At 37.6% G+C, this 138,554-nt stretch overlaps 1 protein-coding gene across 2 annotated transcripts; it reads left to right on the top strand.

The window, feature by feature from the left end:
* The first annotated feature begins 66,435 nt into the window (after window positions 1–66,435).
* On the top strand, window positions 66,436–111,131 carry Vgll3 (vestigial like family member 3). Of its 2 annotated transcripts, none has more exons than XM_045147820.1 (4): window positions 66,436–66,578; window positions 78,098–78,215; window positions 87,441–87,971; window positions 110,044–111,131. In XM_045147820.1, the coding sequence occupies exons 1-4, from the start codon at window positions 66,453–66,455 to the stop codon at window positions 110,085–110,087; spliced, it is 819 nt and encodes a 272-aa protein (XP_045003755.1). In that variant the 5' UTR covers window positions 66,436–66,452; the 3' UTR covers window positions 110,088–111,131. The 2 variants fall into 2 exon arrangements, with proteins under 2 accessions (XP_045003755.1, XP_045003754.1); XM_045147819.1 differs by having other exon boundaries at window positions 77,930–78,215.
* The last annotated feature ends 27,423 nt before the right edge of the window (window positions 111,132–138,554 follow it).

Below are 138,554 nucleotides of genomic sequence, written 5' to 3'. Positions count from 1 at the left end.
TTTTTTTTGTTGTTTATTTTTACTTATTTATTTGAGTGCGACAGACAGAGGGAGAAAGAGGCAGATATATAGAAAGAGAGAATGGGAGCACCGGGGCCTCCAGCCGCTGCAAATGAACTCCAGACATGTGCGCCCCCTTGTGCATCTGGCTAACGTGGGTCCTGGAGAATCGAGCCTCGAACTGGGGTCCTTAAGCTTCACAGGCAAGCACTTAATCGCTAAGCCATCTCTCCAGCCCTGTTTTTTGGTTTTAATTTTCTCAAGTTAGGGTCTCACTCTAGTCCAGACTGACCTGGAAGTTACTATGTAGTCTCAAGGTGGCCTTGAACTCACAGCGATCCTCCTTCCTCTGCTTCCCAAGTGCTGGGATTAAAGGTGTGAGTCACCACACCTGGCAGATGCTTTTTTTTTTAAAGAATTTTTTTTGGGGGGTTTATTTTTATTTATTTGAGAGCAACAGACACAGAGACAAAGAGGGGGATATAGAGAGAGGATGGGCGTGCCAGGGCTTCCAGCCATTGCAAAGGAACTCCAAATGATGCGTGCACCCCCTTGTGCATCTGGCTAATGTGGGTCCTGGGGAATTGAGCCTGAAACCTGGGTCCCTAGGCTTCACAGGCAAGAGCTTAACCACTAAGCCATCTCTCCAGCCCGCCTTTTTTTTTTAAAAAAAACTTAAGACAAATTGTGTAGTTTTCCAAATAAAGAATTATCTGGAACATTCTTTAAAAATCAGACTTTATTTTTTGCAGCAACAAATGAATAGTGTAATTTCTGCTGTTAACTGAGGGTACAGCAGGAGTGTGGTACACATGCAGGAGAGCAAGCCCAGCATCTTCAGTTGAGCCAGGGTTTGGATTCCTTCACACATTAGCATATCTCTAAAGATTTTGCAACACTGCCTGCTCATTAGGATCACCTGAGGAGCTATTAAAAATTCCAATACCTAGGCCCCAGGCCAGATCTATAAAGCAGAACCTCTGAGGCTGAGACCTTGGACATGAGTGGTGTTAAGGGCTCCCCAAGTTATTTTAATGTGAAGCCAAACTTGAGAACAACTGGCCTTCTGAAAACTGAGACACATGCTGGTTAGCAGCCAGGCATTTTTGGTATTGTCAACATTCCTCAACAAACATTTCAATAGTCATTTGGTGATGATCACATCAGATGAGTGTTTCCCATCCAAGTTCTTTAGGAATGGCAGGGGTTATTTCAAAGGGAATACCTAGTCATCTCTGGAGTTTATGATGTAAATAGGATTGAAGAAAGCCATTCAAATATCAGGTAGTGGATAGAAAAGTGATATACATTATTGGTAATTGAGTTTCTGAACTATGGAAGAAAATATCATAAGAACAAATATTCTGTCTTTATTTTGGTATAGCTTTTGGAGGGACTATCACCTGATTTCGGACACTAACTCTGGAAGAGGCCATCTGTGCCAAGTGATCACCTCCTTTGGTTTTAATGTTATGAAATAAAATTGTATCATAGGAGTAAACTGTCATAGCTGAATTACGAACTTCCATTTAGCAGATGAAGTTGCATTCTAAAAATATATATACTAAAAATAGGAAAAAAAAAGATTAAAGCTAGCATTATTTCTCAATATATTCTTACATAACACATACTCAGAATAAACTTTTCTCCCAATATCCTTTTGCTGTTTCTAAAACATAGACAGTCTGCACAAATATCTAGTTGGTTCATACTTTCAACTTGCCTTAATCATTTCCCATTACAATTATTAAATAAGAAATAGAAAAAAAGTAATGAGATTGGCAAGATTAATGTACCACCATCTTAGGCTCACTACCTGTATGAAAAAATACTAATTAAACCATTAGGAAGCAGAGTTGCTTTTGCATTTGATTATGAATATGAAGCTAAAAATGTTAAAAATGGGAAGGGTGTGTTGAGTCAAGTATTATTTTATTCAATTTCCTTGTCAGTCAATGTTTGCTTGAGGAGAATATTGTCTTCAAATGAGTTTTGGTTCAAATATACACTAATGATAGGATTGTTGAGGCTATGTAGCAATAGGCTTAGAATACAGGGATACAGTGTTTATTTATGAATTAGCTTTTTTGCATGTGGATAAAAACATCATTATTTAACTGGTCCCTTTGATTAAAGAATAAATGGAATTACAAGATATGCTAAACAGAAGAGTGGTTAAGAGGAAATTTGTGCCAGTAAAGAGTTGTGGCTAATGCTTCTATAATACAACATTGGACTGAGAATGTCTGGGTCTCAATTGAACGTATGTCACCTTGTTACACAACTTTGAACACATTTTTACCCTACCCTCTCTCTACCTCAGTTTCTGATCTGTTAAATAGGAGTAAGTTAACCCTCATTTTATAAGTATTTAAATGAGTTTGCATCTAAAATATCCGGTCTTTGACATATCTGCCTATCATTGAATCTAATGCAATTATTTCAGTTCTTGCTGAACACTAATATTAGCTATGGCTATAAGGCAATGCATGTAGCATTGGAAAAATGGTGAAGCTATATTTATTTATTTATTTATTTTTGGTTTTTCAAGGTAGGGTCTCACTCTAGCCCAGGCAGACCTGGAATTCACTATGTAGTCTCAGGGAGGCCTCAAACTCATAGTAATCCTCCTACCTCTGCCTCTGAGTGCTGGGATTAAAGGTGTGTACCACCACACCCGGCTAGCTATATTTATTTTTTTAAGTTATTTAGTAATATGGAGAAATGATATACAAGGAAAAGTCTTATAATGCAGGGAATGGAATATTATGTTTACTATATATCAACATTGAAATTAATATGTGAGAAATGTCTAGAGTTATCATTTTTGCTTCAGTCTGATACTCAGGATATTGTATGACTTTTGTAACATTTAATCTCTCTCTCTCTCTCTTTCTGTCTTCCTTTCTCTGTTACATACATTGTTTATGTCTGAAGTTAAGGATTCACATACAGAAATAAAGCATATATATGTAACATATAACATGGAATAAAATGTCAGGGTCAGGGCTGGAGAAACATTGAGATGTTTGCCTGTGAAGCATAAGGACCCAGGTTCAATTCTCCAGTATGCATGTAAACCAGATGTAGAACGTGACACATGTATCTGGAATTCGTTTGCAGTAGCTGGAGGACCTGATGTGCCCATTCCCTTTCTATATCTGCCTCTTTCTCTCTCAAAATAAGTAAAAAAATAAATATATACATTTTAAAATGTCAGGATTATAAAAGAAAAATGAGTAAGGAAGAAGGGCTGAACTGTGCTTCTGGTTTTGAATCACCTTTTGCCCCCATTCCACTGTCCAGTTATGTTGCAGTCAAGTTAGCATTGCTGGTAGAAATCACCCAACCAAGAGCAGCTTGTGAGGAAAAGAGGTTTATTTTGGCTTGCAGGCATGAGGGGAAGCTCCATAATGGCAGGGGAAAATGGTGGCACGAGCAGAGGGTGGACATCAGGTGGACATCACCCCTGGCCAACATAAGATGGATAATAGCAACAGGGGAGTGTGCCAAATGCTGGCAAGGGGAAGCTGGCTATAATGCCCATAAGCCTGCCCCCAACAAAACACTGCCTCCAGAAGGCATCAATTCTCAAAACTCTATCAGCTGGGAACCCAGCATCCAGAACACCCAAGTTTATGGGGGACACCTGAATCAAACCACCTCATTCCACCCCTTTCTCCCATAAACTGATAACCACACATGATGTAAAATGCAATACATTTATCTAACTTTAAAAGTTCCCATAGATTTTTATCAATCCCAGTGATGTTCAAACATCCCCATAGTCCAAGATCCTTTAACTGAGCCATAATAACAAAAAATAACCTCAAAACCCCCATAATGGCACAGAATAAACAACCACACTGCAGAAGATAGCATTGGGCAAAGAAACATTCAACCATTACAAGATTTAAAACAACTAGGGCAAACATCCAACTGTAACTCCAAGTCAAACAACTCTAGCCAGTGACAAATCTCCAAGTCCGATAATACTAACAAGCAACAAGTCTCTGGCATTCCAATTCCACCCCTCCAGTTAGGCTACTCACAGTCCTGGAAAACTTCATCAGGGCTGGCAGCTTTCCTTAGCAGCCATCTTGTGGTCCCAGCATCTCCACTGGGTCTCCTCTGAAATCCATGGTTCACCCTCATGGCTCCATAGGGTCTCCATGCAGGCAATCAACAAAACCTGCTTCACACTGTCCATGGCCATTTCCAAAACATAAGACCATGTTGCAAACTCAATGATCTTCTCTTTCCTGCATTTCTTTTACTCCACAATACCAGACATTGTGCCAATTTGTAATCCGGGGGGAATAAAGAAAACTTTGAAGAACAGGACACTCCTTGAGCACTCAGGCCCCTCCAAAAGAGTCTACATTCTTCCTATGGCCCAAGTACAGGTCAGATGGCCCAATCTCAAAGGCTGTAATATCTCAATTATAGCTGAATGGGCTATAGTTCACCCAAAGATTTTATTTCTGTGCCATATCCCTCTGCTCACACCAGTTTGTTTCTACACAAAGCAACCCTGAACAACTTCTCAAGACACAGGCATAAGAGCAAGCTTCTCACACAAACTGCTAGCCCAGTCCAAGCAAAGCTCTTTCTCACCCTCATAAGCCAAACCTCACAGTCCATAGTTCTTGTTGCATTCAGGTCTTTCAGCTGTGTCCAGAATAGTCAATCAAGCTGTACTTACTGCACTGTAAGGCATCTCTTAGTCCAAGGGTTCAAATCCTTCCACATTCCTCTTGAAAATCTGCTCCAAAATGCCAAAGCCACATAGTCAGGTGTTTAGCAGCAACCCCACTCCTGGTACCACTTTACTGTTGCAGTCAGGTTGGCATTGCTGGTAGAAATCACCCAACCAAGAGCAACTTGTGGGAAAAAAGAGGTTTATTTTGGCTTTCAGGCTTGAGGAGAAGCTCTATGATAGCAGGGGAAAATGATGGCATGAGCAGAGGAGGGACATCACTCCCAACACAAGATGGGCAATAGCAACAGGAAAATGTGGTAGACACTGGCAAAGGAAAGATGGCTATAACACTCATAAGTCTTCCCCCAACAATATACTCCCTTCAGGAGGCATCAATTACCAAATCTCCATCCACTGGGAACCCAGCATTCAGAATACCCAAGTTTATGTGGGACACCTGAATCAACTCACCACAAGCTATAAGACTCCATGAAATGATTCTTTGTAGACTTTTATCAGTAAGCCTCTTTATAGTTGCCCATATATGTGTGACTTAAAGAACAAGTGCAAGGGCTGTAGAGATGGCTTAGCAATGCAGACATTTGCCTGAAAAGCTTAAGGGCCCAGATTCAATTCCTCAGGACCGATATAAGCCAGAACCACAAGGTGGTGCATGCATCTGGAGTTAATTTTCAGTGCCTACTGGCCCTGAAGCACTCACTCTCTCCTTCTCTTTATCTCTCTCTATCTCTCTCATAAATAATAAATAAATTATGTTATAAAAGAATAAGTGCAAAATATATCGCCATATAGAACATAACTGAGATTACTTGCCTCTGGTAAAAAATTCAGAGCTAATTCTATTGACATAGTTGAGACATGGAATGTGGCTCAATATGGCTCTTCTCCTCTTATACCTGCTTGACTTGAAAGCCCATAATCTGGATTCTAGGGATAAAATAAAAAAGTATAGGTTATAATAATGCTAAATGCTGATTCCCTGGTGAGAAAATTTTTCATAGATTATGGAAAATATTTGAAAATAACTAAATATTTCTAAAATGAAAATATGATTCATAATATTTTAATGTTATAACATTCTCATAATTTCAAAATAAGAAAATAGTTTTCTATGCATATGTGTAAAAATGAGTATAAATCAAAAATAACTAGGTATTTTTGTTCCATTATCACCAAATATAGCACATCTCCTGATCTGGGCTTGAGCATGAATTCAGCATAGAACCTTCTTTGTATCTAGAACAAATGGCTCCCCCACTGCCTATCCTTTTCACACTGTCTTTGCTTCACGTGTCTTAGCACTGACTGCAACGTATTGTGCTTGTTTTCAGTACCTGCAGATTAGCTTTTCTACTACAAACATTCTTGGAAGCATCTTTCTTAAGATACATCAAAATAAGTTTTAACTCATTAATTTTAAAATTTGATTAACTAACAGAACTTTCTGGGATTGAAGTGGAATAATAATCAAGATTATATGAGAATACACTGCTTTGAATTGAAGTTGTACTTTTGCGAATAATCAGAAGAGTTATAGGTCATTAGCCTAACCTTGAACATTATGGTTACTTCAATGTTTTCATTTACTTAGATTCATTTTATTTTATTTTTAAAAATATTTTTATTGATTGATTTGACAGAGAAAGAGAGAGAGAGAGAGACAGAGAGACAGAGAGACAGAGAGAATGTGCATGCCAGGGCCTCCAGCCACTGCAAATGAACTCCAGGAGGATGCACCCTCTTGTGCATCTGGATAATGTGGGTCCTGGGTAATTGAACCTGGGTCCTTTGGCTTTGCAGGCAAATGCCTTAAGTGCTAAGCCATCCCTCCAGCTCTTAGATTCATTTTTTTTAAAATGTAATGTGCACTTATCATTATCAGAAAATCTTCCTGGCACTGTGATTCACCTTAAAATTAAACAGTCAGGGGTTCTTTATGTCCACTCCAAATCTAGTATGACAGACACAGGTAAATCAAGTAATCATTCAAGTAGTCTTAATGACTACTGAAATTACTAAGCAGAACGGTGGAGAGTTTTTGTGATCCCAAGGAGACAACAATCATTCTGGGAGAACAGGAGGGCTTTTCTGGAAATATAATTAAGAAAGGACTCGGCACTGGGGGTGAGTGGGAAGTGGTGGTGCAGGAGCGGACATATCAGGAGGCACTTCTCGGGGAGGAACAGCAGCACACAGACAACCCAAACCTCAACTAGGCAGTGATGCACAGAAGCCTGCTACTCAGGGCGACACAGAAATCTAGGGTGCTCAGTTTAGTTTGAAAGCCAATAAAATCTTTAAAACATAAATCTATATCCGGCAATGATTTACTCAATTCCAGTCACCACAGAGTACAATGGATAAGAGGAAATGGAGCAACAGTACAAAGCAAGAGAAAAGGTAAAATTAGGTCTTCAGATGACCCATGATGTTACAGGGTGGTATCTATCGGGGGTGCGGGGGGGGGGGGAGAGGTGTCCCTGGCTTTGGATATTTTGTTCAGGGAATTAGAAAATATGCAAATGAAACATTAGCAGCAAGACATTTTATTAGAGAAATCACTTGGCCACTGTTTAGGGGTTCTCTTTCTAGGGACACAGGAAAAAAGAAGCTGGTTCCTAAGTAGCATAAGGTGGATTTGAGTATTTGGATTGCGAGTTTTGAGTTGTACAAGCTTTTCCGTGTTGCAAATATATTTCCCAATGATGTATTTGACTTTAATGTAGCCCAGTTATGTGTAAGCATAAGATGTTAAGTAGGGGATTACCTCTAAAAGTTAACTCTACAACCCTATTTGCCTTACTGTGCATGTAATGTACACCAATTCCTCCCTGGGTAGATGGGTCACCCACATTCTAGTCCTATTTTTATGTTGAACAGGTCTGAATAGAAATGGGGCATTCGGGGCTGGAGAGATGGCTTAGCGGTTAAGCGCTTGCCTGTGAAGCCTAAGGACCCCAGTTTGAGGCTCGGTTCCCAAGGTCCCACGTTAGCCAGATGCAGAAGGGGGCGCACGTGTCTGGAGTTTGTTTGCAGAGGCTGGAAGCCCTGGCGCGCCCATTCTCTCTCTCGCCCTCTACCTGTCTTTCTCTCTGTGTCTGTCTCTCTCAAATAAATAAATAAATAAAATTTTAAAAAAAGAAATGGGGCATTCGTCAAGAGGATGCTAGGGTGAGTAGCTTGTTCTATTATTTGAAGTGGGGTGTAAATACAGCCTGATAAGGCGAAGTTTTCTGGTGGCTAGTAGGTTTCTGGGTGCATTGATAGGAAAGAATGCACGTCTGCTACCCAAGCGAAGTAGTATCCTGAAGACATACTGTGTGCTTGCCTGCCTGAGTAAGACCATGCTATTATTATTGTCAGTCATATAAGAGTTTGGGGCTTGGAGAGATGGCTTAGCAGTTAAGGTGCTTGCCTGAGGACCCATTTTCAATTTGCCAGTACCCACATAAGCCAGAGGCACAAGGTGGTTGGTGCATGTGTCTGGAGTTCATTTGCAGTGGCTGAAGGCCCTGGCATGCCAATTCTCTCTCTCTCTCTCTTTCATAAGTAATTGTTTTGAAAAAAAAGAAAATGAGGAGGTGATTAAATTTTGAACAATAACTAATCAGATTTTTTACATTTAAAAAGTATAAAGTATTTTTATAATGCATAAATAAAGAAACATGGTAGGAAACTGAGTTAAAAATGAAAGAATGAATAAATGATGGTCAATTTTTATTTTAATTATAAAACTTCCAAAACTACCAAAAACATTGGAAGTAGGAAAGGGTCCTATAAATGGGAGTAGAGAAAATTGACTAAGCAAAATAAAGAAAGTGAAATGCTAAATTAGAATGAAAGATATGAATAGGAACTGAGCAATTTTGCGTCACTGAGTTTCCCAGTGTCTTGTGCATCTCTCTTCTCAGGTCCTGTGGAAACAGAAACAAAGGAGAAAGCTGTGAAGTGAGGCGGGTGGACATTGAGCAGTTTTAGGTTGGATCCCATGTTCCCTTCCACAAGATGAGAAGACTCGACACTCTGTAACTTCTGGGCAAGTAAACAGAACATCTCAGTACAGGGAGAGGTCATATACTAGCTCAAGTATAGGTGGGTGGTGGTAAAAGTCTTTACAATAAAGAAAATAGAAAAACTATCAAAATACAATGGATACTGAAACACTCAGGCATGTCCTCAAATTTAGTTCAAAAATTATGCTAATAAGGCTGCTTCTGACTAAGAGTTGAACATGAGAAAGTACCCATGGACCATGTGATCAAACACCAAAAACAGTCCTAAATAATAGTGCCGGGGCAGTCCTAGAAATATGGCACAGTCTATTTTCCCTACTGATCCCACATTGGCAAGGTGCCACCCACATTCTTAGTATTACCATTCAGCTCTAATCTCCTACTATCAGTAGTTACTACAAAATACTAAATATTTGAGGAAAATATCTTTAGTTATAAATGGATTCCAAAATAAACAATGAACAAAAAAGCAGAATTTTTATGCAGGGTAAATAAAACAATGGGAGACATAAAGATATGTAAACACGAATTGTAAAGAGGATATCTTTAAAAAATAGATGTGCAATTAAAATAGCATATAGGATAGAGCATATAGGATGTGCTTGCTTAGGTACATGGCCCTAAGCTCAATTCCTGGCACCTAAAAAAAAAAAAAATTAAAATACAAAACTAAAAAATTCCTTTTGTGGTCTGGAGAGATTGCTTAGTGGTTAGGGCACTTACCAGATTCAGACACACAAGTGACGCATGTGCAAAGTTGCACATGCCACAAGATGGCACACAAGTCTGGAGTTTGATTACAGTGGCTGGAGGCCCCGACAAGCCAATTCTCTCTCTCCCACACTAATGCTCTCACATAAAAAAGTCCTTTTGAGCCAGGCGTGGTGGTGCATGCTTTTTTTTAATCCCAGCACTTGGGAAGCAGAGGTAGGAAGATCGCCTTGAGTTTGAGGCTGCCCTAAGATTACATAGTGAATTCCAGGTCAGCCAGGGCTAGAGTGAGACCTACCTCAAAAAACCAAAAAAATAAAAAATACAATAAATAAAGTCCTTCTGCATTACTAAAATTAAAGCATAGTAGAAATACAAAGCTTAATAGGTGGTTTGGAAGACAAAATAGATTATAGAGCCTAAACACAGAACAGGCATATATTGCAGATAGGAGAGAAAATGTATAGACAAATTAATCAATAAACAATGAATAAAGAAGTTCAGGTGATGTGTTCTCTGGCATCCACACATGTGTGCCCAGGGTGTTTATAAGTATAGACACCATACACACCCACACACAGGGACACACTCACATGAGATAACAAGAAATACTCAAACCTCAACTTATGATGACCAACATATAAGTAATATGCATTCTAGTAGAAAGAAGAGGGAAAGTAGAGGAAGGATATTATCAATAGGAGACTTTTAAAAAATTTCCAGCAACAGACAAACATAAATTTACCGATTGTAAAGATGTACCAAATGACCCCAAAGCACCCCATTATGAAATCTCAGAGAAAGAACATGAATAATCCATAAACAAACCTGGTGTGGTGGTACACGCCTTTAATCCCAGCATTAGAAGGCAAAGGTAGGAGGATGGCTGTGAGTTTGAGGCCAGCCTGAGACTACATAGTAAAATCAGGTCAGCTTGGGCTAGACTGAGACCCTGCCTTGAAATGTATGTATATATATATTCCATTCCATCAACTGGGCTAGAGAGATGGCTTAGTGGTTAAGGTGCTTACCAGTTAAGCCTCCAGTACCCAGGTTTAATTCTCTAGTATCCACATAAATCTGGATGCACAAAGAGGCACATGCATCTGGAATTCTTTTGTAGTGGCCAGAGGTCCTGGTACCCCATTCTTTCTGCCTGTCTCTCTTCTCTCTGTCTTTATCTGCTTACAAATAAATTAAAACAACTAAAAAAGAAAAAAATAATAATCCATAAACTTCGATAAACAGCAAACAAAAGACTAACAGAATGCAACAGTATCTCCTCAAAACAAACAAACAAATAAGCAATCATAAAACAACATAAATGAGACAGAATAAGAAGGAGTAATCTGGGATTGAAATGGATATAGATTTTCAACAATCAATCTAGAAGCTTAGGACTTAATGTCTGTTCAACTATGAAGGCCAACAATTTTCCCCTGAGAATACTAGAATCAAACACTGTCATAAACTGCTAAGGATGGAACCAAACACATTGAGACATTTAAAATAGAAAACTCACTTTCTAGCTACAATTTCTCATTGGACTGCTAAATCAGTACTCTATTAAACAAGGATTCATACATGGAGAGAGTCATTAGAAACAGAACACTCTAACATACAGAACACAGGAAGTGTCAGGATAAAGGTAAATGAATATCCAAGAGTTTAGAAGGGAGGCAGAAAGCAGACATAGCTGAAAACCAATTAAGCTAGAGCAAATAAAAATTTGCTACAAGAGAAAGTCACCAATAATCAGAAACTGAATGAGCATCTAATACATTCAAGAACTGGATAGAAAAGTAAGTATAGGTTTTTTCTCAAAGAGATAAATAGCATGTCTTGAAAACACAGAGTATAGAAGTCGTTAATGTTCCATTCTCACTGAAGGACTAGAGAAAAACTATATTTAATGTGAAGAACTCTAGAGGTTCTTGGAAAGGATGAACTAATAGAATTGAGAATGGTTACTTGAAGATAGAAAATGATGAAAAGAATTGTGGGGTGTGTGTGTGTGTGTGTGTGTGTGTGTGTGTGTGTGTGTAAAACAAGCCTTGATAAAAATTTAGGACTATTTGACTCTTTGCTTCATCATGAATCCAATTATACATGCATAGATCTGATAACAAATGAAATGGGAAATGACTCTCTTCTGGCTATGAAATATATCCAGGCAAGAGATCCTAGAGGCTTGCACTCGGGTACTGGCAGGGGAGATGGAGTTACATGGATAGGATTGGTGCAGTGCATGAGGAACGGGGAGTTGTTTAGATTAACTTCTTGTTCATCCTGATCAAGGTGACAAAGAACACTAGGGAAAGGATAAGAAGAAACACACACATTCTCTTTATAAGTACATAGCTGGAAGTGATGTGGATAAGCACAGTAATAACTCTAGTGAGGACTCTGAAGCTCAAAGGATAAGCTGGGCAGGAGATAGAAACCAGCAATCATGGGCTTGGGTAGTACACAATAACTATGATGTCAGTATCTGGAAGAGATCACATATAGAACTTATTACCACAAAAATGAGCAAATAATGAAACAGATAATTCCATTGGTTTCAGATGTGGTCTCTCTCCATTTTTCCCCACTAATATTCCAACTGATATTTCTCAACATTGACCTATCCAGCGTCCAGTGTTTGCAGCACTCAAATTGGACTTTTCTGATGACAGGGTGATGGGGTCTTACCATCTACTCTACAAGAGGACATTAGGTCTTTAAAATTCTTTAGCAAAGAAAGTGAGTCCACATGGTCTGTCCTTGTGACGCTGGTACACTGAGTTTAATAAAGTCTCCTGTCTCTTTTACAAAGATTTCCTACCCTGTATCTCTTCCAGTGACAGAGTATAAAGAAAAATGCTTCCTGCATGGGGTAGTGAGGAATATCTATGTTAAAGAACACCAGTGGCTATAAATTATTCCTGGATGTGAAGTTAGGACAGAGTAGAGTATAAAAACAATTCCTACAAGACTCCAGCCTTTAAATTTTGGATGCAGGAGAAGCAGAAAAATTGTGAAACAGTAGCAAAAGAAAGTTAGTAAGAAAGATTTAGTGTCACTGAAGCCAAGGTGAAAAATTGTGAAGAAGGAGAAATCAAGTACTTGGAAAGCAGAAGTGAGGATCTTTGCAGTGTCAATCACAGAGAGGACACATTAGACTTAGAAAAACTGCAATGGATGATTTTCCAGTGCAAATTCAATAGAGGAAAGAAAATATAGATGTTCTTGAACAGTTTTTTGATAGAATCTCAATATTTATTTAGACATGTCATGTCTTCCATAATAACCTATGCTTGGTGCAGCTGGAAGTCATTCATATTAGCCTCTTTGCTCATTGTTGTGGCAAACACCTGACAAGCAGTATTCTAAGGAAGAATGGGTTTATGTCAGGCCACAGTTCTAGTCTGTAATGGAGAAGTCATGACAGCATAAGCAAAAATCTGGGTGGTCACATTGTATCCACAGTAGGAAGTGAGTCTGGTGGTAAAGCCTGGGGCCAGCCCACAGTGACCCATAACCTCCAGCAAGGTCTCCCAGACTCAAGTTTCCACTCAAGCTTTCCAAACTGCTCCACTAGCTGGGAATCAAGTATTCAAATATGTGAGGCTATGGAGGGCTTTTAATATTATAAACTATGGTTAGTGTACTGATTTGAATCAGATGTCCCCCATAAACTCATGTGCTTTGAATGCTTGGCCCCCAGCTGAAGGCAATTTGGGAAGTGGAGCCTTGCTGGAGGAGGTCTGTACCTGGGGTAGAACTTGAGGTTGATTAGGCCCTAGCGTGCCAGTGTTAGTTGGCTCATTCTTCTCTTGCTCTTTTCCATCCTTTGCTCTCTTCTGCCACCATCAAAACTTTTCCTCCCATCAGATGTTCTTTGTCTATTGTTTTATTCCAGTAATACAAAGGTAACTGCAACAGTTAGTATTTAACTTGAAAGAACGAGTTGGACCCTTCCATTTGAGCTTTCACCCTTTTGAAATTGAAAGATCAACTTAATTTGTAGCTTTATTTTATGTTTTAATTTTTTTTTAAATTTTTTAAATTAATTACTTTTGTATTCAGCAAATACAGTCATTTTGGTACCATTATTAGGCTCATCCATGACCTACCCACTCTCCATTGGTCCCTCCTTGTTGAGGTATATGGGTCGTGCATTGTGGAGTTAGCCCACAGCTATGGGTAAGATAAATGTCTCTGCACATCATGACCCAACATGTGGCTATGATATTCTTTCCGCCCCCTCTTCTGCAAAATTTCCCTGAGCCATGTTGGGTTCATTTTTGGTCTGCTTCAGTGATGAGGTGTTGGGGGCCTCTGAGGCTCTGCCTCTCTGATTTGGTAGGAGTTGATTTTTCTCTGTGTTGGTCTCCTTCCCCCTTGTGCTGGTGTCCGGTTCATCAGGAAAACAGCACCCTTGCTTGATTTGCCAATTTTTCTTAGTTTCAGCTGGGGCCCTTTTGAGGTATGATGGGGCGGCTCTCTCCTTAGGCTCTACATGTGTGTGAAAAAGAGAAGCAGATTCTCCAATGGAGAGTAAGTTAGCACCAGGACAAATGAGATAACCCTTACTTTTTTATAGAGAATTTAATAGGTGTAGGTCCTCCTGTAGCCCATGATTGATGGTAGCTTGATATTGGAGAGTGGGCTTATGTTTGGATATGGTTCTGAGTATGAGATTCCACCTTACCCCAATAAGGATAGCAAACATCAAAAAATCAAATGAAAATAAATGCTGGCGAGGATGTGGAGAGGTAGGAACACTCATCCACTGTTGGTGGGAATGTAGGATGGTACAACCACTTTGGAAAGCAATATGGAGACTCCTGCAAAAGCTGACTATAGAGATACCAACAGATCCAGTTATTCCCTTACTGGGCATCTACCCTAAATCCTTCAAACCACAGACCAGAGAGATTTGCTCAACCATGTTTGCAGTGGCTCAATTCATAATAGCTAAGAGCTGGAATCAACCCAGATGTCCATCACTAGAAGAATGGATTACTAAGATGTGGTATATCCACACAGTAGAATTCTATACATCAGTAAGAAAAAAATGACATAATGAAATTTGAGGAAAAATGGTTGAACCTGGAACAGATCATTCTCAATGAACTTACCCAATCACAGAATAAAACATCGCCACATAGTCTCACTCATCTACAGCACCTAACCTGAATCTACCCAAGATACCTTACAGACCCAGCAAGCATTTCGTGGACTAGACACTAGAATGGATGGGGAGGGAGGGGAGGACTTCAAAGGGGTGGAAAACACTAATCTAGATCCAAAAAGCAATGGTATCATAAAATTCCACTTCCTAAAAGGCAGACCAAATGAGTGAACCTTCACCAGGCCCTCACAGGGAACACCTGAACCACAAGACACTGGAGAGGGTAGGATCAAGGCTAACCTTAATCTTCTACATCTTCCCTCCCTCCCTCTCTCTTTCCCTCTCTCTCTCTCTCTCTCTTCTCTGTAGCTTTATTTTAAATGTACATGCATACACGTGTGGTAGCCAGATATCAAATGAAATAATTTCAAATGTTTAGAGTGGAGAGATGGTTCTGCTATTAAAGACACTTCCTAGCAAAACCTGCCATATAGGTTTGATTCCCCAATACCCATATAAAGCCAGATGCACAAAATGATGCATACATGTAGAGTCTATTTGCATTGGTGGGAGACCCTGGTGTGCCCATACTTATACACACACTGTTTCTCCCCCCTTTTTCTTTTTGCCTCTCAATTCAATAAAAAATTAAACTATATGATAAGTTGTATTTATCATATTTTAAGACATTATTTGGTTTATTCACCTCCTACTAATATAATGTTTGCTTTTACATGTGACAACATACAATTTTAGTTTAAAATTTATAGAGCAATCGATTAGACGTAAGGAAAAAAAATATTATTACTAAAGTTAAGAAGTTTGGTATCTATTAAACTCATTTTATGAAAGAACTTTATTATCAATCTAGATTTATATGAATAATACTACTATAAAATTAAAAGTTGTTAATTTATACATTCATAAGGAAACTCAATGGAATTATTTTTCAGTTAGGAAAGGCTACTGCATATGATTTTTTTATTTGTAAACCATCAATAACAGAATATATTTCTGTCAGAGTCTGGAAATATTCAGGTCACGTTGTCTTCAGGATCATTTGAGACCCTTCTATTTGAATAGTTTTGGCCTGTGTTAAAAGTCTTTAGTTTTCTTCTATGTACATTAGGAGGGTGCTTAGCAACCTGTGTTTGTAATATTTCTGAAACTCTTGAGTCACTTTTCGGTGACTATCAATTCAAACAGCATTAGTCTTAAGGTTGATTAATAACTTTTCATTTAGAGCAAGACTAACACAGACCTTTCTGGGTATAGGGTACATCCTAATCCCTTATAAACCTTCATTATTATTTCTCTACCAATTTTCTGTCTAGAAGCCTGTGACAAAAGTTCAAAGTTCTTACATGCCAACCTGTGTCTTGTCCTTCTCAAGGTTTGAAAGTGCTTGTGTTCCATTTTATTTGGAGCATCCAGTAGATGTTGTATTCAGACATTTTAGCTGATTCAGAAGGAAGATTAAAGCCAACCGTTTATACTGGCTCTAAACCTGGCTTTAGCATTTCAACATGGAATAAACAAAAACGTCCTTAGGAAAGAAGAGATATATTGTAAAGATTTTGTTTGATTCTATGTAAAATATTGAAGAGATTAGTTTGAAAAATAAAGTAATTATGGGATTAGACTAGCCTGGGTTCTGCTAGGTCATAATTGATTCTAGTGGTGGAAAAACAGAAACAAAAGGAGTTAATGATGAAAGCACAAGTGAGGATTGGCAGTGCATGTCTGTAGTTCCAGACTGAAGATGCTGAGGCAGGAAAATTGCTCATTCAAGACCAGCTAGGCTACATAGTGAGTTCCAGGACAGCCTCAGCTATATAGTGAGAACTTATATCAAGCAACAACAAAAACAAAGCACAAAGAGAAGAAAAAGAATCATCAAATCATGCTGTATCTTCCATGACTTTGGGAAAAATCACTTCCCACACTTCAACTTTCATCTTCAATAAAATAAGGTTTATACAGAGCTAAGAGGATATTTGCAGCACATAAACTGAAATATTCTTTCCTGCCATCTTTTCTTTTGAGACAGACAGACAGATAGACAGACAAAGGTGGGTTAGGGGGAGTGAGATTGAGAGAGAGAGTGGGTGCACCTCCAGCCACTGTAAATGGAGTCCAGATGCATACTCACTCTACCTTATGCTTATGTGGGTAATGGGGAATCAAGCCTGGAACCAGTGTCCTTAAGCTTCACAGGCAAGTGCTTAACCACTAAGCAATCTCTCCATCCCCTTTCCTGACCTCTTGACAAGCTTTAAAGGTGAGCCCTGAATATCCAGTTGGTAAAAATATTACTCTTAATAATTTTGATAGCTCATTGATGCAAGCCTAAAGAATAAACTTCCACAAAGGCTCTCCATGGTGATTCAATACAGCATTATACTCTTGACAGCAAATATTTATTTGTTAAATGTATATATAAATATGTAGCAAGATTTGATATTTTGCCTTTTAAAATGATATTCACAAGGTAAAATTTTCCACATATGTCATTACATTTCCATCAATTGTCATCAACTTTTAATAGAAAGCCAGACAGATATCTTAAAACATGTTACTGATAAAGAATTAAATAGTTAATAGATGATTAAGTAAAAATGATTTAGAAAATTGCACTAAGTAGGACTGGAAAGATGGCAAATAAATAAATCAACTGCAATAAGTAATTCTGTAGATAGGAAATAGAAATATTCTGAAATAGAAAATATTATATATATATAAATAGAAATATTCTGTAACTATGAAATAGATGATTTATGCAATACACACCGATATGGTGGTACAGCAAGTGTGCACAAGATTAGTTTTTCATAAAATATTATAAGTAAACAAAATTAATTCATTTGATTTCAGGATATGTATGCAGTTATGTATATGTTCTGCCACCCTTCTTTCCCTGGTACTTTCAAAGATGCTGGGCTGTGATACTAAAATGTGTGGCAGTTGATCCAGAGCTTTCTCTGCAGAAAAGCTATTGTCTTGAGAGCTCTCATGCTGTGAGGTTAATAACAGTAGGATCTTAAAGAGAGCTGTTACCTCCACTCTATAAATCACAATTGTTTTTAATCAAAGAACATTAAAATGAGTTAATTGCCGCAGAGGGATTATTTGGGTTAAAAAAGGATTATTTGGTTTAACATGAGTAACTTCCCCTAGATTTAGGGTACACACACTGAAATACTTACTTTCAAGACTCAATGGTTTTTGTAGGTAGAGATTTGGATCATAAATCAGGCTAGAACATAATAATTCCTCTAGCAAGTAAAATGAGTATTCCACATTATAAATGTATACACAATGGGAGGCAATAGATAGGTCGCATCATACTCTTCTACCTTGAGAATACAATGTACCAAGCCCATCACTTTTTATTTATTATATACTGAGAGAGAGAGAGAGAGAGAGAGAGTGGGGGGGAAGGAGAGAGAAAGACGTGTCAACAGAGCTTTTTGTTACTGCTAACAAACTCCAGATGTAAAAAGTGCCACTTTATGCTTCTGACTTTATGTGTTTACTGGGGAATCAAACACCAGCTGACAGGCTTTGAAAGCAAGTGCCTTTAACTGCTAAGCCATCTCCTCAGCCCTATCATTTCTATAGCCTGGATTCCTAGTAGAACATGGCAAAGAAATGAGTATCATCACATGGTTTAATCTCATTTGAAAAGTTGTGGTACTTGTTAAATTCTCTAATGCCTTGAGTTTGTTTTTTTTTTTTTAAATTTCAAAAAGATAGTAGTAATTGTATGTTTAATGATTCCTAATTTTGAAAACAGGTGTTTAAAAGTTTTAGGGTACAATAAATCAAGATAACATTTACAAATATTTTGAGTATGCACATAGATACATGAATTAGACATAGTTTATTTTGATCATTAGGCTAATTCTAGTGCACTTATGCATGTGAAGCTATCAGGAATGCATTTGTTCTTCAACTCCTCAGCCACCTTTCTGCATTGTAACTGACTCTGGCTTGGTTCCTATTCTTTATGAACTATGGGATATTATAAATATAAATAATGCATAGTTTATGTACACAAATTTTAAAACCACTATAGTTACATCTCATTCAAAGACCATTAATAAGTAACAGGTATGTTTTTGATAATGTAGGTCCACAAGTCAGATACAAGAGAACTGAGCCAGTTGTACCCCAAATTTTCAGAAAATTCCTATGAATCTAGTGTGATTACAATAAGCAAATTAGAGAAATGATGTTTGTTCCTAGTCATATAAGATTCTAATATGTATCCGATGCTCAAAAGATTTAGTGCATTGCACATTGTGATTGACTTAAATTATAAACACTGACACAAACTACAAAGATAAGCTCATTGATCAGCTTTTGCTCAGAGCACATTGAGTAAAAGACATATGTTCTCAGAGTAGCAGTTCAATTCTCAGCAGGGGGACATAATTACATGCTTCAATGTGTGTACCTAATCTCAAGAGAAAGCCAACCTGAACATGATGGTGCCAGTTTCCATACATTTTCCTAATCCTAAAACTTTCCCGAGTTTTAGATGACGATGACTTTCCCAGAGATGCTCTCATAAGTTGAATCCCCACTTTATAATTAACAGGTTTTTTTACTGAAAGTCATTATTTATTTATTATTTTGGACATGCTAGGGTGAGAACTCAGGGACTTTGTACATGCAAGGCAAGAGCTGTATCACTGAGCTGTAGACCCCATTCTTCATATTGTTGCTTTCATGATATACACTTCAGTGGGACATTTGCCTATTTAGTGGTTGGGGCTATGGATAGTAAGTTGCAGGTCACTGGATAACACAGCTTTCTCCACAATGCATATAATGAAGAGGCCATCAGTAGAAAGGAAGAAGGATTATACTTTGATGCAAGTTGTTTGTCATTGGTGACATTCTTGCCCCACATTGTCAATCTCCAGTGTGTGCCATTTAACATATTGTGCTGAAACTCTTACTGTGGAAACTCAAGTTGTTAAACCCAAGATCTTTCAACTCCCATTTCCTGAATGCTCTTTGTAACACATCTAAGCTTTATCCTTCCATTATCATTGTTAGTGAATTCAGTGCTAAATGCACAAGTCTTCACTTTAATCTCATCTCTTGAAGACCCCTCTGTCAAAGACTCACACTCAGTTATTATGCAAAATAGTCACTTTGGTTTTCTCAATTAGTTATATTCGTTTTGCCTTGTTGTGGAATCAAGCCCATAATTATGATCTCTGGACTACAGTAGCCCATAATGATGATCTCTGGACCAAACTAGGGCATACTAGGACTACACCTTAGTAAATGAGATTACAAAATACTATAAAAATTACTGGCATTTCTTTTCTTTTTTTTTTTTAGCATTTGTCACTAACTAGTGTCTTTATAGTCTTGATTGCTACTATTTCTAATATTCCTTTCACTTCAATGGATATTAATTGATTATATAGAAAAGCAGTTTGATTTTGGAACACCTCTACACTTACAGAAATTTCACATAAATAGTATAGTCTTTGCATATTTCTCTTCTTGTTTTTAGGATCATAAATGCTTACAGAAGTTTGGTGCAATTATTAGCATCCACTCTTATTATTTACTTCACACATTGTTCCAGTTTCTCCAGTTGTCCCACTTCGGTGTTTGTTTTGTTTCAGGATTCCCCTGTAGTTTCTCCATTGCCTTCAGCTACCTGTTCTTCTTAGTCTCTTGCAGCTAGAAATGGTTGCTATAGTTCATCTGTCTCTTCCTCTTCTTCTCCCATCTCCTCCCCTTCCTCTTCCTTCTTTATCACTGGGGAAAATGTTCCAGAATCTTGGTGAGGCCTTATTGTGAACTACAACAGGAAGCTCTGTGAAGTTCACCAAAAGGCATATGTGAGTGTACATATCTTCGTCTTTCAAGTATGAAAGTAAGACCCATCTAGCTGACAAAATATTATATCACAAAATATTCAGGGGTTACTCTAAGTTTGTGTATATGTGCAGAAATAAATAGGTACATTCACAATATGTTATTGAAATATTTTTTTCTTAATATTTTTTCTCCCAATGAAAATTGTAAATAACCTATTGTAATACTGCTTTAGCTATCCAGTGAAGCCAAATATGTACAAATATGTACAGCTCAGGGTAAAAGTATCTCACCTTGTTTAAAATTGTACACAGTCTTGAAAATTAAACAGTGAAAATACCCTGGTGTTTACACATATTTTCATGATTTTGCATCTCTCTGTGGCAAATGCAATCTCTCTGACTTCTGACCAGTGCCAAATCAGAGAGACTACCAGAAAAAAATGAACCTGTCTGAAAACTTTCATGTAGCTAGAAATCTGAATGAAATGGAAACTAGATGAAAAATCAAGCAAGTTAACCTTCTCTAACCATATGAAAACCATGGAATAATTCTTCCTTTTGAAAGGGGTACCCTTTGGTTAACGAAAAAAGGTGGATCAGACAAGGGGACATAAAATTCCACCAACACTGCAGCCATTTAGCATTCAGAAATTATTCAATAGACTCTACCTGGACTGCACATTGAAATAAAAGAATCATAAAGTGCAGTCCAAAGAGCAAACTGGAATTGGCAGCCATTCAAGTCAAAATTAGATGAGGAGGAAAAAGAATTTTGAGGATAGATAAAATTTCCCCTTCAGTAAAACTGTGATCTCTACTTGGTGGTTTTACTTACATTTGTATGAATTAAAAGTAATTTTCTATCATGAACGATGTTGTTTTCCCATTTAAGTGAAGTCTGAAATGTAACCTGTTAGCATCTCTGGGCTCTTCTTGAATACACAGCTGGAGAAACAAGGCCACTTAAACTCTCAAATGGTTTGGGTTTATTTCAAGGTTTTGTTCTTGGCTTTATTGTGCATGAACCAAAAAAGTTGCCCTTGGCCTCTAACTTTAGAAATGACTATATAAAACATTCAAATACTAAGTATTCCATTGGTGTATTTTAAAAATATGCTTACACATTAAAAATGTGTTTTAGAATCTTTCATATAGGGTAGGAATTTATATGTTAATAGATATTGTTCATATTAATTCACTTCCTGGCAGAGTGAAATTTTGTAATAATTCTGTTTATTATCTACAGTGTCACCTTTAGGTACATAATGTTTTCTGAAAAATGATCACTTTTAGTTTAATATTCTCCTACATAGTTAAAAATAAGTGCTTTAATATGCTTAATATGTTTCATTGTATCATGATATCACGAGTGCCTATACATAGACATTCACATGGCATTAATTTTATGAAAAGATTACCTTCTCTAACCATGTAAGTAAAACCTGGCATCTGATGCTTGGCAGCCAGGGAGAAGACCCACAGTTATTCTTGTAAATTGTGATGAAGAACTGAACCCAAATTGAACTTTGGCAGCTGCATAAAAAGTTAGTCAACAACAACAACAAATATATATATATATATATATATATATATATATATATATATATATATATATATATATATACAAATATATGAAAAAAAGTTAGTCAAGGAAAGACTTGCTATTGGTAAAGTTGTCTGATAACCTATAAGACAACACAATTTGCATTCTCATCCAGACCCCTGAAAGCACCATGAGGAAGAGAAAAAGAATGCTTTCCTTCAGAATCAGAATGAATGCCTACTTGGAAGTTTCTTCCTGTCCTGTTACTGTGAGACTCTAACTTAAACAATGTGTATAGATTGACATGAAAAAAAAATAACTCATTAAATTACTACTTCTTAAGTTGCTAAATTTTATGGTCAATAACACAGCTAAGTAGACTTTTCATAGATTCAGGAAAAACAGACAAATTAAAACAAATGGGTGATCAATGAGATTACTAAAGAAATCTGATGTCCCCAAACCAACTTACGATTCTGTTTGTCCTACAGAAGCTGTGGTAGAAAATTAGATAATCTGGACTCCACTGCCTATCTTTGCCTTATATCTCATTTAAGGCATGGGACTGGACAATATTCCTCTTACTCTTCTTCCTAATGTCAGCAGGTAGACCTGACTATGTTCATTATAACCAGGTGGGAAGTAGGAGTCTATAATGAATGTAATCAACCCAATGATAACACAGACAATAATAATTGAAAAAGATAAGAAATAACCTGAGTTTCATTATAGCTTTGGTCAGATAACTAGCGCCTTGAGGGAACAAAGATTTGAGATACAGCTCAAAATGCCTGAGAGGAAAAAGAAAATTACCTTTCTCAAGAACTCCTTCAATGAGAGGAAAGACCTGCAGGAGAAAGTTTGAGAAAAAAATAGGCAGGGGGCATGGGGGTTGGAGATATAGGGATATTGTGGAACTCCTGTCTCTTTTCAGAGTTCTGGATGTTATTGTTACAATGAGAAGCTATAAATATAATTGTAATAACTCTTGTGAGCCAAATAACTCATAGCGACATCAAATCAAGCATTTAAAGAAGTTCATCTGGATGAGGTGGTGCACACCTTTAATCCCAGCACTTGAGAAGCAGAGGTAGGAGAATTACTATGAGTTTGAGGTCACCCTGAAACTATATGGTGAATTCCAGGTCAGCCTGGGCTTTAGTGAAATCATACAGTGAAAACTAAATTCACTTAAAGGACTCATAAAAACACTAATTATATGCTGAGTGGAATTTCCCCATGAATAAGGATCACACAGAACTATGTATAGATAGAAGAGTCAAAATAATGGTTACCTACTAATAAACACTTTGTATTATTGAAATCTCCCATAACTCATACCTGGCCTTGGCAACATCTTTCTATCACACTTGTAAAATGAGAGTTTAAAAGAAATTTATTTTGCATAAGAGGAGGAGGAGAAAAGAAAAGGGGAAAAAGAACAGATAGAAGGAAGGAAGGAAGGAAGGAAGGAAGTAGGGATGGAGGGAGGGAAGGAAGGAAGGAAGAAAGGAAGGAGAAAAATAAGGAAGGAAGGAGGGAAAGAAGGAAGAAAGGAGCAAAAGAAGTAAAGAAGGAAGGAAGGAAGGAGGGAAGAAAGGAGGGAGGGAGAGAAGGAAGAAAGGAAGGAGGGAAGGAAGGAGGGAAAGAGGGAAGGGAGGAAGAAAGGAGGGAAAGAAGGAAGGAAGGAGGTGGAGAAGGATGGAAGGAAGGAGGGAGGGAGGGAAGGAAGAAAGGAAGGAAGCAGGAAGGAAAGGAAGGAAGGAGGGAAAGAAGAAAGGAAGGAGGAAAAGAAGGAAGTAAGGAAGGAGAAAAAGAAGGAAGTAAAGAAGGAGGGAAACAAGGAAGGAAGGAAGGAGGGAAGAAAGGAAGGAGGGAAGGAAGGAGGGGAGGAAGGAAGGAGGGAAAGAAGAAGTAAGGAAGGAGGGAAAGAAGAAGGAAGGCAGAAAATAAGGAAGGAGGGAAGGAAGGAGGGGAAGAAGAAGTAAGGAAGGAGGGAAAGAAGAAGGAAGATGGGAAAGAAGGAAGGAGGGAAGGAAGGAAACTCCAAGGTATGCTTCGCTTGTACCTAAGTCTTGTATACTCACTGGCTTTGCACCTGCTATTTACCACTTGTATGAGGAAAGGCTTCATACTGTTTGTAAAAATGGTGATGATTGATTAAATTTGAAAGAATGATTAACAATGTACTGGATGTATAATGGCTCAGGTGCATTTAAAAGAGAAGAGAGTATTATAAAAATATAAAGGACAAGAAAAATTTATTTGGGAAAGACCATGAGATAATTCATTGTTACCTGTTCTATGGGAATTTGTGGACAGGAGAAATGGTGGTGGTGCAAAATAAGATATAGCTGGAACATTAAAGTCCTTACTAAGGATTGGTTTTGTCTTATAGCTGACATAGATTTATTAAAATATTTTAAGCAGAGGACTGTCAGACCCAAATCTAAAATTTGCATAAAAGCTCAAGCAGTGTTGTTTGAGGTATGGTAACAATGGAGGTGGACAACTGAGGAGACATTATTAGAGTTTAAACATGTGGATGAAGAGCGAAGGCCTATTGAGATTGTCCAGACGTGTGCATAATTGATGGGTTTGGCCATTTAGATAGGAGGGAGATGTTGATGATAGCTCTTAGCTTCTGCATGGAATGTTAATACCATTAGGTGAGATAATGATGCTCAGAGAAGATACAAAAAGATAATCATCTGGCCACTGAAAAGAGGTGCTTGGTCTCTGGAGCTCTGGACTAAAATAGATTAGTAAAATTTTATATCCCATAAACATGATTTTTATAAATTTCTTCAGTATTTCCAATATTTTCCGTCTTTGTCGTGCCTGTGTCCTTCCTTTCTATCCTTTTCTTCATTTTTGGGACAAAAATAAAATCTGAAACTTTCATTTGACCTCATCTGTGACTTTGAATTTACATGTGGTCTCAGTCTGCCTTTATTGTTCCATCCCTCTATTGATGTATTTAATCATAAAATCTGGAAAAGAATACTCCAACTTTTGCACCGGATTGAAAATAAACTTGTCCTGCTTTATTCATCTATTTTTCAATGAAGTAGAACATTATGCTGCAGGAAACAATGTATTTGCACACACCTTGACAATGAACTGAGCTTTTGTTAAACTGAGCAGGTAGCCACAATGAATATGTGTCACATAGATGTTATCAGTTAATTGCTATATATGCCAGTTCCTCTAATTATAACGATGAACTGTATAATTATTTTTCTAGATATATATTTCTAGAATCATTCTATAATGTAATTTGATTTTTGTCACAACCCTCTTACTATTTTTGTTTATTTTTATTTATTTATTTGAGAGTGAAAGACAGAGAAAGAGGCAGAGAGAGAGAGAGAGAGAGAGAAAGAGACTGGGCATGCCAGGGCCTCCAGCCACTGTAAACAAACTCCAGATACGTGTGCCCCCTTGAGCATCTGGCTAAGGTGAGTCCTGGGGAATCGAGCCTCGAACTGGGGTTCTTAGGCTTCACAGGCAAGCGTTTAACTGCTAAGCCATCTCTCCAGCCCACCTCTTACTATTTTTATTTCCAATCTGATGAAGAAACAGAAGTCTCAGACTGTTCAATGCCATGAAGAGATGACTTTAAAACCTAGAGTTTATCTCCAGAGACTTCCCTCTAACTCAGTTTGCTTTAAATTCCTATTGCTGTTATAAAAACCATCATAAATTTAATGGCTCAAAATAACATTCATTTATCTCACAGTTCTTGAGGTGGAGGTCAGAAGCCAGAAAGAGTCTTGTGGGACTAAAAGCAAGAATGCATTAGCTTTGGGAGCCCTTGAGAAGAATCTATGCCTTATTTTTCAGTCTTTAGGGACAATCTGCACCCCTCTTGATATGGCTTCGAGATTAGCAATGTACCATGTTAAAAATAATTCTCTGGGGACTGGAGAGATGGCTTAGTGGTTAAGACATTTGCCAGCAAAGCCAAAGGATCCCAGTTCTATTCTCCAGGACCCACGTAAGCTAGATATACAAGGGGATGCATGCATCTGGAGTTAGTTTTCAGTGGCTGGAGGCCCTGGAACACCCAATTCTCTCTCTATCAGTCTTTCCCTCTCTCAAATCAATAAATAAAATATATTTTAAAAGATTAGTCTCTGAGGCTAGTTTCATCAGCACATCTTCTTTGATGATACTTTCTAAATCCTTCTTAAGACATTTGGCATGAAATTGGGCTCACCCAAATAAGGAGGATAATCCCTCCATATCAAGAACCTAATGTCTGTAAAGTTTGTTCTCTATATGAAGTAATATATTCATAGATTTTAAAGATTATGAAGAGGCATTCTATTTTAGTGTCCTAATGTGTTATTCTTGAGATTTTCCTATACCATCAACTTAACTTCTCCTTGGGAACTCTCAAGGTTGTCCTTTTGCTTTATGTAATTATGTCCTCTAAAAATCTCATCTATCTCTCACATTCATACACTTACATATACACATGCAGTTTTCTGTCCACTCGTATGCACAAAGAACAATGTTAATGATAGGAGCTGATACCCCATGGTTTTCAAGACCTGTGCTCTTGTACAGATAACCAAGGAGCACCAGAAAATCCTTCAGCAAAAATTGAGGAGGACAAATTTCTTTTATTGACTATCTTCATGTATTTACCATATTTTATCCATGGAGTCAACTTTGGTTTATTTATTTTATACTCCTTTGGTTTCCAAAGGATTTAAATAGATGAATCTGCACTGAAGCTGGGTCAAAATTTCAGTTCTCTTGGTGAGAATATAGAGTTACAAAACATGTAGAAGAATGGCAAGGTTTCTGTGTTACATTCCAGAATGTCTAGGCTTCAGTCAGAAGTAAAAAAAAAAAAAAAAAAGAAGGTTAGGAATAGCACCTTGGTCTTTTCAGGTGACAAAATTGTAAGTATCTAGTTGAGAAAGTTTTAATTTTTGGCAAGAGATCAAAGTCATTGAGCCTATGGCCTTTTATGTCATAATAGCTGTCATCTACTTTAATAAATCTATCAGTCTTACTACATTTCCTGATAAATGACAGCATGTAATTATATACTTAAATAACACTATTAAATCTCAGATGTACAAACAACATAATTTTAAATGTTGCGTCTATTTGAGAATATCCAAGAAGATTTAAGTGCTAGATCATATGAGCTTTTTTTTTTCTTGTTTTGCATAAAAATGGGAGAAGACACTACCTTTGAGTCATTATTTTGGCTGGGGCAAGTCTTAAGTTCTAGCCCTTTATGACTGACTTTTGGTCATGAGCTTTCCATTTAGCATCCCATAGAATTTTTATTCCTGTGATTAACATGCTACCTATAGTCTCCAGAAATTGTCTTTACTTTTTCATTTTTAAAGTGTCTTTATTCATTTCGCACTTAGTATTGTTAGAATAAGAAACAGGCAGTTTAGATAAAAGACGTGTCTTGTTTATATTCATTAATTTGACAATTTTGTGTAATTTTATGAAGAAAAATACTTTTTTTTTTAGATCCAGTTATTCCCTTACTGGGCATTTACCCTTAAAGCTCCATACCTCAGCTCAGACAGATTTGCTCAACCATGTTTACAGCTGCTCATTTCATAATAGCTAAGAGCTGGAATCAACCCAGATGTCTGTCCATCATTAGGTGAATGGATATCCAAGATGTGGTATATCTACATGATGAAATTCTGCACAGCAGTAAGGAAAAATGACACAGTGAAATTTGAAGAAAAATGGTTGAACTTGGAACAAATCATTCTCAGCAAACTTACCCAATCACTGAAAGATAAATGTCTCATGGTCTCACTCATCTGTGGCTCCTAACCTGAATCTGCCTGAGATTCTGACATACCTAATAAGCATCTTGAGGACTGGACAATAGGCAGGGTGGGCCAGAGGGGAGGGTAAGGGTGGGGGTGGGGGACATAAAACTGGACACAAATGGCAATGGTACCATAAAGTTCTACATCCTAAAAGACAGTCTAAATGGTTGAACCTTCATCAGGTCCTTAGAGGGAACACTTGAATCACAGGGCCCTGGAGTGGGTAAAATGAAGACCAACCTTAATCTTCTGCTGTTTCCCTCTCTCTCTTTCCCTCATCTCTCTCTCTTCTCTCTGTCTCCTTTATATTACCTATGTTTTTCTCCCCCCCCCCTTTTTTTTTAAATTTATTTATTTGAGAGCAACAGACACAGAGAGAAAGACAGATAGAGGGAGAGAGAGAGAATGGGCGCGCCAGGGCTTCCAGCCTCTGCAAACGAACTCCAGACGTGTGCGCCCCCTTGTGCATCTGGCTAACGTGGGACCTGGGGAACCGAGCCTCGAACCGGGGTCCTTAGACTTCACAGGCAAGCGCTTAACCGCTAAGCCATCTCTCCAGCCATATGTTTTTCTCCCCTTTTGTCCTTTGTGCTGGCCTGCAACTCCCAGTACCAGCTTGTAGTTAACATCCACAATGAGCTGTTGATCAGTGAGACCTACAAGGCTTTCCAAAAGCAGACAGATTTCTGTCAGAGTACTTGATGACCCACCAAAGGTTAGTGGTAAGACCTACTGCTGAAGACACCATATGCCATTGGTACAGAACATGGAGAGACCTGGCTGGAATCTGGAAGAGAGTCACTCCCAACAGTTAGCTCATCTAGTGCCAGAAGGTAATACATGAGTGACTGGGAGAAGTTGACCAACATCTATCCAAACAGCTCATGGTCTAAGCTACCCAGCAGCAAACAACCTGACATGATTCTCACACAAGTGCAATAGTGGCATATAACAATGTTGGGTTGGAACCCATAGCTGGTTCTGGGAATAAAGCATCAGAACCATATCCAAAAAATGAGCCTGCTCTTCATTATCAAGTTCCCACCAATTGTAAGATACAAGAAGGCCTACACCTACTAAATTATCTCTAAAAGAATAATTGTTATCCCATCTATTTGGTTCTGACTTCACTCTCTGTTGGAGAATTTGCTTTTGTTTTCCAGATGAATGCAGATCCTGAGGAGAGAATCAGCCCATTGCACCTCAACAGGGATCCTGCTGAAACCAAGAATAATTGGGGAAATAAACAAGAGTGATGCATTCTTGGTGAACCTGGTACCAGCACAAGGGTGAAGGAGATAGACACAGAGAACAGTCAACTCCTACCAAACCAGAGATCCAGAGACACAGACACTCCCAAGACCTCATCACTGAAGTGGATCTAAAATGAACCCAACATGGCTTATTTTGCAGAAGAGGGGGGTAGAAAGATTGTTAGGGTCACACATTGGGTTATTCTTCTCAGAGACATAGCCTGTTACCTATAACTTATGGCTAACCCTACATGCATGACTCACATTCCCCAACAATGAGGGCCCCTGTGGAGGGGGGAAGATGGGAAGGAGGCTAACGATGGTACCAGCATGACTGTATACACACTGTGTACATAACTAATAAAAATTTTTTAAAAATACTTGTTTTTAAGGATTGCCAATCTTTGTATATATTCATTTACCAAATATTTGGAAAAATGTCGTCTGATACTTCTGCATTGCTGTGGTAGAGGCAGGTTTTGAATGTCATGGAGAAAGTGGGTAGAAAGAGCTCAGTGACTAAGAGAAGGCCAGCTTCCTGAGCTACCATTTGATATAAAACCACCAGCAAGCAGGCAAAGCTTGCTTTCTCATTTTTCCAAACTGCTTAGATTTGAATATGCATCTGGACTCTCACAATTGAGTCTAGAATTTACTTTCTTTTGAGAAGAATGTTTCAGAACTTGAAGTCTGGATTGTGAGGTGAGGGGAAGCAAATGGGTAACTGTTAAGATTGGCAGATAAGATTCTCTCAGTTGTTGTTCTCCTTCTAAGAGCTAACACAGCCCAATTACAGCAATGCAACAGCTTTGCTTTAGCAAAAACTTGGTCTGGGGGTTCCTGGCCTATGATGAATTACCTCACCCCACTTGCCCAAACCCAGTTGTATGAGCAGGAGATGTTGTGAGCATGGAATGTGAGTGCACATGTGACCAGATTCTTCTTAAAGGCTGGTGAGTATGGTCTGAGGATGAACTTGTGAGAGAGTGGTTACAGAGGATACCCACAGGATTGTTGGAAAGAATGCTGCTTGGATCACAGTGAAACCTCAGACTTACTCTGAACTTGAGGTTGAAGCAGGAGGAAGAGTAGGAGGGAGTTAGGGAGGGGTGACATTTTGTTTTTTTTTTTTTTTTGTTCTCCTCCATCTCTGTGTCTCTGTCTCTCGCTCCCTGTCTCCTTCTCTCTCTCTCCTTCTTTTGCTTTCTTATTTTATTTTATTATTGCATGGATCTGCACTTTTCATGTTTGTTGAGGTCAGAGGACAACCTCAGAGCATTGTTTCTTTCCTTCCACCTTGTCTTGAAAGAGTGTGTCTCCCTTATTGTTTGCCACTGGAAAGGCCAGTCTAGCTGGCCACATGAGCTAAAGGATTTTCCTGGCTCAGCCTTCCATTGCTTTAGGTATGTTGGGACTATAGAAATGTGCTGCTTTGTGTCTGTCTGTATATGGGTGCTGTAGATTGGAAATCTGTATGCTTGTTGAAGACGTGTCTTTAATTACTGATCCATCTCTATAGCTCCTTCCTTTCTTCCTTCTCTCTCAATCTTTCTCTCTCTCTCTCTCTCTCGCTCTCTCTCTCTCTCTCTCTCACTCTCTCTCGCTTCTTCTTCCTTCCCTCTTCCTTCAATCTTTCCTTACAACAGAAATTTCTCATTTCTAACCTGGGCCACAACTGGCTATTAAAACAAATAATGGACTTGGACATCATAACTGGATTTGACCAAATCTGAGACTAGTTGAATTGCAAACTGAAATAAATTGCCTTATCACCAGTTTTCTAGGTATTTATACTGTCTATGATTTACATGTAAGTTAAGTTCTTTGGAAAAATTTATGTCCCTCAATGTACTTGCTTTCTGAGAATAAGTAATGGTCACTACTCTTTGGGAATCAAATTCCCCATAATCAAGAATAGATGGAAACTAATGTGTGATAAATTGTTCATAAAGTAACAGGAAAATAAATACAAAAAAATTTTACATTATCCTATCAGTCAGAAAAGATGAGTTCTTTTACCCTCTCAGTAATTTTTAATTCATTCTTCAAATATGTAATAAATGCCTACTATGTACCAAACATTTTGATGGAAGTAGAGATACATTAATGGCCAAGACTAAGGAATTCTTCTCACTTACTATAAAAAGGGGAAGTAGACATGGAGAAATGGTTTAGCAGTTAAAGCACTTGCTGGCAAAGCCAAATGATCCAGGTTTGAGTTGCCAGTACCCACGTAAAGCTGGATGTATAAGGTGGCAGATGTGTGTGGGTATTTTTTGCAGTGGATAGAGACCCTGGTAACCCATTATCTCTTTCTGTCTTCCTCTTTTTCTGTCTCTATCAAATAAATTAATAGAATATTTAGGAAATTTAAAGCTAAAAGTTTTTATTCCATTAATGCATTTGGTAGGACCTATGAGGTGAGGATGTTGCAAACATGTAATGTCCATGGACTAATGATGCAGAGACAGCCACACCCCAGACACCACTGCACCTTCAATGCTTTTGGTTGAGATAACTAAGAACCACAAATATTGCAATAATTTATTAGCATGAACCTGATAAAATCATTTATAACATCTTCCCTAAAGAAATTATGGATAAGGATAAATGGGCCTTTCATTCTTCTTGTCTAGAATTGATTCATCAGCGTGTTGCTGTGACTTTTTATCTACAGGAAAGAAATGTGTTTTTTCACATGATTTAGAATGCTTTTCCAAAAAGAGCTTCAAGCTAGCTGGTGCATCCACACTGGACCACATCCCCGATTTGAAAGGAACCTAGTGTTCTTTTAACATTGAAATAAAGATATCCATGTATCATCATACTGGTAATTATTCTAGAAATAGCAGGTGAAAGAGAGTTTCTCCTAGAAATATAGATTATTTGGGAATATAGATGTTATGACAGAAAACATTTGCATTCTTTTGCTTTTTCTTTAAGTTTTTTAAGTGTTGTTTTGCTAATCATTTTGAGTTTGGAGAGAGCTGAGTGCAGCCACTGGCTTCTGTACTGTTCTGCATCTCAGAGTTGTCTTTACTCTGCTATCCTCATTTAGCATTACTCAGGAGTGATTTCAAAGTTCTGATCATTACTTCTTCGGACCACTGAGGAACTTTATAGGGAACAGCAAAATTCCTGAGCCAAGAACCCTAGCCTATAGAAGAGGTCAAGTGCAGAAGTGGTGTGGGATTCCATGTTGAAGTCTTTTACAGTCCACAAGTGAAATGGTCAGCACTGTGAGGTGAATAAAAAGAGTGGCTTGGTGGCTGATGCCTTTCCCATGGCATGGGCATGTGTCACTCTCCCCTGGCCTTAAGGAAGAAGGAGAAAAAGAAGAGAAAGGGAGAGTGGAGAAGAGTGACACATTCATGCCATTCTCCCTGGTCTTAAGGAAGAAGAAGGAGAAAGAGGGGTAGAAGAAGGAGGAGGAGGAGGAAAAGGAGGAGTAGACAGAGGAGAAGGAAGAATGTAAGTGATGGCATCATATATACTAAAGCAATAATTTATAAGAAGAAAAAGTGAAATAAAAATATGTCTAAAACATATAGAATAAATTATAATTAAAGCCTACATTTTCATTAAAAACATGCAAATGAGCATACATTAAATGATTTAAATCTTGCAAATTGACAATACACCAAAATAATGAATATTATTCTATGAGAGCTTTATCTTTTCCTTATATTATCATAGGCGCTTAGTTGAAAGCAATCAGATTTGACCCAAATAGCTTCCTAATACAGTTAAACAAAATCTTTGTGGAATTTAAGGGTAAAAGTAGGCAGATCATTATAAATTGTATCAATGAATGATAACTATTACTTGTAAAATTTATCCAATATTCCATATGCCATGTGAAATTCCTTATTCTATTCATGTTCTATTCTTGACCTATCTGGTTTTAAATATTAAATATCTGGTATTAAATATTTGTTCAATCATAGACTCAACAAACAAACCTTCCTAGGCACAAATCACAGTTAAGCACTATGACTGCACAAATAGGCAGAGCAACATACCTTCATGCATTTTGTTGTTCTTAAATCGAGTGCCACGTACTCTTAGTACTCACAAGAAATGCAGGAAACAGATACTTGTCAGTACTTACATTTTAAAACATGGAACACAAAGTTTCTAGAAAGCTGGTAAGTGAGGTTCTACCAGGAAACAGAACACGTTGGTTAACCCTTGGGTGATTTTACAAGAAGACCTAACAGGTTGGTTAACCCTTGGGATATTGAACTCATCAGGTCACAGTTTAGCCTGAAGGGAAGTGCAACTTGGAGTGTCTTGGAAAAGTATTGACAGTCAATGGCTGGTAGTAATTTTATCCTTGGTCATCCAGAACCTAGATCAGAAAAAAAAAATCATTTTAGAATTAATGACAAGAAAGATAGGTGTGGTAGTTCTAGTATTTGAGAAACTGAGCAAGAAGGAACATTGTGAATTCAAGATAAGCCTGAATTACATAATAAATTTTGGGCTACTCTGGGCTGCAGAGTGAGACCCCATTTTAAACAAAGCATAACAAAACAAAAGAAATAAAACAAAACAACAATGCAATTAATGGCAAGCCACTATTTGATTCATTTACATGTCAATAACATTTCTCCTAAAATATATTTTCAAATAAAATTTAAAAGTGTTGAAAATCAAGTTAATAGTAGATAATTTTCTGAATGAAATTTTAAAAATATATAATAAATCCCTTTTTTCAATCTATTCAATGATTGATCTCTCAAATCAGAAACACATGGATGTCTGGATATGTTTAGATTTTTGATGTTATTTTTGGTGATAGTTGCTTCAATGTTGTAAAATACATTTTTAAGAAGTTTTAATATTCTTTAATATTTAAAAAACATTACCATCTAACATTAAATTGTGAAAATGTATTACAGTCAAAAATGGAAAAAATTAGCCATATTTCATGGAAAAAAGAATTACTTGGAAAATAACATACACAAACACTGCATTTTTAGCAAAATTGAGTCCATGTGCAATGCTGTTTTCCAAAATATAGAAATTGAACCATCTTCTCTGGACATAAATTAAGTACAGAAGAAGAAAATAGTTCCTACTCTACCCCATTTCTCTTTATGGTTTATATAAAGCTAATTTTAATGTCTTTTTATTTTATTGTAATTGCTCACTGACATTAAATAGAAGCACATTCATGCTTCAAGTGTTGTTGATAGTTTTAAAATAAGCCTTATATAAAACACATTAATGTAATCGATTTTTGGAAACCATTCTTCTATGGCCTGGCATTAGACTCATAATTGAAGTATGCATCTTCTCTTAAGTAAACAAAAATGATGAAATGTAAGCACTGAACTCAGTCAGGAAGGATTTTGCTATACTGTGGTAACAACAACAACAAAAAATCTTAGAAATGACAAAAGTTTTCCACTCATACTTTGTTCAGCTCAGGCCCTTGCGTGTGTTTGGGGAGGTGGAGCACCATCTCCAAGTCTCTTTCCCGTCCCCAGGATGATGAGAGGGGAGAAGAGGGATCAAATTGCAGGACACACATATTTCCACTAAAGTCACGTGGCTGTAGCCCTCGTCAGCCTTTCATGGTACTGAGTCAATCAGAACATCGCTGAGCAGCACTAATGGCTTCCTCAGGAGGGAATGGTGTTTGAATTCTATCTAGTTCATACCCTTTATAAAGATGGGCACATGTAATGCTAAGAAGAAGCATTGCAAGGAAATAAAAGTGAATCAATTAAATTAAAATTCCAGGCAGAATCAAATATTTCTTTGATTCATGATAAACATTTAAATTTAAAATTTCCCACCTGTGCTTTCTGGGTTCTGATCATGGAAATGAAAGGGTCAGGGGGAGTGGGGATTGGGACACAGGAGATGACCACAGTGTGCATTACTGAAGGGTAAAGCAGTGAAAAAGAGAGGTCTCAGAATTTCTACCTGGAGGAAACAATGGCGGTTTAGAGGGGAAACTGAAGCTAAACATGGTATGAAACAATGACCCACAAAGAGCAGCCCAGATGAGTCTTCAGGTACAGAGAGGAGGCAGGGTCTGTTCTGAAATACAAGCCCTGCTGTGAAGGAAATGAGAAGATGTTTGAATACATCCGCAGAGACGCTGGCAGGCCAGGGGTGTTTGAACTACTAATCCACCTTTACCACAGAACTCCAGAATGCAGTTCTTCCCAGGGCTGTTTCAGTGACTAGGTGCTAAGGTTATCTGCACTGCTGGGGACAGGAAAGGTATGGCTGAATCTAACTCTGGGACAAGATTTCCTGCCATTCCACAGCCCAAAGGAATTAATCAGTGGTTTAAAAGTTCAGTAGGGATAGACCCAGAATTGCAGTCCTCAAACAGGACTCAGCAGGAAGGAATAGACAGCCCTGATTAAGCTACAGGCTTTGCTGGCCCTGCCACATTCCACAGTCAGAGGCCCTCAAGATGTACATAGGAGGCATCTCTTTCCCAACTGCAGTTCTTGGTGACCAAAGGAGATTCAGACTTGAGTTTTCCTCAGCATAGCCTGAAGAAATCTGGGTTAAAGAATTTACTAGCACACGGTAAGGAGGCTGTCTTTATTTCACCTTGCAAACCACCCACCCTACAAACTATAAGGGAATCCCTCCCTGGTATTCTCTACCAACAAGAGAAATAAAACTATAAACATATTAACATCAGAGAAGAAAACTGGTTTAAATTATACAGGCATGAAGCTGATTTTCCATGGAGATCAATAGTCAGAAAGGCACCACTCACCTCTTTATTTTCGTTTAGACCCAAAACTTTCCATTGGTTTATGTATTGGTTATTAAACTTTTAACAAATGTCATTGAAGCTTGTTAAAAATTTAAGAGTGAAACTTTTCTGCAACTGCCCAAATAACCTAGACGACAACAAACTTTAACTCTGACCCTAGGCTGAGTGTGTTGCTTGGAAACCTATAGTGAAGAGGTTGCTCAGCAACTTGAGCCTCACCAGATGTCTTGTGAAGAAACTGACATGTGTGAAAATATGAGGAACAAAACAGAGAAATAGAAGTCAGTTGTAAAGAATAAGGAAAGTAACATAGAATAAGTCTAAACAATTTTACTTTTATTGCATTATATCACAAAGGCCTAACTTTTGTTAATTAGGTTTACGACCAAAACTCATATTCCTTATGATGTGTCATGGCTCCTTGACTCTTTGGTTAGAAACTGTTTACCTATAGCAATAATCTTTAGTTATCAACTTGGGACTTTGTCTAAATATGTTTTATGGATTCTAAGAAAAACCTCACAGTCCTATCCTATAGTATGTGCAGTCTTATACTTCAGCCTGATGTCATATTAAGAATAAATTTATCCCAGTTATAAAATTAGGCTATGGGTTATATATAGTGAAGTTACCTCCTAGCCTGACTATTGTTACAGTATACCTACCCTGTCCTGTAGTACATCTTCCCTGTTTTATACCACACTAATTTAGCCCTGAAGTACACCTACCCAGTCACGCAGTACACACCCCCCAGTCACTGGTTCACAGCTCAGGTCAACAGCAAAGAAAACTTATTATGAGTCAATCTACCCTTGTCATTCTGCTACTTAGAAATAGCACTTGGATCACTAATATGAACAATAAACCATAAACTAGTTAGCTTGACAAGAAAATTCAGTTATTGCTGCCCCACAATGCATATTTTCATGAATCCTTTGAATATGCAAATTCCCGTGTGTTTGTTCAGACTGCTTTATAGCTCGCAATGCTTATTCCCTTTTTCTTCACCTGATGTGTGCCTGAGCACTCTTGAAAATTTTGATAAAATATTTTTTGGAGAGAGCATTCCTGATTTCTTCTGGATAAACAGTTAATATTGTCATAAATCCAAACCTTTGCTGTACACCAGTGGAGAAATTTAATGAAGTTCCAAATATTATTTAGCAATAAAATATCTGCTAGAAAGGAAAAGCAAGAGGAGAACCAAGTTGATATGAATATTGCATCCTGGACCTGACTGAATTGTTGTTGAAGTGTTGATGAGCTTGAAGAAAAATGAGAATGAGTAGCAATAATGAGATGAAATTTAACATTAAATGAAGAAGGTAAGTACTTTTTAAATTAGGGAGTGCTAACATTTTACCTACAGTGCAAAAACCAATAATAATGTTTTTAACTGTGTACTGAATACTTTTTCTTCTAGATCAAGGAAGTACTTCAGTTAGGAAGAGCACGTTTTTGATGACTGTGTCTAGTGACTATAAATAGTAAGTTGTAAAAAATGGTTCAACGGGAAAAGTCAGCCACATGTGCCATTCTGCTTAACCTTGATAATATGAGGTACAATAGCTTTTGTGTGGTGCATTTTGAAAGCTAAAAAGAAGGATACCTACATAAGAGACAACTGATTACTAAGAAAGTGAAGGAGATTAATGTATAACCCAAAGGAAAATAAAACCTTGGACATTTTATTTTTTGTCATGTTTGTGAAAGCATATTTTTCTCAAATTTCTTACAACAAATTCTAATAATGACAGTTAACATGTTGATTGCATAAGATATCCAATTAATATTCATAACAACCCTAAGAAGTTAGTGGTATTAAAGTGAATTGTTTGAAGGAAGGGTGGGATGGAAAAAGAACGGACCTAGACAGCACAGGGAGGTAGGGATGGAGTTAACTCTATTCCATGTCTCTCAGAGCCTGAGCTGTAGACCACCACATCAGAAAAGCAGCTTATTGCTGGGTGTGCAGGACAAGGTCTTAGGGATATGATATGAAGACAGTGAGAAAAAGAAGACATCTAAGTGAAATGAAGCAGGGAGAGAGCATAAATACACTCAGTGTGACACAACCATTTTTGTTCTGTGCCTCAGACTCACTATTGAGTGAATGTTATATGCTGATGCGGGAGACATTTACATGAAACCCGAGGAGTCACATAGTCCCATTTTACTTGAAAAAGAATTGAGTGCATTACACCTCGAAGATCCAAATTCATGACATTTGATCTACCTTAAAATTCCTTCTTTGTGGTCTGTGAAGCTGATATTTAAACTTTGGCAAGAATCATTTATTATATTTCTATGCCAAAGCTACCTTTTCCATGAAAGTAGGAAATTAAGTGACCTACCCATTCAATTTAAATAAAGTATAATATAGAAATATAAATTTCAAGTAAAAAATTTATGTAAAATTGGACCCATTCATCTAGTCTGTACTTAGGTTTCAGTAGAGTCTTGGGAGGTCAATTACTTGAAAGTTATCATTGAAACCAAATAGCTAGTAGAGTACAAATCTTTTTAAAACCTCAAAGCAAACTTGATCTTGGGGATGTTTTTGTCGCTGTGGTCATTTCCATTATATTGACCCAAGGGAATGAAAACTGTGTGAAGCTTTCTTTTTCCATGTCATAGGAGGATCTGAAACAGTTAACTCATGAGCAATTAGATGCAGCATTGTAATTTATCCTGTCAGTGTTTCTATAGCATATTAACATCAACTTGGAGTCCATGTAGTGGCTAAAAGACCCCAAGTGCCTCAGTAGCATGAGAAATCCATCTGCAGTTTTACAAATCCAAGGCTGAGTTTCTACAAAGAGGTCTCTGGGTTGCCACAGTTTAAATATGACCAAATCACTTGATGAGAAAGCCTCTCTGTAAATGATATTTTGCCTGGAGTATGGTCTGTAGCTGAGGGTTGGGTGAGGTGGTATTTTACAGTGATCAGCTTCCATGTTCTTATATACCTGAAAATATTAAATATAGTGGCCAATTGAGAATGTATGACTCTGAAAAAGTTCTTTAATCTGAACTTTAAGGTTTTTTAGGGTAAGTGTATACCTGTGTGTGCAGGTTTGCATGTCATGTTGTGCCTGTGCATGGAAGCCAGAGGACAATCACTAGTATTGTTACTCCACAATGTTATTCACCTTTTCTGAGACAGGATTGATCATTGGCCTTGAACTCATCAATTAGGTTAGACTGCCTGGCAGTGAGCCTAGTCGTCCTCATATCTCTGCCTAGCATTGGGATTACATCATGCACAACTATCCTCAGCTTTTTTACCTTGCTCCAGGGATTGAACTCAGGCCCTCATGCTGGCAAGGCAAGTACTTTCCAAGTAAGATAGCGCCCAGCCCAAAGTGACTTGTTATAGTATCTATGCATTTGTTTGCAAGGATGCAACAAATTACTAGTTCTCAGCATTATGTGTAACTCACAATCATCACTCAAGGAAGAAGAAACATTATTTCAATAAGTACTATTGTTAAAGTTTGCATGGCAAGTCAATAAAAGTAAAGGGTTCTAAGTAAAACTTGTATTTCAGAGAAATCAATCATAAATTTTGGAGGAGACTGGGAAGGTGTCATGGTGATGTTTCTTTGCTGATCTTGATCAAGGCTGGAGATACCTGCACTCAAATTTCCTTTGAGTATGTTTAGATGTGGAAATGAATGTGGACTGATGCATTTAAATATGCACACGTTGATGTGGTGATTAACCTTTGATGTCAGAATGACAAAGAGCACAGAGTTTTCTAGGTAGCATGCTGTAACTATGGTGAGGATGTTAAGAATCACAAATTATAATACGGAGTGGCTATAACCCAAACTACAAACCGATGCAAGATGACAAGTGCAAGTTTACAAACCAACACAATGAGTACGGTAATGCTTGACAAATCACTGATGCACCGAGCCATGTTTCTGCCTATGCCACACAGGACAACAAGTTTCTACTCAGGGCCTATAACATGCAAACTATTGTTCCACCAGTGAGTGGATCTACAGTGCCAAAGCATAAACCCCAGGACAACAGAATGCCTCACATCATGTAAAATCACAGGAAAGAGGGATAGATAAAAAGAAATTTGAACCAAATAAGAGAAGATATTGAGGTTTATCTGAGAAAGCAATAATAGAGTTGAGATCTGAAGGATAAGGAGTTAACTAGGATAAGATAAATAAAGTAATGGCATTGTAGGTAGAGGGGATAGCAAGTACACAGAGACTGTTGAGAAAGTTCTGTGGTACCCACAGAGGGCTATTGTGACTTGACAGCTTCCAAGGGAAGGAGGCCTTCAGAAGGAAGGAGTAACTTGAGATCCACTCAGTGGAAAGGAAGCCATATCTGGAACTGGGAACGAGGTATGAATCCTATGGAAACAAAAATGATGGATAAAGATTAGTAAATTTGGGCTGGAGAGATGGCTTATTGGTTAAGTGCTTGCCTGTGACCCTGGTTTGAAGCTCAATTCCCCAAGACCCTCATAAGCCAGATGCACAAGGTGGCACATGCATCTGGAGTTCGTTTGCAGTGGTTGGAGGCCCTGGTGTGCCCATTCTCTCTATATTTATCTGCCTCTTTATCTCTTTGTCTGTCACTCTCAAATAAATAAATCAATAAATAAAAATAAACCAAATTTTTTTAAAAAATTAAAAAAGAGTAGTAATTTGTTTAAAGGGTTCATTTAGTATCACAAATATTTAATCTAGCATGGAAAAGAGTAAATTAAAAGCTATAGGTACTGTTGCATAATTAGTGTATGGAGGTCAAGTTGTGATTTATGGACTGTGTTTAAGAGAAAATGGTACTGGAAAGAAGACTTAATGAAAAATAACTCAAAAAAAAGAGAAAGAAAGAAAGAAAGAAAGAAAGAAAGAAAGAAAGAAAGAAAGAAAGAAAGAAAGAAAGAAAACAACAGGTTGGAAGAGAAAATGAACCCCAAACAATAACAGTCCAAGAGCATAAAGAAGCTGCAGGAATTAGGTTTGAAGTGCTAGGTAAGATAGAGTATAAAGACATTTTCAAGGTTTATTTGTCAGCTTTTGTTGGTAAACAATCTTGAGCATGTCTTCAGAGGAATTCAGGAGCATGAATTCCGCTTTGTGAAGGCTGGGCCAACTGTGGCTTTGCTCTGTGGATCTTCTCTAGAAGATACTCTTAGAACATTCATTTCTAGCCTATCTGCATGCAGATCATTCTCATGGTAGATGGGGGAATGTGAGGAATAGTCATTAATTTCTTCTTATTGCTTTAAACATGTCTCAATTGTACAAAAAAATGGGTTTAATTATGACACTGACATAGGCTAAGTATAACGTACTTTGACCATCTTCAACATGCCATTATTTTCTCCCACTACCCTTTCTACTGATTCCTTTTATCTTCCCAAATAGCCCCCTTCTACCGAATGTATTTCCTGAAGCTTTTTAAAATGTGGTTGCCGCATGTGAGATAAAGCCTGTGATGCTTATCTGAGCCTGGCTCATTTCACTGAACATGGTGATCTCTGATTCCATTCATTTTCCTAAAACTCATCTAATTCTGTTCTTCTGAATGATTCTCCATTATGTATTACTACCATATTTTCTATGACTATTCATCATGTTACAACTATCAAAACTGACTCCATAACCTCACAACTGTGACTACTGTAAATAGAGCCTGTGCATACAAGAGTAGGCTGTATCTCCACTGTAGGTTGCCTTTGATCCCTCTCGGTGTGTAACCAGGAATTACAGAGTTAGAGTGTGTGGCCATTCTAGTTTAGTTTGCTTATTTATTTATTTGCTGTTACTTAGAAACTTTATGGAACTACTTGTTCATGTTATATTGGCTGAAGGAGATTATGAGGAATGCCTTGATATGAAGGGAACAAGAATATAGCCTTTTGTGGAGAGTTACAGTGAAGATAAGTATTATAACTCAGGGATACTGTTTTGAGTTATTGACCCCAAGAGAAATGAAGACAAAGGTCTGTATGAAACCCCTATGTTCATGCTAACAAAAAAGCATTTTACGTTATCACCACAAAGGGAAAGTACTCTAATCTGTATTATCACATGGATGGAAACTGAGCATATATTAGTAAAGTGGAATAGTAGTAAGAAAAAGCAGCGAACTACCAATGATACCAAATAGTAGCATGAATAAATTTCATAAAAATTCTGTTAAATATAAGAAGTTAGACTTACACTTTTACACATCTTATTAATCAGTATTTATGATATTGTGGATTGGGCAAAACAAAAAAAAAAAAAAAAAAAGGGAAACAGACCAGTATTTGGTAGGGCATTTTGGACATCATGCTGAAGATATTTTAGATCTTAATTGTGAAGGTGACAATACAATTATATATATTTTTAAGAATACATTTTATTTATATGCGAGCAGAAAGAGTCAGAGAGAATGCGTGTGCCAGGGCTTCCAGCTGCTGAAAATGGACTTGACTCAAGATACATGTGCCACTTTGTCCATCTAGCTTTATGTCAGTACTGAGAATTGAACTTGGGTAGTTAGGTTCTGCAAGCAAGTGCCTCAACTGCTAAGCAATCTCTCCAGGCTGACCATTTACTTTTTAACAAAACTCTTCAACCTTTTCCACAAAACAAGCAAATATTCCCTTATGCCAACTTTTCCTCTATCTTTTTTTGGTTGTGTGCATGGTATGTGTGTGTGTTTGGATGTATGAGTGTGTGGGCAGCTGCATATGCCCAATGCCCATTCGTGTGGAAACCAGAGGCAAATATTGGGCACTGTCCTCTATTACACTCCCAGCTTACTTTCTTGAGAGACAGTCGCTCACTGATTCCAGACATAGCCTTTGTTAGTTTGACTGGTTGATCCACAAACCACAGTAATTATCCTGTCTTTGCCTCTCTTGGCACTGGGGTTACACACATGCACTTTAAAAAAATAACTTATTTATTTAGAGAGAGATAGAAATAGGCAGATGATAGAAAGAGAGAAAATGGTCATGACAGGGCCTCTAGCTATTGCAATTGAACTCCAGATGCATATGCCACTTTATGCATCTGGCTTACATGGGTACTGAGGAATTGAACCTGGGTCCTTAGGCTTCACAGACAAGTGCCTTAGCCCATACACAAGTGCTTTGTATGTGAACTCATGTCCTCATGCTTGCATAGCTCAGCAATCTTCTCTATGGACCTATCTCCCTACCATCTTCTACATGTGTTATCTTAAGATAGGGAACCATATTTACTTCTATCCATTATTTATTCATGTTTTAATTATGTAATATACATTTAAAAAAACTAATACACTTAATAAAATAAGTAACCAGACTAATGCAGGAAAAACACAAAGCATTTGTGTGTGTGTGTGTGTGTGTGTGTGTGTGTGTGTGTGTGTGTAGGGGAAGTTTTCATAAATTTAGATGTAGTGTATGATACATATCACTTAAATGTAGAATTTTATAGTGAAGAAATTTAATTTTTATTTTCTTTTTAGGAAAATATCCTCACTGTGTAACATCTACCATGGATTTTATGGTCTGTGTGTTTTATAAAAGAAGTTGGCATGAGTCAATGTAAAACACTTTTGAGTCATTCCCATTCCCTAAGAAATACTGCATAATCTAAATAAGGAATGCTACACTTTAATGGGCATAATATTTTAATTTGGTAGTTTTACAAAACTGTGTTCTGGCAGTTTATAAATTATAGGAACATATGAAAATTCAGCTGACATGCATTATTCACGAACAAATAATTGTCCAGAGAGGAAAAAAATAATGAAACATACTTGAGTGCTTTCTATCTTGGTCTCCCTATCCCTCTCTTTACCTCTCTCTCATCTGGTTCTTTTCTCATTTACAGATAACAGTATGTTACAGAGAGAAGAGGTGAAGGATGGCATTTTTATTTATACTAATGATCTATAAGTCATACAGATAAGCTCTACCAGGATGGAGAAAAATAGTTCAAATTATATTTTTCCTAAAATAGTTCTGCATCATTTAAATAATTCATTCAAAGAACTAGTGAATTGAGATGAATATCCAGATTAAATTTTTTCTAAATTATTTATTTATTTATTTGAGTGCGATAGACACAGAGAGAAAGACAGATAGACAGAGAGAGAGAATGGGTGCATCAGGGCTTCCAGCCTCTGCAAATGAACTCCAGACACGTGCGCCCCCTTGTGCATCTGGCTAACGTGGGACCTGGGGAACCGAGCCTTGAACCGGGGTCCTTAGGCTTCACAGGCAAGCACTTAACCGCTAAGCCATCTCTCCAGCCCTCCAGATTAATTTTAACTATACATTGTTAAAGCATTAAAAAATGAAACAAAAACAAATCATGGGCTGGAGAGATGGCTTAGTAGTTAAGATGCTTGCTTAGGTTCAATTCCTCAGTAACCACCTAAGCCAGATGCACAAGGTGGCAGATGCATGCAATTCTTTTGCACTGGCTGGAGGCCCTGGCACACCCATTCTCTCTCTATCTGCCTCTTTCCCCCACTCTCTTTCCCTCTCTCTCCCAAATAAATGCATAAAGAAAATATATTTTAAAAACCGCACCTGTTGCTCATATGATTGTTTTCTGGGAGAGTGAGATGGAGGTATAAATACACAGGGGCTATTAAACATTGAACATTTGTACAAGTGCATAATAGAGCCTTTCATATAGACTGTCTATCTCTAAATCAGTTCTTTTCCTCTGTGCTTGTTTCCCCCAAAATGGGAGCATAATAAGATAGCTCTGAAAACCTGATGGCTAAAGACTCTGAGCTATCAGAGAACAGTTATGTGCTCTGCCTTTCCTGTCCTAACTGTAATCCTTCCAAGCATACAGTCCTTTGGTGGGAAGACTCTGGTTGTTCAAAACTTAGGTCTAAAATAGATCCTCATGTAGAATCAAGACCCTTCCTGAATCAGTATTAAAATTCCCCTAGGCAGCTTTGATAGGAAACATTGCCAACTACGTGATGGCTCATTGCCTCTGCATTACATACTCTGAGTGCTTAATTACTCATGTTTACTTCCTAAGCCATGAACCCTTTGAGGCTTAGAGGAATTAATACAAGGTAGGAAAAGAGAGAGCCATCAAAAATCTACCCACTTCCAAATACCTCAAAAAATATCAATAGCAAAAATATCAGCTTTAGCAAAAAGTGATAAATTTTAATTCAACACATCATCTTTAATAGATCCAATTCTGCCCCCAATTACAAACTTGCATTTCTTTTCATTAATAAGTGATTCATAGTACAATGGTTTGTAAATATATTGGGCATTTGGGAGAAACTGACCTCAAGGTCTGGGAGGGGCCCTGCATCATAGCTCCTACATAGTGCTATCCTATACTACCTCCAGATAGAACAAGCGACAGGCTCTCTAGGGCCTTAAAAAGGAAAGACAGGTTTGCTGGCATACATCTTTCATCCTGGAACTTGTGTGGCAGAGAGGAGGATCGCCATGAGTTTGATGCCACCCTGATATTACATAGTGAATTCTAGTTCAGCCTAGGCTAAAGCAAGATCCTACCTTGAAAAACCAAAATAAATAAATAAATAAATAAATAAATAAATAAATAAATAAATAAATAAGAAAAAAAAATAAAACGAGCCAAAGCACTAATCCCATTCATAGGGACACTCTCTTCTTGACAGTATTACCTTATCAATGCTATCAACTGATGTCTGAGTTCCACAATATGAGTTTTGGAATGATACACATGTTAAAATCTTAATGTAGAATATATAAATATGCTAGCTTAAAAGACTGCAATAATATGAGCATTTCATGCTTTCACTTACTCAAAATTCAAGTTGGAAGCAGCAAAGAGATATATTTCCATCATATCATGATGAGCAGTAGATTGATATTGGATATTATTATTATTATTATTATTACTATTAGTATTGTCTGGCATAACTACTGGGCAATGCTTCCTCCAAGGTTTTAGTCTTTTCCTCCTTGACTTAGAAAGAAAGCCTTCTTAGAAGTAGATCTACCATCATATCATTCTTCAAGATGTTTGATATTTTGTTCATACACTCCTCTGTCTAATCTTCTCTACATCTGAAGTTCCCAATAATTTCCTATTGCAACCTTTTGGGCAATCATAAATACACACAAGCATTGTTTTTCTGTTTTTTTTTTTCTCTTGTGTTAGGATGGTCAGAGACTTAGAGAGAACCATACTCATGTGTTAGAATAAGGTCCAAATTCATGATTAATTTTATGTTATTCACTCTTTCTTAAGACCAGGGGGACTCTGTCATAAGAAACCAGCAATCAGGATTAGCTCAGCTCCTCAAAGGGTCAAGAGATGTTTTATCTGTCCTGGGCAGCAGAGCCCTCAAAGGGAAAGTGGAATGGCTCCTGCTATGGTCAAGTGAAGGAAACTTGGTCTTACATATCAAAACTGAGTTGAAGTGCTGCATACTATTACAAATCAATGAATAAAGTTTTAATTCACCCAATTCATTTTTAAACTGCTTTATTCAAATTTTTATTTGTTTTACATGTGTATTAAGTACACATGTAAAATAGTTTATATAGATTATCAAGACTCCACATCAAAAAGAAAACATTAAACAAGCACATCTATTTATTTGCTCTTTTCTCAAAAAAGTTGAAAGAATTGAAATTTATCAAAGGCCCCATGGAAGGCTACATTTGAAAGAATAGTAGAATTTTCTGTTTTTATGAGTTAGTCAACCCTTGCCATTTCTTCAGTCTTTAGCACTTTCATTTGAAACTCAAATAATTGTACTATAAAATAGTACATTTTATTAACTTTCCCTGTCCTCAGCTTTTTCTAGCTCTCTGTCATTATAAAAAAATCACTCATGTATTGACTACAGATTGCTGCACTGATGAGATTCACATATGTTCCTTTTACTCAGTCAGCTACATCCATGCTTATACGTGGAGAGAATTCTTTAATATCAGATAATGCCATGCTAGATATTTTATGATGATGAAGATAAATGAAATTATACTCATATGCACATATATGTGTGGCATTTGGTGAGGTAGATCCATCTATCATCTAAGTAACCATCCATCTCCATCACTCCATCTACCTACTATCTATCTGATGAATGGATTTGCCTAAATTTCATGAGTAGGATATAGGAAACCAATGGTCCTCTGCTTCCTTTTCTTACCCTATGTTTTCCTTGTTCTTAAAATTATAGATAATTATAATGATGCAAGATTACAATAGTCTGGGGTTTGAACATTTCAAAAGATAGAATTACAATTTTGACATTTCAAGCATCATCTAAGGCTCTCTAAGGTGCACATCTGAAATTAATCAAAGATGATTATGCTGGCATAAAACTCAACACATCAACATTCAGATTCTATTGTGTGACTTACCCAAAGGTAAAGCAGAAGTGTGTCCAAGGGAGTGCCTTCACAGGTCCGGAGATATATAAGCTAAAGACATACTTATATACAACATAAAGCAAAGATTAATTTGCCAACATGTTCATTGTGGGTCATTTGGAAAGGAAAAGAGAGAAGGGAGTGAGAGAGGGAGAAACAGAAGGATTGGGAGGGAGGAAAGGAGGAAAGGGAAATGAAAATTGACAAATATACCAGTCATGGGCTGGCAGTTTAAATCATGAATGGCTCAGTTAAGAGATTTCACTTCTGAAATATAATGACCACAATACCAAAGAGTAAAGTGGGAAATGATTATGAGCTTAAGGACTAAAATCTGAAGTTCACTGCCTAAATTACCTAAAATAAAGGGATGTCATCCATAAGCATGTTTATATATTTCTTCTTGGACATAGCCTTATGTCTAGAACATCACATAGTGTCTGGCATACAACAGGAACTTATTATATATGCACAATTTATTGACAAATCACGTGAAGAAAGTATTAAAATAAAATATAGAAATTGAGACAGTGTTTCCATGCCAAGGTATGGAACTGAGTGTACATGCATTTTTATTTGGTTTTTAAATTTTGCTCCTTTATCCCACCTCCATCTATACATTTTCTATTAATATGAAAAAATGAATATATTTGAGCCTCACACTACCTAAATTTATACCTGGTTATTTTTGTAAACTTGGCAAAATGAACTATTTTACAAAAATTTATATTAGACTTTACAAAAAGAAAAACAGATTGCATTTTTTGAAAACAAACTTAAGATACATGGCAGTGCATACTTTGTGTAGCTATAGTCCTATCTCTGTCCAGGGCCAGCAACATAGCACAGAAATGACTTCTTTCTGTTTTACTCATGAGCTATTTTTTCCATTGTACATTTATTCCACAGCTAATAAAACAGAGCACTTCTACTTCTTTTTAATCTTCTGCCAATGAATATACTGCTAAGAACCATAAATATGAAATAAATTCTCATACATTTTCAGAGAAAATTAGCTTTTTACCATGAAGTTTAGCAATGTTAGGCAAATTAAAACTAGAGTAAAGCTTCAGTTAGGTATGATGCAGCATAGTATTGTTTGTAGAATACCTGAGCAGATTGCAGTCATAGAAGTCAACAGATAATATGACAATATATGTTTGCCTCTGGTTTTCCACAGTTTGTCATAGCTGCAGTCTATCGATGGTTAAACTTTTGGTTGCAGCCTCATGTATTAAAATCACAGATGCTTCTTTTCTGTTTATGATTATCCATAAGCCCATATTCTCAATGCCTTTTTCCAGAAGTATATATTTAGATACTGCCACTCTCTGAGTTGCTTGCACTTCTGTGGACAATAGCATGGTACCTTTTCAGACAAAGTAAGGTTTGTATGGAAAACAATCTTGGAAGATAGTCTCTTCCTTCAGAGCAACCAATGTGTTTGCTTGATGTAACACACACACACACGCACATACACACACATATGGAAGTAATATTTTCCCGAGGAACAATGTTTGGGCAGGCTTTCTGGCAATCTATTATGAATGACTGAGTCCTAACACCCCCGTTAGCCTGTGTAGGTGTTATCTAGTCACGTGGTCTTCGTCACATTCTTTTGTAGAAAGTGAGACTCAGTCAGCCTGTACCAAGGCTGATATTTTGGAACCTCCTATTGCTGTACACAATAAATTGTTCTTTGTTTTGAATTTAGGAAATTGTTTCTTTATCTTTTGCTACTATCTATGAAGCTGGGCAGGCTAACTTCTCAGCTTGCTAGAAGTATAACGTCTCAGAGTCTTTGCAATTCTTGACAATAATTAGTTGAACAATGAGAAATGTAAAGAATGTATGAATCCAGGAAAACACATATATGCCTACACATATATTCTGAAATATATAAGAAAACCATGGAATTTAGAGCAGTATAATTGTTTCATTCTACAGAAGGCTGAGGGATAGGAATTATCAAGTTATTGAATTTGATTTTTTAAAGCAGAAGTTAAGTACAGGCATCACTTACTCAAAACTACTAGCTCATGCATAAAGGCCAGGTTAATGCTACTTATTATTCTTTCTTAAGAACATAGTACACTAACTAGCACATGTTATATACTTAATGAATGCACTCATGTCTGTATATAGTTAAATAAACATAAATATGTTCATGAATCTGTGCAGCAAATGTGTTCATTTTAGTGTTCTGTATTGGCAGTTTCCACATAATGGTAGGTATACTTGCATGAAAAGTCTAGTCCTCAGCTAACCACTTGCTTTACTGTGCAATTCAAGGTAAGGAAGACAATACTGTAACAACACAAAATAATCACAAAATATTAGTGAATAGCTAATAGTAAATATCTTAGTTATTTCTCATTTCATCATTCAGTGTGCCAGAATCTAGTCTTCAGGTGGTTTATTCTCCCCTCCAAGTGAGATCTTAGAAATTAGACATTTTTATAATTGTCCTTTATCAAGGTATTGAATGAAAATGGCAGTTTCTTACTTAGTTTAAACTAAAGTTTAATACTTTAAGATAATCCACTAACTCCTTGGATCAAACAACATGATATAGAAAATGATGAAATATATATTTCCTTTTAGTGTCTAGTTTTTTTCTAAGCTGAATAATTGTAACTCAAGTAACCAGGCCACATAATGAATCATCCCCAGTGTTCATAGTATTTTGGTCCTTTTTTATTCCTTTGAGTATTTCTTCAGTTGTCACTGAAATAAGTATGACTCTATATTTTTATGATTTAAAGTCTTGAGTTGATTTTCTCTAGACTTTCATATTATTTTATGAGGATTGTATGACACCAAAAAAGCACATATTGCCTAGTATTAACTCATTCTAGCCATCATTCCATTTCACCCTGTCACCTCTCCTCCACTTGGGCCTCTGGGCTTCATGCAGGCCTTGCCTGAAGGCAGAGCAGCAATTCGAAACTGGAGAATAAAAAAACATCAAATTCCTGGTTGTTAAGAAAAACAAAGCCATAGGAGAATACTGGAATATCAAGTTCTGCTTGCTTTAAAAAAGATAAGAACACTCTGGGGCCACAGTAGTAGGGAAGAGTTGGAGTAGAAGCTAGAAACCTAGGCACTGGAGAAGGCTTAGAAGGTGGTTACTGTAAGGGCATTGTCTATCCTGGGAGCTCCTCAGAAGTAAGCAGGGCATCAAGAGTCAGTCCTAAGAGAGATTTGAGAACACCTGGGCCTGCTCTCTGGCATGCAGTATAGAGTGGCAGCAGCCTCCTTCAAAGGCTACTGAGAGAAGAGAGAACTTGAACTATCTACTTTAGCCTCAAATCTTTTCTTAAGTTTACCAAGTGAATTGAAACAAAAATCTTCAATTGACTGAGGTGACTAGTACTTTACTGAAACTGCAAGTCATGTCTTCAGGATGTCTAAATTTTGTAATAGATAATTATTTGGGTCTTAGAAGAATAGAGACTGCCAAGTTTTTCTCTTTCCAAGACACAGCTTGAAAATTCTCTGGCAACTGCTGCTGTCATGCACATGAATGGAAAAGGTATTCAATTTTGGTTTGTAACTAAATATCTAGGTTACAATTGCTATCTTTATATGTTTGAGCCCATGATAGTTTCTCTTTTAGCAGAATTTGTCCCTAAAAAATGTATGTATAGTCTATCTTTTTCATAGACAGAAAGAGCATATTATGACATGATTGTGAAAGTTGTTTTATAATTTTTAAATTTCCACAATTATATCATATCACCTTCAGTCTATTTTTATAAATGTGTATAGTATAAAAGTTAGACTAAAGAGGGTTATAAATGATTTGCTACTGCATTTGGGTAGAAGGAACATAAAGAAATTTTAGACTACAGTGATCCTCAAACTTTAATATAATTGCGAATCACCTAGAAAATGTCATCAAATACAAACTGAGACTCAGAAAACAAGGGCTGGGTTATGGTGATCCATTTATAACCCAGATGATAATAACCTTTTAGACCACAGACCAGACTCTGTGGAGTCTCATGACTTTTTGCATATTTCCTGAGCTTGAACTAACAATTATTGTTCCATATTCCACCTCACATTGCCCAAGAATAGCTCCCACATTTCTTTATCTCTCCCATATGTTCACATCAATTTCCTCATATTTTCACCCTATCTTCAGTTGATAATGTTATGACCTGATTATCAAATGCTCTGTAATTACTTACAGGTTTACTTAGAAAATATATTTGTTATTATCCATACAGTACATGGTGTGCTTCCAGGGAAAGCATAAACAAAGAGTTCAGCCCTTGAGAATTTATGAGATTTAATTCCACAAAGTTGGCAGCAGACATGCCATTATTTCAATTATTAACTTTTAAGAAAGAGCAAAATGTTTATTTGGATATTATAAGTAAGATAATTGGGTGAGTGTTAAGCAAGGGCTAGTACTGTTCTATCTTTATCCAAGATTCTTAGTTACTTTTGTTCTCACTTAAATATGAAGAATGTAATATATGCAGAGCATGGTTAGCCATGATCTAGACTCTCTGGGAATGACCATGGCCATCTGTGGTATAGAACTTCATTGCAGACTTTAGAAATGTATGAATATTCAGCTGGTAAAATGTTGTAGATAAGTGCTTGCAGATTCTTACTATACAATGGGAAAACATACCAATACAAGTTAAATTATGCATCACTTTTATTCTCCCACTCTCCAGCCCATTGAGGCAGCAAGTACAGTGGTTAAGGTTGACCTGTGGAAACAGATTGCCTGGGTGGATCACTGTGAGCAAACAACTTAACTACATGGTGCTTTGATTTCCTAATCTTTTAAATAGATGGGTAATTACTGATCTTTATCTCATGAGATGCTAAGAAAGGAACATGGGTTAATATATGTAAAGCACTTGAGCTGTCTATAACATTGTAGGTACTTCAGAGGTTACAATTACTTTTATTATCACTAATATTACTTTACTCTGTTGTGCAATGTTTAGATAATTTTAGGAAATGTGCCCTTTTTTGTACCATTGATTTTGAACTTGATTCCACAAGTTAGAAAGATACTGACATATCAAGGAGATGCTTCTATCATATGTATGCATGTATATATACATATAGGTCTTCTGAACTTGTAGCTGATTTTATATTATTTAGTTGTGCTGTAATATGCATAGTACTAAACAAGCTGCTCTAGTTCAAATGCTTAAAGAATGAAAAAGTACTATCAAAAGCATTTCCCAAAACAAGCTGGAGAGATGGTTTAGCAATTAAGGCATTTGTCTGCAAAGCCAAAGGGCCTTGGTTCAATTCCCCAGGACCCATGTGAGCCAGATGCCGAAGGGGGCACTTGCATTTGGACTTTGTTTGCAGTGGCTGGAGGCCCTGGTGCACCCATTCTCACTCTCTCTCTGTCTTCCTATTTCTCTGTCAAATAAAAATAAATAAATAAATAAACAAAGTTAAAAAAAATTTCCCAAACCATTCTACATTTTGAGATTATTCTGTGAATAAAACAACATTTTATCAAAGGGATTGAAGTTAGACTAACAATAAAGTGCTTGTTGTCTCTGTTCTGATTTGGCTGAAAGAGTCTAGAGTAAGAGCACTATGAGAGCATTTATGGCTTAGCAATTCCTCAGCATTTCTATATTAGACATCCTTATAAACTTCTAATTGTACTTGACAGATTTGCACTCTTTACCTAGTTTTGATGCTGCCTGAATCACCACTATCTTACTCTGTCCTTTCCCTCCCAGAACTGATTTGTTCATGAGGGATGATGCAATAATCATCGTAATTGAAATTTAAGAAAAATAATGCTAACTGCACACAATTGTGTCTCTAAATACAAGGTACAGGCAATACAAATTATGTTATAGAAGAAGTTAATTAAGATAAAGTGCATAAAGGAGGCATCACTTTAAGTGGGTCTTTGGAAAGATGAAATACACACACACACACACACACACACACACACACACACATTGTACCTAAAAGCACAGAGACAGTTATGTTAAGCTGTCATGTTCAGTGGTCTACTTATACCAGTAAAATGACATGGGTAGCTGGGATGTAATGAAGTTTTAGACTAAATTTAGGATTTGAAGATATATACACACTTCACAAACAAAACAGGTTTCCCTAAATACAAAGCTGCTGTTTTGTTTATTAAGCATAAGTTACTTGTAAGGATTATGATTTTTTTCAGTCCTCCACTGGTACCTTTTATGTAAAGGGAGAGCACAGTTCCTTGTGCCACTTTGTCCCCGGGGCCTGTTGGGAATTGGTGTGGATTAGGTTTTCCTTTCTGCATTCTCTCTTCTGAATGACAGTAACATGGGTCTTTGGCTTCATTTATTCTAAAATATTTAAATCAAATTATGAAACTAATGTATTAAAAATGAGAAATAAATTCAAACCAGATCCCTCTGGCTATTTAGACTCATTAGCCCAATTGGTCTGAGTCTGTGGCTAGTTAGTCCGTTGGGTTAGAACACAGTGCTAATGATGCCAAGATCAAGGGCTCCATCCATGCTGGCCTACTTCCCTTTGTTCCATTCCGTGGACACAACCATAGCCTTACCCAGGCCAGATTCCTTATGAATGCATTCCATTTGTCAGAGACATGCAGTGAGAATGCTGTTAAATTAGCCTAAATTTGTCCCTACCACCAACAAAACAAGGAAAGAAACGAACAGAACACTCAAAGTCCACATCAAATAGGAACATATTATGCAGGTAAATGTACACTTTTACTGATTTCATCAACAATTAAGACTTAACAATAAATGTATAAATGAAGATGTGTGAACTTTCATTAGACTAATTGGAAACCTTGAACATATTTAAATTGAGAAATAGTAATTATATATTTAATTTAGAAGCATGTGATGTTATGATTCATATATACCTTGTGGAAGATTAAGCTGGCTTTTAACATCTCCATCATCTAACTTTTTGCTTATTTTAAAATAAATAGGCTAAATAGTGTTTTGACATAATTTCATCTCACATCATTTCCTCCAACTTGGATACTTCTATGACTAAATATTTACAAAATATACTAGATCAGAAGGGCTAGGAAATATTTAGACTCCAATAAAATTATAAAGAGATGAATGCACTTAACAGAGAGCATATTTTGTACATGGTGAATAGGCTTCAGCTATAAATTGAGGTACTAAGGGAAGAGAATAGAACAGTGCATTCTGTGTGAGCTCCCACTGAGCAAGACACGATGTGAAGTAAGTTCCATCCATTGGCAAGTGTTTCTATTGGGCCACCTAGAAATAATTAAAGACTTACATAAGTAAACAGATTATGAAGGTTAAAATTAGACTGAATATTAATTATTTTAGATTAAATTGCAGCTTTAGAGTGTTTACATGAGGCCTTTAACTTATAACTGTTAGCTATCCGTCTAATATAATGACATAACAGGCATTAATAAGACAAAGGAATTTCTATTATGTGTGAAAACCTTAAGTCAAAACATATCACCTGAAATCAGCATACCTTACACTATGCTTTGTCCAAGAAATACTAGCATAGTTAGCATAAATATTATCATCTCAAATATTAGATCTCACTAATAGGAATAATGCTAACTAGAATAGGAGGGTGCCATACTGAATTCTTACATATCCCACACTCCAGACTATCCTTGAATTTACAAGCCTTGATGGTGGGCTTATGACTGTATTAGAAGTCTTAAAAGAGTCTTAAATCTAAGTAGTGCACAACTATGGTACTAGCACTCTGGAAGCTGATGTATGAGACTCATCATGATTTCAACACCAACATGGGCTTCAGAGTAACTTCCAGGTTAGCCTGAGCTATAGTGAGACCCTACTTAATAAATAAATAAATGACCTGAAAAACTGTCTTTTGGTTTTTTAGTTGTCATATTATTGGTTTCATTTTAGACTTTTGTATATCCCACAGTTTTCTAAGGCATATTTGTGGTAGGGAAATATTCTGATGAATATTGATTACATCCTTTTTCATTCAGTACTGAAGCTCTGTTAATCTTAATGTTGCCACTTAGACATGAGAAGATAGTGGATGAAATTTATGAAATGAAATATTGCATTCATCCTTCAAATAGATAAGGGTATGCTTAGCAAAAGGAGAGTGAGATGCATCTGACATTTTTGAATTAATCTAAAATTCCCTGTAAAAGTTCCTGTTATGTTGTGGAACTGTCCTACCAATCTGAGAGTAAATTTGTCATTGACATACTTAATTAGAATATTAGTAAAATACAGGGTTCCTAAACATGAACCCATACTTCATCTTCTGATGATCCCAAGAAGAGTCTTTTTAATGGTAAAAGTTAAATGGTCAGTGTAGAACTGGCTGAGGTATGGGCAAAGGTGTCTTCAGTTCATTTTGGAAAATTGAGGAGGGTTTCAATAGTAATTTGAAATCAAAGAAACCAGTACCTAGAATAAAATGAAACATATATGATTTCACTTACTTATTAACTTGACAATCTTCTACTCTATGTGGGACATTCTGGATTAGAGGGTGACTGTGTGAGTTAATTGCATCTAAGGATGGATATAGGACCAAGCACGAAGAAGTTCATTTCTTCAAGTTTAGATAAAGGAAAATTTAGAAAAGGAAACTCAGCAAGAAAGCCAACATGTAAGAAAACAGATAAAGAGAGGAAGGTAGTCAAGAGAAAAAAATGTAAGGAGAGAATAATCCACATGCTAGCATTTATGAAACATAGATTTGGCTGAGGATAAAATAGTGAGCTTTGAGTTTGTCATTATATCCTTTCCTGGGGATGGTGGTAAGATGGGATAAGGGAATAAATGAAAATTAAGAAAGTGTAGAAAAATGAATTTGATGATGGGAGAAAGGTAGAGAAGACAGAAATCAGTAATTGAAATAGGAGAGAAATGAATAGAGAACTTTGTGAGAGAAACAGAAATGTGGCTGGGCATTGAGGAGGGCCATGTAAGGCATGATATGAAGGAAAAGTGAATAAAATAGTCTTACTGTGTTTTCACACTGCTTTTGGATTGAACACTGGGCATCTCTCCCTGGTGACCGAGCTTTAGGGTCCCCCAAAGTCCTATACTTTTTAAAATTTATTTTTCTCAATTTTTATTAACAACTTCCATGACTATAAAAAATACCCCATGGTAACACTCTCCCTCCCCCACTTTCCCCTTTGAAATTCAATTCTCCATCATATCCCCTCCCCATCTCAATCAGTCTCTCTTTTATTTTGATGTCATGATCTTTTCCTCCTCTTATGATGGTCTTGTATAGGTAGTGTCAGGCACTATGAGGTAATGGATATCCAGGACATTTTATGTCTGGAGGGAGCACATTGTAAGGAGTCCTACCCTTCCTTTGGCTCTTATATTCTTTCCACCACCTCTTCCACATTAGACCCTGAGCCCAAAGTCCTATTATTTTGTGCCTCTATATATAGGAAAACGGACAAAAGGCATTTCCTCATCCACAGCCTACTCTTGAAGCTTCCCCTGCCCCATGAAGCTTTGATACTACTTTCCTATTGTGATAGGAAACAGCTATCACCAAGATAGTGACGTAAAACAACACACACTTACTACCTTGGACTTTGAAGGTCAGAACTCCAAAGCTTCTTGTCACTGATCTCAGCAGAGCCACAGTCCTGAGTGCTCCATTTTCTTTCCCTTTCTAGCTTTGAGAGACTTCTTGTAGTTTCTGCCTTTCTATATTGCAAGTCAGTGATGGCATGCAGCCTTTATTCTTACATCACCTGTTTATATTGACCCCTCTGTCTCCTACTTCTTTCTTTTGAGGGCCCTGTTGATTACTTTGGGCCACCCATCTGATCCAGGATTATCTTTGCATTTAAATATCCACTCATTATGTGACTAATTTCCCCACATGTTCAGTCCTTTTTGTTTTGTAAGATCACATGTCCCAGCAGGGTGTGTAGACACACACCTATAACTGCAATACTCTGGAAGCTAAGGCAAGAGGATCTCAAGTTTGAAGCCCATCTGTGCTACATTATAATTTGAAACAATCTATGCTTAATACTGTGACCATGTTAATATAAAGGGAGAACAAAAAAAAAAAAAGGATGAATGGCTATAGGAAGGGTGTTATCATTCTAGAACAATCATGTTTTATTACTCATTATCTGGGAATGCTTAGCACAGACAATGAATACCTATGTTTCCAGAGCCATGAATACTATATTAACACTGGGTTCAATTTAGGCCTGAGTGTGGCCCAAACTTTAGTTGCCTGTGGCTTGAAAGAGGTGGTTAGAGGCTTTGGAGACTTGGGTTTTGATATCCACACAACTGGAGGTCCTATATACTCTCCATATACTCATGCCTCCTCTTCAGGGTTTCTTACCAGCATGTATCATCACAACCAGCTATATATACTCTTATATTGGAACTCATAAAGGCAGGCTTAGTTTTCACAATTCATAGGAAAAGCCCCATACTTTAACCTAAAGACATTAGGAAATTCATAACAATTTACCCATCTAAGTAAAAGTTGTTTGGGGGTTTTACCTTCATTTCAGCTGGAAAATCTGGGAATAGTCTGAGAAATTTGATAGATGAGACCAAAAAAAAAAAAAAATACACTTTGAATCAGAACAATTACAAATTTAAGTTCATGGTGTTTTATTGGCATTGTAGGCTAGGATATAAATAGTAGGCAGGATTTGGCTCCACATCAGAACTCAGTCAGAAGGTGAGGGTACTATTAAAGGGACAGGAGGAAATGAAACAGAAGGAACACTGGCTCAGAAGTCCATATAATCAAGTTCCATCCGATTACGTTACTTCAACGTAATTGTGACACCTGTACATAACCATAATGATAATCAGTGACCCTGTGATCAGGTGGCAATTTTCTCATCTAAGCTATCCACACATGTTAAATGCAAATGGCTTGAACACCTCCTATTCCTGTTGTATACAATAGTCTAATAAAAAAAAAAACCTCTTCTTTTATATGTGTTCATTCATTCACGTATTTACATAAATTAATTCCTCTGGATTTTACATACATCTATAAATGCCCATGCATGTGGAAGTACACACATGTTTATTTATATACCCCAATGTGAGATGATGGGAAACAACTGAGCCTAGAATCAAAAGACATGGACCTTTGGCTTCAATTCTTTTTGCAGTCCCCCAGGAGACTTTCATCAGACCATAGGTTTGCCTAAATATGAAAGCTAACATTTTAAATTAAATAGCTCTTTCAGTCTTTTCCATTCTAAAATAATAAACATTTACCTAATGGAAGTAATTCAGGTAGATCTCACCTCTAAGCTCTTCTTAATAGAATTTCTGCTTATTTTTTCATTAGTGTGTCAAAGGAGACAATAGCTTTGGTTAAGTAAATTTCTCACTTTCATCTACATCCATTCTTCTGGATTCTAATTTGGTATAGCATTTTTCTTTACACCAGTACAGCATTGAAATGATAGGTGATATCAGAATAAAAGGAACTTTTTATCAAGAATGCTAAACACTTTCAGACCAGTGTGAATGACACTTTAGGGCCATTGTCTTAAAACTCATGATTGTAACACACGAGGGCCCATGGAAGATTCGGCAATTGGGATCATATGTTGACTCTAGCTCACGTTTCATTTTCTCAGCTAAAAACACATACTGCACACTTCCTGAATGTTATATGTGGAGTGAATAACATAGAATTGATGTCTGAAACCTCCTAGTGAAGGAGACAGATATTAAACACATCATTGGACACAAACCAATTAACTAAGATGTACTGTTATTTGAAGACAAAAAATGGTGGTATTTTGAGTGTTGAGCAGGAAGTCTGGACTTGAGGTGAGTCTGTCCTTATAAGTGAGCTCCATAGTTTATTTCAGTGACCTTCCCCTCTAGGCTGTAATTCCTCCCACAATACCAGATGCTCATATTTCACACTAGAGAATAGGTGAAACCAAGATTGAGACCATGTTCTATGTTATAATCTTCATTGATTTCATACATACTCAGACTCTTCAAGAAGTTATGAATGGCTTCCTTATTGAATGGCCCCTGGGTCCCCTACCACTGGATACCCTGCTCTGGATGTTGTGCACTTGGAATGAGAAGGCCAGATCCCCCTGATCCCCCCTCCCCCCACACACCTTCCAGTTCCCCTTCTGCTGGCTTAGGGATGCCTGGGCCCTGTGAATTTGTTGCAATAGCAGCCCCTTTGCTCCACCTTGATTGAATGAGCCCTGGGTCCCCAACTACCAGATCTCCTGATCTAGTGGGTATGCATGTAGAATAAGTAGGCCACTTCTCCCTGTTACCCCCAACCTCCAAGCTCCCTGGTTCTGGTTCCCCTGCTCTAGCTTGGTGCTGCCTGGACCCTTGCTGCCAAATTCATGGCCCCTGAGTCCTAACTCCTGGATCTCCTGCTCTGGAGGGTGTGTACATGTAGTGAATTGGCCAGAGCTCCCTGTTCATTCCCTACCTCCAAGTTCCCTGGTCACAGTACTCCTGTTGCTGTCTGGGGGAGGGGTCTAGTCCCTGCTTACCATCTGTAGAAACAGGTTTTTTGCTTGGGTTTCCTGATTGACCAGGCCCTGGGTACCCAAGTCTCTATTCACCTGAGTCAGAGAGTACACAGTCCACTGTAGGAGCTGGCCTCTTGTTCCTGGCTCTCTAGCTTTCCAGTCCCTGGATCTGTATCCCCATGTGCTGAAGAGTATGTTCAAGTGGTATAAGGAGTGTGTGCAAATGGCCAGAGCTGCCAGTTCCCATGTCCCCATTCCCCAGGTACATTTGATGTGTTTGCAATCTCCACAATCTGCACATTTGTGGTTATAAGCCCACTGTACACCAATCTGGTTCACACTTAAAACAACACATCCACTGAAGATCCTGAAAGGAAAAAAAAAAAAAAAATACTTGTTTCCTCCTCAGTAGAATACAACATTTTCCCAAGATGGGTAGACCACAATGCAAAAATAAATAAATCGATAAAGCAATGAAAGTCAGAAAACTGAGAGCTAGAGCTAGTCCTACAATGGAAGTCTCCAATAAAATCATAGAGAAATGAACAGAAATTGAATCCTGCATTAGTGCATTAGTCAGGGTTCTCTAAAGGAACAGAGCTGCTAGAATGAATTATATTAAAAAGTAAATTTATTGGATCAGCTTACAATAGTCCAATAGCAATTTCAGGCCTGAGAATTAAGGACCTGGTAGCTGCTCAGTCCATGTAGCCAGATGCTTCAGCAGTGCCAATCCAGCACTGAAGGGCTGGAAGCTTCCTGAGGAGCTGCTGAGTTTCTGTACATGCAGGTCTTTAGTCCATGCTGGTTTTCAATTCACACTGGAAGGCAACAAGGAAGGGGCTTCTTTCACCCAGAGCTTCTTTATATAAAGTCCCCCTCTGAGAAAGGCTGTCTGCTCTGGGGGAAAGACTCCTCCTTCAGTTCATCCTCCCTGGAAGCAACCTCAGGGACCCACCTAAAAGGGATTTTTGTAGATTACTAAACAGATCAAGTTGACAAAACCTTAACTATCACAAATCCCAAAATGAAAACACAATAACAAATGTGACTCTTATGAAAAGAATTGCTGAACTGGAAGCAGGCCATTTAAAAACCAACACTCACATAGATGAAATAGAGCAGAATTGTCTCAGAGCATTCAGGTTTTGACACTAGGCTTAATTTAATTGAAGAAAACCTTAGAAGCCTCAAAGGAAAAATAAATGTATTGAAGGTGAGTCAACAAATGCAAGACTTCAATAACCAGTGGATTAAGCTTATGAAGACTTGATCAAATGCAAGAATAAATTCCAGGAAGCATCAAGAGAATCAGAAATTGAATAGAAATTATATGCCCAAAAAGAGTTAGACACAATGTAAAATAACACAGCAGAAAACAAAAATCTAATAAAACTTAAAAAAAAAAAAAAACCTCTGTAGAATCCCTCATTAACAGAGTTACTTGTGTAGAAGACAGAACCTCTGAGATGGAAGACAAGAGAAAAGAAATTGATGGGAAGTCCAAAATCTTTGCAAGTTCAAAAAATCATGAGGGAACCATGGGATACACTAAAACAACCAATCTTGATCATGAGTATACCAGAATGAGAAGAAATCCAGGCCAGAGGCATAGAGAACATATTTTTTAAAAATTTCAAGAAAAATTTCCTTATTTCTCAAAAGAGGTGCTTGTCCAGACATAAGAAGCCCACAGAACACCAAATAGACAGAAACAAAGAAGAAACTCTCCAAGGCACATCATAGTTAAAATTTTTAACAATGAAAATAAAGAGAGTGCTAAAATCAGCAAGAGAGAAACAACTTATTACATACAAAGGTAATTCAATCACTATTACCTCAGCTTTCTCAATGGAAACCATGAAAATCATAAGGGCCTGAAAGGGAACCCTTAAAAGTCTAAAAATCTATAGCATCTGGACTGGAAAGATGGCTTAGTCATTAAGGTGCTTTCTGTGAAACCTGAGGACCCATTTCTGACTTTCCAGATCCCACAAAGGCCAGTTGCACAAAAGGCAAGGCAAGCACAAGGTTGCACATGGCCATTAGGTGGTGTGAGCATCTGGATTTCGATTGCTGTGGCTGAGGCCTTGGCATGCCAATTTTCTCACTCCCTCTCTCTGTCTCTCATTCTAAAAAAAAGGGGGGGGCTTCTTGGCTTCCAGCCCATGCTACTGTACCCAGCAATAGCATCCTCATAACTTCCCATGATAAATAATCAACTCTATGATTATATTAACACAAAGCCAAACTCAGGCAGATCCAAACAACCAATCTCAGGAGCCTAGAAGAAGATCACAGTAACCAAAACTAGAGCAGGCTTAAAATAAATAAATAAATAAATAAATAAATAAATAAAACTCAAGAAAGTACCAAACCCCACAAAGTACACTATCAAGGCAGGGATTAAGTCAAACTACACAGAAATAACCTTGAACGTTAACTCACCCATCAAAAGACACAAGTTGACAGGGTGGGTCAAATAAACATACCTCACCACTAAAGACAGACACCTCCTTTTGTTGAAAGGATGGAAAATGATATTCCAAGCAAATAAAAATAAGAAACAAGCAGATATTGCTATATTAATGTCTGGTAAAATAGACTTCAAACCAAAAGTAATCATAAGGTCAAAGATGGCCACTTTTTACTCATCAAGAGAATGATCCAACATGATGACATCACAATCATAAATGCATATGCACCAAACACAGGTACACCACAGATTATAAAACAAAACCTATTTGATAACAAAACCAAAATAAACACCTATACCATCATAGACATCAGAGACTTCAATACTCTACTATCATCAACAGACAGATCATCCAAGCAGCAAATCAACAGAGAAATAATAGAGCTCAATAATACCATAGATCAATTTGACCTAATGGACATCTACAGAACTTCCCACTCCAATTATATGGAATACACATTCTTTTTCACAGGTCATGGAACCTTCTTGAAAATAGACCATATATTAGGCCATGAAGCATGCCTCCATAAATTCAGGAAAATTAAAACAACTTCCTGCACCATTTTAGGGCACAAAGCTTTAAAACCAGTAATTAACAACAAGAGACACATCAGGAACTCCTGCATCTACTAGAGACTAAACAACACACTTTTAAACAAGGAATGGCTTGTGGAAGAAATCAAAACATAAATTTTAAAATACCTAGTTTTGAATGATAATGAAAACACAACTTACCAAAACTTATGGGACACAATGAAGACAGTACAAAGGGGAAAATTCATAGCACTAAATACCTTCCTAACAAAGACAGAGTGATCTCAAATGAATACCCTCACTGTCCACCTAAGGGTGTTAGATAAACAAGAAGAATCAAACTCTATAAGCACCAGACAGAAATAAATAATAAAGATCAGAGCAGAAATTAAGGAATTGGAAACCCAGAAAACAATTATTAAATACATGAAACAAAGAGCTGATTCTTTAGAAAAATAAACAAGATTGATAAACACCTGGCCAATTTTTTCAAGCAAAAAATAAATAAATAAAAATAATAGTCTCAAATTAACAAAATCAGAAATGAAAAAGAAAAGGTCACAACAGACATCATGACATTGTAAAAATCATCAGGCAGGGCATACCTATAAAATCTCTATACCACAAAATTGGATAATCTGAAAGAAATGGATGAATCAATATCCACATACCACCTATCAAAACTAAACTCATAGCAGACTAATCTCCTAAACAAACCTATCCCATCCATTGAGATTGAAAAGTTAATCAAAACCTTCCCTCAAAAGAAAAGTCCATGACTTGATGGCTTTTCAGCTGAGAACTGTCAAACCTTCACTGAAGAACTGAAATCAATTTTTCTCAAAATGCTTCATATAATTGGAGAGCAGGTAACCCTCCCCAACTCCTTTTATGAAGCTAGCAAGCTAGCATCACTGTCGTACCAAAACCAGACAGATGTACAAGAAAGAAAAAAGAAAAAAGACGAATAGGCCTATACTTCTGATAAATTTAGATACAAGTATCTTGAACAAAATCCTAACAAACCCAATTCAACTGCATATCAAAAGCATTATCCACCTTGGTCAAGTAGACTTCATCCCAGGGATGCAGGGCTTGCTCAACATATGGAAATTGGTCAACATGAATACACCACAGAAATAAGTGTAATCACAAGAACCACATGGTGATCTAAATTGATGCAAAGAAGGCCTTTGACAAAATACGATGTCAATTCATGCTCAAAACACTGGAGAGACAGGAATGGAGGGTTTATATCTCAACATGGAAGATTTAACAAATGAAGAAGACAGGAGCAGTCTGTTGTGCACACAACTAAAAAGATATGGTGGTAGGAGATGGAACATCTCTTTCCTAGCATGGGATATCTCACTTGTGGAAGTCGCATAGACAGAGGTCAGAACTGAAGTTTAAAGAGTTGGGACTGTGGACTGTGGAAGCTACTTTGGTGGATGTTGGGGCCTGCACATCAGCAAAGGCCTCTTCCAGGAGTCTGAATGCCAAGACACTGAGGATTATAACAATGGAGATAAGAAGATTAGAGAATGCCAGTAGAAAATTAAGACCAGGTGTAGAGACTAGGAGGAAAGAGAATGATGGGAGAATGGAATGCTGAGAAGTGTTAATTTCAGTACCTGGGATAGACAGCAAAGAAAAAGATCAGACTGGGACATGGATGGTGTGTGACATTGCTACTATGGTCCTTGTGACATCCTTTGTGTCATTTTCTAGATACAAATTAAACAGATGAGTCTGGACCACAGGAAAGGGGTCTAATGGAGAATGTCAACTGGGGAAAAACAGTGATACACATTTAAATCAAGGCCTCCTGCATCTTACCGGTAGGAATACTCACCTAGCTCAAAGATTACAATTTAAAACCTAAGCTTTCTAAACCCTTAGTAAACATAGTTTAATATTCAACGAATAAAAAATAAGTGCATGAATAGAAGCTGTTATGGGATAGCACAAAAATCCCCTATACAATTATTACAATTTGTGTTTGGGTGTATGTGTCTGGTAGTTACATGAATACCCAGACCTACATAAACTTTAACACAATATTTTAGACTGTACATCTTCATTAGTCAGGTACGGCTGACATAACTAAACACCAGAATGGGTGACTTCAACAACAAAATTTTATTTTCTTACACTTCTGTAATCTAGACATGTAAGATCCAGGTGCGATTTGGGTCAATTTGTGGTGGGGTTAGACTTTACTTTCTGGCTAATAAGACTCCTACCTTCCTTTTTCTATGTAGACCTTCTGCTGTTCCAGTGGACAGGAGAGAGTGAGAGAGGAGAGGAGAGGGATGTTTGTATGGCCAGCTAGCCTTGATACCATAACATCACACTTAACTTTAAACTCTTCCTTAAAGGCCTATTTCCAAATAATCACATGAAACTCAGTCACAGGGAGATAAATAGGAGTTAGGGCTTCAAGGTGAAGGCACAGTGTGTGTGTGTGTGGGGGGGGGATATATACAACATCAATGTACTTGGCTGACATTTAAAATATCTTCTCATGTGACAAATATACCCGTTCTTTGTCACAGAGATTGCTGTTTGCTATTAAAGGGGTAAACATTGAGCTTGTGTGTGCTGATTGCATTGAAATTAAATTATATTTCTAAAATAATATTTTAAGTTTCATTTTGGACAAGGTTATATTCCACTTGAAATATCCAGCACCCTTAAATGGTAGCCCAGTGGATCCGATCAATTGATTTCTGTTGCTGGGCAGAATCCACGTGGTAAAAGCCAGAGAAGGTATAGATAGTCCAGCAAGAGCGTTTTACCGCGAAGGTGTAAATTCAAAGCGGAGGCGCTGGACTGGAGCCGTGTGGCGTCTGCGCACTTGCTACAATGATGTTAACTTTCACTTAAGGTTACTCTTAAGGGACAAGTTATCCTGGTTTAATTTTTTTCCTCTTGTCGGTTTTACAAGTCTTCATCGTACGTAGGCATTTGTTTCGTTTGCTGCTAGTGCTTGAGAGAATGCTCCCTGAAACAGCTGCTTGGCGGGCGTTGAGAAACCCTCGCCCAGGAGGTAGCCAGGTGACAGGCAGGGTGGGGACCCGCAGAGCCCGGCGGGCGAGGAGCCGCTCGCATACCATTCCCCTCCCACCGCCACCCCGCGCTGGGAGGCGGAGAAGCCTGCAAACTTCGCTCCAATCCGTGGGCACCCTACCCCCGGGAACCCCTTGCCGGGCGGGCGAGCCGAGACGGAGGACGGAGTTGGAGGAACTTTGCCTAGCTGCGCGTCGGTGCCCGGCGGGGGCGAACCGCTCCTCTCCGCTTCCTCCCCCGCGCTCCTCCTCCTCCCTCCTGCCCGGGTGTCCCGCCCCCGCCTCCCGGTCCTCGCCCCGCCGCCCGCGCCCGTGATAGGACGAGCCCGGGGCGCGTATTGTGCATATGCAAACGAGCCTCCCGGCTCCCCGGGGCTGCTCCACCGGGCCAGGGGCTGCGGCTGCGGGCCGGCTGCTGCCGCGCGTCCTCGCCGGGAGTCCGGCACGGTCATGTCCCCGAGGTGTCGCCGAGCCGCTAGATAAACGCCAGCCCAGGGGGAGCACCCCGCAGGGGCTGAAGATGAGGGTGCCCGCGCCTGGGCCGTCGCTGATTGCCAACTCCTCCCGAGCTCGCGCCCGGCGCGGAGCCCGCGGCCGCCCAGGACCCGCCTGTGCAGCTGGAGCCGCAGCCCCCGAGGCGGCCGTGGCCGTGGCGCTGCCCGCGCCCCTGGCGCCCGCGCGGACAGGGGGGCCGCCGCTGCCCCGGCTGCCATGAGTTGTGCGGAGGTGATGTATCACCCCCAGCCGTATGGAGCGCCCCAGTATCTGCCCAACCCCGTGGCAGCTGCAACCTGCCCCACAGCCTGTTATCATCAGGCTCCCCAACCTGGCCAGCAGGTGAGTCACCGACCGGGCAGCCTGCCGGGGGCGGGGGCGAGGCCTCTCCCACCCCCCTCCAGAGTATCGGTCTTGGGGCTCCCGTGGTGTCCCCGTGGCCGGGGCGGGTGGCGAGGGATGCTCTGGAACCTGCGTGAGAGACGCGCGGGAGAGAGGCGAGGCCGGGGAAGGGCAGCAGAGAGGGCGAGGATGAGAGGATGAGCTTTACCTGCCTGGGGGCTTCATTGAGCTGCGTCGGCAGAGCTCAGAGGGTCGCTGCTCCTGGCCACGCTAGCTCTTAAGACTCAGTTCTCTGAAACTCACCAAGGGCTTCTGTCTCAAGACTGTGTGAGTAAACTTTTATTTTAACTCCAGGATTTTGTTTCTTTGGGGAGGTAGTGTGAACTGCCTGGGGTTTATTGGTGTAAGAGGAATAGGTATGTCACAGAGGACACAAAGGCTGCCTAACCTCATGACATGACTTTTATGGAGCTTTGGGGCAGAAACTTTGGTCTGATGCGACGTGCATGCAGTGTTTTTAGAACTTTTGGAGTCCTGCGTCCTGTGACTGTGACTTCCCGGACAGTGATGATATTATTTTTTCCTAAGCCCCTTAAATTACAGAGCACTTAGAATACATATTTGTCTGTGGCCCCTTGAGGTAGCCTTGGGTCTATGTAAGCTGGGGCTCCACAAAGCCAAGACAAGGAGCATGCCCATTCAAAGGACCTGGCACCTGGGAGGTGACAGAAGGGAGAGTAAGGTGCTGGCAGAATTGGTATTAAGTGCTCGTCGTGAGCACTGCTGTACGGCTGCACCAGCAAGTGCATCAAAGTTTTGTTACACTGCCTAGAAATAAAAAGTATTTATGTGGCAAGGGGCTGTACTAAAACAGAGTCCTCCCTAGACTATGGAGGTTGGGATGGTCAATATCATGACTATTTTTTAATAGGACTAAATAAATTTAGGAAATTAGCTAGGGAAATCCACAAAATTTATTGATTTTTTTTTTTTTTTGGTCGCTTCTTAGGGACCATATGTGTTATTCTGGCCCTAAGAAGCTGACTCTTGAATTAATCTGACCATTGAATTTCTCGTTTTCCTCTGCTTCCTCTCTTTTCTGCATGCACAGTGCTACTCTTTGGAAAGAAATCCTTTTTTTTTTCTTTTTTTTTTTTGTTGTTGTTTAAAACTTAGGGCTGTGAAAATCAGCTGCTCTGAAAGGGTATGAGTCCTGGATCCCCTGCTTAACAGCTCTGACCCAAGTCAGAGAGGGTAGAAGAGGAAAGAGCTTGACATTTTTGATAGTATTTTTCTTTTTAACATTCAGCATTTCAAAGCAAAATTACTTTTGAGGAGAAAGAATTGAAAATATTTTTGTAATCTTTGGTTGAAGGCAACACATTAAAACATTTTTTTGTTGAATTGTGTGTTTTTCTTTGGCATGTACAAAATATAAGTAATATAAGTTCAAGCGAGACAGAGAGATTCTGAGTCCTGAACAAAGTACCCTTTGCTCCCCATCTCTGATACTATGGAGATCTTCAATTATCAGCTGGAATGTGGACAAACCACAACCTCAGACAAGTCTACATATTCTCAAGCAAGGAATGATATAAGTTGTGAATAAGTTTAAAGAGATATAAAAAATTCCATTAGAATATGAACGTTTGGTCAGTATTAGAAAAAAAAAATTACAAATTGGGGCAGTTAGTTTTCAATGAGAATTAACTCCAAATGTTTTATCTCACTGTTGCAATAGCTCTGAGTCTCAGCCTCAAATTCCATTCTTTTGCTAAAACCATCAACAAGATGAAGCCTGAACTTAATAACATAGAGTCTGGATTGTCTACCCCGGCGAGTTGCACAGTGGTCCACCTCTGCTGTAGATCAAGCTTCTTTAAGCATCCTTCATGCAGATGCTTGGCTGAGTTACTGTGAGAAATTAGTCTAGAGGTGTGCATGGGAATTGTCATGTTGCTTTACTAAGTTGACTTCTTCATGATTTTTGTTTTGTCAGTTTGATGATTCCTGGCTAGTGAAGTCAAGAGGCTTGGCTGTATCACTACTGTTCTCTTACTGTCAGGACTTTATTTTGATGGCCTATATTTTCTATTGGAGAAAAGAGTGAATCAGGAAATTCTTATCAGGCTGACAGCATTTTTAGACTATGCAGTGCGTGGGTGAAGTGGGACTAATATTGACTTGGCCCTTATGCAGTCATCCGAGAATACATATTTTGGTTGTTTTTGCATTCCATAAGGTTTTATCATTATTATCCATGAAGATTGTTTTCTCCGTACATGGGAAGTGACCCCTAATAGTGTCTTGCCTGTGAGACAAAAATAAAAGCTACAACTCCTACTACATTTGAAAAATAAATTGTTGAGAATAAAAGAAAAAGTAAGAGCAACAGAATAATAAAGTTCAATAGTCAATTATGAAATACATACTGGAAAAGAAGGCATTAAGTTTTGTAGTACTTCTGTATTTAAATGTAGTAATGTATCCTCCAGCTTAAATTTGTAGTTCTGAAATTGTCACATATTTCTTGTTTTACTGGGAGTTCATATGATCAGACCCAGGGCTTTACACACGCTGGGCAAACATTTTGCTACGGACATACAGCATAGCCCCACCTCTGAAGTCTCTACAAATTAGTATATTAAAATATTTCATTAGTTATGTGTCTTAATCATAGGCATATTTATTCTCTCCATGTATGATCACATAATTGAGAATTTGTTTTAGTCAGCTTTCTGCTAGCTTTTCCCATCAAAGCTGAACATGTCAAGCTTAAGTATTTATTGAACCCATTAGATGCTATAGGTGGGTAGTAGGTCAGTGTCTTTAAGTCATAGTCAACAGCATATAAATGCTGTACTATAGTGTTAAATAAGAGTAAATTTTATAATCCTTGACATAATTCCTGGGAATTGAATGGCCATGCTAAAATCTTACCATGTGCTTTATAGAGCCAGGAGTTTCCAAGGGCTGGTAAACAATATATGCCCCATGACCACCATCTCTTCATCCCCAGAATCTGCTCCTGACTCAGTCTCTCCACAGATGCTCTGAGGGTTGATGACACGGCAGAGCGTGTGCAGAAAGGAATGCACTTGTACCCTTGCAGCGACAGTAGGAACCAGCAAAAAGTTTCGAAATATGTGTCAGGAAACATTGAGGGTAATAATATGAAATCATAGATTCCCTTCATACTCAGTGGACTTCTCATCTTAAATTCAGATAGTCTGCTGTCTAAATCCTCCCCACATTCATAATGTTAAAATTAGGAAGATCCTTAAAGGCAGGCTTTGAGAATCACGAAGCTTGTAGATGAGATGAGAATGGCAGGGAACAGTAACTACATTTCCACTTAGGCATAAAGGATTTTAATAGTCATACCTCGGGCTTCCTTTAAGTTTGAATATATTTATTTTGTCTTTTTTAAAGGTAGCAGCTGTGTGAATATGTATGTATGCTTTTACTTAAAAGAGTTAAATTTCCTATGGGAGGGCAGAACTCTAGTTCTGTTTGCAAGGAGTTTTCCAAATTCTTCTGTACTCTGCCACCTTGGATAAATCATAAAACTGCTCCGAGATTCTGTTTGTCATGGGAAAATGTAGGAAAAAAATACCTTCAGCTCAAACTTTCACAAATGGAAAAATGCATGTTCACAGTGTTGAAATATCTAGTTAAAATTTTCAAACAAACTGGTGACAAAGTCAGGACTACCATTGCTCCTTCCAATGTAGATCTTTCTAACATGCTGTGAAATTTCCCAAGCTGCTCCTACCCCATTGCCCAATAGGCTTATTTTTATATGGTTCCCCAATCAACTTGTTTGATAATGAAGATTAATATGCATTAGATTCTTTGGCCTTGCGGCTTGAGATTCTTTCCAAGGCTTTGGTGGTGTACTTTTGTAAGTTTAGGCATTCCAAAGGTCTTTTGCAAGCATTTGTGTTATGCTAATGACTTTTGTGATCCATGCTACATCCTTTGTTGATGAGGCAGAATATCCACTTAGCAAATGAACATTTATTTATTTAAATTTAAATGCAACAAGTGGTGTTAACAGTCACTTGTAAGCATCTTTCATTTCAGTGCTTTTCAAACCTAAGTTTAGATTCATTAAGTGGTAAGAATTCAGTTCTAATCTAAATAGTTTCAATCCACAGTCAAATTATTTAAGGCAGGGGATTTAATTTTCTTGCAACTGTAAGCAAGGACTTAAGTATATTTATAAGGATTCATGCCAGACTTCTTTGAAAAAGAGCAGCCCCTGTAATTCTACACTACACAAATTAACTTGAAGGCAAAGTCTTAAAAGCTTAAGCTACCCCACAGTTTCATGTTCCCCAACACTTTCTGGTCAGAAGCAGTAAAAGGTACAAAAAAATTTAATCTTTAAAATCACTGAACTATTGGTCTGGCAGTCGGTCAGAGTGGAGGTCACAGTAGTGATGAAAAGGGCAGGATTGAAGACCTTAAAGTCCTGTAGAGTCAGGGTGCATTTACCTAGAAATCACATCTCAGGACACTGTGCCCCTGGAAATTCAAGTCAGAGGTACTTGGGCAAATGAGAGAAGTTCCACCTCAGCTAGTGCTTGGTTGAAGAATCTCATGGTTTGAGATGTTGCAGATATGAGTCACAATAAGGGCAACAGAGTGTTCAGAAGAGAAACCTTCCACTTCTCTGCAATATCACTTATGGCCAACTGCAGGCCCCACTGGGTAATCTGCACCTTGATGTCTGGTACAAAGGGAATTTTCAATGAGAATTAAACAATTATGTACATGCCCAAGGCAGATCTTAAAACAAATTTGTCAGCTAGATCAGTGTGATTTCAGAACATAAAGTTGAAGCCAGATCTCATTCTCACAGGCTCTGTGTTCATTAAACTTTCATTTTTAAGTCTCAAAACCAATATGCCAGGTAATAGATAATAAATTAAAACATTATATCCTGAAAAATTCATTTGAGAGACAAATATTGTCTAATTGTTGAATGTCAGCTTTGACCAAGAAAGTGAAGGCAGTAATTCTGATGAAAGCTCTGCCCTGAGCCTTTCAAAACACACCTCTTTAAAAAGCAGCTGGTTTTCTGCTTTGACTACTCATTAAGGAAGACCCTGAGAGTGCCTTGAACCAGAGCCCCACACAGCTGTTGTTAAAACAACTCATAAATGCCATATTTGTAGATAGTTCAGTGGATTCCAGATTTACGCTAGTAATTTACAAGTGTGGGCTGAACTGGGGAAACTGAGCCATTTTTCATGTCCTACCATGAACAGAAAGAGGAGATGACCTAAACTCAACAGGTGTCCTTTCCTCTTACAGCTCTATCATTTCAGGGTGCTGAATCACATTTTCTTGAAGGCTAGAGGAGGGCTGTACAGAAGATTCAGCCTATCTTGTTTATATGAAGATAGAGAAAGGAAGTACCAGAAATAATTCCTAGGAGTTGAGCTAGATGATCCATGTGTGGGAATGAATTAGTCCACTTTGGTCTGTATTGTCCTGCAAAATCAGAAGAGGTAGCCCATATGAAAAAGAGAATTAAGTGTGACTATGTCTAAAGCTTCAACATATGGTAGAGAGAGAGAGAGGGAGGGAGGGAGGGAGGGAGGGAGGGAAAGAGAGAGAAAAGCTGGGGATCGAACAAGACCTCTAAGTTAATCAGGTTACAATTCATCATGTCAGAAAAGGAAGTTTAGGGCTATAAATTTCAGTGACCAGATCAGACTCATGGTCATACCTTCTTTGTCATTTCAGGTCCTTTGCATGATTTCCCATCTAAACTTCCATAGGAAATAGACCACAGTTTGAGATTTACCAAACATTACTTTCTTGATTTTATTATATTTTTGAGTATTATATACTTGAGAAAATCATACACTTTTCTATGTGGATTACACAGTGGGCTTTCTTTATTCATGTTTGCCCTTTGAGGCTTTCCCAACTCTGTGAGCAGTTACACTTTAGGGACTGGCTGTGCTTTCTGCCTTTGTATCTCAGTATTTGCAATGTTACTATCGCATTATAGTAGTCACTCCATAATTATATAAATGAATGAATTTTAAAAATGTACCCAAAGTCTAGTCACAGGATTATACAGCCTGCCAGAGTTTTATATATTGGAAACTGTTGTTTCATTCAAAGTAGTCGGTTTGAGAATGAGCACATACTCTAATGATGTGATCACGGCTTAAAGCATTTTGGGAATGCAAATTTTGAAATTGCTTCTAAGCCTGTGGCAATTTTTTCGGACACTATAAAACTAGAAAATGTTCTTCTTTGGAGGGGTAGCTTACATTTTGATAATGACTGCATTCATTCAAGGCCATGTGCTAAAAGGAGTTATCAGGTTAAGTAATGATACCTTTGCCTTGCTCCTCTGTGCTACTAAGAATAAATAGGTTTAAATATAACCAAACAAAACAGGAATCTTGAAATGTGACTGACAATTCCTTATATGCTGATCTGTTCACATTTTCCAAATAGGATAATGAAAAATTGTACAAAAGTGGAGTTTATATCTGACAGTCAAATAGCCAGTATTTGTAGATAGAGAAGTTCAGTGTCATCTTGGAATGTGAATCATTTTAAGGTCATATGTCACTCTAGTGGTCATATCTTTCATTTGTTCCTCTCCCTTCCTTTCCTTTCCTTTCTTTTCCATTTTGCTTTCTTTCTTTCTTTCCTTTTCCTTTTTTTTTCAGTGCTAGCCTTCAAACCCAGGGCTTTATGCAGGGTAAACAAGAGTTCTACCAACCTAGCTATGTGGCAAGACCTCAGACATGTTTCTGTCTTCAGTTTCTTAGTGTGATAAATTCTTTAGATTATCATACGAAGCATGAAATGCCATGTTGATTGTAAGCTTCTGTTTTTTCTATTTAGTCAAAATAAGTATTTCATAGGGACTTGTGCTTGTTGATGTACTGTCTTAGCACATGCTTGGTAGTCAGAAGTTATAATCCCATGACTTCCCTTACTAGTTAGGTGACCCTACCTAAATAAACCAATTTTTGTGTATGAAAATTGGGAGTAATTATCCTGGCAATATTTGTGTATGAAACAACTGAGTGAAACCAAATATGTAAAAGTTGTATATAATAATTTACTTAAGTTAATCCAACCACCTACTTCCTGACCTTTTACCTTCAATTACATTAACAACCAAAACTTCTAAACTTTCTGAAATATTTTTACCAATCTGTTTTACAAGTAAGTTTTAAAGAAATGATCCAAGAACAGTAGGCTCTTTTCATGGACTTCATGCCTCTTAAGTAGGCTAATGGCCTCTTCTATAGCTTCTAACCACATTTTTTGAACATGATACAGCTCTTGTATTTAAAGAAGATAGCCACTAGGAATTGTTCTAGAATAAAAAGCTATGTCTAAATATCCATTGATTCAGTAAAATAGTTTTGTTTCCTTAGGAAAAGTTTCCACACATGCACAATAATCATTTGGCATTTTGCAAGCTTAAGCCTTGGGGAGTTAGTGGTATTTGGCTCCTGAGATGGAAGTCTTTCTCTTGTCAGACAAATCCCTTCCCGTGCACATTCCTGCTGAAGCTTGTTTCTGTTGTGCCTGATGGCGGGCTGGGAGGTGGTCACTATTGTTTGCTCTGCCTAAGTCAACTCTCCTTCCCTGTTCTGCTTTATATCCTTGTGAACTTTCTTGTCGCTGCCCTGTGACCCCTTCCCTAGACTCACCAGATTCAATTCTTGTCACCTGGGTCGGTGGGGAGGAGGGGGGTGCGTTCAGTAACTGTTGGTGCCATGGCACTGGAACTTTCATGTGCATGACCTAAACCAAGAAGGAGATTTTAAGAGGTCTTTTGACAACTTTATTTGGTGACAATTCTTTAGGACTATAAGAAGAATATAAGAGTTTATGAGGGCTGTAAAGATGGCTTCGCAGTTAAGGCACTTGCCTGCAAAGCCCAAGGACCAAGGTTCAATTCCACAGTACCCATGTAAGCCAGATAAACATAGGACATATACATTTGGAGTTTGCAGTGGCTAGAAGCTCTGGTGCACTCATATTCTCTCTCTCTCTCTCTCTCTCTCTCTCTCTCTCTCTCTCTCTTTTCCTCTTTCTCTCAAAAGAAAAAAAAAAGAAAAAAAATTTATGACAGAATTGGGTAGTTTTTAGAAAATGATGATGTGTTTTGAGAAAGATAAGAACTATAAGAAATTTTGATCTGGATTCTGAAAATCTAGGTTCTGACAATTTGAGATTGAATCTCAGCTTTTAAAACTGTATGCATTATTCCCAAGAAAAATGAAAGTAATGCTGGTGAAATTTCATTGCAGATAGTGAATATGGAGGGAATATGCAGGGCAGCAAGAACCATTTAAGGGGCATGTTTAAAGATGAGGCACAGGGCACTGGTGGGCGTGGAGGGCTTGAGTCTGTGAAGTTTAGAGAGGTGTGCATACCAGCAGAGAAGCCAGTTGCTATTTACATTTTGTGTTTATGTTTCTTCGGGCTCAAATTTAATATGAGAACATTTATGTAAATTCAGAAATCGTTTTAAGTAGTTACCTGACTATTTCGAAAATTTGAAACACTTATTTAATCCCTTGATATGGGCTGAGAAACTATATTTGCGAGTTAAAAATGTGTTTAAGTAGGTTCACTATAGCTTAAGAAGATTAGCCCTATTTTATCTATTTAAAAAAGTGTAATTTGGAGCCATAAACATTCTTATGGCCTGACTGTTGATAGGTATGTCATACGCTCCCTTTTTGTAGAATCATGGATGTTTGTAATGTCTAAAGGGTTTTATCATGCATATTATATCAGTGTAAGTAGAGATATAGTTTCTATATCTTAAATACAAAAACTACGGTAACACAATGAATGCATCAACAGAGGAGTGATTTTTAAAAACTAGGCTAATGACAAGTATATTGATGCAACAGTGTTTTACTTATTTTTTTCATTGTCTGTTGAAAAGTATCAAATTATAAGAAATAACTTATTTGTATCCAAACATTCTCAGATGTTAGAAGCCCCCCATCAAAATTGAACAATATTTAGAAAAATGTGCATCCTCATATTGAAAATCTGTACCTTAAGTTCTACTGTTCACAATTAAAAATTTTATTGTTCTCAATACTATTTTACACTTATATTGGGATTTATAGTTTTCAAATATTTTACATATATAGTTTTACTTCAGAATGAATTACTGTTTATTGCCTTTATTTGGATAATTAACACAGACAAGACTCTCATTTTAAGAACAAATATTAAAATTAACCAAATGAAGCAAATAAATGCAAAGGACATGTTCACAAATTGATGCTGAGTTGAAAATTAACAGGAAAAGTAAATTAGTTTCTTAGGTAATAGTGACCTCTCCATATATATGTCTTAATTTCCTTTCTATACAAAAGTGGTATTACTTTCTAAAATGGAAGAATAGGATTATGTCTGTGAGAGTTAAGTTGGTACAGATTGTAAGAAAATACAAATGTGTTCAGAAAAATAGCATAATTATTGGACCTATAAATCATAGTATTTATTTAATTTTATAATGGAATTTAACACTAGTTGTCATTTATGCTCAAATCTTTGCAAAAGTACATTATAGGAAATATAACCAGGCAGCCATAGAATCACTACCTCATCAAATAAGACATATTCACTTCCATGTAGTGAATTTTCTATTCATCAACAAATAACAACCACACCAGCATAAAATTTAGATAAAAAGCAGTGCAGAGCTTGATAGATAACAGCCCCATGTATCAACCAGTACCTCATAATATGTCTGAGCACTTCAGGAACTATCACAAGCAAACAAGAATAGTGCATTCATTGCTAGGAGAAAGCACTCAGTTAATTGGATGATGCACTTATAATTGGCAGTTGTAGATTTTAAAACTACTGATGACATTGGAGGCAGAGAACCCTAATGATTTCTTTGGAAAGCATTTACAAAACTACCAAATTTTTAGGAATGATTTTTTTATTCATATTTTTTTCAAGCATGCATTTTCATTCTGAAATAAGAAAAATGATATGACAAGGGATTGGATTTTTCCAATAAACCGATGATGTAGACAATTTATTTGAGCCTAAAGATGGTGTAGTTTTAAGCATTAGCATTATATGTGATTTATACTGAAGTCATAGGTATACAAATAATACTTGTTCAGTGAGGATGTTTGGAAATTCTGAAAAGTAGGTTTAATAAAATAGCATGTAATACCATCTTAGCAATTAAAAAAAAAAAGAACAGCAATTATTGGAACCATTTAGTGTCTTTCTCTCTTACACTTGACATTACTCTCTGGTCCCTGCTCCATGCATATATGTACATGCATACCTATACCTGCTTGCTTTCATATACACGGGCTTCCCTCTTTTCATGCTGCTTGATGTTGGCAGGTTACCTACTCTTTCTATACCCTAGTGACTTTGTCTTTGAGATAAGGATAACAAACATAACCATACTATAGGAATGTAAAGATTAAGTGAGATATATTTTTTCCATATATATCCTATATATAGGGAAGGAGAAAGAGGGAGACAGTAAAGAGTTTTAGAAATTATCTGGCCTAATATATATTAGTTATTACTGTAGGTATGAGCATATATCTAAATACGTTCAATTATAAAATCTTTCTTATTTGTATATTTGTATTTGAAAAGTTAATTCTTACTAGTATTTTGTGGTATTTTCAGTAAACCACAATAAAACTTTTTTTTTTCCTCTATGATAATGGTGGTAAGTGGAACATCTGAAAAATATGTTCCATGCGAAATGGATCTTCACACAGACTTATTTTGTCATTTTAGTTTGATTTTTGAGAAATGAATTCAGCACATCTGCCAAGTCCTTTTATAAGATGCTGCATTCCTGATTTTATTTTAGTTTATTTCATTATGAAAAGCTCTTTTCTTCTCTACCCGGCCCCATATAATTAGATGCTCTGTCCCTTATTCTTCTCTATCCTAATCTATAATGTTACCTTATATTAAGTGTTTAGAAGTAAATCAAAATTGGCAAGGAAAAAATAACTGGCAAGAATCTGTCATTATTTTCACTAAGTCATTCATTTAATGTAGCTGCACTTAAAAACAAAAAAGTTCTGTCTGACACTCTAAAATTATACAATTCAATAATGGACTTTTTCTTGGCCAATTTTGGAATAACATATTTTTTTCTCAGTGTGGGAAGGAGACAACTGGTTTCGGGAGGGGAAAGATGGATTAACACAGATGAAGAAGAATCAGTTTGCAAACATATGTTAATATTTAGATAATTTTTAGAGTGAAAAGTTAACTAGCGAATGCTTTTTTGTACAAACTGTCTTTGATACTGTGTTTTGTTTATTCCATCCCAGAAGAAGTTAGCGGTATACAGCAAGATGCAGGACTCTCTGGAAGTCACCCTTCCCAGCAAACAAGAGGAGGAGGAGGAGGAGGAGGATGAGGAGGAGGAGGAGGAGAAAGACCAGCCTGCCGAGATGGAGTACCTTAACTCTCGCTGTGTCCTTTTCACTTATTTCCAGGGAGACATTGGGTCAGTAGTGGATGAGCACTTCTCAAGAGCTTTGGGCCAAGCCAGCACCTTGCATCCAGAATCTGCCATTTCAAAAAGCAAGATGGGGCTAACCCCCCTATGGCGAGGTAAGAATTCAGGAGAGAATGCCCTCCAGAGCAAGGTCTCTGTTGCGCAACTGCCTCTCCCAGGCTCCAGCTGGAGGCTTGCCCCTGGAGGACGGATATCCACTTGCTTTTTAATTTTTAAGGACAGCAAGGAATTTCTTTCAGACAAACAGCTGGATCGGTTTTGTCACATGTGGAATGCAGAATTGGAAAGGATGCAGTCACACCCTTTAAATTCCTCATGGAAAGCAGGGATGCAAGCAGCCCCGGTTTATAGTGGACTGCTGGAGCTGCGAAGCTCCATTCCAAGGCCCCCGTGACCCAATTTGGATCTCTACATAGTAGGCGTGCCCAGATCAGCTTCTAAAATATCAGCTCTTGCTCATCCCTTAGGTGTTCTCTGGTGACAGAGTGGAGTTTTGAGTCTGACCCGGAAGACAGACTGGAAAACCGTCTGTGTTCTCCCCACGGCTTGTTCCCTCTGCTGATTTGGTGTGGATGAACTCTTCACAGAGTGCAGTCTGGTCTTACACCTAGGGCCTGTCTGACTTAGATTCATGCTTTTGCCTCAATAAACAAAAAGCTGCTGAATGACTGAGCTCTTCTTTACTTCCTCCTATACAAAGCACAGAACTGTCTTTGCCTCTGATGTCTAGCTCATGGTCATGGGCTGACACCTTCATCGTGATGGTTGTAAAACTGGGGAGGAAGATAGTGTATAATTCTGGGGATAGCTTCAGAGAACTGTGTTACAGAGTCTAGTCTTTTAAGCATCTAGTATTTGAGCATGTTTTTCATGACCAGGAACATGGTCATCCCAAACGAACATGTTAGAAAGGAAATCCTAGAGTCCTACCTCAACACTACTGAATGGGAAACACTAGAGTGGGTGAATTTGTGTAACTAGCCCTGCCAAGGAATCAGATGCAGAGTTGATTAACAGAGCTCAGAGCTGTTAAATACATAGTGTCAACTCCATGCTTCAAGTTTGACCATCTAGAATGTCCACAGGGAGCAATTCCACACTAGCAAGTGTCCTCAGCAGACCCTGTGATGAGGGAAGGATGGCCACCTGAAATAGATTCAGATGAGCTGTGACTAATGGCTCCTCCCAAAGTCACGGGAAAGGCTTTGCTCTGCTGTAGGAGAGGAACTCACTTGTCATTGCTGGGAATGAAATATAGATGTAGTGAGGAATTTGCTTGTCATTGCTGGGTATGAAACATAGAGTAATGCTTTTGTTCCTTTCCATTCTTCCTGTCTTTCATTCCTTTCTCTCCTCTTATTCTCCTTTCTACATCCTTTATTTTATTTCCTTCTATTGCTCCCTCCATTTCTGCCCTCCTCCCTCCCTTCTCCTCTTCCCTTCTTCCTATTCTCTTCCTTCTTTTCTAGCAAATATGACTAATATTATGATCAGTGTGGACCCTAAGGTGAAGTGGAATATAAACTTAAATAACAAACCTTGTGGACGAGCTTGCCACCACTCTGCTTTTTTTTTTTTTTCAAGGTAGGGTTTCACTGTATCTCAGGCTGACCTGGAATTTTCTATGTAATCTCAAGCTGGCCTTGAACTCACGGCAGTCCTCCTACCTGTGCCACCCAAGTGCTGGGAATAAGGCATGTACCACCATGCCTGGCTTTTCTTTTCTACTGCTTATTTGAGAAATATAGACCTGGACTTCATGTGGGAGCTGAGAGGACTGACCATGATGGCCCATGATGCTAATGAGGTCCCCTTTTACATCTCATGATAAATGATTTTAATAATTTGTAGAAGATGAAAATATGAAGCTTTCAGTAAACCATGGTTTTAGGTAAACAATTTTACATATCAGTAATAAAGCACATGAAGATCATTCATTCCAGGAGAGTTATCAATACAATGTATAGTTTTGTGTAACCCAAGGATCATTTATCCTGGAAAACAGAAGCCAGGGCCCAAAATTTACTTTCTTTTTACAAAGAATTTCATTGATTGATGGGAGAAAAAGGCACAGATTGAAAGAGACACAAAGAGAAAATGAGAATGTATGGTCATGTCAGGGCCTCTAGCCATTGCAAATGAACTCCAAATGCATGAACCACCATTTGCATCTGGCTTATGTGGTTCCAGGGAAATCGAATCTTCATCCTTAGGTTTCACAGGCAGATAGATACCTTAATCACTAAGTCATATCTCAAGCTCCCAACACATTTTAGAGTGGCTATCCCTAGTGTCATAGCCTGAAGACTATTAAGTGGGATGTAATATATGTTCAATACCTCTAAGATATTCAGCTTTTCCATGGAGACACTAGAGATTAGATGCCTGGTTTGTATATAAAAATGGAGAATGAATGTATAAGTTTTTTGTTTATTTTGTTTTCTTTATTTATTTATCTTGAGGTAGGGTCTTGCTCTAGCCAAGGCTGACCTGGAATTCATAGGGAAGTCTTAGGGTGACCTCAAGTCTTAGTGATCCTCCTACCTCTGCCTCCCAAGTGCTGGAATTAAAGGAGTGTACTACCATGCCCGGCTTGGAAGCATTGTTTTAATAACTGTTGATAGCCTTGTCTTCTTGGCATTGTTATCTTAACTTTGACCTGTAAGTGCATCTCCTGTTTAACTCACTGACTTATGTAGCAAATATTTATTTTGCTGCTACTATATGCCAGGAAAGAAATGTTTAAACTAACTGGTTTCTGTAAATGGATATGCCAGAAAGCTCTACATATGTTTTAGTGATAGAAACAGATAATAGACAAAGAAGGTGAAACATAAGGTTACGGTGAAAACCGTCACTGGGGTGGTTAATCTGAACAGAGACCTGAAGGAAATGAGGGTATTCATCATGTTAATGTTTAGGGAAAAGGGATTCTATGCTAAAGGAGTAGCCATTACAATGCCCTGAAGATGGATGGCATTTAGACTATTCAATGAGAAGCACAAATGCTTATGTGAGTAAAGTCATGGGTGTAAGTTCATTGTTTTAACGATTTTTATCTCTTCCTCTCCAACTGTGTCTACAAATACCATATATGTTGACTAAGGACAGTACATTTCTGTATGAGTACTCTAAAATGAATGTAAAATTCAATGACTGAATGAAGTGATCCAAATTCATGCCATGTACCCTGGATTTGAAATAGTGAAGACTCTACTGAAGAATAGAATATTTATTGCAAGTTTGTTGTCTGGAGACTTTGGATACATTTTTATTAGATATTAGGCTTGGATTAAGTAAATGTTGAGATACCTTATTCTATATTGTTACATGATTTTAAACACATTATTTGCTTTCCATTTGTGAACAAAAAGTTGCTATTGTTTCTAACTTAAAAAAAATCATTTTAAATCAACCTAAAAACGTTGGCTAGGGTTCTTGGGAAACCCACAAAATGTTATTAAAGATACAGAAAAGTAAAGAAAAGGCACAATAAATGAAATTCACATATCTAGTAAAGAGTGTTGTTGAGAATATAACATTGATTGTCAAAGTTATCCAGGATTGGAATATGCAGTCTCTGGAGCCTACACATTTTAGATTCAAGCCCAAGCCTTTGTCCTTTCCAGGTTCAATGTAGTTGTTAGACTGACCACTGAACTTACTGATGTTCATCTCTTAGGGCTACTTGAACTATTTTTTGACAATGTATATGAATACATGGCTTTCTTGTTGTTTGGTCATAGTCAGAAAGGTGCATATTCTCTTTTTCTTACACTCCTTTGGTACATGAACAACCCTATTCTGGAAGACTCTTTTTAAGAAGTTTAGTTTGTATTTCTGGAACAAAACAGAGTTTTTGTTTTAGTAGGGACTGAAGACTGTTGATAATGTTAAGGAAAAGTCAGTTGTACTTTTCAAGGAAGACCCTGGCCACTGACACTAAAGTTCTGCTTTGTAGTATGAAGTTCATATAGTCCTACCAACATGCTACCGTTCTACCAGTGCATGTAAAACTGATTACAAATAGATTTCTATGGCAAACTTTTTGACATAGTATGCCAATTAAAAATATAATAAAGGACACATTTTGAATGCATATCTTCTTGGTGGACCTAGGAAATTCTTCTGAGCTATTTTGCAGCTGTTAGACAACTGTTAATGAGAAGACGTATTTGTACTTTATTTAGCAAATGTATCACTTACGTTTGGTCTCACTGTGCATTCTAACTGGGAATGAAAAGGGCCTTCCAGTGGAGAACATCAAATTTCACCTTATTCCCATCCAAATAGGAACATTAACTCCAACTATGTTCATGTATTGTTTTTTAAAGGAAGTGGGTATTTGTGTGTGTGTGTGTGTGTTTGTGTGTGTGTGTTGAAAGGGATGTAGTTAAACCAAACTGTAGAAAGGTAGATCACAGACTTAAAAAAAATGGACAATTATTGGAAACTTTTCCCCTATAGTTTCAAAACAATTGTTTATTGGTTGTTTGATACAATCTGAGTTGTTTGGAGTAATTCAGTCTTATGGGGAAGAGCTCTGAAAATGAATGCCAGAGTTACATAGCAAAAAGGAGAAATGGGAAAGAGGTACAACAAGTGAAGCAGGTCTCATGAGCTGGCTGATTAGGAAAGAAAGAACTGAGCAGAATCTCCAGGAGGCCCTGGAGGTGTCCCTCCCAGCAAGTTTAGAACATGTGATAGGAAAATGAGGCCTGACTTACCTCATCGACTGCCCTCAAGGAGTGCAGGCATGAGACATCACTCTGGAAATCTCCCATTGCAGTCACAAGGCCCATTTGAGCAACTCTACAACCAAGTGACTGGAGGGCAGTATTTGAACATACTGGCAATGCATACCTCCTGAGTGAGGAAGGAGTAGGACACATTTCTTACTTTTGACACAACAGAAGCAGAGCAAGAGAATGCAACTCAAGTAATATCAAAAACCCTTTGAGGACTAAGTGGAGTAAAATTCTTTGTAGGTATTTATTTATTTTTTTTTTTGAGTCAGGGTCTTTCTGTGCTGCTCTGTTAATTATTGTGCAGTCTGGGCTGTCCTACAGATTACATGAGCCTTTGCCTCAGCCTCTTCCTCAGTGCTAGGATTATTGTTGAAAAGCACTACTCTTGACTAAATATTATTTTTACTAAGATTTTTAAAAGATAAATTTTGTACTTGAAAACATATTTTCAGTATTTATTCTAAGAATGTGTTTGCTAACTATTAAGGAACCTAGAGCAATTAAGCCATTTCATTGTCCCATTTTCTTTTTAATAGTTTTTCATATCCTTGACATTTACCTTATGATAATTTTAGAATTAAATTCTGGCTTTTCTCTTCCCTAAATTGTTCACTTTTTGTTGCTTTAAAAGCATTTAGGGTTACTATCAAAATATCCCAGGTATTATGAAATTAAATAAAAAACTTACTTGGTTTCTATGATCCTCTATATCTCTAAGATAAATGGTTGTTTATATTACTAGGTAGGTAGTTTACTTGGCATGCTTTGGAAAAGCTGTACTGGACAGTATACCAATTGTATCATTGCCTTTTGTATTAAGAAATAAACGTGCATATGTGTATTACTGAATGTGAACTCAACCAAATTAGAGATTTTTGTATGTCGATGATCAGTGTTTGCACCATCCAAATGTTAGTATCAGCCAGATACTGAGTAAGAGCGAGTCCAAAGTCACTGTGCTGTGTTAATATCACGCAGTTCTGAATTGTTCCCACCAACCTTAAAACTAATATTGCATAGAAATGGCTTATGCAGTATTTCATATGATTTTTCATCCAACAAATATGGCTATGATTAAGTACTCCTAAGCAAAGAGCCATGTAATGAAAAAAATTAACATACATATGAAATGAGCATGCTGCCTCTCCAGCACAAAGCAAAGTATGTCATCTGTTTCACTGTGTCAGTTTCTTTCTTTAAACAAGCAATATACCAAATAGTGATTTTGATGCATAGGTCTCTCCATAAACATATTTTCCATTCAATATTGTTTGGCTTGTAAAAAAAATGTAGCAGAGTTTTTGAAAAGAGCATCACAGATCACTCCAAACTTTATATTAGTCTCAGGAGATTTATATGGACTGAGAACATATTAAGATGGGCTTAATTTTATTTTCCTTCGTGGATTTTAAAGCTTTGTTCAGTTTTTATGTAGTATATTTTTCAAAATAGATTTTTATTTCTCTCAGTGATTCTTTGTTCACTCACCACAGCACAGTACTTCATTTCTAAGACAATAATATTTTGGTAAGGAATTTGTACATTATGTGAGTTTGTGTATGCATATCAAAAAGGCTTACACATCTATAAGGCAAGATTTATTCATGTATGTGTAAATGAGAAAAATTAAATGAGAAAACACCAAGAGAAATAATATGTTCTTTTTGTACTGTGACATTTTAATAGGGGATTTCAGTAATGGGAACTTTATGTCTTTGGCGCATATTTGGGCATTGGACTTTGTCAGTTTTCATAATGGGATTCTGGTTGTGCTAGGAGATAGAAGTTATGAGCAGAAAGAAGGTTGTGGTCCCAGTGATGGGAATATGCCAGTACAGTGACAAATCAGCAGTGGTCATGCTGCACTACATCATTTAAGAAGTTTCTACAAATTCTTTGTGGGCTTTTAAGTTTTAAACATCATTGGTTTCCATTGTGGTGTGATAGAGTTTTGCTCTAAATGGTTATCATTTAAAATGAATAAACATTTCTTCTAACACTTACTAAATAATTTTCTTTTTTCCCACTGGCAATATTTTCACACAACAGTGGGGACAATCATGAGTCTGATTTTCTGTTGTCTTTTTAAAACTTTCTTTGTTGATTTTTACTTATTTATTTGAGAACTACAGATACAGACACATTCTCTCTCTCTCTGCAGATCGAGAGAGAGAGAATGGGCGTGCCAGGGCCTCCAGCCGCTGCAAACGAACTCCAGATGTGTGCACGCGCCCCTTTGTGCATCTGGCTAGTATGGGGCCTGGGGAATCCAGCCTTGAACCGGGGTCCTTAGGCTTCACAGGCAAGCGCTTAACCACTAAGCCATCTCTCCAGCCTTTCTGTTTGTTGTCTTTTAATTGATGATGATCATCATAAAACAGTCACCAAATTTAACCCTTGCTGGAGATGGTTGAAAGCTTGAGTTTTCAGTTCTGTCCTTTCCTTGTTAAGGATCATTTCATAAGTTTCTCCATGAGTTCTGAGAAACTTGGAGATGTTCTGAGGAGGCCTAACAGTAAGAGCATGGGCTTCCGCGGTTCACAGGATGTAGGGCTTTGAGGTGTGGTAGGAGTCGTGCAGGGTGGGAGTCGGGAGAATGTGTGGTTTTGCTCTGCTTGTGCCATAGCATTCAGGGAAGCGAGAGAAAATGTTAGCATACCACAGTGAGAGCCTGATTTGGTACAACTCAAGATGCATGTGCTCATTAATTTCTACTACTTATGCTTTCCCAGGGACAAGAAAGGCATGCTCTAGAAATTTATGAAGTGAAGTCATAAATATGTTAGGCTTTTGAAGATTTCTAACACAGAGTACATATTAGGATATTCTTCATTCAATAGGAAGATTTAGAAGATTCTTTTCAGTGAAACCTGGTATGAAAATATGGTCTTATGACATATACATTATTAATGCTTTTTTCCAATCTTATCTTCATGTATAGATGCAGTCAATAGAAAACTGGGTGTGGTGGCTTATGCCTATAATGTCAGCACTCGGGTGGCTGAGGTAGGATGATGATCATGAGTTTGATGCCAGCCTGGCTATAGAGTTCTAGGTCAGGCTGAATTAAAGTGATATTATGCCTTAGAAAAGGAAAGAAAGAATAATCGACTACTTCACAGGATGATAGAAATATTGAGCTAGAAGATAATTTGAATTATATAAATCCTAATGCATTTGTATAGAAGAAAATGTCAAAAAAAATCAAGAAATCTACTCATGGTTGTAAAATAAAGTAAGGCAAATGCTGGAATGAAAACCGAGGTTTCACAGCCCAGGACTTTTCCGACACAGTGCAATGTTCTACAGTAGAGTAAAGGGGAGCAGGGCAATGTTTGTAAACACTGCTCAGACTGTCATGTCACCTTGCCCACTAGGACGCTTCCCACAGCATAGTGCACATACAGTGCTCAGGTTGTGAAAATTCATTCATTCATCTGGTTCTTCATATTTGTACAGTCCCTCTTGACTGTTTTGACATTTTGCCACCTTTTGTGTACTGAGTTTACTTTATTTCTTAAATGCCTTTGCTGTGTATGAACATGTGTGTAAATTGTGTGTGAACATATGTTCTTTTGAAAGTTTTTACTTTGTGGGTGCGTTTGTGTGTATACAGCTGCAACAGAGCCTCTTGCCACTTCAAAAGCATACTAGATCCTTGCACTCTTTTGTGTGTGTGTGTGTGTACAGCACAATTCAAATGGCTTCAAAATTTAACCCAGGCTGGCAAGCTTTGCAAGCAAGTGCCTTTAAGCCACCGAACCATCTCCCCAGACTCTGACCATATGTTCTCATTTAACATGCTGTTCTATTAGTCCAGCACTTTGTCCTACTTCTACACAGGACTTTTACCTCCTCAACTTCTCAAGTTTGACATGGTTATCCCTGTCTTGGGCTCATCCATCATGCTTTCACGTGAGAACTTTAGTACTCCTCCTGATTGTGATTCTGGCCTCTCTAGTTGTGACAGAGTAGTTCATCCACATACACGGTCGTAATTAAAACATATTGAATTAGGAAACTGATGCAGAATTGGGGGAGGATCTTCCCTCTTTCTTATATGTATACAAGTGCATTGTTTGTTACTTTCACCTCTTCCAAATACCTTCAAAAATCCATAACTTCTACAGGAATTTCTTCCACTTCCAGCCATCAGTTACAATTACTGTGTCTTGTGGAAGTTATGAGGCTAACTAGTCTTTGACCATTGAGGCAGGCAACCTGGTTTCAAAGTACAGTCTGTTCTTGCCAGAATGAGGCCTTAGACTTCTTATCTGCCTCCATTTTCTCATGTCTGAAATGGAAATAATAATTCATATGTTTGGAGTGAGGCTCTTATGAGTTCATAAAAAAAAAGCATCTGAGCTGTGCATTTGATTGTTCTCCTTAAATAATAACCATTTGTTATCTCTCACTTAGAGCCTGGAGGCTACTCAGTATCAGCTCATCCCTGTGTAGGGAGAAAAAGGGTGCATGCTAATCCACCTGCTTGTAAAACACTATTAGACAAGCAAAGGCAAGTCTATCCCACAACTGAATCTCATGTAAATGATGCGTTTTCTGTCTTCCCAGACAGCTCAGCTCTCTCAAGCCAGCGGAGTAGTTTCCCAGCTTCATTTTGGACAAGCTCTTACCAGCCCCCACCTGCGCCTTGTCTGGGGGGCGTTCATCCTGACTTCCAAGTCACTGCACCCCCTGGAACCTTTACAGCTGCCGACCCCAACCCTTGGCCAGGACATGGCCTGCATCAGACTGGGCCAGCACCTCCTCCTCCCGCTTCTGAGTCCTGGCACTATCCTCTGGCATCTCAGGTGAGCCCGTCCTACAGCCACATGCATGACGTGTACATGCGGCACCACCACCCCCACGCCCACATGCACCACCGCCACCACCACCACCACCACCACCACCATCCTCCTTCTGGCTCTGCCTTGGATCCATCGTATGGGGCCCTGCTGATGCCATCAGTGCGAACCGCCAGGATTCCTGCGCCCCCGTGTGACACTAAGACAGATCCAACTACAGTCACCACTGCTACCTCAGCATGGGCTGGAGCCTTTCATGGAACAGTGGACATTGTGCCAAGTGTGGGGTTTGAACCAGGTGAGCAGGCAGATTTCTTCTTTTCTATAAAAAGAAGAAAGAGTTGAGACATAAAATGTTGAATTTGTTAAAATATTATTTTTGAAATATTTTCTCTTGTAAGTAAAGCTCAGCTTTGCTAATATGTTTGTAGAACAGAGCCATTTTGCAATAATTCCTGCATTCCTGTGGAAACTGGTATGACTAGCTCATTTAGTTCAGCCTGAGGAAGGTGTCAGCACTTCGGTTCCACCTCGTAGGCTGGTACTTTGCTCCCTTGAATTGGAATCCCTGCTACTTTATGCTCACAAAATGTGAAACACATTCTTTATGTCTTGTGCATCTGTGTGTTCAATATATCATGTGAACTCAAGAACAGCGTGTTTTGGAAATTTTATTTTTTCTCTTTTTCTGTTATCTTTCATTATGAGTTATAAAACAGCTTGCTTCTGGAATATAGTCTATAGTCCTGTTTTTGTTGTTGTTGCTATTGTTTGTATGTTTTCTAAGTACTGGAAAACATATTTTAAAGAAATAGATTTTTCCTTTTTTTTTTTACTTCTTGCACCTATATTTCCTTTGCCTTCTCTTGTTTTCTCTTCATTCTTCTCCTTTCTACTCTGGAAATCACTGATCACTGATTATGAAAGTCATGAAGTTAAATAATAAGTGATATTAATAGTTGTAATAGTTCTAAGTTTGTGAAATCACAGAAATAAGAATAGCCACTAATTATATCTCAAGAATCTACATTCCAAAACAACTCATTTCCACTTCCAATACTGGGCTAGGATCTTTTCTTCTTTTGTGACACATTACAACTTTCCACGAATTTAAGCACGCTCTTCCTAGTTAGATTGTCTACTGTGTCGTGGAGAGTTCACAGCAGAGTGCTCACCAGAGGAGAAGGGCTTGGCTTCATGTTCCATTTACCTTAACATGGTGGCACCTTGTTATCTTGTTCATCTGTCTTCCACTGGGCTTTCAGTGGCTGTCATTGTCCTGCCTCAGCCATTTTAAATACATATATATATATATATATATATACACACACACACACACACACACACACACACACACACACACACACACATATATATATATATATATATATATATATATATATATATATTCTTATTTATTTATTTGAGAGTGACAGAGAGAAAGAGGCAGATAGAGAGAGACAGAGAATGGGCACGTCAGGGCCTCCAGCCATTGCAGTTGAACTCCAGACACATGTAACATCTTGTGTGCATGTGTAACCTTGCACACTTGTGTCACCTTGTGCGTTTGGCTTATATGGGATCTGGAGTGTCAAACATGTGTCCTTAGTCTTCGTAGGCATGTGTCTTAACTGCCAAGCCATCTATCCAGCCCATATCACTCCTCTTAACAATTGACAGATGCTTTCTGAGTGTTTTGTCAATAAGATAGAAGAAATCGTAGAAAATATTGAGCACTATATAGGTTTTTTCATCTTCTAAAGTCAGAGATAACATCAAATGACACACCAGTCTCCCAATGGGAAGAACTCTACAGAGATCTTTTTTACCCCCGGAAACAGCCCGTAAGACAATTTCTGGGGTCGTGTTCTGCAGACTATAGAAAAATATGCAAAAGTCTTACTGTGATAAAGTTCAATGGATGTCTTATTGCACAGGAGTTATGGAATTGGGATGCTCAGTCATCACTGACCTTGAGCCAAGGGCACTTGAGCTTATATGTTTCTACATTCATAAGTTATTGGTTGTGATCTGCCTCTGGGAAAAAGGAATATGGCATTGGGTAAGGTTTCTTTGTCAGTTGAAGTCAAAGCCAGCAGAGAGGAAAAACTCCGAAGATTCATGATGCTAACAGAAGAATGAATAAACGTCTCCATCACAAGGGGAAAGGGATCATGTGGCACAACACAGTATTCACTACAGGGGTAGGGCAAGAGGGAGTAGCTGCCCTTCCACCATTCCACCTGCTTGTAAAGTAACTGATGACTCCAAGTAAGGTAGGAGTTATATCCTGGAAGAATGCAAACAGGGCTCCTCTGATATCTTTGCCATAGTGACTTGACTATGCACCTCTGAAGACTTCACTCATGACCCAGCATCAATGTTGGAAAGCTAGTTTCTGGAAGTTTAGGGACTGTGGCTAGTAAAGGGAGGATAATTTCCATGTTCCTTGGAATGTTAAATCAAGTTCAACTAATTACAGAGCAATTTGTTAAAGGACAAGGCATTGTCATTAATAGTCAGATACCCCTTGAGCTGTAGTAACACAGTATATATGCTGGGTATCTTCTGAACAATAGGAAACTCAAAAATTTTTGAGGCTGCTAAGAACAAGATCAGCCACTTCTGAATATGATGATGGCTTGCTTCCTTGTTCATAAAATGGCCACTCTTGTGGTGCAATGTCATAAGGTGGTAGGACCAAATCATCTTTCTGGAACACTGATTTTAGTCATGATAGCTCTGCTTTACTGACCTAATCACTTAAAAGACCCAGCTTTTATACCATAATCTTGGGGGTTAGGGTTTCAACATATGAATTTCACAGGACAATAAACAATCATTTAATTTCAAATGATTAATAAGTGGATGCATTTTCATTTTACATATATTCTAAGAAGTGAGAAAAAGCTAAGACTGGAAGATTGAATATGATATAATGTTTAGTGATGAAGGAATGTGTTATAGTGTCATGTATAGTATACTCGAAAGGCCAGCACAATTGTTTTGTTCAGCACCAGAAAGGAATCATCCATGCTTTCCTAGCATTTCATTCTCTATTAGTACTCAGCTCTCTGTAGTGTTGAAATAACCTTAGCCAAATCCTCAATGAGTTTATGTATCAGTGAGAATTATTTGGAAGTTTAGATACTTCCAATTTGTTAATGGAGTAACTCTAGGTAAGTTAGTGGATGGCCTCAGCTTTGAAGTCAGACTTCTTGTTTTCATAAGCTCAGGTGGGTCACTTGCAAAACAAAACAAAACCATATGAAACAAATCAATAGACTTTGGGCAAAATACTTAACCTTCCTCCTCTATAAAATATGTAGGTTTATTTGAGGATAAATTTTATTTCAATAAAACAAGTAACCAATGGCAGGTATCAGCTACTCTCCAAATTCTCACTATATCAGGAAAGATAGCCAGATATTCTTGCTTTTAAAAGGTTACTATCTAATCATGCTTCACAATAGCATGTACTTCACTCTCTTACTGCATGCAATTCAGTAGATTTTAGTTATGTATTATTTAAGTTTCTTCCTATTCCCTCCTACTAATCTACTTTCTGCCTTTATGGATTTACCTTTACTGGTCTCTTTCTACAAGTGGAATCATACAGTATTTAGCCTTCTTAATATGTCTTTTTTTTTTCATTAACAAAATGGTTTTAATTGGGAGCCATATAGTGCATGCATCAGAATTCCCTTTCTTTTTACTTGTTTCATGGATGTACCATATTTTGTTTATGCTTTCATTAGCTGCTGGACATTTGGTTTGCTTCTACTTTGGTGCTAACATGCTATGAACTTTCACGAACAAATGTTTGTGTGAACATGTTATTAAATCTCATGGGAATATATCATGTGATTTTGTGAGAACCTCATTTTTTATTCTATATATTTCCTTATTTCTGGATCTCCTTTTTACAAAAGTACTTACTATATTTAAAAATGAAGCATTTCAATTTTTAAAACGAAATTTGAGTATAATAGAGATTAGAAACTGGTAGGCAAAATTCTTCCACAGGAATGAAATGAGAAGCCCATTTTTTTTTTTTTTCAAAGAACTGGACTTCACTGAGGGTAGCACAGAATGCACAGAATTTTAAGGGGTTCTCATTGCCAGGTTTGTACATATTTAGTCGCCTTAAAATTTGCAGCCTTGGTGACTTGCTCCACTTAGCCTTAATCTGGCAGTACTTGCTTGTCATGCCTGGCTTAGTCTCAATGCTCTCTGTTGAACAGGTTTTATGTACAGGATCTCGGTATGATCAGTAGGTAGATAAGATGATAAGTCACCTGTGTCTGCCCTCCTTGGAAAAATACTTATCTTTACCACAAGCTATTGTCACAAACCTCACAGTAGCCTTTCCCGCTTTTCATTGGCAATCTCAAAACTTGGTAATGTGAGTTCTGTGGGAATACGCACATAGAATGTGGGTTTAATAGAAACCAAGAAAAGATCTATGATCAAATGAATTTGTTGGTATGGTCCACTGCATAATGCTCATTGATTACCATTCAATTTCATATTTGAAAGGCTTTGCACATTCTTTCATAAATAAATAAATGTGGTATGTTTTGTTCTTAGTACAGTTTTCCACATACTTTTAGGGGCACATTTTGTTTTAAATATACTCTTCACTTCTCATGGAATGCTCTTTACAAAGTTCATTTAGCTTAACTTTTCCCTCATAATAAAAGCCATAGTTTTCAACTTTTTTTTTTTTTTTAAATTTTATTTATTTATTTGACAGCGACAGACACAGACAGAAAGACAGATAGAGGGAGAGAGAGAGAATGGGCGCGCCAGGGCTTCCAGCCTCTGCAAACGAACTCCAGACACGTGCACCCCCTTGTGCATCTGGCTAACGTGGGACCTGGGGAACCGAGCCTCGAACCGGGGTCCTTAGGCTTCACAGGCAAGCACTTAACCGCTAAGCCATCTCTCCAGCCCATAGTTTTCAACTTTTATTAGTAAGTTTCACCTTTCATTTAGCTATGTGAAGAGATGTAGGTTAAGGTTAGGTAGACTAAAGATAGTATCAGCAGTGGTGACATGAAGAAGGGAGCCTGTTGAAGAGATACTTCGACTTCAGGACATTGAAGTAGGTCTTTTTGGTCAGGAACAGTTAAATGCATGTCCAACGGTGTTCAGTGTATTATCAGATATCCACAGAATATACTGGGTAAATTTTGATTTACTACTCACCTCTTACTGATCACAGCCATTCAGCATGTGTGACCAGAGTGCTGTCATTCTCACTTATGGTTGTTGTCTATAATTTACCTAATGTAAGTTGAACAAACTTACACTGACCTGCCATGTTGAATTAAACTTCCAAGTACAATGTCACTAATTAAATCTTTTCTTTTGAGATTTAAAGTTGACTTCGCTTGTAACTCTCACTTATTTCACTGTGTTTAAAGTTCCCTAAATTCAAAGAAAGAGTCATGCTTTTGATGTAGCCTCTCTATAAACACAAGCTGCTCCTGGCTTCTGACTATATTCATCTGTATATCTACAGATTTATTTCTCTGAGGAGACCTCATGTTATTTTTTTGCTACATTTTGTTGGTTATATTTTTAATGTGAGTAATGTCAAAATAATGCCATGCATGTATGTGTGTGTGTGTGTGTGTGTGTGTGTGTGTGTGTGTGTGTGTGTGCATGTGTATGTAGGTATGAGCTTCAGGGAAGGCATCCATATTCTTTTTGCTAGGATGTTAGGATACATTTAGGTAAACTAAAATTAAAACTGAAAAGAAGGTAAAATTCTGTACTACATCACCAGATCATGAAATCTGTTGATAACAAGGAAATAAAACATGATGATGTTTTTCTGGCTACTCAAAAATATATCATATGACTGTTAGATATAAATTTGCATAAATGACTACTAAATAGTGGATTCAGTGAAACACTGTTTAGTTGAACCTTCCCCAAACTATGATAGCCAGCTTTTAAATTTTTTTTGTTCATTTTTTATTTATTTATTTGAGAGCGGCAGACTAGAGAGAAAGACAGAGGGAGAGAGAGAGAATGGGCACACCAGGACTTCCAGCCTCTGCAAACGAACTCCAGACGCGTGCGCCCCCTTGTGCATCTGGCTAACGTGGGACCTGGGGAACCGAGCCTTGAACCGGGGTCCTTAGGCTTCAGAGGCAAGCACTTAACCGCTAAGCCATTTCTCCAGCCTGATAGCCAGCTTTTAAACATTATCTGTCTCATCTCTCATTAACCAAAATGCCTTCAGATAGCATGTGAAATGAAGATCATACATCATAAGCCATTGACGTTTTACTAGCAAAACAAATTTTGTCAAATAAGGGTTGCAATAAATACAGAAAACTGAGTTTCTAGAACTCTGTAAAGTTGAGGGAAAAACTACTATTTCTGAAGAAAATGTGTTGTTAATGGGCCTGTGAATACACTTACTCTGTTAAAAAACCTGGAAGAAAGTTACTGGAGAGTTTAAATTTAGATTTTACCTAGGGAACACAAGATGCCACTAGAGAAAAGTCAGAAAATATTCTTTTTTTTTTTTTTTTGGTTTTCGAGGTAGGGTCTCACTCTGGTCCAGGCTGACCTGGAATTAACTGTCATCTCAGGGTGGCCTTGAACCTTGAACTCATGGCAATCCTCCTACCTCTGCCTCCCAAGTGCTGGGATTAAAGGCATGCGCCACCACACCTGGCTAGAAAATATTCTTATTTACCTGTTTCTTTTCCTTCTTGGACATTGCCTCAGATAAAAATCATAAAAGTATAATTACATTTTGTGGTTTCCTTAAATTTTAATGGAGTAAGCTATATTTCAAAACAAAATTCTGGATTAAGATGAATCTTATAATTTGAATATTCTAATCTTAGAATAGGTTTTGTTCACAGATGAAAAAAATGTTATTGTAATATGACTTAGGTGTCATTATTAGCATTTAAATTTGTTACATGTCGAATTGCTCCATAGGTGACTGATAGACTTACTTTTTAGCACATCAAAAGGCCTGGAATCAATTCTCAGCAAATTAATCCCCAAATTACTACTTGGTATATAACATTCCCTTTAACATAGGCTAAACTACTTCCTTATTTATGATCAAGCTTGCTTTGCAATGAAATCCACTGGTAGAAACATAAAGAGCTTTTTCTTTTAAAATTAAACACAGGGAATAGAAAACCAGGTTGAAAAATAATTTTTATTACAATAGCAAATGAAGAACAGTTTCTATCTATAAAAGAAAGGTAGATATCATGTTGCAGTTTCTTTTTCTGTCAACCCTATAAATTTGTAAACTCTGGGTTGCTCGTATCCCAAGACCTGTGCTTGATTGCTGGGAATTGTTAGGCTAGTGTTAGCACACCTAACAAAAATGATTGTGACTAAGTAAAAGATAACTTTGCTAATCACTTTACTAATTTTATAATTTCATTTGGATATTATAAAGATTAAAATTATAGACATTTTTTCTAGTAACTTTTTAAATATTATTTTCTCTTAAACATTTAAATTGACAGAAAACTAAACATTACCAAACCAAAGCCATCAAGTATTTGTTGCTTTTATTATGCTCTCAATCTATGCTTTATGATTAAATAAGGATGTGGCAGATTTGTAGAGGAATTATGAAAGAGCCACAAGAGTATCAGGATACTATAATTAACATTCAGATGTTGAAACATAGCTATATTTTCACCCTAGAGCATAGGCAGCATCAAAGTAACAGACATTTATATGCACCATGAAAAACATTAGCCCTCCTGGCACTTCACTTTTTCCCAGGTAGTGTATATTAGTACCTGAATTCTGGAAGATTAGACATTCCTTGAAGCTCTTGACAATATTTGTGACTTTTTAAAAATTATTTATATGTTTATTTGAGAGTGACAGACAGACAGAGAGAGGAAGAGGCAGATAGAGATAGAGAATGGGCGTGCCAGCCACTGCAAACGAACTCCAGTCGCGTGCAACCCCTTGTGCATCTGGCTAACGTGGGTCCTGGGGAGTCAAGCCTCGAACCGGGGTCCTTCGGCTTCCCAGGCAAGCGCTTAACCACTAAGCCATCTCTCCAGCCCCAATATTGGTGACTGTTATAACTGATTAAGAAGTTAAATATTCTGTTCAATGGCATTAACATCTAAAAATAACATAGAAGCTAATTACTAACATTTCATCCTAGCATATGTAAAGATTGAATAACATTTTGATATAGAAACCAGCCCTAGCAGATATGATTTTTCAATGGCAGCAATGCTGCGTAGTAATATTTTTAATTTTTGAATACTTATTTCAATTAGAGTTAAAAGGTCATAGCGTAATAGTTGTGAATTAAAATAATATATTAAGCTGAAAGCAATGTGCAAGTGGAAATACTTTCTTTGGACTTCTTTGTTATCAAGTTACAATTTGGTAATAATAAAGAGCTTGGTAATCAACAACTGATTGCTTCCTACAAAACCTCCTCCCCACCCTTTGGCATATATGATAACCCTATTTTCCACCGAGGGAATAAAACCATCAAAAATATGCTAAAATATTTACACACTGTTGAATGCTGCTGGTTGTATAGGGCACAAGTCCAGTGTGACAATTCTGTGCCCAAAAGGGTAATGGAAACCATCTTTGAGAAGCATGCAAACAGCTAGGAGATCCCAGCCAGATAGTGAGGTCTGCATGACAAGTGAGGGGATGTTAAATCAGAGGGAAGAAATGCATTCCAGAGCCCTGCTGTCAGTTTCACAAATCCGAGGCTGGATTCTGCAGACCTGTAAGGAAACTCCTCTGCTCTTGCAAATGATGCCATGCCAATACTCTTCTTTGGGCTTCCTTCCATAGAAGGATGCCACAATGTCAGAATGCCCAAAGCTGGGCGGTTCACCTCGCTGATCCTTCTCCTGTGTCATAACAAGTTCAGGAGCTTTCTAAGTGAGAGGATAATGAACATGTGCAACATGAGTCTGTATAACATAAAAATAATTGGCTATATGTGATGTTGGAATCTTGCAAAGGACAACCTGATTAAAGGAAAGAGCCAGTTTTCATATATATTGCTGGCAGAAAACAGAGTTGTAGACTTTTCAAAAACTAACCTGGAAAGGGAGTTAATATTAAAAGCACTCTAACTTTGGCCCAGCATTCTTTTTTCTTACTTGTTTATTATTAAGAACATACTTTGTATGGATACATTATGTGTTAGTACCATCTTTTCCCTCCTCCCTGCCCTCCTTCTGCAGGGGGTCTTCCTCAGTGGGGTTGCTGGTATTCCCCATGGGGTGAAGCAGTCAGTTATTGTGAGGAGGCAGTGCCTCTGGGCATGACATCCCAATCTATGGCTCTTACAATCTTTTGGCCCCCTCTTCCATACAATTCCTGAGCCTTGAAGGGTGTGTTTTAAGTCTATTTCAGTGATAAGCTCTCAGGAGCCTCTGGATTTCTGCTTTGGTATGTGTTGAGTGTCATGAGCATCTGTCTCCTTCACCTCAGCGTTAATTGTCAGTGTGGCTATGGAAGAAGCACTATTGCTTGTCCCCCAAGTCCTGGGTGGTTTTGCCTGTGGCCCAGCATTGTTATCCCTGTGATTCTACCACACATAAACACAAACTGCAGCTTGTGAAAATTAGCCCATAGTAATATGTAGTGATAATGTTTATAAGAAAATTGAAAAGTCAAGGATGACAACTGATAAATCTATGAGTAAATTATGTCCGATATTTTATTGACAATTGAAATGAATGTAAAAAAGCATATATGTATATACATATATGTATTACATACTTCAAAAATAAAACATGACAAAAAGTCCTGCATGTGTATGTGGGGGTGTATGTCTGTTTGGGGTCTGTCTATTCATGCATATAAAATTTAATGGGAGCAGAGAATACCAGTTGATTAAATGATGGTTTTGTTGGGATCATTAGTGTGAGTTTGAGAATGAGAGAAATAAAGAAAGAAACTTAGAAGTTTAAAAGAAGAAAAGACTTAAATCCTTGAGGATATACATATGTTCTTGTGCAAGAAATAGAGATTTTACACACATACTACTGAAGATAGAAACCAGATTCCCACAGATGCTAAGAAACCAATTTACCTCTGACTTATAACTCCAGCCCCCAAGAAAAGGAGGCAAGCAAAGAGGAACAAAAAAGAAAATATTAATTTTGTCAATAAACCTCCCCAGTTACTTAGGGACCCATACAATTACTGTCAGTATAGGAAATTGCTATTTTTAAGCATATGTAAAATGCATGTTTGGAGATGAATGCAGGAAAATCAGCCACCCCCAAAAAAAAAAAAAATTCTGATGCTCATATTCATATCACCATTTCTTAGAAGTATTAGGTTAAGCAAGTTCTATATCTTCTCACATTCTCCTTCTCCAATTCAAAATGATATTACCTTTTCACGTATGATACAAACGAACTGTCCCATGATTCTTGGTAAATATGATGCATTTTGAACCAACAAACAAATTCACAGTGGAGGTGTGAGATTTCATGCAAAATTTATAAGCAACCTTTGAATTCTTCTGCCACATTTGACTGTCTAAATTAATTCATTTCTCTCAAAAAACGTTAACTACTACATTTGTTAGAGCCAAATCTCTTTATAGTGGCATTTCCTCAAGTTAAGTGAAAGGCAGATTATTTTGTTGTGTTGATTAGGGCGACAAAGGGAGGGAGGTGGAGTAAAAAAAAAATTGGAAAGGAAACAAGAAATTTGGAGAACTATCCATGTACACCTCTTCTAGACACTTGAGTAAACACAGCGTTAGCTTTTTAGGACTCTGCCCCATGGAGTGCAAGGGCATAAAATACAGATTTCATCTCTTGCTTATGTCCTCTGGAGTCACTTATCCTTTCGCTCATGTGACTCAGAAACCTTTTGTGTGCAGAACCAGTAAGCTAGACTGTGAATTAGACTCTAAACTACTCTGTTAATACCTATGATTCTTTAACAGGCAGCTTCAAGTTCACTGAATCATTTTCTATGTTAGCATTAATTTTTTAATGGAGTTGTGAACTCATTTACTGTATTAATTGCCGTGTGAATTAGATAGTCTGTCTTGCTTCTGAGTTATTTTCTCAAAAACTGGAAGAAAGATTAGTCAATGCAATCATTTTCATTAAAAAATAAAATAATTTATTGAAATATGCTTATGGGGTAAGTCTAATCTTTTGATATATGTATGCAATACTTACTAATCAAATCAGGGCACTGGCATTTCTTAGCAAGTCTTAGGTAAGAGCCTGCTTGAGGTTTTTTCTTTTTTTAATTTTTATTTTTTAAGGAGCTGTCATCTACCTGTAGCTAGAAGTTGGGGACTATATGTTTCCAATGACATTAGTGGTTTTTCAAAGGAAAGAGATGTGATTTGAGTGAGGGAGCCTACATAGGTTGAAAAACCACCCATATACTCGTATATAACTTTCATGGAAAGTCATGAATGCATTGTAATGTTTCAGAGGTCCAGGTCTTTCAGTATCTGCAAATAATCTTTTCAGCAACTCTGCTGTTTCTCATATCTCACATAGGAATACATCTAACAGAACAGTTTGACTGAAGAAAGCTGTTTGAGAATTTGTTCCCAGCCAATTGTGCATCAGCTTTCAAGCAGGCTACAAACATTATGGATGAGAATACTATATGACCTGAGGAATTCACAGATACTCTTCATCTCCACTTCAGGCTGCCTCCTTTTTCTTATTGTTCTATTTATCAACAATATAAGGTTTCACAAACAGTTGTCTGTAGCCAACATATTCTAAATTCCTTGGCATAAAGATGTCCAGAAAAAAAAAAAAAAGACTCTCACAAAAGACGAATGAAGAGGCAAAATATGCCATTTTTCTTTTGAATACTGCTTGATATACTGGAGATTTCACTTCATGTTTTTTTAACCACAGGCATATGTTCTAAAGCTTGAGCTGTAGAAGGTAGTACTTAGCATCTTCATAGACTGAAACCTGACCTACATGTGCTAGGATTGAACAGACTCCCCTGGACAATGTCAGCAAGAAAACTCATGTCCAGGTCACAAGAAAGGAGCAAATGTCCCTGGTGCCAGGGCAGCACTTGATCTGCTTGCATTGTGTACCTCATCAGGGCTCAATGACTTCTAAGGCATTTTGGTTTAACAGAGAGGTTGATTACTTAAATCAAATACACATTAAAATATGCTTGCATCTCAGTGACTTTGAAGTGTTTTTTTTTTTTTTTTTTAAAAATTGTAGTCTTTTAACGATTCATCTTCCCAGGTACCACATGCCCTGTGTGGGTGCTGTGGTCCTAATTATGCATGACCTTTTATTTATTTTTCATTTCTTTCCTTTTCTTTTTCTGTTCTTTCTTTTTCTTTTTTTTGTTGGCAAGCAAGAGATCCAGATCATCTCTTCCTCTGGTTAGATTATCTATTTTCTGAATCGTAAAGCTGTCACTGCATAACCTTGAAAAATCTCTTTAAACATGCAAGTTTGGCCGCATGTGTTATCCAAAAGATGCCTGGATAGCTAGAATCTCCTGAGAGTATTATAACTTGTGGTTTCAGTTACAATAAGTGATCCAATTTTTTTTTTTTTTTTCTGTCTTGCTCTTCTTGGTTGTAAGAGAAAATCTGCAGAAGAAATTAGAGAGCACTTCATTTCCCTCTTAACTCTTCCTTCTGGCTTTGTCTCTGTGTTCAAAGTGGCTTTATATTTGCTTTGAAGATGAGGTTGGTCACTGAATTGGTAAGTAGTGTCTAAATTCCATATGATGACTGGTGATCCACCGATCCTATCACCCTGGGAGTGATCAGTCACACTGATGTTCAAAGTCAGAGCCTGGGTAAATTGCACTATATTCAAAAGCTGCCTAATGCTGTGATCCATATCTTATATTTGCCCCCATGTTGAGATTGCAGTGACTGTTTGAATACTGTGACTTGGTATCATGAGTGTTTAAGGACTTGCCAGTTTACCTTCCACTAGAGCACAGGAACACATACTCATCTGAGGAAGGAGACGTTGCCAATGGCAAAGACTACAGATGCCATGCTCAGCATGGTTTGTGGTTTTAGAAAGAGAAAGGTTGTGAGAGGACAGGCTGATTACAGTGGCTTTATGGTTGGGCCTAGGAAAAGAAGAGCAATGGGAAACACCTGGCAGTAAATGCCTCGTCACCCACAATGTTTGCCTCAGGTGCACAGGTGCTGCCCATCTCATAGTAACATAGTAAATTATGTTCTACTCGCAGCTCCAAGTTCCGTGGGTTTTCCATTCCTACTCCTCTTTTGAATATGAGCTTTGAAACAGACATCTTGACAAGTTCAGGCAGTTTTCACCTCACTTTTCCTGACAGTAATACTATACGGAGATTTTTGAATGAATTCTAAATGAAAATATCTCTACAGGCAGAAAAATTTACCAGTAAGGTGCAACGCTTCCACATTTAGGTATTCTTTATCAAGATTTGAAATGAAAAGATAATAACTGTTATTAAAAGGTCCTAATGAATAAATATAACTTTTCTTCTAGTTCAAGACAAATGTAACTTGTGAGTGATAACTTAAAAATAAATTATTATGAATCATTTACATATTTAAGTATTAATGTAAATCATCAAATGAGTAAAAGTATTGATTAAACATAAGAAAAACTCTCATTTGCCTATTTTATAAAATCATATAGAAATCAGTGAGAAAATTAGTCTTTACAAAAGCATAAAAAATTGGCCAAAGATAAAACACAGAGGGAGAGATACGATAATCACACAATGTCGGTCATCAGTAATGTGGCATGAATGCATATAGAAATAATTAGGCATGCTAACTCTATAATGTTAGTCAAAAATCATTAAAAAAGAATGCTGATTTAAACTTCATGAGCACATTTAGCCATCAGAACTAAATATGTAAATATAAATTTGAATATACTTGGCTCAGCAATTGTACAAATACATTTCAAAAATTTATCACTACGAAAATCACACACACACACACACACGCACACACACACAAATGTGTGTAGCCAAATGATGTGGGTCTAGAAAGAATCAGCATATGATTGAAGGAAGCCTTCTTAAAAGATAAAGTCAAGCTACCTGTACTGTTTCCCAAGGTGATTTTGCTGAAGTGAGCTGCGCTGCAGTATGGGTAGTTGTGTGTACACAGATCCTGAATATGCTTAGTAAGTTGCCTGAAGACAAAGAACATTACTAAAACCCTTTGTTTTCTAAATAACATTGACTTCAATTTTTAAATAAGAATTCAATGTTGTTTGACGATTCCAAAATGTGTTTTACAGACAATAAAATATCTCTTCAGTGATTATACATGATCTGTTATAATACTCACCTGCAGTTAAGTCATAGTTCCCCAAATGGGTAGACCTTTCTTATGTGTTTTTCTTTTTCCTCTAAGTAGTAAGGAGCTGTGCTCACATATATCTTATTTAGAGATTCTTAACTTGTATTTAACCTGATTGCCCCAAGCTCAGACAAATAAATGCAGTTGTGTAGTCGTTTACATTGTTAATTTCATAAAGTCATAGGAAAGATCATGTCTGTCTCTTGCATTTTGTTCCTGATCATTGGCCAGTGTATCAATATGAACTTTCAAATTATTAGTGAGGTCAGATATTTAGATATAGCAACAAAATAATGTTGGACATATTTAAGTTTACCATACACATGGCTTGCCTTCAAGGATGCATTGGTGAAACAGGGCATTCATTTTATTTATTTTTTTTTTAATTTAATTTATTAGTTTTCTTTTCAGTAAATACAGGCAGTTTGGTACCATTATTTAGGCTCATCTGTGATCTACCCCCTCCCATTAGACCCTCCTTGTTATTGAAAATGGGTCGTGCATTGTGGAGTTAGCCCCCAGTTATTAGTATGATAAATGTCTCTGAAAATCATGACCCAACATGTAACTCTGACATTCTTTCCACCCCCTCTTCCGCAAGATTTCCCTGAGCCATGTTGGGTTCATTTTTGGTCTGCTTCAGTGCTGAGGTGTTGGGGGCCTCTGAGGCTCTGGCTCTCTGATTTGGTAGGAGTTGATTTTTCTCTGCATTGATCTCCTTCCCCTTTGTGCTGGTATCCAGTTCACAGGAAAACATCACCCTTGCTTATTTCGCCAGTTGTCCTTAGTTTCAGTTGGGCCCCTTCTGAGGTATGTTGGGGAAGCTCTCTTCTTAGGATCTGCATCTATCTGGAAAAGAGAAGCAGATTCTCCAACGGAGAGTAAGTTAGCACCCAGAAAATTGAGATAACACTTACTTTTTTGATAGACAGTTTGATAGGTGTAGGCCCTCTTATACCCCGTGATTGATGGTAGCTTGATATTGTAGAGTGGGCTTGTGTTTGGGTATGGTTCTGACTTGTTTCCCAGCTCCAGCTAAGGGTCTAGTACCACTGAGTGGATCAGTTAGCCAAATCAAGAGCAATTGATTCCTCACCATGGCTGTGTACCACTATTGCACTTGTGTGGGTATCACATCCGGTTAATTGTTGCTACTTAGGTTAAACAATGTGTTGCTTGGACAGATCTTGGTCACTTCCCCCAGTCGCCTATGTAGCGCCTTCTGGCACTAGACACGCTGACTATCTGGGGACTGACTCTCTCCTGGCTTCCAGCCATGTCATTCCATTTTACGTGTCAGCTGCGTATGGAGTCTTCAGCAATAGGGTCTTACCACTGGCCTTTGGTGGGTCATCAATTACTCTGACAGAAGTCTGTCATTGTTTTGGGAAACCTTGTAGGTTTCTCTGATCAAAAGCTCATTGTGGATTGTAGGCCCAAGCTGGAAGTGGGGGTTACAGGTCAGTGTCCACTATGAAATTGAGGAAAAAGATAACTAATATACCAGAGTTAGAGAGGAGAGAGATAGAGGGGAGAGGGGGAGAGGGAGGGAAGGAAGATGTAGGAGATTTAGGTCAGTCTTGATCCTACCCTCTCCAGTGTCTTGTGGTTCAGGTGTTTCCTGTAAGGGACTAGTGAAGGTTCAGTCATTTGGTCTGTCTTTTAGGAAGTAGAATTTTATGTCATTTTATTTTTATTTATTAATGAGAAAGAGAGAAAGGGGAGATGATACATAGATGATAGATAGGTAGGTAGGTAGGTAGATAGACAGACAGACAGACAGGCAGATAGAGAGATAGATAGATAATGGGCTTACTAGAGACTCTAACCACTGTAAGTGAACTATAGACACATATGCCACTTTGTGCATCTGGGTTTATGTATTTACTGGGGAATTGAAGCAGGGTCCTCAGGCTTTACAGGAAAGTGTCTTAACTGCTCAGTCATGTCTCCAGCTCCCTTATTTTTAAATACATAAATAATATTCTAGTTGTTAATCTAGCAACAAGCATTCTGGCACAAATGACTGGCAAACTCTTAGTCTCTGTGAAATGAAAAGTTTATAGTTTGACATATGAGTATTTAATATATTCAACTCACACTTCCACATTCTGTGTTTCTGTTTCTATTCTGTTCACCAACAGTATGTTTCCCATTGTAGAGTTACTTCTTTTATCTCCAACAATAAAAATAATTGGAAACATATTCAGTAAAAAGAACTGTGGTGGATGGTGTGGTCAAATGATTATATTTCCTTAGAAGTGGGGCATGTTTTTCTAGTGGGATGTAACTGACAGTCACACAGTACCCAAAACTCAAATCTTCACAAATGTAAAATTTTCAGTTCTCTATTTCATTATTATTTTCACTTATGGGTAATGTTGCCATATTTATTCTATCTGTTCTTTAGCCTAATGATAGCACTACTGCTCACAGATTAAAACAACATCTCGGGGGCTGCAGAGATGGCTCAGTGGTTAAGGTGCTTGCTTGCACTGTCTGGCAGCTTGGGTTCAACTCCTCAGCATGCACATATAGCCAAATGCAAAAAGTGGCACATGAGTCGAGTTTGTTTGCATAGGCAAGAGGCCCTAACATGCCCATTCTTTGTCTCTCTCTCCTTGCATATAGATAAATAAAAGTATTTAAGAAGGGTGTCATTATCATTGAAACCCATTCTCAGATTCTTCCTTCACCTTCCATGTCTTGGTCCCTAAGTCTAGGAACTTATGCACCCCTCAAAACTTGACGAACAGGTATGCAACTGCTTTGTAGTGCTGTCCTCTCATTCCGCTCCAGCACATTTCCTAATCCTTCCCTCCTCTGCTGATTTCTGTGCACATTTCCAATTGCCTACTAAACTTGGCAGTGATTTCACTTTCCCAGTGTTTGTGATCCCTGCAAGATGTTCATCTGCAGTTGCCCATGCCATCTCTTTTGCTGTGGGGTGCCGATATACTTGGCATGCTCACTGGAATTCCCTCTGAGCCAGTCCTATACCTTTCATGTGGAGACTATGGGAACTTGAGGGACTTTTCATAAGGAGGGAAGTCTCCAGGCTTTTGATGTTTCAACACATCCTATTGCTCTTCTGTCCCCTTATATCTGTATATCCTCTTGCCATACATCAATCTATGAAGCTGCTGCCTCCTGACTTTTAAGTTAGGATATGATTTTCCTAGAAATGGGAAAAAATATCCCCAGGAATGGTGCCATGTTATGTGTACCAAGTGCTAAGATCTCAATGTTTGTTTCCTCTCCAGAGTTCACAGTGAGATCTTAAACCTTATGGAGGTGGAATTAGCATACAAATCCTTTGGGGAATGATTAAGTTATGATGATGAATGGATCAAGAAGGGCATCTACAGCTGGGTATATTGGTGCATGCTTTTAATGCCAGCACTCCAGAGGCAGAAGGTAGAAGGATCGCCATGAGTTCAAGACCAGCCTGAGACTGCATAGTCAGTTTCAGGTCAGCCTAGGCTAGGGCAAGATACTACCTTGAAAAAACAAAAACCAAAAAAACAAAACAAAACAACAACAACAAAAAAAAAAAAAAACCACTAATGGCCTGTCTGCCATCATACAACATAAAAGATCTCAAGAGAAGACACTAACTACTGCATTATAAGAATACAGCAAGAAGGCCCTTTCTTTGAAGGAGAAAGTGAGCCCTCACCTATCACGAAATCTGCTGATGCTTTTGATCTTAGATCTGAGCCTCTAGAGCAGTGTGAAGTAAATTCTGCTGCTTATAATCTACCCAGTATAGAATTTTTAACTAAAAATGTTAACACGCAAAGAACTAAGCTTTTTATGGTGATTTTAAACATATTATTTGGTTTCCCTTCCCCTACATTTCCCCAACCCTTCAGGCCCATGTCCTCTTCCCACCAGAGCCTTACTTCTGTCTTCATGTTACAAGAGTCCTTTTGTCCATCCCATTCTTTCTGGACACCTTATGCTTCCATCCATGTTCTTTTACGTACCTGTTTCATAGCCTATATGCACACTTGGTATCCCGTGCTCAGAAGGACAAAAATATTATGCATTCTCTCTCCTACAGCATTTTGTTCTAGCTGCCTGAACAGATTTTGAGATGAAATCAGATTGTGAGTCTCCTCCATATCCAGCTTTCTCTCTTATCCTTAATTCCCCAACTTTATTTGCTTGGGCTGGGTTTTCTTCTTCTCTTCTGTTGGTGATCAGGTGATGGTGGTATTGGAACTTAAATGAGGAAACATAGCTGTGAGCTTTCACTTTTCTCCTAGGCTTGATCCTAAGTATATCTCATCTTCAAACTATGAACTCATTCATCTGGTATCTTTGTTCCCTGGCTTATTTCTGATTAAAACAGACAAACAAACAAACAAAAAACCATGAGTCAAATGGCCTTTCTGTGTTTTCAAAATTCACAGTGGGAACACCTGGCAGGGGTAGGCTGATTATATTAAAGACAAATAGAAAATCCCATCATTTGGCAATCCTATTATACCACTGAAGTAGCCTTCTTCTAAAGGTTAGAACATGACTGTGTAATAATTTATTGTATGTTAAGAAAAAAAAATCTAGTTAATACAGTTGTTAAAAGCACCACTGAGTTATTTTGTTAATCTTGATACCTCAGGTCTTTTAAATGGGCATATGCCTAAACAATGGAAAAAGAAATGTAAAACTGGGCTAGAGTTCTTGCAAATTGACTGTGTGAGAGATTATTTTCTTGGCAGTGGGAAACTGCAGTAGTGTGACAGTTTACAGCCCACACAACCTGCCTAACATGACTACAGGTGCTATGGCTAAGCTTATAGGTTGTGGCATCACTGTTCTTTGACATCAGACCACCTCTTTACAGTCTTCATCTTGGCCCATCAGTGTTAACATAATTCTTTTGTGTTATGTTCTTTTAAATTCAGTGTTCTCATCTATAAAATGGGTATTGTGAGAACATCGTTGTAAACATGAAGTCACACATTTCATATGGAGCACCTAGGAGTGCCCAGTAGTCTCAAACCCTGAGGGTAAGCTGACATCATCTTCATGGTGCTTATTTTTCTCTCCACTGAAAAATCTCACAGACTAAAGAATTTAAAAAAAAAAAAACATTAAGAATATTAACATGGTGTTGGATAGATTACTCAGTGGCTAATGTCTTGCTTGCAAAACCTACTGAACTGGGTTCTTTTCCCCTGTACCCACATAAAGCCAGATGCACAAAGTGACACATGCATCTGACATTAGCTTGAGGTGGCTGGAGGCCCTAATACACCAATTCTTTTTGCCTCTCATCTCTGATTTTAAATAAATATTTTTTTTTTCTAATGGCCAGTGAAAAATCTCAGGGGAGGTTCCGAATTAATTTGAACTGAAATGAGGAAACAAGAAGCCTAAACAGGAGCAAAATATGTAGCAGAGGAGATTCTGTTTAGACATAAAATAGAAATCACACATATATATGCCACATGAGGATGATGGTTGACAGCTCTTCTCTCAAGGAAAGCTAAATGAGTGACTCCTGAGTTTCCAGATCCACCCTTACCAATGGTCTTGACTATAAAAATGATATCCCTGCTCTGGAGCAACACATTAGTCGAGTTGTCTGTTATTGCTCATGTTTTTGCACATTATTCATACTTATTCTGAAATTTACAGAAAATAATGCATGGTACTTAACACCAAACTTTAATTTATACCATGTTACACAGAAGCTACACTACAGAATCTAATAGACATTAAATAACATTCAGTATGTGCAATAATTGGCAGATTAATTGATTTTTTTTAAAGTTTACAGTAGAGTAATATAGACACAAGCAAACACTGAAGAGATGAATTTATAATGAGAGAATGATTGTGATGTTCTGGTTGGAAAATTTGGAGCCATCTTAAGTAATGCAATACTTGACTATGGCAAAAGGCTAACATGATGTTGAAGGAGTCATCTGGCTTTGCACATCAAACTAGGGCTTGCCTTTATTTTAAAAGAAAAAGCAACAGTCAAACCACTTGATGATTGCAACAATATTCATGACCTGTAGTGCTGACAGTCTATAGATTGATGCAGTCTTCAGCTGTGGAAATACTGAGTCATGCAGAAGATGAGAAGTTTTAATATCAAAAAAATATTTATATAGTCAGCAGATTGTCAGTAAAGGTGGTTTAGATTATATGAGTCACCCCACAGAGACTATGTCAGGTTGCAAATTATTTTACCACAAAATTATTTGAAAATAAGTAAAGCAAACTGGAGTATCTTGATACAACTATGATCCTTTTGTTTAATATATTTCAAATTACTTTCCCTCATCCTTTTCCTTTATAATTTTTTGCTTCCTCTTTTTGAAATGGGGGGGCTTGTTAATTCTGCTTCTAAGGAAAATGCCAGGGTGCTCCTTACACAAGGGGGCTGCGCTTTCTTCCAGGACACGAGTGCTATGTAGTGTGTGGACTGTGATGTGCAATTCTGTGATGCTGTTCACTCTCCTTCCATATTTTCCCTTTCTCATTGTGTTATCTGCTTTGAACATTGTCTTAATGTCTTTATTCAAGGATGTGCTTGTGTTTGTAATGGAATCCATTACTTGATGAAATTCTTGGACAGGTTGAGAAATATTATTTGAGTAACAATAAAAATTTAAAACTATACTGAGTCTTTTTTTTTTTCAATTTCTGTTATCCAGTCCAGACTTACAACATTTTTAAAGGGTCAAGAAAACAGTCTTTGATTTTGGCACCCACACAACAATTGTCATGTCTCATTTCTGCCAACTCCTTTCAAAGACTTCATTTCATGGCTTAGTATTTTGTTCTAAATGACTTCAGAGTATTGTGGACTTTCTACTTTCCCACATAGTATGCTTCAAGTAGTAAAGGAAATTGAAAGAAGTGTTGGATATCATAGCTAGCTCAATTGGGACAACATATATATTTCAATAATGTATCCACATTAGTGGATCTCAGTGTGTGTTGTGTGTGTGTGAATGTATGTAATTACTTGTCACTTACTCTTCAGTAAGTCAGAAAAGAAAAAAAAAAACAAATTGATAATAACATCAAATAGATACAAGCAAAAAGTAGTATGCTAATTTCCCATTTCAGAAATAACTGCATTAAACACAAACCATAGTCAGTATTTTCTGCATATCCTCTGATAAAACTAATTTTACCTGTGTGTTGAAATTAATCTAGGATCATGTATCTATCCTTGTCACTATTTTTAAACCTACCAATTTTATTTGCATACAAGCTATCTAAAATACATTCTGAGGAAAAATGAATTAAAATACATAATTGATCAATGTTTGCACTATTTATTATGACCAACAATTTTAGTGATAATATTAACTCCACTTTTAGCATAATTAACAACTCACTGTGTTTTTAAATAATCTCATTTTGCAATGAATTTCAAGAGAATTCTTAGTCCAAGCATATCACTATGCTGCTTGCTGGAGGGATTGCTGCAACACTTCCCAAATTTCCCCCAAGTTGATTATGCTTTTTATCTCCCAGAATCAGCTTGTTTTGATGTTTTCAGTAATGTTTTAATTTTTGTTTCATTGTATTCTCCTATCTGAAGATACTAAAATCATAGCAAAGAACTTTTTCCTGTATGAAAAGCAAAATTTTTGGACTGGGGAGTTGCCAAGCAGTTCAGGCTACTAGTTTGCAGAGCCTGCCATCCTGGGTTCTATTCCCCAGTAACCACATAGCACCAGATGCATAAGTTGGCACATGCACCTGGAGATTGTTTGCAGCAGCAAGAGGCACTGGAGAATTCATACTCTCTCTCCTCCCCTTTCTTTCTGTTTGTGAATAAATAATTACAAAATCTGAGACACTCTCCTAGTAGAAATTCTTGTCATACTGTTAACTTCACTGTGTTGGCTGACTGTTTTAAAGAGCACGTTGCCCTTGGGTCATTTCTCATAGTTGCTTGATTTTAGTCTCCAAACCCAATGTGTTGCAAGTCATGGACATTTATGAATGCTGCATGCCTGCTAAATTGTTTCCCTTTTCTCTTGTTTTTCAGGTCTACAGCATCAAGACAAAAGCAAGGAATCAGCCTGGTACTGAAGCACAGTGTTAGCAGGTCGAGTTGCAACCTGAATCCAAATGCCCACTAGGAAAGATGCCATTGGGACTTTATATCGTGAAGTGGGACATGAGGAACATGTGAGGAGAAGAGGCAGTGTCAGGCCCTTGACTTTAGTGTTGACCCTCTACTGGAGGCAGCAGAATGGGTCCTCCTCATTGAAGGAAAGCGTCCTTTCCCTAATCCGAGCCTTTGTCAAGCATGCATCTCTTTCTTTTTTACTCCCGTGCTTTTATCAGTACCCAAGTTCATTTTTCTTTTTTATTTTATTATTATTTTTTTTTCTTTTTGAACCAGCCACCTCATCAGGAAAAGATGAACCACAAATGAAAACACTCATTCTTTCAGGAAAGCAATTTTGTAGCTCTATGTGCATCTGTTTTTGTAGAATTATGGAAGTTTGGTTGAGCATGGAGGGCTATTTTTGAGGGATGTATTATTTTAATATTGTAAAAATTGTTGAGTTCTGTTTAAAGAACTTACTCTCAGAGAAGCACTGGTAAAAATGTTAAAAAATGCTGATCTGTAAAATGTCTGTGATGTGCTCCTGTATCTGCTTTTGAGGGTACCTTAAGTGTTTGATATTTTATCCTTTCTACAAAAATAGTCCTTCCTTTGACAAACCAATGCAGTGTTGTTTTTATAATAATTCTCAGTGAAGATTTAATTCCATGCTAGCTCACTTAGCATTCAGTTATATGTGTAGCTTGGAAAGGGAGGGGGTTTGCCCTTGGCACAGTAATGGAAGATTTTATTACTTTGATTTGTCTGAAAGAATACTTGGAGGTAGATTCAGTAGGAAATGTGTATAAACTCACAGTTGGATAGAATTTTTGCCTAGAGAATAAGAATTCTCTCTTTCTAGTTCACTCAAGTTTGATAAATATAACCAGAGTTTATGTACAACTTTTATACTGGCAAAATGTATTTAATTCTGCAAACAATAGGCACCAGCTACTAATTATCTTTATTTCTAATTATTCATTAATGGTAACTTGAAAAGCCATATTTTAAGTGAATTTATTTCCTGGAGAAAATCTGAAAGACTAGTATTAGAAAAGTCATTACATTTTGCTTTCAGTCATTATGTAAACTGAAAAATATATATTACATATGCACTATGTTAATTATAGCATTTTGCAAGATTTTTATGGTTAGGTATAGTTTAACTCTTTTAAAACATTAGTATAAAATTAAAGTTATATTGGAATTTAATTTACAATAATTATTGAAAGCAGAATGGAAAGTTTTCTAAAAGAAGAAAAAATACAATTCAACTTTACCTGGCCTGCAGGACCTAAATAAAGTTATGTTGGAATATCACTATGATATTATTATGGAAGCAGTAGAATTATGAAGTTATATTTACTGGAAACTTAAGGATTTTAAAAATAATATCATTCTTCTTTCATTTGCTTCCAGTATCAGTCATGTAGAGAATGTAATGTAGAAGTTTTTTTTTTTTGATAGTTTCTCAAATTTCTACTATTTCTCTTTACCATCTATAATAGAATGTCCAGTAAAGTGCTACTTTCTTTCTTTAATTGTGCATAATCATGAGTGTATGAACAATACAACAAACACTGCTGGGCAGAATTCTTACAGATAATATCCAAATATTTCCCTTGGCTGTACTTGATACACCGTTTTCCTTTCCTGCTGTGTCCTGCAAGCTATAAACGGTGTCTTCACTTGTATTCTCATCACTCCATCCTTTGCTTCTCCCTACCAAGACCATCTTTAACACAGCATGCATATTTTTACTAACATGGAATCTAAACTTAAGCTAACTTCCAGGCACCACTGGGAGGAGCTTAAGTTCTTAGGTAGTGGCCTCATTAACTTATGTACATTTTCATCTGTACTTCAATCCGATGCAATTGTTGTTGTGTGTGCGTGATTTGTGAATGACAAAGTACAATGAGTTTATAAAATGTATTCTGTTTTGGATCCCCCAGAATTTTCAAACACAATTCCCATGGGATGATTCACTGAGTTGTATTTAGACTTCTTCCCTTGGAACCTTATAAGTTCCATTGCAATTTCTCTTAGAACAGTTCCATACTTGAACTCATTGAGATTTTTCCATTGTATTTTCCAATTAAGAATAGGAGGAGATTATTAACTCTTTACATTTTAATTACCATCAAATAGAATTGAAAAAAGGAAGAGCACATAGTTAAGTGGATTCACCTGAACTAAGAATTTGTATTTTCCTTTGTGACAATGGCAGAAATATTTATTGGCTCTGAAGGCCTAAAAAATGTCTGGAATTTGAATGCTGTTGTATGCAGAAAAGATGTATGAGACCTCCCTTTGAGACTAGACTCAGGTGTGGTGTACAAATTGCCACCAAAGGAATGGGTCAAAATCTAAACAGGGAGAAATTAAATATACTTTTATGATGGTCTGGTATTCCCTCATTAGAGCCACTCCAACTTTAGCTGTTTTAAAAGGTAAACTTCATTCATGACATCTGAACATGTATAAGCTAGACACTGGAAAATCTTATTTATTCTGCATACAAGCTGTTCTTATACCAATGAATTGTTGGGACTATGGAGCAACATAGTTGGGATCTTAACAGGGTCCTAATACACTTTGCTGAAAAGAGCCTCTACATGTTTTAAAACCAAACCAATGTGCTTTCTTAAGAAGGTTTTCCATCCTCTAGAAACTTTTACAATCTTTATCTTTTTCATTTCCTCTTAGAATTGCTTATATTATGGTAAGAAAAGGAGAAAAAAATGACCAAACAGACTTAAAATTTGTATAATGGATAAGAATTGATTGAAAAGAATTATAACTGGCTGGGTGCAGTGGCACACACCTTTAATCCTAGCACTTGGGACGCAGAGGTAGGAGGATTGCCATGAGTTTTAGGCCACCCTGAGACTCCATAGTGAGTTCCAGGTCAGCCTGAGCTAGAGTGAGACCTTACCTTAAAAATAAGCAAACAAATAAAACAAAGAAGTAATTATAACAAGAAATCATTAAACATCTAGATAATAGCATAAAAGGTGCCTTTAAGAATGCATCATTTATTTTTTTAAATAGTATGCACCTATTTTTAAGTTTGCATAATATGTGACAGAAACTAGGTTTTGTGCTCACTATCTGACATGTTGTGAAGTGACAATCAGCATCTGTATTTTTTAAAACATTGCATTCTATCTTTACTGATGGTGCTCCTTTGTGAAGCAGTGTTTACTAAATAAAGGCAGTGGGCACAGTGATAGTAAGTGGTGGAAAAGCAAAGGCATATGTTAAAATTTTATCTGGTAAGTGAATAGAAGAGCATAATGAGTTACCAGAAACCTGATCATTCTTTCAATTGTGGCTCAGCCACAATTTATTCTGTAATGATGGGTGTCATTTATTTACCTCATGGATAATAATGGATCATGCTATTGAACAGGCAGGACATGGAAGTTTTGAAATCATATTGAAAAGAATAGTCTGGCTTATAGTCAATGTTCAATAAATGAACACTACATATAGCCCTCAGTTGAGTGTTTTATTAAATTAGCTCCTAAATGTTTCTTCTCTTCACTTTGCATATTCATTTTACAGCAATTGAATAGATACACAACTGCTTTTCTGTAAGAGATTATTGTACAGGAAGTCCTTTTCTCCTACTGAATATGGGAGATAGAATGCAAATTTCATAATTCTGACTTTTTGCTGTGCCATTGCAGAAGGAAAGTAAATTAATCTTTTAGTGGTATGTAAGATGAACAAATAAATTTCTTTCGAAATTGCATTCATCCTAAACCTTGTACATTGCTGCTTCCAGAATTAAGAGAACAGTGTCATATAATCACCAATGGTATTTTTTTTTCAGTTATATTCCAGGCTTCCTTGGCACCTGGCATATGAATGTTTCTTTTGAAGTGTTCATGTCATTTCTTTACTTTCCTTGGAGGAAACCTTACACAATATGATGGGGAAAAATTCTTCTGCATGGAAAGGGGAAAACAAGCACTCCTTACTATCTCAGTCAGCAGATGTACTGTATTTGAGTAAAAAAAAAATGAAACAATTTTATTGGAAGCAGATGTTGACACTGTGTCAGTTATTGAAGATGGAAAGAGTTCACTCACTCGTTGCTGTTACAAAGGGGTATTGATGGCAGTTAGGGTTCTGGTGATGGATCACCTTCCCAGCTGTTAAGGGACAGAAACCCGATGGGACCAAATGTGAAATCAGCCTGTGAATTTTAATGTACAGGACACTATGAACTATATTTTGTGGTCATTTCTCCTTCCCTGCTGCATGCATAAGATAAAACTTTCAGATAATGCAAGGTTTGAGCAAAGTTACAGTTTTCTAAAATCTAAATGTTGGAGAAAAAAAAACCTTTCAATATATTATTACAGGAATAAAACTATTATCATTAAGAAAATTGTCTTCAAATATTAGGCTAATGTGTTTGTCTCAAATGTACTTGAAGATGAATATACAATCTTTAAAAGAAGGATGAGCCTGGTGATTTTGTTATGAATAGTGTGTGCCAGGGATCCTTAGTCTCAATAGATTTCTTAGTAACTTGGTTATGAAGTTTGGTCACAGAACAGACTTCAGGATCGTCAGGATGTGATATAATTTTTTTTGTGCTTTTTATGGATTTTCAAATGATAGAAATAGTCATTATTGTTAAAGTGCATTAAGTTTTTTATTCCCAACATGGTTTTCTCTTTGCCTGAAATATTTTTACGATGTAAAATAGTTAAAGGAATAGTTTCAAGGTTTTGTTCAATTTCTTTGATTCAATACAATTTTCTAAATTTATTATCTTTTAAATTCTAAGAACTTCTAGTAGATTACAGTACAAATAATCAACTTGTTTGTGTAAACAAAAACAAAATCAAATGTTAAAAAATTTCTAGAAAATGACAGATTCTTGCCAATTAATTCCTATTTCATAATTTATGACTACTAAATTTGACCTAAAATTATTTCTTCTATAATAAAAGATTCTTAACTTTTGTGTTTGCATAAGATGTGAACTTTTAAGTCTTTATACTAATAGAGGTGTACATTTCTTTTCAGTTCTATGGCTAGAGCAAAAGGTTATGATGACACACTTGGTTTAGTGTTTTGGACACATACAGTTGTGGACATCCTGTGTGATGAACCAACACTATTCCATATGGACTTTCAAGATGCACAGTGTAGGGAAGGTTTTCATGTGAATTCTGATGTCATTTGAAAGTGCGTATCACTAAAGAGAGTTATGTATCCATTCTGTCCTCTTCGTGTGCACCTAGGTAAGGTGAAATCCTCTCATAAAGAAAGAGATCCACAGTATGGAAAACTTCATATTTATCACCTGGTAAAATAAGCTGAAAACGAATCACAGAAATAGCATGCTTCAGCACTGAAATACAATAAAATTCCACATTTGTTAGTTCTTTGAGCAATGATGCTACCTTGATTTCACTTTTCCAGAAAAGGAAATTATGTAATCGTAGCTGTACTGTTGTTCTTGACAAAAAAAAAATGTATAGTTCATAAATCTATTGGCTTTCTAAGATTGTATAAAATCATATTTTTGGCCTTTTGTGGGGTTGGGGAAGAGACATTTACAATTTCTATATACTCTTCAATTGCAGGATTCTTAACTATGTGTCAATGATATAAAATGATGAAAGACTTTGTAATAAAACAGATGTCATTTTCCTTAATTTGTTCAATAAATAATTTAATGTGAACATGTTTATGTTTCAGTGCAGCAGAATGATTTGCTCTATAGTTCTTGAGCATGCAATAAAGCTCATTTTGTCCTCTCTATGCTTAGACAACTTGTAAGTATCTTTCAAACATGCATCATAGGTTTTATAATCATGAGGTTAATTTCCAGACTAAAGAAATCTGTTTCAGTTTGGAGTGGATTAAAAGTAGGTGTTGGGCTTGGAGAGATGGCTTGGCAGTTAAGGCGTTTGCCTGTGAAACATAAGGAAGCTGGTTTGATTCTCCAGGTCCCACATAAACCAGATGCACAAGGTGGCACATGTGTCTGGAGTTCATTGGCAGTGGCTGGAGGCCCTGGTATGCTCCTTCTGTCTCTTTCTCTCTCTCTCCTCCTCTGTCTCTAATAAATAAATAAAAGTGTTTATAACAATAGAGCAAGTAAAATTGATTAATTATACATCATCAGGAGGCTTGAGAATTTTTTGACACAATATCTCTAAGGTTTCATTTGACCCTTTTGCATTTATTAATATAGAGCTTGCTGTAGTTAATATGGAAAATATATTAATAAGAAAAAACTTTTCTGTAATGCATTGACATTGAAGACATGTCCCTCAATAGGAGAATTCTAACAGCTTAGTTTTTGAAGGAAGTAATACAGGTCCCCATTAAGGCCTTCAATTTTTTTTTTTATTAAATAGTCTTTAATGTGACAATGAGAAAGTTTGGAAATTAGTACTACAATAAGAATGCCCTCCAGCAGTACAGGTGAAATGGTTTGGCACAGCCTTCACAACAGCTTGTGTTATGCAGATTAGGCTAATGTGTGAGTTACTTATAGCTGCTGGTAGAAAAATACCACAAATATAATGGCTTAAGGCAACACAGATAGATTCTTTTACAGTTCTGTGGTTAAGGCATTTGATCTGAATTTTGTCTTAACAGGGTATATCCTGTTCCCATGCTCTATGGGAAAATCTGTTTCCTTACTGCCAATCAGATTTGATGTCCCTCACAATCACCTCCCTGAATAAGCCAGTCCTTCTGACATGGCATAATTCTCACCTTCCCTACTGCCTTCTCCATCCATATTTAAGATCCTTGGTGACTATACCAGCCCCACCTGTATCATTTAAGACAATGTGACATTTTATAGTCCTTCATTACTTATCCGCCAAGTTGCATTTCTATGGAAGATACAATATGTTCAAGGTTCTAGGGAATGGAATGTGAACATATGTTTGGGGTTCATTATTCTACATTCCACAATTATTCCTGAACTTCAGTGATTCTTTATCAGCTTTAAAATCAAGGAAGACTTCATATTTCAATGGAAATAACAGATCATACTGGTTGCCTGGGCCTTTGTGTGGGAGCTATCCTCATTCACTTAAATAATTGCACATGAAGGAAATTCCTCTTTCTCTTTGAAATGTTTCGTGAGGTTTTTATGGAATCCTGGAATCTACAGGCAATGTGTGATATTTATGAAGGGCAAGCACTTAGAGGGGTGGAAAACAGGAAGGTTCTTCCCTGCTGAAGTCTATTTTCTCTGGGGCAAGTAACAACTGTATAATTGTTTTGCTTCCTTTTGGGGGAGGGGGAACATATACCCATGCTGTGACGTCCTAAGTATCCAAGCATCTCGTTTGGCCCGCTCATGAACATTTGACTAAATATCAGTAGATAGCCACATTGATGTGGCAGAGCTTTAACACTTCTGTCCAGATTATTACATTACATCTGTTATCAATTCAGCAGTGGAAAACTTTTTACAGAAAAGTAAACTTGCTTTGCACAAAGTGGGAATCCATCGTAGAGAATGTTGCTGATCAATATGTGAGCCATGGGACTGTTGGAAACAACACTCCAACATGCTTCTCTTGCTTTCCATACCAAGTTTGGCCCTGGCTGAATGAAGAACACCAGCATTGATCTTTCCTTTGCACTTGCACATGCACTATTTGCAGAGAGCCAAATATAGCAACAGAGGATTTAATATCTTGCCAAAAAATACAGAATCTGTTCCCTTTTAAAAATGATACTAAATCCTTTTCTGGTGGATCTTAAAAGAAAAGATATTTTAAACTACTCCATTCCTTCTGTTGAAAGTTCCCCAGACTTTTTCAAATGAATTATGTGTGGTTTTGTGTTTTCAAAAGAAATCAGTTACATGGGAAACAGTCAATGTTACCATTTTTCTTAGAAAAAAAAAACAACAAACCACTTTTGCTGATGGGCGTGTTAATGAATTTATGATAATTATTACACAATGTCTATATATACATATATTCATACATATAAATTTATACATATATTAAACTAGCCTCTATACATTTTTTTTTGAGGCAAGCTCAATAGACTTCCTTTTTTAATGCAAGAGTGACAGAGTGAGAGAAACAATTAGCATGCCAGGGCCTCCAATAACTGCAATTGAACTCCAGATGCATATGTGCATGTGTTAACTTGTATGTTTGTGTCAACTTGTGCTTTTGGCTTAAGTGAGACCTGGAGAGTTAAATATTATTCCTTAAGCTTTATAGAAAAGCACCTTAACTGCTAAGCCATTTCTCCAGCCCTATCCTCTATATGTAGTTTTGGTTTGTCAATTATACCTCAATGAAATTTTTAAAAAGGTTCTCAGTTTTTTTAAAAAATATTTTATTTACTTGTAAGAAAGAAAGAGATAGAGAAAGAGGAAGATAGAATGGACATACCAGGGCCTCTAGCCATAACAAATGAACTCCAGATGTATATGCCACATTGTGCATCTGGCTTTACTAGAAACTGAGGAATGGAATCCCAGTCCTTAGGCTTTATAGGAAGAACTTTAATTGCTGAGCCATCTCTCCAGCCCCTATTTCTAAATTTTGATAAAAACTAACTATGTTAAGAATAAGACATATGGAAAACTACTTAGCTAATTTAAAAAATGTGCATGTTAAACAAAAGGGAGCTAGTTTAGGCTGAAGTGCTATGAGGGGGTGAATAATTCTATGCTTAGAAGCTATGGATTGTTAAAGGAAAATTTTCAGTGCCAATGATGGGATACCTCCCAGTGAGTGTTTACACAGGGAGGTCTCAGGCCCCCAAATTATGCAGGCTGTTGTGAATGTTCTTGATTGCCCACCAGAACTAGATAGCAAGACTTATTGGCTGAAGATTCTTCATGCTTTGTTTGCATGACACTGATAAATGTAGCTTTAGCTAAGCTGTAGTCCTCCTCCTTGTTCATTGGTGGTCACCTTGCTAGAAATTGTGATGGAGCTTACTGATGAAGGGAAATCATTAGAAGCCTTGACCAACAATGGACCCTGCAAGCTCTACAACTGGCCAGCTAGGTAAGCTGTGCCACCTAGTACAACAGTGGCATGTCAGTTTTAGAGGTAGTCCACAGCTCTCAAATTGGATTTGAAGCCACCCCCCCACACAAGGGTGGGAAATTCATGTCTGATTGTGAGAACCTAGTCAAAATCCTGGGAAGGCCATAAGCCCTATGCAGTAGCTACTGCTGATGGTTATATATGGTTATATCATGTCCACCAAATTGTCTTCTAAATACTTATATTTATTCCTATATCCAAGGGCCACTGTCACTTTTGTTATATAAGTTTCTCTTTTCAGATGATAGTGACTACTGGAGAGGTTCAAAATTTAGCAAAGTGCTGAGAAGTGGCAGTTAAAACACGTCTCTATATAACACAACTACTAATGGCTCAGTGTCTGTAACAGAAGTAGTGGAAAGAATGTAAGAGCCAAAAGATGGGAAGAACTTTTTTGGATTGCTGTTTTCCAGACATAAATAGGCAGTTGTATTCATGACCTCACAGTAGCTGTCTTTACCTGCACAAGATAGGCATAATAATTGAACCATTAACAGGCTGTTGTGAATGATGACAGAGGAGGGCAAAACAATGTATTAAAATAGAAGAAGGAATATCAGGACTGAAAAGGGCTTAAGAAGTGGCTGATGACAGAAAGGGAACAAAGAGTGGTTGTAAGGAATTATGTCAAAATTTAATATTTTTTATTTAAATAAAGAATATTGATACAGGGAGAGTATGCTCTTGAACAACAGATATCTTTGTAAAATTATAGAGGCAAATATAAGAAAAAAAAACAGGAGAGGACAGATAGGCATACAAAGACAAAGGCTTTGTGAAAATGCAAAGATTAGAATGGTGAGGTCATGAGTCAAGAAGTACTAAGTGACCAATATTTCCACTGGGAAAAGCAAGGAACAGATACTTCCCTAGAGCAGCCAGAAGCAGTTAAAAATATGTTAAGTCAAAAATTTGAGCCAATGGCAATGAAGAAAATTCCATTTTGATACTTTCAGAATTTTCCAAGGATTACTGAGTGATTTTCTTTGTTTCACTTTCTATGTATGAAATTTAGGAAAGAAAATGAAAGAAAGAAAGAAAACGAATATGAAAAAAAAGAAAGGGAAGCAAGAGAAAGAGAAAGGAAGAAATGAGGGAAGGATGTCAGGAAGAAAGAGGAAAGAAAAGAAAGGAATAAAGAAAGAGCAAAAAGGAAGAAAGAAAAGAAAAAGACCCTCAACTAGTGAGGTGCTTTTCTGTCTTTGGTCTCATAACATATTTTCTTGTTTGTTTGTTTGTTTTTTATGAAGTGCTAGCTAATAAGTAGATAGAGTAATTCAGATTTTTGGACTGGTCAGTTATTGATAGTTGTTCTTCTGCTCATATATACATAATTTTGAAAACAATTGTGTAAACTCCAACATGAAAATAGCTTTGTACAATGACAGCTTTAGCAGACATCTCTGTAGGGGATCTAAAGCAGAGAGAAGGCTGTTTGGAAATACTTGGTGTATGTAAATATGCAAAATATGCTGAACAGTGGTAACAGCTGCAGGCTTTACTCCATCCTTGAGAAGAATATTTTGATGAAAGTGGTGCTTATTTTTTTCCATGTTTATTTCTCACCATCCCTCTTGTCTCCTCTAACACCCCCCCCCCACTTCCATGATATTTCCAAGAGTCATTTTCTTAGATTCCCACTGGAAAAGGTGGGTGGTGCTGTGAAGGAATGTTTCTGAGTTAAGTGATGTTGTAATGGCTGCTCTTTGGGGAACTTGCTTGGACTTGCTTTGACACCAGCCTCACACACAACCCAGATGCTCCACCAGCCAGATTCCATCAAAGCTTGTCATGGCCAGGGACAGCAAAGTAAGTCCTGTTGTGAGTGGCCCACTAGAGGTGAAGGTTCCAAAGATCACAGAATGATGCTACTAAGTGTGTCATCAGCTTCTGTAATATCAAGGCACTTATCCCTTTATGAAAATACATAATGCCTTTCTCCTGACAACCAACCAAAGGCAGGAAGACCCCAAAGAAATTAAACATGTGAGTCTCTTCTTACAGCTTTCTTTCTGGCTGAAGGTCTGTCTGGAGAGAAAAATGTGACATCCCAGATGTTAGGATCAGAAGCCATGGCAGTGTGTTGATATTATTAATTCTGATATTTCCTCAGTTTCTTTATCACTGAAAATCAGAAGATAGGAGAGATTTAAAGTTCTCTGGGAAAAGTGACAGTACTATATAGATAAGAAAGCTATGAGAATAAGAATAACAGCAACAAAAGTTCCAAATCCTCTATGAAACATAAGCATTGCACAAATTTCTCTCAACAAAACCTCCCAAATAGCTTTATGGATATTATAATATATAGCAAGCTATTAGCAAAAAAAAAAAAATGGAGAATGGAGTTCTAACAATCTTTCTTTAAAGCTTTTTGTTCTTGGAGAATTTTCTTAATCTCTTTTAGTCTTGATGTGGTCATCTGGAAAATGAAGCTAGTCAAGGGTTGTGTTAAAACATAAGCATAAAACAAACTAGGAAAATTCACTTATCATAAGTATATACTGTTTCTTTTAATTATCTCATTTTTATTAATTGGGGAAATCATCAGTTAAATCACTGTCAAGGGACTTAAGCCTAAGTGGCAAAGTTAAGATGCAAGTGTAGGTGATATCAAATAAGAACCTCCCGAGAATCACACTGCTTCTGAAAGTCTCCTTATTGTCACATCTGAATGTCTTTGTTGTGTGTCAAAGCTAATAATCTCATTGCAAATTAGAATGAATGAAAGCAAGTATGGAATTTAAAAAATACCGAATCATAGGGTTTTTATTGGGACAGTAAGAAAGAATAGTATGACTTTTTTTTTTAAATGAACAGTCCCACATGGGCTTTTAATTTTTATCTATTTGAGAGTGACAGACAGACAGAGAGAGAAAAGGACAGTGAGAGAGAGTGAGGGGGGGGGCACATCAGGGCCTCCAGCCACTGCAAAAGAACTCCAGATGCATGTGCCACCTTGTGCATCTGGCTTATGTGGGTACTGGGGAATCAAGCCTCCAACCAAGGTCCTTAGGGTTCACAGGCAAGTGCTTAACAACTAAGTCAGCTCTCCAGCCCCAGAGTAGTATACCTTTTGTGAGCCATGTAGATTACAGATTTTGGGGTTATAGCATATTATTCTCCATTTGAAAGTGCAGAACCAATTCATTTACGGCTTCAAGTCTGAAGGATTATTGTTGATGTTTTCTACCAAGGCAAACCTCAAAGCTTAGTTAAATACTGAGCAACCGATTTAAAGAATTGTAACTTGTTTTTTGTTAAAATGTCATTGTCATCTAAAATTGTCAATCCCTAAATATTTAAGTGATAAACTCTTTTTTTTGTCAGGTACAAAAAAGGAAATATTAAATTATAATAATAATTTTTATATTGAAGGTGATATTTGGACATATCTTCTTGCATCTTGAATATGAGCTAGAGCAATATAAGGTACTTAAAATCATTTAAAAGCCTATACTTACCTCACCACCCTTTGTGTCTGAAGAGGACAAGGCTGAAATAATACTTGGTTTTAACAATACTGTTTACTTTCTAGTTGTTTGACATGAGAAAAAATATACTTCTTCCTTATTCAAAGTGAAAGGTAATAGCACATGACAGAATGGACATGTGTGTTTAATGGGATAACATATAAATGTTTCTTCTGCAGGAGACTTACTAGAAAGCTTAGTATTTCATGGGTTGATTACTATATTAGTTCCAATTTATTAGACATCCATAGCCACAGACTTCTCACTGAGTCCCAGCACAACTTTCTAAGATGACTTCTTTTATTCTATTATAAGCAAAGAAACTGGGGTGTGCAGAATTGAAATAACTTGTATAGTGTGACTGCTCATTCTAAATAAATTCTTAGCTCACTTCTTTTCATTATATCAGGCAATCTCCCTGTTTGATAAACAAATAAGTCTGAGGACTATTGCTTACTTATCCTTATCTATGTATAAGATGTGAACAAGGAGGAGTGTAAAGGTATATTTCAGAAGCTAGTCATTGTGTGTTGAATGATTTGGAAAATCTAGTCCAATTTCAGTATTAGAAATCAGACTACTATAAATTTATAAAAGAGCAAAATCATCCACATTTTCTTCTTCCAAATTCTATGAAAACAAAGCTGAAGGTATATCCTTATCTCCGGTGTGTGTGTGTGTGTGTGTGTGTGTGTGTGTGTGTGTGTGAGAGAGAGAGAGAGAGAGAGAGAGAGAGAGAGAGAGAGAGGGAGAGAGAGAGAGAGAGAGAGATCACTTGTTATCCACTTTTCCCTCTAAAGTCACCTGTGTACACTAAGAATACCATATACAATGAAAACAAAACAGTATTAATGCCTAATTGACCTCCTGTGAAGTATAGATATCTGCCCCATTTCCTGTGATAGTTCTATAAAATATTTTTACATATTTATTTGAGAGACAGACAGAGTGAATATGGGGTCTCAAGAACTCTTGGCCACTGTAAATGAACTTGACACATGCCCCACTTTGTGTACCTGGGTATTGGGGAATTGATCCTGGGCAAGGAGGCTTTCAAGCAAGTGTCTTTATCTGCTGAGCCATCTATCTCCCCAGACCTTCTTACAGTTTTGATGGCAGACACAGTTCCTATACTATTTATGAAAACCCTAAAGTAGTACCTTTTTCTGGCAAATAGTGCCAACTCATACAAGCAAATAACCGAAATGAGAGCTTAGTCATGGGAATATTCTTAGACTGCACGACTGCCAGTTATCTGCTGTGCTCTGGGCCTGTGGGCTTCTCGTTGTTTATGCTTCCTGGACTTGCAATGATCTTTTTGGACTTGACAGCAGAGTTCCATGTTTATGACACCTATCTTTCCACTGCACTCTCTAGCTCTCTTCTCTGTGTACTGATCAGTGCACCAGTCCTGGCCCTGCAGATATTTGCTTATTCCATTTCTCCAGAGCCTACAAGGACTCTGTGGTGGCCTGATTTAGGTTTCCCACCATAAACTTAGGTGTTCTAAATGCTAGGTTCCCAGCTGATGGAGATTTGGGAATTAACACCTTCTGGAGAAAGTGTATTGTTGGGGGAGGGTTTATCTGTGTTATAGCCAGCTTCCACTTGCCAGTGTTTGGCACGCTTTCCTATTGCTGGTGTCCATCTGATGTTGGCCAGGGGGTGATGTCCACCATCTAATCATGCTGTAATTTTCCCTGCCATCATGAAGGTTCCCCCTAGAGCCTGTATGCCAAAATAACCCTTTTTTTTTTTTTCCAATAAGCTTCTCTTGGCTGGGTGATTTCTACCAGCAATGTGAACCTGACTGCAACAGCAAAGTGGTACGGAGGAGTTGGGTTGCTGCTAGATGCCTGACGGTGTAGCTTTGGCCTCTTGGAGCTGATTTTCAAGACGAATATGGAAGGTGGCCTAAGAGATGCCTTGCAGTGCTGTAAGTACAGCTTGATGGACTATTCTGGTCAGAGTTGAAAGACCTGAATGCAGTAAGAAGTATGGACTGTGAGGTTTGGCTTATGAGAGTGAGAAAGAGCTTTGCCTGTACTGGGCTAGCAGTTTGTGTGAGAATCTTGTTGTTATCCCTGTGTCCTGAGAAGTTAGGCAGGGTGGCTTCATGGAGAAATGAACTGGTGTGAGCAGAGGGATATGGCACAAAAATAAAAATCTTTCTGTGAACTGCTTTCTGTTCAGCTACAGTTGAGAGATTACAACCTTTGAGATTGGGCCAGCTGACCTGCACTGGGGAACAGAAAGAATGTAGGCTCTTTTGAAGGGGCCTGAGTGTTCACAAAATGTCCTGTTCTTTAAAGTCTGTTTTATTCCCCCCAGATTAACAAATTGGCACCATACCTGGTATTGTGGAGTATATGAAATGCAGGAAAGAGAGGGTCATTGAGTTTTCAACATGGTCCTTTGTTTTGGAAATGGTCATGGACAGTGTGAAGCAGGTTTGCTGTATGCCTGCATGGAGACCCTATGGAGCCATGAGGATGAATTGTGGATTGCAGTGGAGGTACAGTGGAGCTGCCAGGACCACTAGATGGCTGCTCAGGAAAGCTGCTGGCACAGATCAATTTTTCCAGGACTGTGAGTTGCCTAGCTGGAGGGGCGGAATTGGAATACCAGCGACTTGTTGCAGGTTAGAGTTATAGGACTTGGAGATGTCACCAACTATAGTTGTTGGACTCAAAGCTACAGAGTTTGATGTTTGCCCTGGTTGTTTTAAATCTTGTATTGGCTCAATGTTTCTTTGTTGTGCTCAGCACCATCTTTTGTAGTATGACTGTTTATTCTGTGCTATTATGGGTTTGGGAGGAATTTTTTGGTAATATGGCTCAGTTAAAAGATCTTGAATTATGGGAATATTTGAACAACATCAGAACTGATAAAAACTATGGAGACTTGTAAAACTGGACTGAATGCATTGTATTTTACATCATGTATGGATATCAGCTGATAGGGGCCAGGGGTGGAATGTGGTGGTTTGATTCAGGTATCCCCCACAAACTTAGGTGTTCTGAATGGTAGGTTCCCAGCTGATGGATATTTGGGAATTAATGCCTTCTGGAGGCAGTGTTATTGTTGGGGGTGGGTTTATGGATGTTATAGCCAGTTTCACCATGTCAGTGTTTAGCATAATCTCCTGTTCCTATTGTCCTCCTGATGTTGGCCAGGGGTAATGTCCACCCTCTGCTCATGTAATCATTTTTCCCTCCCATCATGGAGCTTTCTCCTTCAGACTATAGGCCAAAATCAACCTCTTTTATTTCCCACAAGCTGCTCTTGGTTAGGTGATTTCTACCAGCAATGTGAACCTGACTTCAACAGACTCTTAGAAAGCAGATCTAGGATTTGTGGCTCCTAGAAACTAAAAAGTTGGAAAGAAGCTGATTTTAAAAAAAAATACAAAGCAAGTAATGAATTGTGTTAATATGAATATTTAGGATGATAAAACATAACTGATAAATTTGAAAACCCTAGCACCACAAAATGAAAATTCCAGAAATTACTGTAAAATGTATGAATTTGCCACTTAAATCACATATCTGATATAACAACTAGCTTGAATCCTATAACTATTTCGAACTTGTTTCTGTTTTTCTGTCCTCATGTTTGGTGATAGAATATTCATGTGACTTAATTCACACCATAATTGCAGACCCCTTTGAAATAGCCTTTCACATATTATGCCGTGAGTATGTAATTATGCATGGATGCATTTGAGAATGGAAGCAATATTTCCACAAATCCAAAGTGCATGTGTCTGTGGCTACCACTTCTAATTGGCTGAGCATCACTTCTAGTCCCTTTCAAGGCTGATGGAAGTGTCTGTGTCTTCTAAACCTACCTTAGTGGAAACTTGAGTGAAAGAGACCATGTTGTTTGATGGATATAGGTTAAACTAATCTATATTTTGAAATGTTCACAATGTTCAAACTGATTCTTTTTTTTCTTTTTTAAATTTTTTTTCTCAATTTTTATTAACATTCCATGATTATAAAAAAAAATATCCCATGGTAATACTTTCCCTCCTCCCACTTTCCCCTTTGAAATTCCATTCTCCATATCCCCTCCTCATCTCAATCAGTCTCTCTTTTATTTTGATGACATGATCTTTTCCTCCTCTTATGATGGTCTTGTGTAGGTAGTGTCAGGCAGTGTGAGGTCATGGATATCCATGCTATTTTATGTCTGGAGGGAGCACGTTGTAAGGAGTCCTGCCCTTGCTTTGGCTCTTACATTCTTTCCGCCACCTCGTCCGCATTAAACCCTGAACCTTGAAAGGTGTGATCGAGATGTTACTCAGTACTCCAGTCACTTCTTTCCAGCACCATGATACCTTCTGAGTCGTCCCATGGTCACTACCACCTGGAAAGAGAAGATTCTCTACCCAAAGTGAGAGTAGTGTTAATATAAGGGTATAAATATTAAGAGAAGTGCTTACTGGGCAGTCAAACCCATCCCAAAGCCTTGTAAGTTACCTGTGTATCAGGGAACACTAAAATTTTATCCTCACTAGATTTGTGTCACAACACTTAAACCTGTTCTCCCTGGTTAAAAAAAATAAAATGAAAAATTATACTACCAACAGCACTGGCGTATGCATTTTCATTATAAAATGGTGCTTCTTGTGTACCATAGTACACAGAGCTGCAGAGTCACTGTTGATGAGAGAACTACATCCTGAGGAAGATTTGAAAGAGGGATACAGGAAGAAACTCTAAAGTCTTATAGAAGGAATTTATAAAGACAAACATGGAGGGTGGAGTTGCAGTTTGTAAAATGAGTCTGAACCAAAGTATTTGTGTTCAAACAACCTGAAGTGAGGGATGAGTTCCCTTCTGCGTTTAACAGTCTTCTGAGTAAAATAGTGACTTACAAGGTCCCCCAAACAAGACAGAATTCTCTCAAAGCACTTGATTACCTGCCTGAGTTTAAAGGTAAGACCCTACTGCTGTAGGAAGATACCATATGCTGTCTGCCAGGAACATGGAGAGACATGGCTGGAATCCATAAGAGAGCTAGACCCCAGAGAGTTAGCCTGTCTAGTGCTGGAAGGCCCTGCATGAGCTGCTGGGGGAAAGTGGCCAACAACTCTCAGATCAACCTGTGGTCTAAGCTACTCAGAAGCAAACAACCTGCCATGATGCTCAGCCAAGTGCAATAGTGGCACACAGCCTTGGTGGGGAACTAATCACACTTTCATTGGCTAAGAGATCCACTCAGTGGAAAACAACCCATATATGGAACTAGAAACCAGGTGAAAAATCATATTCAGACAATAATTTTGCTCTCCAATATCAAGCTGCCATTAATCTTGGGCTAAAAGAGAGACTAAACCCATCAAATTCTCTCAAAGTTAATAACACTTATGCCATTTAAGCTATGCAGACTTCACTCTCCATTGCAGAATTTGCTTCTCTTTTTCAGAGCAGATGTAATACCCATAGCACTTCAGCCAAGCCCCAGCTGAAACCACAGAGGAATTGAGGAGATGGACAATTGTGCTGCTTCCATGCTGAAAGTTATAATCAGCACCACGGTGAAGGAAACAGACCCTGACTCAACATCTACCAAAGCAGAGATCCAGAGGGTCCTAAGAGCCCGTCACTGATGTACACTTAAAACACACCCAACACAGCTCAGGGAATTTTGCTAAAGAGGGGGTGGAAAGATTAATAGAGCCACAAGTTGGAACATCATGCCCAGAGGGATTGCCCCTCCCCAGTAACTGACTGCTGCTCCCACAATGCATCACCCACAATCCCCATGGGGATAATCTGCAACCACTATGAGGAGGGACCCTTTGTAAAAGGGGGCAGGAATGAGGGAAAGGATGATACCAATACATGATGTTTCCATATTATGTATGTCCATAACGAATAAAAGATGTCTACAGAAATGCATGACCATGAATCAGAACTATTGTAAGAGGTTTGAAGTAATCAGATCTTACCGAACAATGTAGCCATACTGAAAGAATGGTGCTCTAGATCATTTGGGAAAAAATGTATTTCCAAACTATTTGCTCACTAACAACCTGTGTCTCCATGGAAACAATTGACTCACAATTTTTGTTGTGTTCCTTTGTCTACTAAATACAGTTAGTAAACTAGACACTCTCTAAAGCTTATTCTCATTCTAAAAGTTCTGTGAAAGTACCTCTCATTTCTTTAAATGCAAGACTAAACCTTATTTGGGCATCAGAATTAATATTTTCCTGGAGCTAGAATAGTTTGGAAAGAATAACTTAAATGGAAAATATTATTTGACAACTTTTTAAAAATGCTAATGGAAGTCCAAGCTATAAAAACTCAATAATGACTATGTGCAAAGTGCAACATAGAAAAATTCCAAAGAATCTCTTTGCAGCAAATGCCACTGGTGTTTATGCAATTTGAAAGGGGGAAAAAAGAAGTAAGAAACACTTGAGTCCCATAGGGATATGACATCCTGGAATTTGTATTTTTAACACAGTTTATCCTACGAGGAGCCAATGTTGAAACCTGTGTGTAATTTAGAATTTTTGCTCCTCCCATGTGTCCTACATGGTGGTTTGAATTACTCGATGATGGAAAAGTAGAAATGGGGGGAGGATAAAAATCATTTACAGCATTTTTATGGCTAATTACATTCAGCACAGTAGACAGTTACAGAGAGACCACTAAAGACATATCACGTTTCCAGCACCACCCCTTACTCATGTAGCTCTGCTGCATTTGACAAGGAAAAACTCTTGCAATGTGTCTAGTTGAATTTGGACAATCCATTTTGGTTACTATAGCTTCTACTTGAAAGCGAATAAGTGGACAGACTTTAATATTATTCCTTTGTATTTGATAAGCTGCTTAACTTCCTTATATCTTACTTTCATGTAATTACTGCCAGTCATTCACACATCCATCAGGAAGCACAATTTATCAAGATAATCCAAAAGCATTTACCACCTGTTTATGATGCCATTTGGTGTGCTGAACAAGACAAGTTCAATGGACATGGTCACTGTGCCTTGAAAAACATCCTTAATAGACTTAGTCTATTTCATATATTTGGGTTTCTATCACATTCTCTTCTATCACTGTATTTGCCATGTTGACTTCATTTTTTATAAACACATGTCTGTTTCCACTCAAGATCTTGTCAAATGTTCTAAGGCATTCTTAATCTGTTTCGTTGTCCTAATATGTTTATGATATACACATAACATATCCAGCCTTATGTCCTTCTTACTGGTGAGAGGTGGTGGCTTAATGAGGCCAAAATTCTGAACTTTGAAGTCGAAGAAAGAATAATTTTTTACTTCTGAAGTAAATCACCATATGTGGAAAGGGGCAACGACATTCACTTTGTAGTTTTACAAGCTGTTCAATCAACAAGGATACCTTCCCAACCTTGCTATGTTCTAGGCCAGAGGATGGATTCCAAGCACTGACAGGAAATTGCAAGGTAAGGCTATGTCCAAAGGAAACCAACAATATTTCTCTTCCTGCTTTTCTTTGGACACAATCTCTGGAAGCAAATGTGTCCTATGGCTCTGACTCCTTCACATCCTCAGCTCTTGTCACACTGTCATATTCCCCATTACTGCCAAATGCTCTGCATCTGAGATCCCTGCATAGGGTTTCTTGTTTCCTCCCCACCCACCATGGATGGTAGTGGTTTTCTCATAATGCTAATCTCCAGTTAGTTTCGCCAGATCCTTGGCTTTCCTTTCAGTCATTTTGCACATTTATTTTGCTCTTTTTAAAACTCAGAATGGTTGTGTTTACATGGCTCCAATGTGGCAGACACAGTTTTGACTATATGGCCTCTTCCCAGGAAACAAAGCCTTAAGGAAGGATTGTGGAATAGTTACTTACATGTTATAGCATGAGAATAAGAATGGCCTGCTTGCAGGCAGAAAGGGGAATTTTAGTAATTTGTGGTATGCAATACCTTGTAACCACCTGAATTTTCAAGGATTTAGGAACTTAAGTGTTCTGCCTCTGTAACAGTGACAATGATGGCTGTTTACTAGAGATGGAGGGAGCATTGGAAATACCACTAATAAAAACTGAATGGGAAAAAGTCAACTGTAGGCTTTTAGTTCTCATTTAAAATCATAGGCAATGAGGCAGAGAACTTAATGGCAGTGTTAAGTAATTTTTCAAATGTATCATAGATACTATGTAGACATGGTAGAAGATTGGGACTAAAGATTTTAGACACAGTATGGAAGATTTTCAAGCAAATTGGTAAGAAAACTGCTTAATTTCTTATATTTGTGTTAGAGGATCAGTAAGAAAATGATTCCTTAAGACAGAAACACTTAGATGTTATCAGAAAAAGCAAGGAACCCTGGATTCATAATGAACTGTGTCTTGTAATTGAATCTCAACATTTATTTTCCAATCAAACAACCTCATTTATTCTTTCTAAATATTTCCTTTTGCCTTCAATATTTCCTTCTTTTATTATTCCCACATACCACATTTAATTGTCTATAGATCCCAAACTAGAGTCAGATTCCCATAACATCATGATAGAAGGACCAGCTTACTTTGGGAGAAGACATCCTAAATACCTGTAGTATTGTAAGAACTCAGAGATTGCATATAAAACACATACTAGATATAGAGATGGGATAAAAAGTTAGATCAGTTACAATTGTGAGAAATAGGATTAAATGTACTAAGCTTATCAGCTAAAATCATCCTAACAGCTATCTGCGTTGTTTGACCATAGCAATATATTCCACAAAGGGCTATGTTTAATGAGGTCAAGATACCAGAGCTTCCTTCTAATTATTTAGAGGAAGGAATATGACAGATGGACAAATCTGGTATTATGAGAACAATACTATTATGTCCCACTTGCTTTCTGTCTCTCTGTGTAGAAGACACAGAAAACACTACAAACTCTGGGACATAGAGAAATACTTTATGAGGAAAAGAGCAGCATACTCACAAACTTAGTGCTTACTGGAAGACAGGAGATGGAAGTGAGAATTTCTACCTTCAATGTAGTATTAGTCATATTAACTATAATTGCAAGGTCCCAGAGTAACAGATCAGATGATAGGAACTAACCATCACAGATAAAGATGGCTCAGCTGCTATAACTGAAGGTAGGTAATGACAGCCATGCTGAATATTATACCCTGCAGAGATCTGGACCATGGTTAATTATTTACTGGATCTTAAGGCTAAGATAAATAGTCATCACATATGACTTCATGTATAGGACAGGAATACATTTAACCCCTGGAATGAAAATCTTGCATCATGACCTCTCACCCAATTCCTCTGGCTAACCTAGAAGCATAAACCAGGACTCTGAGTGAAAGGGATGCTAAGCCCCACTGAACAAGGCCATGCCATGTTGTCATGTGTCCAGATTGTCAGTCTCCCCCCAAACATGTCCTAAAGGATTCTATGACCATTTGGCACTGGAGAAAGCAATGTTCCAGATGTTATCTGATGATACTTCTCTGGGAACTTGACATGCTATAGCAATTCACTGATACTTATGAAAGATGGCTGATGGATACAGTGTTGTATCCCATCAATTAGGCCCATGGATGCAACCTGCAATTGACTTTCTGTAACAGAATGCTCACATATGTCATCATGTTTAGACAGAGTGAGTTTTAGCTCCTGGAAATGTGAGTTGAACCTAAAGACAACATGGGGACAGAAATTCCAAGACCTTCCACAACTACCATGCAAACAATGAAAGTAGAAGGTAGAAGAAATCACAGAAATTAACAGAGTCATCTTCAATGTATTAGTTCTCCCTGCTGTAATTGTTGCTCCAGATATATATCTTGGGTAAAGAAAAAAGTCTTTGGTTCTTAGTACATAGGTATTGATCTTAATTGAAAAAAATTTCATTACCTTTCTTCTATACAGTCATTTGAATTGGTAAAGAGCTTACCTTATCTTGTTCAGTGTGAAAGTGACAGTATTGTATGTATTCGCATGCTGTACAAGGTACCTTAAGGTCACGTCAAATTTCTTGACTCTGTCACACTAGAGTCTTCACAGTCTTCATCTGTATATTCTATACAACATCCCATTGTTCCCTGATATGAAAATCTGCTGATGAGGGAGTAAATGATTAGCAAGAAATTTGTGCATAGAAGGTAGGAAATAAGTCAAATGAAAATTCAGGGTTCTTCTAAGTCAACAGAAATTCTGAAGACATGGAGGAATATGCTCTCTGTAGGACTTTGTCCCAATAGAAAACCTGTAAGTGTAGCATTGAGTCTATATCTAGGCTTATTTGTAAGAATAGTGGGATGGCTGACAATTCCAACTTCTTATTTATGAGGGGGAAATAAACAAAAAAATAACCCCCCCCCCGCAAATGACCTAAAACAGCTGATGTGAGGAAAGGGTTTATTTTGGCATATAGTCTTGAGGGGCAGTTTTGGTATAGCAGGGAAGCATGGTAGCTCAGACTGAATATTACTTCATGCCATAGCAGCTGGCAGAAAGCAGTAGGAGAATGAGCATGAGCTCTCACAAGGGGAATCCACTTATAACAACCCTAAACCCTCCACCTCTAACAATATTCCTCCCCAAGCAGGGGTCCACCTCCTAATTGCCACCAGCTGGAACTAATCATTGACAACCCAAGAATCTATGGGGGATTCAAACCACCACACACACCTTACAAGGTTGGATTTACTAACAACAGTATTCAGAAGTTGCTTTAAAACAGTGAGTAATATGATACTCTTTTTGCAAAGTCAGAATATTCTGCTCCTAGAATTAACTCATGAAAGTGAAGTGATATGGTTCAAATGAACCAGACACATTCCTTGTTGAAACTTAGACAGACACTAAGAGCTGGATCTGTATAGAACCTTTAAGAGGTGCTTGGTTCATGAGAGCTCCACCTGCATGAATGAACCCATGTATTATTCATGTATTAAATGCTTACTGGTGGATAGGGTATAAAAATGTTTCTGATACAGTGTTATGTTATGTTATAAAATGACCTCTTCATGGCTTGCTAGTGAGGACTCTGCCAATGTTGCAAGATAGCAAGAAGGCTTGCGCCAGATGCTGAGCAGAGTTAACATGATTCTCTTCTATGTCCTAGCCGTCACCCTGCTATCACATCTGCAAACCTGGTAACAGACAAATCAGGATGTCCCTTCAAGCTCATTTTCTCCTCCTTGTTGAAAGATTCTGAGATATGGCTCCACTGAGCAGCACCTATGCCCAGAAAGACATCTTTTGACTCATGTCTGCATTAAGCTATCTGTCCAGACCTAGGGGACTTTGTGGGTAAATCATATCTGACTCAAACAGAGATGTCTTGATCTATTTATCACTACATAGTGCATTTCTTAGCCCCTCCTGTGCTAGCATATAAATATTCAATGCAGTGTAGGCTCAAGGCAGGTTCACTGTGTTGGGATGGTGTCAGTTTTTCTTTATGCCTTCTGTGCCTGGCCTCTCCGTCTAGTGCATTCAGACCATGTATCCTCCATTTGGGCTGTAAAATAATAAGCTGAGCAGAGTTATGCTCCACTGCTTTCCCAGTTTGAGATTTATCCAATAAATGTTATATATGCATGTTTCCTCAATAAACTTCCTCTCAATTTACTTAAACCACATGCATTGGGGATGGTGTGTGTGTGTGTGTGTGTGTGTGTGTGTGTGTGTGTGTGTGTGTGTTTGTGCGCACACATGTGTAAGACTTTTGACTTTTTCAACAGTAGACAGCCTGGTTTGTAAGGTTTTACTTCACTTCTCTAAAAACTGAGTGCTGGTTTAGTTAGTGATCTTAATTCATAAACAGTGGATGGATTCACTGGGAGATGTGGCAATTATTCTACTAAAAATTGAGAACAAAGTTCACACCCATTTCTTTTGAGCTTCTTATACTACTAGGCCATCAGAGATGATGGGAATGAAAAATTAAGAGGGAAAATAGATTGTTGCTAATGAGAGCTGGAAAAATGTATAGAATCTAAGAATGGGTTTTCTTTCTTCCATATTTTATAATAAAGATCAAGAAAAAACTGTAAATGTGATAAAAGAATACCTTCAGGGAATCAGGCCATTCAGAAATATATGTCTGCTTGTCTAGGAAAATAATGCCCCTGACCATCTGAGGCATAATTATGAGGCTTTAGTAAAATAGCTTGAGCACCAGAGACTGGCTTTTACTCACAGGTCTATGTGTGGGGAGGGATAGGTAGGAGTCACGGGTATTCCTACTAATTCTTAGTCCTAGAGGTCAGTACTCTGAAGAAAAAAAAAAAAAACTGATTTAGAGCCAAGTTCATCTCACAAGAGCTCAGCACGTATAAAATAGGACAACACAGTCAATGTATCTGCTGTTGTCTTTCAGACTTGCAGGGAGGTCAGTGTGGTCATTTCAATGGTGTGTGAAGCAACTACTTTCACTCTGCTCCAGCTAAGGGAAGCTGCACATCTCAGTACTTCAATGACAACAGCCAATGAACTCATCCTTCCTACAAATTCATGTTACTCATGATTTATATTATACCAAATTATACCCCTGGACTTCTTTTCTGATTCTGTGATCTTCATTTACCACTTGGAATTTTCTCCAGTTTCAACATTTTTCCCCCTCCAAGCTAGGGCTCAGTCTTTTTTATCTAGTATTTGATTCATTCCTCTTCTTTCTTGGCTAAATCTTCTATCATGTCCCCACATAGGTAGAGCTTTAATCCTACTTAAGGACTCATTTTTCACCTTGAAAACAAGTTTTAAGGCCAAAGCCACCTTGAATTAAAATAATAATACCATAGCCCTTGAGCATTTAAGTGTAGAGTTTGAAGTAACTATATCCTTATTTTCATGTTTTTTAAAAAAATATTATTTCTTTCTGTGTGTATGCTTGTGTATATGTCTATCTGTGCACCTTATCTATTTTGACATACCTATATATGCATGATACCAACACTGGAATTTCTTACAAAATATAATGAATTAATAGGTTTCTTGATTTTTTCCTATAGGTCTATATTTTCCCGAGCTTTATAAGAATTTGATATTTTGTTCATAACTCTTTTGAAGGAATAATACATGATTAACATGTACGTGTATTTTTCATATAATAAAGCTAACTTACAAGAGTGTAGTTCCATGCTTTGGATGCAATTTAAATGTGCTCGCCAAAGGTATGTGCTTGGGAAACATGGTCTCCTTTGTGATGAGGTAAAAGATGGTGAAATTTTTAAAGAGGTAGAGACTAGTGGGAGGTCAGACTCATAACAAGGAATTGTGGGATATCAGCTTTTCTTGCTTGTTTTAACATGAGATATTTTCCTCCTATACACACTTCTGTCATTGCCATCTGCCATTAAGTGACTGAGCCAAGGGGGGAAATTGCAAAAGACAGCACAATGCTATTTTCAATTTTATCTTCCCAAAGTGTGATCCAACTAAACTTACTTTCTGTGTAATGTTAACCTGGCTCAGATTACTACATTATAGTGATAAAAATAGACAGATATAGTGTTCTAATATGTTTCAGAAATATTATTTTTATATTTTATTTATTTACTTGTTTTGGAATAGAGGGGCGGGGAGATTGACAAAGGATGGGCATGCCAAGGTGGCCAGCCACTGTAAACGAACTCCAGATGAATGCACCACCTTGAGCATCTGGTGAATCAAACCTGGTTCCTAGCTTTGCAAGCAAGTACCTTAACTGCTAAGTCATTTCGCTAGCCCCCAGAAATATTCTTTCTACACTAGTATGAGGATTGTTTTGTGAGAACTCTAGTGTATTTTATATTTGATTTTGTGAGATGACTGAAACTATTATCAGTCTATGGAGTAATTTTAGGTCTTATATCTTCTGATAGTTAAAATATTCAAAACTTTGGCTAGAGAGATGGCTTAGCAGTTAAGGCATTTACCTGCAAAGCCAAAGGACCCAAGTATGATTCTCCAGGACCCATGTAAGCCAGATGCACAAGGGGGCACAGGTGTCTGGAGTTCATTTGCAGTAGCTTGATGCCCTGGTGCACCCATTCTCTCTCTCTCTCTTTCTCCCTCCTCCTCTTTCTCTGTCAAATAAATGAATAAAATATATTAAAAACTCCAGGTTTTGACCCAATCCCAATTTTGCAATGACTAACAATGGACATGGCACTTCAACATTCTGATCCTATATTTATGAATATATATAGAAGAGTTTATCTTTAAAATTTTTTGTTCATTTTATCTTATTTATTTGAGAGAAAGGGGCAGAGAAGAGAGACAGAGAAAAAATAGGCACACCAGGGCATTCAGCCACTGTAAACAAATTCTTTGTGCATCTGGTTTACGTGGTTCCTGGGAATTGAACCTGATTTCTTTGGCTTGTCAGGCAAATGTCTTAACTGCTAAGCCATCCCTCCAGCCCAAGAGTTAATCTTAAATATTAAAATGTTACTTGTAGGCTGTGGGTATGGCTTAGTGATAAAGCACTTACTGATATGTGTAAGGCCCAGTTCAATACTTAGCACTGAAAGAAATATATTTTGTAAATATGAAAACATAAAAACCCACTAAGATATGCTAGCTTATTTGTTTACATTAAATTACATTTCATATGAAGAGTTTAAAACAAATTTTATTTAAAATATAGTAAATATATTCTTTGAATTACAAGTTTTAAAATCAAATCTATGATCAAAGGTAGGAAAATAATCTCTTATTTAATCTGATCACCTTAACATTTGTCTTCTCAGCTCAAATTCTTTCCATAATTCAACATCTCTTAATTATTAGTAGTTGGAGGTCACAGTTATTCAGAATATTACTGATTATTTTGTTTCTATTTTTTAAATATCATTTATATATTTGCAACAGAGAGAGAAAAAGAAAGAAATAAAGAGAGAGAATGAGAAAGACAGGAAATGGGCATGCCAGGGCCTCTTGCCACTGCAAACGCACTCCAGATACATGTAGCATTTTGCACATCTGGCTTTATGAGGTTTGTGGAAACAATCCCTAGCTGTCAGGCTTTGCAAGCAAGCACCTTTAACTGCTGAGATGCCTCGCCTGCCCCATTTGTCATTGTTGTTCAGTGGTAGGCAAAGCACCTTGCAGTTTCAGGGTAGGATAGAAACATTACATTAAGTTTACAATGGTCAAACTTCAGGGTCTCAATACAAGAAATGATGATTTTCCATTTATACATTAGAGTTTGATGAGTTCTTTATTCTTCTTTGCCACTCTAGAACCCAAAAAGATTTTGCTTCTTGAAGCTGTAACATTTGGGACACTTGCTGTTTTGTTTCTTCTTTGTTAAAAATGATTAATCTTGAAAACTACAAACATTCTGTCTGCTTAATTAACTCAAACTAATAACATAGTCTTACCTAGATACAAGATATTAGTGATATGCAAACGAAAACTGATTCCTGAAAATTTTCTGTTATAATCACCAATAACATGTGCTTTATTTTTGGTTTATATGATTTGGAGTATGAACAACACTGAGCAGAAGGTATAACAAGAAGTAAGATAGCAATGCTCTATGTGTCCTGGGAAGTACAGAAGTTAAACAAGAATGACTTTCTTCAGTTATAACTCAATCATCTAATATCAGTGGTGCAACTACTTCTCCAAAGAAGTCCAAAACCCAATATTTAAGTTACATTTGAAAGACATAAAAACAATTAAATATTATAGAGTATTTTCCCTAGGGTCAGAAAAAGATTTACATGTTCTCTTTATGGTATGCGATTTTAAAATAAACTATAATTTCAAAGTAATGAGCTCATAATTCAGCAAGCTGAAATGCCTTAGTCAAAACACATACCCACTAAATATTGGAGGAGGTTAACTTCATCTGTGAGTCCTATTCCAGTCTAGTCAACCATTATAGTAGTACTTTCTAGTTCTCTGCCTACAAGTGATACTCCAACCCTGCCAAA

Source organism: Jaculus jaculus, chromosome 4 (genome assembly GCF_020740685.1).
Source record: "Jaculus jaculus isolate mJacJac1 chromosome 4, mJacJac1.mat.Y.cur, whole genome shotgun sequence".
In the NCBI taxonomy this organism is placed as follows: domain Eukaryota; kingdom Metazoa; phylum Chordata; class Mammalia; order Rodentia; family Dipodidae; genus Jaculus; species Jaculus jaculus.
Note: the sequence above shows the minus strand (reverse complement) of the source record. Positions and strands in the feature narration are given on the sequence as shown.

Coding starts and splice junctions, on each gene's coding strand:
- Vgll3 (XM_045147819.1), top strand. CDS start 66,453: ATGAGTTGTGCGGAGGTGATGTATCACCCCCAGCCGTATGGAGCGCCC. Junction 78,216..87,440: donor GCTAACCCCCCTATGGCGAG/GTAAGAATTCAG, acceptor CTGTCTTCCCAG/ACAGCTCAGCTCTCTCAAGC. Junction 87,972..110,043: donor AAGTGTGGGGTTTGAACCAG/GTGAGCAGGCAG, acceptor CTTGTTTTTCAG/GTCTACAGCATCAAGACAAA.